The sequence below is a fragment of the Mesocricetus auratus genome, unplaced genomic scaffold (genome assembly GCF_017639785.1).
Source record: "Mesocricetus auratus isolate SY011 unplaced genomic scaffold, BCM_Maur_2.0 Super-Scaffold_100046, whole genome shotgun sequence".
NCBI lineage: Eukaryota > Metazoa > Chordata > Mammalia > Rodentia > Cricetidae > Mesocricetus > Mesocricetus auratus.
In genome coordinates this window covers 1,644,563-1,776,813 of record NW_024429223.1, presented here as the reverse complement: position 1 = coordinate 1,776,813, position 132,251 = coordinate 1,644,563, and the positions used below count along the sequence as shown (strand labels likewise).

At 53.8% G+C, this 132,251-nt stretch overlaps 14 protein-coding genes and 3 long non-coding RNA genes across 33 annotated transcripts in view; 13 read left to right on the top strand and 4 right to left on the bottom strand.

The window, feature by feature from the left end:
- The window catches only part of LOC121136011, a 6,451-nt gene extending 1,309 nt beyond the window's left edge, over nt 1-5,142 (top strand). The window contains exons 2-4 of one of the 2 annotated variants that reach the window (XR_005873135.1): nt 4,021-4,063; nt 4,129-4,284; nt 4,861-5,142. This is a non-coding gene — a long non-coding RNA (uncharacterized LOC121136011). The remainder of the gene's footprint in view (nt 1-4,020; nt 4,064-4,128; nt 4,285-4,860) is intronic. The other variant, XR_005873136.1, reaches the window with a different exon arrangement.
- Nucleotides 5,143-11,040: 5,898 nt separating this feature from the next.
- On the top strand, nt 11,041-20,236 carry Haus5 (HAUS augmin like complex subunit 5). Its single transcript, XM_005081875.4, is given in 20 exon segments — nt 11,041-11,213; nt 11,763-11,825; nt 11,920-11,952; nt 12,056-12,080; nt 13,401-13,506; nt 13,588-13,747; nt 15,685-15,754; nt 15,844-15,926; nt 16,383-16,440; nt 16,601-16,719; nt 16,876-16,942; nt 17,025-17,158; nt 17,326-17,488; nt 18,081-18,161; nt 18,239-18,369; nt 18,682-18,793; nt 18,883-19,012; nt 19,507-19,610; nt 19,612-19,640; nt 19,742-20,236. Coding segments are annotated over 20 exon segments (1,884 nt in total). The 5' UTR covers nt 11,041-11,115; the 3' UTR covers nt 19,860-20,236.
- Nucleotides 20,237-23,833: 3,597 nt separating this feature from the next.
- Rbm42 (RNA binding motif protein 42) lies at nt 23,834-34,665 on the top strand. Of its 2 annotated transcripts, XM_040735474.1 has the most exons (10): nt 23,834-24,073; nt 24,326-24,452; nt 26,255-26,339; nt 26,434-26,508; nt 28,039-28,104; nt 28,181-28,356; nt 29,150-29,482; nt 30,858-30,975; nt 34,141-34,335; nt 34,429-34,665. In XM_040735474.1, exons 1-10 carry the CDS (start codon nt 23,946-23,948, stop codon nt 34,539-34,541), a joined length of 1,416 nt encoding a protein of 471 aa, XP_040591408.1. In that variant the 5' UTR covers nt 23,834-23,945; the 3' UTR covers nt 34,542-34,665. The 2 variants fall into 2 exon arrangements, with proteins under 2 accessions (XP_040591408.1, XP_040591409.1); XM_040735475.1 differs by lacking the exon at nt 28,039-28,104 and having other exon boundaries at nt 23,835-24,073; nt 28,202-28,356.
- Nucleotides 33,747-34,142, bottom strand: LOC121135987. The gene is made up of 2 exons (XR_005873101.1): nt 34,011-34,142; nt 33,747-33,867 (listed from the first exon to the last, which is right to left on the bottom strand). It is a non-coding gene; the product is annotated as an uncharacterized LOC121135987 (long non-coding RNA).
- Nucleotides 34,666-38,013: 3,348 nt separating the features above from the next.
- Nucleotides 38,014-42,799, top strand: Etv2 (ETS variant transcription factor 2). Of its 4 annotated transcripts, none has more exons than XM_040735510.1 (7): nt 38,014-38,095; nt 40,556-40,645; nt 40,748-40,837; nt 41,071-41,130; nt 41,345-41,809; nt 42,360-42,472; nt 42,580-42,799. In XM_040735510.1, exons 1-7 carry the CDS (start codon nt 38,080-38,082, stop codon nt 42,778-42,780), a joined length of 1,035 nt encoding a protein of 344 aa, XP_040591444.1. In that variant the 5' UTR covers nt 38,014-38,079; the 3' UTR covers nt 42,781-42,799. The 4 variants fall into 4 exon arrangements, with proteins under 4 accessions (XP_040591444.1, XP_021089590.2, XP_040591443.1 ...); XM_021233931.2 differs by lacking the exon at nt 38,014-38,095 and adding an exon at nt 39,830-39,996 and having other exon boundaries at nt 40,751-40,837; XM_040735509.1 differs by lacking the exon at nt 38,014-38,095 and adding an exon at nt 39,832-39,996.
- A 3,544-nt stretch (nt 42,800-46,343) lies between these two features.
- On the top strand, nt 46,344-46,562 carry LOC110343023 (translation machinery-associated protein 7-like). The gene has a single exon (XM_040735521.1). It carries the CDS (start codon nt 46,368-46,370, stop codon nt 46,560-46,562), a length of 195 nt encoding a protein of 64 aa, XP_040591455.1. The 5' UTR covers nt 46,344-46,367.
- Nucleotides 46,563-48,122: 1,560 nt separating this feature from the next.
- Nucleotides 48,123-57,941, top strand: LOC101836746 (cytochrome c oxidase subunit 6B1). Its single transcript, XM_005081804.4, has 4 exons — nt 48,123-48,277; nt 50,037-50,153; nt 51,108-51,208; nt 57,759-57,941. The coding sequence occupies exons 2-4, from the start codon at nt 50,048-50,050 to the stop codon at nt 57,810-57,812; spliced, it is 261 nt and encodes an 86-aa protein (XP_005081861.1). The 5' UTR covers nt 48,123-48,277; nt 50,037-50,047; the 3' UTR covers nt 57,813-57,941.
- A 4,720-nt stretch (nt 57,942-62,661) lies between these two features.
- On the top strand, nt 62,662-75,765 carry Upk1a (uroplakin 1A). The gene is made up of 7 exons (XM_005081805.4): nt 62,662-62,742; nt 66,372-66,572; nt 69,616-69,690; nt 69,825-69,932; nt 72,582-72,761; nt 74,993-75,076; nt 75,205-75,765. Exons 1-7 carry the CDS (start codon nt 62,662-62,664, stop codon nt 75,247-75,249), a joined length of 774 nt encoding a protein of 257 aa, XP_005081862.1. The 3' UTR covers nt 75,250-75,765.
- A 2,125-nt stretch (nt 75,766-77,890) lies between these two features.
- Nucleotides 77,891-81,585, top strand: LOC121136000. Its single transcript, XR_005873113.1, has 3 exons — nt 77,891-78,031; nt 78,278-78,343; nt 80,775-81,585. It is a non-coding gene; the product is annotated as an uncharacterized LOC121136000 (long non-coding RNA).
- Nucleotides 81,586-87,367: 5,782 nt separating this feature from the next.
- Nucleotides 87,368-91,773, top strand: Zbtb32 (zinc finger and BTB domain containing 32). The gene is made up of 5 exons (XM_021233912.2): nt 87,368-88,496; nt 89,432-90,396; nt 90,592-90,665; nt 90,925-91,089; nt 91,238-91,773. The coding sequence occupies exons 2-5, from the start codon at nt 89,531-89,533 to the stop codon at nt 91,513-91,515; spliced, it is 1,383 nt and encodes a 460-aa protein (XP_021089571.1). The 5' UTR covers nt 87,368-88,496; nt 89,432-89,530; the 3' UTR covers nt 91,516-91,773.
- A 978-nt stretch (nt 91,774-92,751) lies between these two features.
- On the top strand, nt 92,752-113,455 carry Kmt2b (lysine methyltransferase 2B). Its single transcript, XM_021233920.2, is given in 39 exon segments — nt 92,752-93,108; nt 94,115-94,187; nt 94,413-96,478; nt 96,645-96,758; nt 96,852-97,002; nt 97,247-97,526; nt 97,704-97,759; nt 98,000-98,278; nt 98,558-98,652; nt 98,934-99,032; nt 99,169-99,282; nt 99,535-99,681; nt 99,778-99,873; nt 100,319-100,436; nt 101,283-101,396; nt 101,495-101,679; nt 101,753-101,842; nt 101,952-102,056; nt 102,181-102,254; nt 102,993-103,108; nt 103,195-103,286; nt 103,370-103,507; nt 104,502-104,660; nt 104,817-104,937; nt 105,016-105,094; nt 105,338-105,498; nt 106,058-106,282; nt 106,545-107,425; nt 107,427-107,762; nt 107,764-107,846; nt 107,926-108,015; nt 108,100-108,206; nt 111,511-111,648; nt 111,723-111,797; nt 111,878-112,055; nt 112,270-112,377; nt 112,478-112,561; nt 112,680-112,809; nt 112,894-113,455. Coding segments are annotated over 39 exon segments (8,190 nt in total). The 3' UTR covers nt 113,170-113,455.
- Nucleotides 113,456-114,089: 634 nt separating this feature from the next.
- Nucleotides 114,090-115,546, bottom strand: Igflr1 (IGF like family receptor 1). Its single transcript, XM_005081880.1, is given in 8 exon segments — nt 114,090-114,210; nt 114,212-114,244; nt 114,246-114,355; nt 114,486-114,686; nt 114,949-115,009; nt 115,011-115,086; nt 115,089-115,133; nt 115,483-115,546. Coding segments are annotated over 8 exon segments (711 nt in total).
- Nucleotides 115,547-115,854: 308 nt separating this feature from the next.
- Nucleotides 115,855-117,968, bottom strand: U2af1l4 (U2 small nuclear RNA auxiliary factor 1 like 4). The gene is made up of 8 exons (XM_005081806.4): nt 117,831-117,968; nt 117,606-117,693; nt 117,212-117,278; nt 117,071-117,120; nt 116,895-116,993; nt 116,586-116,719; nt 116,375-116,470; nt 115,855-116,096 (listed from the first exon to the last, which is right to left on the bottom strand). Exons 1-8 carry the CDS (start codon nt 117,872-117,874, stop codon nt 116,012-116,014), a joined length of 663 nt encoding a protein of 220 aa, XP_005081863.1. The 5' UTR covers nt 117,875-117,968; the 3' UTR covers nt 115,855-116,011.
- A 77-nt stretch (nt 117,969-118,045) lies between these two features.
- Nucleotides 118,046-119,219, top strand: Psenen (presenilin enhancer, gamma-secretase subunit). 2 transcript variants are annotated; one of them, XM_013121818.3, is made up of 4 exons: nt 118,046-118,207; nt 118,281-118,451; nt 118,718-118,822; nt 118,943-119,219. In XM_013121818.3, exons 2-4 carry the CDS (start codon nt 118,391-118,393, stop codon nt 119,080-119,082), a joined length of 306 nt encoding a protein of 101 aa, XP_012977272.1. In that variant the 5' UTR covers nt 118,046-118,207; nt 118,281-118,390; the 3' UTR covers nt 119,083-119,219. The 2 variants fall into 2 exon arrangements, with proteins under 2 accessions (XP_012977272.1, XP_012977271.1); XM_013121817.3 differs by having other exon boundaries at nt 118,064-118,207; nt 118,309-118,451.
- A 1,890-nt stretch (nt 119,220-121,109) lies between these two features.
- Lin37 (lin-37 DREAM MuvB core complex component) lies at nt 121,110-126,189 on the top strand. 2 transcript variants are annotated; one of them, XM_013121807.3, is made up of 9 exons: nt 121,110-121,192; nt 123,877-123,952; nt 124,145-124,192; nt 124,515-124,544; nt 124,620-124,705; nt 124,790-124,962; nt 125,662-125,802; nt 125,891-125,964; nt 126,046-126,189. In XM_013121807.3, the coding sequence occupies exons 2-9, from the start codon at nt 123,879-123,881 to the stop codon at nt 126,125-126,127; spliced, it is 708 nt and encodes a 235-aa protein (XP_012977261.1). In that variant the 5' UTR covers nt 121,110-121,192; nt 123,877-123,878; the 3' UTR covers nt 126,128-126,189. The 2 variants fall into 2 exon arrangements, with proteins under 2 accessions (XP_012977261.1, XP_012977259.1); XM_013121805.3 differs by lacking the exon at nt 121,110-121,192 and adding an exon at nt 121,548-121,850.
- Nucleotides 126,190-126,194: 5 nt separating this feature from the next.
- Nucleotides 126,195-129,122, bottom strand: Hspb6 (heat shock protein family B (small) member 6). 2 transcript variants are annotated; one of them, XM_040735529.1, is made up of 3 exons: nt 128,519-129,122; nt 127,254-127,376; nt 126,195-127,179 (listed from the first exon to the last, which is right to left on the bottom strand). In XM_040735529.1, exons 1-3 carry the CDS (start codon nt 128,570-128,572, stop codon nt 127,012-127,014), a joined length of 345 nt encoding a protein of 114 aa, XP_040591463.1. In that variant the 5' UTR covers nt 128,573-129,122; the 3' UTR covers nt 126,195-127,011. The 2 variants fall into 2 exon arrangements, with proteins under 2 accessions (XP_040591463.1, XP_005081867.1); XM_005081810.4 differs by lacking the exon at nt 128,519-129,122 and adding an exon at nt 128,136-128,497.
- Nucleotides 129,123-129,236: 114 nt separating this feature from the next.
- Proser3 (proline and serine rich 3) overlaps nt 129,237-132,251 on the top strand; it is a 12,024-nt gene continuing 9,009 nt past the window's right edge. Inside the window, exons 1-3 of one of the 9 annotated variants that reach the window (XM_021233928.2) lie at nt 129,237-129,442; nt 131,049-131,142; nt 131,645-131,824. In XM_021233928.2, the coding sequence (XP_021089587.1) occupies nt 131,084-131,142; nt 131,645-131,824 (239 nt within the window). In that variant the 5' untranslated portion in view covers nt 129,237-129,442; nt 131,049-131,083. The other 8 variants (XM_013121783.3, XM_021233925.2, XR_005873137.1 and 5 more) reach the window with 8 other exon arrangements.

Below are 132,251 nucleotides of genomic sequence, written 5' to 3'. Positions count from 1 at the left end.
TCCTCTCTCCACCCATCCATATCACTGCTGTCTCCACCCCCTTAGTGCTGAGATTAAAGGTGTGGGGTCCCAAGAGCTGGGACCACCTTTGTGTGAGCTCTGTTTCTCTTTTACTACTTGTTTGTTTGGCTTTAGTTTTTCCAGACACGGTTTCTCTGTGTAACAGTCCTGGCTATCCTGGAACTCATTTTTCAGACCAGGCTGGCCTTGAACACACTGAGATCTACCTGCCTCTGCCTCCCAAGTGCTGGGATTAAAGGTGTAAGCCACCACTGCCTGACCTGTATGGCTAGATTTGCACTCTGATCTTCAGACAAGTTTTTCTTGCTAGATTATAAAGTATCACCAGAGCAGACATTGGAAGCCTTGTGGCTGAGTTTTAGAAGGGAATATGGAATTTCTAGTGAAGTTATTTTTATTTTATTTTATTTTTTTGGTTTTTCAAGACAGGGTTTCTCTGTATTGTTTTGGAGGCTGTCCTGGAACTCACTCTGTAGACCAGGCTGGCCTCGAACTCACAGAGATCCGCCTGCCTCTGCCTCCCGAGTGCTGGGATTAAAGGCGTGTGCCACCAACGCCCGGCTTCTAGTGAAGGTTTTGTAGAAGTGATTATGAGTCTTAATCTGGTTTTGTTTGGTTTCATGCATGTGTGTGAAGGGAAAGTGGTTCATGCACACAGGTGTGTGTACTCACATGGAAACCAGAGGAAGGCATTCCTGGGTGGCTCTCCATCTCGACTTCAGGGGCTCTCACTAGACCAGAAACTTGCCATTTTGGCCAGGCTGGCCAGCCAGTGACCCACCGAGATCTGCTTGCCTTTACCTCCCTCCCCTGCCCATGCTGGGTTACAAGCACCTGCAGGATTTGAACTCAGTTTTTCACACTGACACAGCAATGCCCTTACACACTGAACCATCTCCCCAGCTGTGTGTGTGTGTGTGTGTGTGTGTGTGTGTTCCTCAAGCACTCATGCTTAATCTGTTCATGTTCCTGTGAAGGTCAGGGGTTGACATCAAGTGTCTTCCTGTGTGAGTCTCTCCCTGCACCTAGAGCTTGTGGTTTCTAGGCTGGCTGTGCATCAAGTCCCTGGGAACCTGCCTATCTCAAGCCCTACGGTGCCGAGGTTACAGGCATGTGCCGCCATGCCCAGCGCTTTAGCGGGTTCTGGGTGTCTGAACTCAACGCCTTGCTCTTTCCTGTAAACACGTGTCCCTGAGTCATCTTCTCAGCCCTCACCGTTTTGGTTTGGGCTTTGGTTGGTTTCTTGTTTTTAAGGAAGTTTCGGGTAGCTCAAGCTGGCCTCCTCTTCACCATGCAGCTGAGACTGGCTTGACTCCTCTTGTCTGGATTTCAGCACCATGGCCAGCTTTATTTAGCCTGTTCATCTCTGGTTTTGTGAGACATGGTCTCATTATGTTTCTCAGGATTACTGGAACTCACAGTCCTCCTGCCTCTGCCTTCAGAGCGCTGGGATTATAGATGGACCATCATGCCAGTAAATGTCTCTCCCTCTCCTTTCTCTCTCCCTCTCCCTCTCTCTCCCTCCCTCCCTCTTCCTCTCTCCCTCTATCTCTCTGTCTCTCTCTCCCTCTCTTTCTCTCTCTCCCTCTATCTCTCTGTCTCTCTCCCTCTCTTTGTCTCTGTCTCTCTCTGTCTCTCTCTCCCTCTCCCTCTTCCTCTCTCCCTCTATTTCTCTGTGTCTCTCTCCCTCTATCTCTGTCTCTCTCTGTCTCTGTCTCTGTCTCTCTGTCTCTCTCTCCGTCTCCCTCTCTCTGTCTCTCTCTCCCTCCCTCCTTCCCTTTCTGAGACAGTCTTATTGTATATTCCTGACTGGAAGTGTCATGTACCCCAGAATGGGCTGAAATCCCAAGAGATCCACATATTTCTGCCTCCTGAGTGCTGAGTGTTACCATGCCCAAAGACAGATTTGTTTTAGATTGTTTTATAAGGGCAAAATAGAAGCTTTAGAAGCTTTGGCAGGGGGAGGGGAGTCGTTGACAGTGTTTGGGGAACAAAATGTTATAAAAGACCAGTTGTTTTTTTGTTTTGGTGTGTGTGTGTGTGTGTGTTTAATCTATTAAGCTCTTTGGGTTCTTTTGGGGGGCCCGCCACCTAGTTCATAAATAAATCATATACACTCCGAGGGGAGGCTTATTCTTAATTATAAGTGCCCAGCCTTAACTTGGCTTGTTTCTAGCCAGCTTTTCTTTTCTTTTTTAAGGTTCTTATTTTCATTTATTATGTATACAATGTTCTGTCTGCATGTACACCTGCAGGCCAGAAGAGGGCACCAGATCTCATTACAGGTTGCTGGGAATTGAACTCAGGACATCTGGAAGAGTAGCCAGTGCTCTTAACCTCTGAGCCACCTCTCCAGCCCTTAGCCAGCTTTTCTTAAATTATCCTGACTACCATTTTCCTCCGGGTTTTTTTTTCCTTTTCCTACTTCTGTAATCTTACTTTCGCGCTTACGCTGTGGCTGGCAGGGTGGCTGGGTGGCTGGCTCCTCTCCCTGTTCTATCTTGCTCCTTCCTCTTTCCCAGAGTCCTCCTCCTGTTTATCCTCTCTGCCTGCCAGCCCCTGCCTGTCCTTCCTCACGCCTCTCTGTTGGCCGTGCAGCTCGTTATTAGACCATCAGGTGATTTAGACAGGCGCAGCAACACAGCTTCACCGAGTTCAAATGCATGCAGCGTAACAAAAGCAACACATCTTTACCTTGTTTTGTTTTTGTTTTTGTTTTGGTTTTGGTTTGGTTTGGTTTGGTTTTGGTTTTTCGAGACAGGGATTCTCTGTGGCTTTGGAGGCTGTCCTGGAACTTGCTCTGTAGACCAGGCTGGCCTCGAACTCACAGAGATCCGCCTGCCTCTGCCTCCCGAGTGCTGGGATTAAAGGCGTGCGCCACCAACGCCCGGCGAGATGGCTCACTATTAAGAGCACCGGCTGCTCTTCCAGAGGTCCACAGGTCAGTCAGTACCAATGTCAGGCAGCTCACGACTTTGAGAGCCAAAGTTACATTTTGAGTTTTAATTACTATGCCTAAGAGATCCATGAAACAAAAATGCCTCTTATCTGCAAGCTTCTCGCCCAAGGACCGGCAGTTCTTGAAATGCTGGAGGCTGTTTTTTTGTGGGAGATAACAAGGCACATGATTTCACTCCCCTAAACAAGCTTGTTTGGCCCGTTTGCACCAAATGTGCTTGACCCCATGTGGGCAGAATATTCACAGGCTGGAGTTACATCAGCAGGAATGCTTGCCCCTGATTGCCAATGAATTATGGGGTTTCCTTCTTAAGTCACTGAAAACTGTGATTCTGGGCCATTTTCCAGGAACCTCGGTGTGGATCTGGCCAGAGTCCATCCACCTGGCCAGTATTTAATTAAAGCCCGTTTCAATTTTGACTTTAAACTGTGGTGGTGCGTCGGATTAACAACCACCATCAGCTTCAGAGCATCCCGGGCCCCTTCTGACCTCCTTGGGCACCTATCTACACAGACATACACAAATAAAAATAAATATGTACCCCTTTATTTTTATTTTAGATGTGTGTCTGCGTGCCCTGCAGTACCTGAAGGGGCCAGAAGAGGGCGTCAGATGCCCTTGGACTGAGATGGTTCTACGATTTTTCCCAAACCATGGCCCTCTGGGAAAGCAGCCAGTGGTCCCGATCATTGAGCCATCTCCCTATAAGGGCTAAAGTTAACCTGTATACCCCACTTGTCCAAGGACATAACTTCCTGGGATGCTGGGCGCTGCTGTTCGTGCTTGATGACGTTAGGTGGGAGGTGCGTAGGCAGGAAGTGCGTCCAGGTGCATGCTTGCCCACAATTGGACAAAGGTGCGAAGTGCATACTTGTGGGTTTTCCCTTCGGGAGAACCTGATAAATGAATTACTTAATCCTGTGCCATTCTCTGGGAATCCCAGGTGTGGATTAACCAGAGTCTGTCTTCCTGGCCAGTGCTTAACACAACTTGCTTTAACTGCATAATAATCATTTGGACTTTCTCCTTGCGATTTCCAGGTTTAACAATCTCCAGACCCCAAGTCTTTTCTTAAAGAAATGGGTAAGGATGAATGAAGAGCAAATCCCAAGTCCACGTTCAGACCTGAGTCGCTCTCTTGATTCCAGGTGTTTGAACTTATGTCTGCCAAAGAGGAAAAACAGGATGGCCAGGAAACTGGAGCTCGAGTCATCGGAGACATCCCAGACTACCGCCTGCTAGCCATGCTGGCCCTCTGTCTTTTCCTTCCAATGGGTTCCTTAGCCTTTCTCTTCTACTTCAAGGTAGCACCCCATACTACACCTGTCTTCACCCCTCTCCTCCCAGACACCCCCTGCTTCCTGCAGATTCGTACCCCACGCCCCATGTTGGATCCTTTTGGTTCCCTACTTCATCCTCTGTCTCAGAACCCTTTTAGAAATATTTATTTTATTACGTGCATCGTGTGTTTGTGTGTGTGTGTGTGTGTGTGTTTAGTACCTCTGGAGTCCAGAAGGTGTTAGATCCCCCTGGGGCTGGAGGTATCCAGATAGCTGTGAGCCCCTGACATGGATACTGGGAACTGAACCCCGGACTTCTTGCAGAGCCCTGGGGGCCTCTTAAGCACCAAGCCATCTCTCGAGCCACTGCCCGAGACCCATTTTTTTTTTTTTTGGGTTTTCGAGACAGAGTTTCTCTGTGGCTTTGGAGGCTGTCCTGGAACTCGCTTGGTAGTCCAGGCTGGTCTCGAACTCACAGAGATCCGCCTGCCTCTGCCTCCCGAGTGCTGGGATTAAAGGCGTGCGCCACCAACGCCCAGCTTGCCCGAGACCCCTTTAAAGATCATCTTTCCCCCTTTTTTCCATCTCCCTGAAACTCAGACAGTAATCTACAAGGAACAGAATGAATACGAGAAGGCACTACTCACTTCCAAACGCACCTTCCTTTTTGCCTTGGCCTCCATCATTGTAGGATTCTTTGTTCTCTTCCTATTTTACCTCCTCTTGTATCGTCTGTCACAGTCCTGGAACAAACCATCGGAAACATACAACACCACAACCTAACCCCGCCTGCAACTTCAGACTCGCCAGACCAGCCGCTCTTTAATGTCCGGCGTGCCACGCTTATCGAGATCAGAAATAAAAAAAAAACGATAACAGCAATGATATCGTACCGTTCCTGCAGCTCATACACCACGCTGCCCAACACTTCAGGCAGCAGACTCCACAGCTGACGCCAACACTCGGGTCTTTATGGATTCACTCTGCCGTGCTCTAGATGGAGACCCAGGATGAAGGCAAGGATGAGCCACGCCCGGGTTGGGGGTGGGGCGGTGGGCATCAGGACACCAAGTGGGGCTCTGGTCCTGGACTTGGTGGTGTGACCAGCAGGTACTGCTCTTTTATCTGTCTTTTTCCTCCTTTGATTGCAAATTAAATTGTCAGGAAAATAAGGCCTTTACCCCTGAGCTAGCTCATGGGCCCTGGGTCAGTTTGTTTTTTTTGTTTTTTTTGTTTTGTTTTGTTTTGTTTCTCAAGACAGAGTTTCTCTGTGTAACAGATCTGGCTATCCTAGAATTCTGTAGACTAGGCTGGCCTTGAACTCCCAGAGATCCATCTGATGCTGGGATTAAAGGCATGCACCGTCACACCCAGCCCTGGGTCACTTTTGACAGGGTTTCTCTGTGTAGCCCTGGCTGTCCTGGAACTCGCTCTGTAGACCAGGCTCGCCTCGAACTCACAGAGATCCGCCTGCCTCTGCCTCTGCCTCCCGAGTGCTGGGATTAAAGGCGTCCGCCACCAACGCCCGGCCTGACTGGTTCTTATAAGTTCAATTAACCCATCTCTTTTCGTCTACATTCTTTTATGTTGCTCGGTTACCCTCATACTGTACTACTGTCCATCCTGCTTCCTGTCTGTCTGTCTGGCGATTCTGACTCTTCTTCTTGGGGTTCTCCCGATCCAGAAATCCCGCCTATACCTTCTGCCTTAGCTATTGGTAGTTTAGCTTTTTTTTTTATTAAACCAATTACAGTGACACATCTTCACACGGTGTAAAGGAAGATTCCCCAACGTGACCCAGCTCAGTCAGGATCATGTCTATTCTGGACTCTTCCAGATGTGTCTGTCTCAAGCTATGCTCTCCCTTTTGTGTGTGATAAACCTTCTCCTCCGCCATACTTAGGAGCAGTCATGTCGCTTCCTTCCTATTTCCTTTTTAATTTACTCAGTGGCCACTGGAGGAGTTTTTCCCACCTTGGCTTGTGGCACCTCCCCCCTTTCCCTTAGCCTTTCATGGGCTCAGGTAGTTCCGGATGGCTGACCCTTCACCCGGGGCTAGTCTCCTCACCTGGATCCCACGTGGGGACCGCTCTCCTGGCAGGCCCTCCGCAGACTTCCAGGTTCCCTCTCTGTCTTGTGAATTCTAGCTGCCTTAGCTTCTCTGCAGCTCTAGCTCTCTTTTTTTTCCTTTTCTTAAATTTAAGTTAAAAACAAGTTTGTTTCACATGTCAATCCCAGCTCCCTCTCCCTCCCCTCCTCCATATCCCTCCCCACCAGGCCCCCCCCAGCCCCCCACCCAATCTCCACTCCGATCCCCAGGTAGAGTGAGGCCCTCCATGGTGGATCTCAGCCCTAGATCTTTATCCCCAGCTTAGGGGGATTGTGAACTCTGCTGTGTTCCCTCCTGGGCGGGGGGAGGATTGTGTTCCCTTCTGGGGGGATATGGTGGTTTGAAGGAAAATGGTCCCAAAGGTAATGGGCACTATTAGGAGGTGTGGCCTTATTGGAGAGGGTGTGGTCTTGTTGGAAGAAGTGTGTCGCTGGGGGTGGACTCCTATGCTCAAGCTACTCCCAGTGAGACAGACCACTTCCTGTTGCCTGCAAGATGTAGGACTCTTACTTCTCTGGCATCATGTCCCACCATGATGATAATGGACTGAATCTCTGAGCTCTAAGCGAGCCACCCCAGTGAAATGTTTTCATTTGTAAGAGTTGATGCGGTCATGGTGTCTCTTCATAGCAATAGCAACCCTAAGGTAAGCAGTGCTGGCGCACGCCTTTCATTCCAGCACTCGGGAGGCAGAGGCAGGCAGATCTTTGTGAGTTCGAGGGCAGCCTGGTCTACAGAGCTAGTTCCAGGACAGCCAGGGCTACACAGAGAAACCCAGTCTTGAAAAATCTATTTGAAAAAATAAGCCCTAACTAAGACAGGGCTCTGCTGCATTCCCTCCCAGTGCAAACATCTGAGATCTCCTGGGCAGTAAACTAGGACAATTTTAGGGCTGTCTAGTCTCCTTCCTCTTGTATATTGCTGCCCTTCCTTGTCTGGTATACAGGGTCTTCACGACATTGTTCTATGGTATATGTGTATGGATGCAGTAGATAAACTGCCAACCTGACTACTCCATAACACGGTTGAGGTTTTTAATCCCTGCATTCGGGAGGCAGAGACAGATCTTCGAGTTCAAGGCCAGCCTGGTCTACAGAGCAAAGTCCAGTCCAGCCAAGTCTACACAGTGAAACTGTGTCTTAAAACAGACAAAGAGAAAGAAATGGGCTGGGAAACGCTTCGGGCGACCGTAAAAGCACACACTGTGCTCACATGAGGACCTGGATTTAGTCCCAGAGAGCAGGAAAAACCCAAGCGTGGCTGGCGGCTGTGCATGCCTGCAACTCCTGTGCTTGGATGCAGGAGTGGAGGGAGGGCTGGGGCAGGAGGTGGCAGGAGCTTGCCAGCTTAGATCCAAGCGCCTAACTAAAGACCCTGTTTTAAGGAAGTTAAGAGAGAGATGCCCGCCGCCTTCCCCTGGTTTCTACATCAATCAACACATATGGGAGGTGCTCACTAGCACACACCAGAGGTGCACAACAGACAGAGGTGTACAACACACTCACATGCAGGTGCATTAAAAGATAAATGAGAAAAACAGAAGCACTCCATCCTGGACAGTGGAACCACAAGACTTCAATGGAAGGCCCCTAAAAGTGGCCGTTTTTCATAATCCTATCTGAGCCTGACTGTTCCTCAGCTCTGGGCCTCATACTCTCTCCCACAGCGCACCAGATCTGTCCTAAGCTCGGGGCGCTCCAGAACTCACACTTCCCAGTGTGGCTTTTCTTTCTGTACAGCGGCTACCCCTTGAGCAACTGCTATTCCAACCGGCAGTTGTGACTACCAGCAGTGGTTCAGCTGCTCCGGCTGGAGGGAGTTCTGTTCCCTCGGGTACCAGCTCTATGCCTCTGCTAAAGGCAACTTTATCTAAATCTCTGTCCTGCTATTAACTCGGGATTCAAAGGTTGAGGTGAAATCCTGTTGGCTCAGAGAGGCTGAATAGCAAATAGCTAACCTTCTCCTTGCTCACGACTTCCGGAAAGAAAGGGGGGGGGACATCCTTCTGCTCAGCCCCCACTAAAGAACCCTCGATACACTTAGCTCCTCCCTACCACTTCCTGTCCACTAGTTGCTGACGCAGTCTCCTGACCTCAGGTTAATTCCATTTAATCAAATGTGATACATCTTTGCATCATTAACAAAAGCAGCAGAAACAAAATTAAAACACAGAATGATAGTCCACTGCATCCCAAGGCATCCTGCAGACCTCTCTCTATCCCAAAATGACTCAGTCCCGCCGCATACGTTTTAACATCCCCACCCCATGAAACACTTTCTTCCCCACTGAACTGTGAGCCCTCCACAACGAGGACTGAGCCCATCTCTGTCACCATGCTGTCACCAGAATCATGGAGCAGTCAGCTTTGTAAATGACAGAGTGAAATCTGGGGAAGTGAACAAGATGGGCCCGTTAATGGGTAAAGGAGCTTGCAAGCCTGACAAGAGTCAATCCTGGGACCCATGGAGATGTAGAAGACAAGTACTGACTCCACAAGTCATCCTCTGACCGCCACGGTGCGTTGTAGTATGTACTGTAGGCATTTCGGACAGATCGGGTGGGACAGGTATCCTGGCACTCGGGAGTGACAGAATAATGAGTGTTACACAGCTCAGATGGAAAGGTATCCTGGAGCTCGGGAGTCATAGAATACTGAGTGTTACACAGATCAGATGGAAAGGTATCCTGGAGCTCCGGAGCCAATGACTACCACAGGCCGCAATAAACGTAGCAGCTCACAGCCCTGCCTCAGGGAAAGGCTTCCCCAATGTATCGGCTCTGCTCCGGCAGGACAGGGTCTTCCAGCTGGGGATGTTTGCCCAGTGTAGCAGTTTTGCTCAGGCAGGTTTCCCGGCGAAATTGCTACAGTTCAGCTCTGCTCCCCGGAGTGGAGAGCTGACTGTAACACCTCCTCTCTGCCAGGGTAAGGTTTCCCCTGCTCGCTCTGCTCTGCCCAGGGTCACCTCTGTTCCATAGCAAAAGAAGGTCTTCACCCAAAGCTTATCAAAGGGGTTTATTGGGAGGGAAGACTCCAGGAGAGTAGCTTCTGGCAGAGGACAGCTGGGTAGCACGGACAGCCACTAACTAAACAGACACAGCGTTTATATAGCTTCTAGGGTGGGGATTGGTCAGATTTCAATGCTGAGCTCAGATTGGTTAGAGCTCCTGCTCAAGGATTGGTTAGTTTTCTGCACAAGGTTAGGGTCAGATTTGGCTCTGGTTTCAGGGCCAACGTATGTTTCTTTCTCTGGTTATTTTTAGCCTTTTGGCTCTAGTTTTAGGGCCAGGGTGTATTTCTTTCACTGGCTCTGATTCCAGGGGCAAAGTGTGTTTCTTTGGCTCTGCTCAGGGTGTGTTTCTTTGGCTGGCCCCCTTTCCCTACATGTACACTGACACATGCACACGTTAATAATGAATTTAAAGAATTTAAAAATGGTTGGGTGGTAGTGACGCACGCCTTTAATCCCAGCACTCGGGAGGCAGAGGCAAGCAGATCTCTGTGAGCTCAAGGTCAGCCTGCCCAGAAGACTGCATACCAAGAAGATATTCAGGCCATGCTTTCTGCCTTTTATTCTCCATTCTGACATGAGACAGTGCTTTTGGAAACAAAACTGTAGTTGATTTTTTTGTTTTGTTTTTTTCTCTTTGGGAACCTGCCACCCACCTCCTAAATAAATACATGGAGACTTATTCTTACTAGTGAATGAATGCCTGGTCTTAGGTTGGCTTGTTTCTAGCCAGCTTTTCTAACTTAATCCTGTTTCTCTTTAAGTATGTTCTTATCTTTTTTATTCTATATACCTATATATCTTTCTTTCCTTCGGATGCTGTGGCTGGCTGAGGCTGGGCGGCTGCCCCTGGCATCATCTTCTCCGTCCCCTTTTCTCACTCATAACTCCTCCTGTTCTCTCCAGCCTAGATTTTTCCTCCTATTTATTCTCTCTGCCTGGCTGACCCATCTATTTCTCTCTCCCGCCTAGCTATTGGCTGTTCAGCTTTTTACTAGACCAGGTATTTTAGGAAAGCAAAGGAACACAGTTTCTACAGAGTTAAACAAATGTAACATAAAAGAATACAACACGGGAGCTGGAGAGATGGCTCAGCGGTTAAGAGCACTGGCTGCTCTTCCAGAGGTCCTGAGTTCAATTCCCAGCAACCAACATGGTGGTTCACAACCATCTGTAATGAGATCTGGTGCCCCCTTCCGGTGTGTAGGAATACATGCAAGCAAAAAGGCTGTATATATAATAAATAAATCTTTAAAAAACATCTTTCCACAGCATAAACGAATTAACACATCTTAAATTGATATTCCACAATACACAACACCAAGCATCAGTAGCTCACGCCCGTCATGCAGAATTTGGGAGGCTGAGGCAGAAAGATGACAAGTTCTAGCCTGCCTGTCCCTACACAGACCCTTTCTCAAGAAAACAAAATATATGGGGCTGGGAGCACGGCTCAGTTGTTAAGAACATTGGCTCCTCTTTCTGAGAACCCTCGCCCACACGGCAGCTCGCCACGATCTGTAACTATAATCTCCGGGAATCTGACAGCCCTCTTCTGGCCCTGCAGGTCGAAGAGTCGCTGTAAAAAGCCGCCTTGCTCCAAGACCTAGAAGCAGGACCCGCGGTCGGCTTGGCAACCGGTGACGTTCAGCGTCGCGCTCGTGACGTCAGATCAGGGCGCCACGCTTGAAGGAGAGTGCGGGAAGCTGCCACTGCGCGGGAGCTCCCTGACAGCCATGGACCTAACGCAGAAAGTGCGGGAGCTTAGTCGCTGGGCTGCAGAAGAGATGGAGGTGCCCCAAGCGGCCCTCCCCGGGGAGTCGACGCTGCGCAGGTGAGGCCGCTCCTGGAGGGAGGACTCCCCAGCCTGGAATTAGCCTCCAGGAGTGAGGTTCCCCAGCCCTCACCGAGGATGCCACACACACACACCCGCCCCAACCCTCGGGCAACTGAGAGCCCCCACACACACCCCCACCCAGAGTGATCTCTCCAAAAAAAAAAAAAGAATCTTGGCGTTGAATGGGGAGCCCAGGCAGAATCCCGGACACCTATGATCGTAGTCCAAGAGCTGCTGGAGCCCCTCTCTAACCACAGTGTGAAAATAGGGTCTGCAGGGCAAGGCGGTCCCTGCACCACCTCCTGGCCTCTGCCACCCTAGGCGAAGATGACACTAGGCGCTTAGCAATAGTCGTCCTATTGAGGACCGTTATCTGTAGGAGCAGTGACCCGTGAATGCCCCCGTTAATGAGAGATCTTTTCCTGGGCGGAGACTTCAGCGTCCACCTCTGGGGAGGCGCCTACAGCTAGCCCTCTCCTGGGGATGGCGGAGGGTCCCCCTCCTCCTGGTGATGCCCCGAGCTTACCTTATGCTGTATCTCTTCAGGATGTGTCTGGGTCAGGGGGCTGACATCTGGGCCTACGTTGTGCAGCATGTGCGTAGTCAAAGGTAAACCAAGCTACTGCGGGGAGTGGGGGGCCGGGGAGGGAGAGGGCCATAGGAGGGCCTCGGCAACTCTTCTCCCTCCGTCTTTCCAATGCAGGAGTATCAAGACGGTCCGGGGAAACCTCCTCTGGTAACTGTTTCTTAAAATGCCATCCCTTGCTGCCTTCCCCCGGTCCTGGGTAGCCATGCCCTCATCCACAGCCATCCCCGAACTCTGGTCTCTTTTTCTCTAGGTATGGCCATCAGGACAATTCAAAGGTGAGAAGCCTGTGCTGTTAAGATTCTTCGTTCAGCCAAAAAAAGAGCTTGCAAATATTTGGCCCTAGGCCCCAGGGGTGCTGGATGGCAGGGGCACCGTGCCACAAAACAGCCCAGATCTTTGCACACCCAGCAGGGGGAGCCAGGCACAAGCTGGGGAATATAGGGAGCTATGGCCGGTGCAGCTGAACCGTTAATGGTAGCTGGGGGGTTGCAACTGCCAGTTAGGACAGCAGTTGAACAAGGGGCGGCTACTACGTTTAATGAACAACAGTGGGGAAAGGATGGGTTTGGGAGCTGCCAAGGGACACAGAAAGGAGGTCAAGACTAGGAGGGAGACACTGGAGAGGTGGGTCAACAATTAAGGGCACCCCGGTTCAGATCCCAGTATCCAGAGCAGATGGCTAACAACCAATTGTGTTGTCAGGTCTAGGGGATCCAACACCTGGCCTCCACTGGTGTGCATCACACACACACACACACACACACACACACACACACACACACACACACACACTTTTTGAAGACTTAAGACAAAAGCTTGGTGTGGTGGTTGTTGGTATTCAGGCGTCTGTACTGGCCGGTCCTTGGGGTTCTGACAGGATACGCCCCCAACTGCAACCACTAAGAGCACCACCTGTGCCTAGTCACTGTTCTCCTTTAAAAGGGCCCTGCACTCCGGGTGATGGTGGTGCACGCCTTTAGTCCCAGCACTCAGGAGGCAGAGGCAGGGGGATCTCTGTGAGTTCAAGGCCACCCTGGTATCCAGAGCAAGTTCCAGGACAGCCTCCAAAGCCACAGAGAAACTCTGTCTCGAACCCCCCCAAAAAAGGCCTTGCCCACCTCCCATTCTTCTCTGTTCCTCTCTTCCTCTCCCCCTCTTTCCTCTCTCCTGTCTCCAGAGGCCGGTCTCCCTCCTTCGCTTTCTCCTGCTTATGATCCCTTTCCCTACAACAAAACAAAACCCTCTGCTTGAACCCTGTTGCATGGCGTCTTCCTTTCGAGAGCCATTTTTTTTTTAATTACCCCAGTACTTGGAGGCTGAAGCAAGAGGACTGGGAGTTTACAGCTAAGCTGAGCTAGTTACACAGCAAAAACCCTGTCTCGATGAGAAAAGGCCTTTGACAGAGACATGGGAGTCACCACACAGAAAACCAAGAAGACTGGGAGGTAATCCCAGGACAGAGAGAGCCAGATAAACTCTTAGTGCTTCTGTGTCATCCGTCTCCCAGGAGATGAGGGGCCTAGTGCCACCCAGAAGGCAGTCCAGCCAGGCTAAGCCCCAGTAAGTCCCTCTGACCCTGTACCTGATGCCACCAGGTCCGTCGGAAGTTGGAGCTGGAAGCCACCCTGGCCCGCCTTCGAGAAGAGAGCCACGGGCTAGACCAGAGCCTGGAGCTGATGGATCGAGAGACTGAGGCTCAGGGTGACTGATGGGGCCAGCCAGATGGGGGGCAGTGAAACCCTGGATGAGGGAGGTGCTGACCCCACCCTGTTCCTCCCACAGATGTCACCATGGCGCAAACACTGCAGAGCCTGAAAGAAACCCAGCATCGAACGCTTCTCCTCCAGGCCAAAGGCGCGGCTGTGCAGAGACAGCAGCGTGGGCTGCAAGTTCCCACGCAGAGGCTACGGGATCAGCTTGGTCACCTGCAGGACATGCAGAGGTGGGGCTCAGCCTCCCCAGGGAGGGTTAGACCTCCTCCCCGGACACCCTGCTGCTCCACCTTTCTGCTTCCAGAATTCTGAGCTTCCAGCTGTAACATAAGGGCCATCGGGATAAGGAGTTCTATTCCCTTGGGCACCTGGATTTCTAAGATTTATGGAGGGGCGGTAATGCTCAGCCTCTCCAGTTAGTGTAAGAATTAGGTGAATCCGAATCGTGGAACGTGGGCAGATGTCTGCAACTGTTCTGAGTGCCACAGGAAAGTGTCATGTTGGGGAGGGTTTGGAATCGTGCCACATGGGTGCTGGGAATCGAACTCAGGACCTCTGGAAGAGCAGACAGAGCTCTTAACCTCTGAGCCCTCTCTCCCTTCCACGTAGCCATTTTATGTAGTAGTACTCAACACTGGACCTCAGACTCACATGTACTAAACAAGTGCTTACTACTCAGCTGCATCCCTTACCCTCTGTTTGGTTTTTGTTTTAGACAGGGTTTATGTGGACCAGGCTGCCCCCAAAGTGACAATGATCCATTTGCCACTGTCTCCCAAGTGCTGGGATCAAAGGTGTGCACCGCCACGTCCAACCCTTGCCCTGCTGCTTGTTGATTTGCAGATTTAGTTATTGTTTGCACTTATGTGTGTATGTGTGCCTGTGTGAGTTTATGCGCACAGGTGCCCGTGGAAGCCAGAGTGCCTCAGGTCTCTGGAGCTGGGGTCACAGACAGTTGTGAACCACTAACTGTGTTCAAAAACCATGTCCTGGACAAGTGCCATGCCTGCTCTCAACCACGGAGCCGTCTCTCTGGCCCCAACTTGCCCTTTTTTTCCTTTCTATAAAACTTGAAGCCGGGCATTGGTGGCGCACGCCTTTAATCCCAGCACTCGGGAGGCAGAGGCAGGCGGGTCTCTGTGAGTTTGAGGCCAGCCTGGTCTACAGAGCGAGTTCCAGGACAGCCTCCAAAACAATACAGAGAAACCCTGTCTCAAAAAAACAAAACAAGCGGGGCGTTGGTGGCGCACGCCTTTAATCCCAGCACTCGGGAGGCAGAGGCAGGTGGATCTCTGTGAGTTCGAGGCCAGCCTGGTCTACAAGAGCGAGTTCCAGGACAGCCTCCAAAGCCACAGAGAAACCCTGTCTAGAAAAAAAAAACAAAAAAAAAAAAAAACAAAACAAAACTTGAGACAAAGTCACACTAAGTTACCTAGGCTGGCCTTAAATTTGGTTGCAAGCAGGGCATGTGTGTCAGCTTTCCATGGTAACTGGAATGATAGGCCTGTGCCAGGCCCAGCCAAATCGAGTTCGTCTTCTTATTGTTTTGAGACAGAGTAGTTCGGGCTGGCAGCCCTGAAACCTACTATGTAGCCCTGGGGGCTGAAGAGATGACTCAGAGGTCAAGAGCACCAACTGCTCTTTCAGAGGACCTGGGTTCAATTCCCACCCCTTGCTGGCAGCTCACTGTGTAGTCCAGGTTGACTTCAGACTTCCGGTGATCTTCTTGTCTCAACCCCCTGAGCGCTAGAACCCAGTGGTTCTCAACCTGTGGGCCACCACCCCCTTGCATCCGGAGACCCTCTCCCGGTGGTCACTCACGGCTGTTAGAGAACAGATAATTGACATTGGTTCATACCAGTAGTAAAACTAGAGTTATGAAGTGGCAGTGAAAATAATTGCCGGGCTGGGGGTCACCACAACCCGAGGAACCAGTGTTAATGTCTCAGGCCTGAGCCACTTCGCCTGACTTCACCCAGATTCTAATATGGCGGCCGGCCACTGAGCTCAGACCAGAGGCCACAGACTACATAGACCAATGAGGAGGCTAGTGTAGGAGATGACGGCAGCCCAGCCCGAGACACGGCCCGCAGGAGCCAGTGGAGGGGGCACACAGACATCTGTTCTCCCTAGGACTCCGTCCCTAGAGCTCATACTCTCCTTGCAGGAAAACCCAAGTGGACGTCGCCTTTGGACCTCTGGTGTCGGCAGCGCCAGCCCTGGAGCCTGATGTGTTGGTGAGAGTCCTGGGCTGGCTGTGCGGGAGCTGTGGGAGTCAGGGCTCGAGCAGAGGCCTGGAACCCACGTGTGCCCCTCTTCCCCCTAGCGTGATGTCCAGACAGCCTGCTCCCTCCGGACTCAGTTCCTGCAGAGCCTTCTCACACCCCAGGCCAAGGGAGGCGGTAGCCTGTGAGTGTCCACAGGCTCCAGGGCCCTGGGCAGGCGTGAGGGGCAGGGGATCGCTGGTTTATAATTTATTCGAGACTGGATTTCTGGAGCATGTCCTGTGAGAGCTCCAGGCTAGCATGAGGAAGAGGCAGACCCTCTGTAGACAGCCAGGTGATCAGGACTGTGTTTGGGGTGGGGTGGGGCCTTACCCAGCTGGGGCATGAGGGTGGGGTCTCTGGCGAGGAGACTTACTTAGGAGGAAGGGTCAAGAACTGAACAGGACATGTAATGGGTCCCGGGACAGCAAGTTCAGATAATTGGGAGCTCAAGTCTAGTAGACATATATGAATGAACTCAGTGTCCCTTGTCTATACAGTGGGGACAATGAAAGCTCCTACTTACGTGTAGTGGTGACAGTTAGAGGGTAATTGGTGTGTCCCTCCGTATTCTTTGTCCCCTTGCCCAAATCCACCGAAGCCCTCGTGATGACGCCCACTTCAGAAGTTCCCATCAACAGTGGCTGAGCTCAGTTGAGGTGAGAAGCAGGGCTGTCGGGAAAGGGAACCTCCTCCTGCTCCCTAATGGAACTTCCAGTTGCCAGCCCCTAACCATCTAGCCATAAGTCGTTCCCCTGGAGACCTGGCTAGCATCCCTGCATCACCATCCTGCCCTGATGTCCCACCTGTCCCTGCCAGACACTGCTGACAAACCACCCCGCAGGCCACATTCTGGCTGCCTTGAAGTACCTGGCCGCAGAGCGGGAGACGGAGATCCGGTCCCTGTGCAGCGGGCTCAAAGAAGAGGCCGTGTCCAGGTGTGCGGAAAATGCTCCTGTAGCCAGGAGCCAGCAGCGTCCTGCAAGTGGGTAGACAGAGTGCCGGCCATCAGCTGGGGAGGGGTGATACTGACGGCCGCACTCGTCAAGACCAAAGCAGAGGCTGCTCCTTCAGCTGCTCTGTCCCCGCCCCAGCCCCCAGGCACCGGACCCGTCAAACACCGGCGGCCAGGCCCTGCCACCCATCGCCCACCTCATCCAGGTAACCTGAGACACCTCCCTAAGACCCACTGAGCCCCTCTCCCCATGGAGCAACCCTGCCAACCCAGACCTTGTACCCCCAGGAGGGCTGGCAGGCTATAGGCGCACTCTATACGGAGAGGAGCAGGCTCCTGGAGGAGTATCAAGCCCTGACTGACCGCCTCCAGAGCCTAGTGGGGGAGGAGCTGGGAAGACACGCTCCGGAGTCCAGTGAGAGGTAAGAGAGAGCATCCTTCAGCAGACGCCCTCTCCCAAGAGGTGGGGGCTACTGCCTGTCACTCGCTCCTTCCTCTCCTGTGTCGGGGTTCCTCATGCCTCCCTGAAGATTCCGTCCCCCCAGTGTGGCGGCTGCCAGTCTCTGCTCTCTTCCCCTCCACCCCCTAGGAAAGTCCTGCTGCTGGGGCTTAAGTGCAGCGGCCGGAGGGCAGAGCTCAGGTCTCTTCATGCCCAGTGCCAGGAACTGAAGAATTCGGCTGGGCACCAGCAACTTCTGTTTCGAGAGCTGCAGGCCAAGCAGCAGCAGATCCTGCAGTGGCGCCAGCTGGTGGTGAGATACTGGGCCTGTGGGAGGGGTCAGAGCGGAGGCCTGGGGATGGGGAACTGGGCCTCCAGGGCTTGAAGAGGCTCAGAGCTAAAGAGTTCTAGCCGCACTGGATGGTGGTGGCGCGTACCTTTAATCCCAACACTCCAGAGGCAGAGGCAGATGGATCTCTGAGTTCCACGTCAGCCCATTCTACAGAGCGAGTTCTACTACACAGAGAAACCCTGTCTTGAAAAAATATAATAATACCGGATATTCTCCCAGACAACCTGGGTTTAGTTCCCAGCACCTACATGGCAGCTCGTTGTTGGGACTTGCTCGGACGCCCTCTTTTGGCCTCTGGGAGTACTATGCGTGTAGTGCGTAGCCATCCATACAGGCGAAACACCCGTACACGTGAAGTAAAAATAACTCTGAAAAAACTTTTAAGGGGTAGGGAGGGGAGGAACGAACAAATGAACTGGGCCTCTGAGTGGGGAGGGGACCCAAGGTGAGACTCCCATGAAGAAGCAGGACCCTGGACCCTGTAAGGAGCGGTGGGCAGCTCTGGGCAGTGGGAAGGACAGGAGCCTAGTGTCATGGCGTCCTGATTCTCCAGGAGGAGACCCAGGAACAGATCCGCCTGCTCATCAAGGATAACTCGGTCATCAAGACCCGCCTGAGCCGGGGCCCAGAGGAGGTAAGGTGAACGCTGAGCAAGGCTTGGCTGGAGAGGGGGGTCCAGACCCCACCCCACCCACCGTCCCCATCCCACAGGTGCTGGCCCTGATGCAGCAGAAGGTCGTTCCCACCGCAGACGCAGTGGCACCGCAGAGCCAGGAGCTGCTCCACCGCTTGAAGGAGGAAGCGCAAGGCCTGCCCCACATTCCGCTGAGGCCCCTGCTGTGGTACCGTGCCAAGGGGGGAGACTGGGACTAGCCTGTCTTCCCTAGGAAACACCATTCACCTGGGTAACGCCGGGGCTGGGTCCAGGTAGAGGAGAGCCACACTCTCGGAAAATAAAGGTGATCAAGAAGGCATCCATCCCAGGCCTCCACACACATGCACGTGACGCGCACGCGGGGTCCCCAGACTGCCAAACCTCACCCCCTATCATTAGCTTCAATCTGGTCTCCCACCTCCAAGTCCCTGCCCCCTCCCCCCCGCCCCGCCCCCAGAGCTTCTGGAAATACAGCTTAGTGCTCTACTGCTGCCCCCAGCCTGAAGCCGCTGTCCAAGATCCTACCATCCATCCAGCAGCTGCACCCCGCTGCCCCAAGGAGTTCCAGCCACATCTCGCTGAGCCATACGCTGGGGCTGCCTGTAGGGAAAGTATGTGCCTGTGCCCCGTGACCTCTCTGCCCGTGCCAGTCCCGATCCTGCGGCCCAGATGACCATCCTTCCCCCCCTCCCTCCCCCAGGCACCGGAGCTACTGCTTCCAAAGGCTGCCTCTCTCCGCCAAGATCTTCTGTTTCTCCAAGACCAGAGGGATTTCCAAAAAGCAAATCCTCACGTGAAGAGCGGTCTGCCTCTGGGACCATCCACCCAGGGTACGGCGACTTCTCTTACCCAGCATCCCTTCCAGTGTGCGCCACCACGGGCTTCCTGAAGTGCTGAGAACCCCGCTACCACAGTGTGCTGAAACACGCTGGCTTGTCTCGGCTGCCCAGCCAGCTCTTGGCTCTCCGCACTGCCCAACCCCCCCCACCCCCCAGTTACAGAGCAGGGAGCTCAGGTGCACAAGGCCTAGCAGCCTGGCCACGTGGTACAATGAAGGTTGGCTGGTTCGCTTTTATTATTATTTTCCGTAATGTATCTCACCCTCTTGCCTCTTCCTCCCGAGGCCTGGGAAAGAGGCCATGGAGAAGAGAAAGAAACTGAGGTCGCTGGGTGTGTGTCAGAGACTGGTGGCCCGTGGGGCAGAAGGCAGGAAAGCCCAGGCTGAAGCCTTAACGGTGGCATTCTTGAGATAGGGACCCTGGAAATGGGCATGAAGCTCTGTTCAGCCCAAGACCACAAGCTACCTCCCCACTGTCACCTCCAGAGCTGCTGCAGACCAACGCGGCCCAGGAGAAGGAGCAGAGGGAGGACATGGGGCAGACGCTCAAGAAGCTGGAGGACCTGGCCAAGCAGGCACTGGAGCGAATCCCCCGAGCTGCGGCGGCTCGTTGGGGACTGGTGAGATGGGGCGTTCGAGAACCAACTGGCTCACAACTTGAGCTGCCACGATAGGAGGGTCTGGAGGATGGGGCTTTTCTCAGACACCATCCCTTTCCCAGGTGGGAGCAGCCAGGCCAGGCCACCCTCTCCGGGGAGCTCTGCCAGGGCCTGTCCCTGCCCCAGTGGCAGCTACGCTGGGCCCAGGCCTGCAGAGCACTGCAGCAGCCGTACAAATGAAGACGCAGCTAGGAGCGGAGTCAAGAATCGCGACTTAGCCCGGCGGTGGTGGCGCACGCCTTTAATCCCAGCACTCGGGAGGAGGCAGAGGCAGGCAGATCTCTGTGAGTTCGAGACCAGCCTGGTCTACAAGAGAGTTCCAGGACAGCCTCCAAAGCCACAGAGAAACAGAGAAACCCTGTCTCCAAAAAAAAAAAAAAAAAAAGAAGAAGAATTGCAACCAGCCCAGTAGTGTGAGACTATTGTCCCTACTCAGGAGGCTACGGAAAGAGGACTGCTGTTGATTTCTAGCCAGCCTGGGCTACATAAGATCCTATTTAAAAAATAAATAGTACTTAACCCCCAGATCACCTCCCTCAGTAAAGCATTTGACAGTATTGCCTGCCTTTGTCAGCTTTATGTCGGCACAGACCTTCAGTTCCCTCTGGCTGCCATCCTGTGGTCCCCCCGGCTCTCTTCCCACTGAAGCCGAAAGAAGGGGGCACTTTGGACCTTACGCCTTAGATTGACTGCTTCACTCTCCTCCTTAGCAGAGTAAATCAAACGGACCAAAGCCCTTGCCTTCAGGGACCTAGTGGCCTAGGAGAGGGAACTAGCCGGCTGGCAAGGTGATTGACGGTATGGTACAGCAGAACCTAAGTGCCACGGAGACGTTAAGTAGGCTAAGGGTGTTGCTGGGAAGGTGATCGGGAAGGCCGCAGGTGGGTGTGGCAGCAGTCCCTTGCCAAAATGGAGCTGTTCCTATCATGATGGATCTGGAGACAGAATATTGAGTAGAAATCAGAGATGAATAGACTTCCAGGCTCACTGCCAGCAACCCACTCCTACACGGTCCCCATATCCCAAAATTCACTAACCTCACAAAGCTGCACCAACATTTGGAGACCAAATGTTCACACACACGAACCTGTATGGACCGTTTCAGATTCAGACTCCAACGCAGGTTTTATAGTTTGTACAGTTTTCCTTTTTTTATGCTTAAATCTGAGCTATTTGTAGTTTATCTGAGAAAATAATCTGATATTTTCTTACTTTGCACATCTCAATAACACTTGTTAAACCCTGCAGGAGGCTGTAAGATGACTCACTGGGTAAGGACACTGACCGTCAAACCCGATGACCTGAGTTCAATTCCTGGGACCTAACTACATGGTAGGAGGAGAGATCAACTCCTGCAAGTTGTCTCCCGTCCACCACCTATGCTGTGGTGTGCACGTGGACACGCACATTGTTATTTAAATTCCTCATAAGATGAGACAATGTGAATACCCTACAATATTGTATTTGCATTAGAAATGCAACTTGATTTTCCTAAAACATTCAGGGTAAATAAGATGACAACATAGTAGCGGGTAGTGGTGGCATACACCTTTACTCTCAGGCAGAGGCAGGCAGATGTCTGTGAGTTTGAGGCCAGCCTGGTCTGCAGAGTGACTTCTGGCAAAGCCAAAGCTGGAGAAACATTGTCTCGAAAACAAAACAAAACAAAAGAAAAATGTGAACAATCCTGGTGCCACACTGTGGTTTCAAGGTGCCATTTCTGATTAAAAGGAGCCAGGAATCCTGGGGAAAGATGTATGCAAAATGTGTAGGAATTGTTGTGTGTCAGAAAACAAGGAGAAGAGCCGGGCGTTGGTGGCGCACGCCTTTAATCCCAGCCCTCGGGAGGCAGAGGCGGGCGGATCTCTGTGAGTTCGAGGCCAGCCTGGACTACCAAGCGAGTTCCAGGACAGCCTCCAAAGCCACAGAGAAACCCTGTCTCGAAAAACAAAAACAAAAACAAAACAAAAAAAAAAACCAAAAAAAAAAAAAACAAGAAAACAAGGAGAAGGTTCCTTTTTTTGTTTGTTTGTTTTTTTCGAGACAGTGTTTCTCTATTGTTTTGGAGGCTGTCCTGGAACTTGCACTGTAGACCAGGCTGGCCTCGAACTCACAGAGATCCGCCTGCCTCTGCCTCCCGAGTGTTGGGATTAAAGGCATGCGCCACCAACGACTGGCTAAGGAGGAGGTTCTTTAGAACAACTGGCCAGTGGGGACTTCAGAGCCACCTAAGACACTCTGACAAGTCAAAGAAAAGCTACCCAGTAAGGTGGTACACCTGTGGTCCCATCACTGGGGAGACAGTAGATGCTGGGTTTGATGTGGGCTGCACAGTGAGACTCCACTGGTCCAGACATCCCTTTAAAAAGTAGCTCGTAACTCCTACTGCCCAGCTTAACATGATGGGACAGGATTCAGCTATGAAGTATGCTGGCCTTCCCATCACCATCTGAGGCCGGCTCCCACACCTGTGGTCTTTATCTGTGATCCTAGCACTCAAAAGACAGGTTGGAGGACTGCTAGGAATTGAGGTCAGCATGGTGAGTTCCAGAACTACACAGCAAGATGTCAATTGTTACCTAAGGCATAAATTTTCATGAGTCTATATTGACATAAATGATTAAATAAAGGAATCTCCCACTTGCAGTATTTCTAATAATTTACGTATATATTCTTCCAGGAGGTATATATAGTAAAGTCACACATAATACACACATAGTCCCTGAATTGAGGAGGTTGAGACAATGCTAACCTGAGCAATATGGAGACCCTGTATGAAAAAGTTGACATGTAACTCCCTATTCCTTAAGGTTGCACTTGATGGTGTCTAGGGTACAGAAAAGCACTTTCTAAAAAATGTTATGAAGTATTCTGTCTGCACGTAAGTTTACATGCCAGAGGGGGGTGCCAGATTTCATTACAGATGGTTGTGATGGACTGCGTGGTTTCAGGACCTCTGAAAGATCGAGCATTCAGGGCTCTTAACCTCCATCCCTCCAGCCCCAGAAAAGGCACTTTTTAAAGGAATTTTGTAGTGAAACGCTCAATATGACCTCACCCGAGCAATCGGTGATAACCATGTGTATAATTAGTATTCTTGGGCTCTGAGGAGAAATTCACTTTACCCTCTGTGGCCTTTTCACCAAAGATCCGTGACCAGAATAACGATGAGGGGGGGAAAATCAAAACCACATGAAGAATATGCTACAAAACACCTAACGAGCGTTCCTCAAACCTGTAACGGGGGAGAAGAGCCCACAGAGTGGAACCGACAAGTGACATCATGGTGAGATCTGGAACGCAGTAGGGACGTTAGGGAACTGGATAACCCATGAGCCTTACTGAATTCAGGAAAATATTCGCGGGCTTGGTGAAGCAGTCGGCAGACAGACAGCTGCGGCTGATCTCTGAGCTCAGGGCCAGCCCTGAATTAAAAAACGAACAAAAATCTTCAATTCTCTCTAGATGCCTCTAGCATAAAAGTCAAAATGTTGATCCGTACCTACAATTCCAGTACTTGGAAGGCTGAGGCAGGAAGATTTCGCTTTTCCTTTTCTTTTTTCGAGACAGGGTTTCTCTGTAGACCAGGCTGGCCTCGAACTCACAGAGATCCACCTGCCTCTGCCTCCCGAGTGCTGGGATTAAAGGCGTGCGCCGCCGCCACCGCCCTGCTGATGCAGGAGGATTTCTAGCAGTCGGAGGGCAACCTAGGCTACTTAATGAGCGCCAAACCTGGGCTCAGGGGCCAGACTAAACCCCACAGGAAGACCCTGGAGGCAGTTGGCAAGGCTAATATGACAGTGAGCTGACGCCTGCCGGGGTGTCGGGAGACCCCCGCCCCGGGACAGGCGGCGCCTCGGCCTTGTTTACAAACTTCTGGAAGGGCCTCCGAATTTCCGTGCCTCTTCCAAATTCCGGCTTCCACGGCGGGGGTGGGCGGGCCTGACTGACGTACTCCGCTCCCATTGGCCCACCTTCCTCCGGGAAGGCGTGGCCTTCCCGCTCCAAGGCGCTCCGAACCGACGCGCGGCCCTTCCGGGTCCTCCCCCCTCCCGGCCATCCCGACACTCTGATTGGCTCGCACTCATCCGGGGTGTGGCCATATCTGATTGGCCCGGGTCCCGGGCCTCCTGCGTCACGCGGCGCGCCCGTCGCGCCCGTCTACACGTCAGCGGCCGGCTCCCTCCCGGAGGAGCCAGGGGGACTCGCCCGTAGAATCCGCGCCGGCGGCGGCTGAGAGGAGCAGTGGAGGCGACGGCACAAGCGATGGCAGGGGCGGGGCCGGCACCGGGACTCCCGGTTGCGGGAGGGCCCGTGGTCCCGGGGCCTGGTGTTGGCCTCCCGGGCAAGAGCGGCGAGGAACGCTTGAAAGAAATGGAGGCGGAGATGGCCCTGTAAGGCCCTGCTGAGCAGGGGAAATAAACGCGGTTTCAGGGCGAACCCAGTCCACCCCCGGAGCCTCCGGGTCTTCAGAGGCCTGAGATGCGGCCCCCGTGAGGGGCCGTGGGGAACCCGAGGAACCCGGGGCATGGGGACGTGCGCCGGGGAGGCTTCGGCTGGGGTGGAGGCGCTGTCGCGATGCGCCCAGCGCTCCAGCCTCGGTGAGAGGACCTGACCTGTGGTTGTCTGTCCCGCTACCCCCTCAGGTTTGAGCAAGAAGTCCTGGGAGCTCCGGTGACCGGAATCCCAACTGCGGTGCCCACGGTGGAAGCCATGCAGGTCCCTGCAGCTCCCGTGATCCGCCCGATTATCGCCACCAACACATACCAGCAGGTGAGGCGGGGGCTAACGACTTAGGAGTCGGGGGACACAATGCGTTGAATCCTAACAAGGGTTTCTCTGTGGTTTGTCTGGCTCGGTAATTAGCATGACGAGTAATTCACGTGCCAGGAAGTCGGGATGCAAGACAGTGTATTTAATCCTTTGGAAGCAGCTGTTGTACGGCGTCCAGTCTGCGGTGGCGGGAAGTTCATGAAACTTTCTAACTCACGGGTCTAGTGGTGGAGAACTTACGTAGCCTGTGCATAGCTCTAGTTTCTAAGCCCACCATCCCCACCACAAAACTAATAGTAAAATGTATACTTTTGTTAAATCATCCCCAAGCCTCACTGATAACGTTCCAGGTGGTTAATAGTCAGCTCCGTATGATTAGTGGGAAGAAACAGGGAGGACTATTTAAATGAATGGGGGCAAAGGAAACTTGTGAATTCTCTTCTTCACAGTCATTAGGTGGGTTGGGCTGCAGCGCGGCCATGGATCTCTTGCCTAGCAAACCGAAGCTGTAGGCTCGGTCCCTTTCGTTGAGGAAAAAGAAAGAATTATCAAAATCAGCTCTCGAGTGCTTTCTCTGCACCAGGCACTGTTCTAAGCAGGGGGCATCGAGGAGAAAACAAAACCAGAAAGCTATTGTTGCTTCTTTGTCATTTACATTTTAGTGGGGAGAAAGAGATTACAGAGTGGTAAGAAGGGCAGGGTGTTTTGTTTCTGGTTTGGTTTGTTTTGGTTTTGGTTTTTCGAGACAGGGTTTCTCTGTATTGTTTTGGAGGTTGTCCTGGCACTCGCTCTATAGACCAGGCTGGCCTCGAACTCACAGAGATCCACCTGCCTCTGCCTCCCGAGTGCTGGGATTAAAGGCGTGCGCCACCAACGCCCGGCCGGAAGCTGGATCTTACAGGGTTTTGTGGTCATTAAAAATCTTGGCTTAAAAAAGAAAAAACAGTCTTGCCGGGCATTGGTGGCGCACGCCTTTAATCCCAGCACTCGGGAGGCAGAGGCAGGCGGAGCTCTGTGGATTCGAAGCCAGCCTGGTCTACAGAGCTAGTTTCAGGACAGCCTCCAAAACAATACAGAGAAACCCTGTCTAAAAAAATCAAAAAAAAAGAGAGAGAGAGAGAGAGAGTCTTGGCTTACTTTTTTTTTTTTTTTTTTTTTTTGCAGGGAAGAGGGTTTGAGGCAGGGTTTCTCTGTATAACAGCTCTGGCTGTCCTAAAACTTGATTTATAGACCAGGCTGGCCTTTGAGCTCTCGGGAATCGGTCTGCCTCTGCCTCCAGAATGTCGGGATTAAAGGTGTGCTCCACCAACGCCCGGCTTGCTTTGACTTTTGAGATGAACTACTGGAGAATTCTGAGCAGGAGGCTGATAATGGTCCAGCTTACAGGTTAAGCAGGTGGCTTTGGCTATCTGGATAATAGACCAGTGCGGTTACGGGTAAATTCTAGGAGACAGGGGAAGAGGGTAATAACCCAGCTAGGATGGATGTAGGAAACAGGGAGGACCAGGTTGAACGTTATTTGAGATGGTGCTATGGGATCTGCAGCCTTGCCCTGAACGAATCGGGGGACTTTGTTATTCCTTGGAGGAGAGACAGTACTGTAGGGAAGCAGAGTCAGAGACATTGATCCTGGGAGATATTAATAATGCTTAGTATGGCTCCAGGAGCCCCACTGAAGAGACCTCGTAGCAGAGCCTGACTGGTGCCCAGCCCCACAGAGCATGGGGTAAAGTCTCCACCTGCCAGGGAGAGCCAGCTGAAGCTGATCAGCAGCACTGAGCCAGGCCCCTTCTCCCCGATAGGTCCAGCAGACCCTGGAGGCCCGGGCAGCTGCTGCAGCCACAGTCGTTCCTCCCTTGGTGGGAGGCCCTCCTTTTGTGGGCCCAGGTAAGAAACAGTGGAGGGCCTGGGTCAGGCTGGGGGTAAGGAGGGAGGATGCCCAGAACTTGTCTCCCACCATCCTTGTCTCTCCTACCCACAGTTGGCTTTGGCCCTGCTGATCGCAGTCACCTGGACAGCCCCGAGGCTCGAGAAGCCATGTTCCTGAGACGAGCAGGTAGGTTGGGGACCACCAGGACCCCACATTTGGCCAGGCACTCTAGCTTAGAGTTAGAATCTTGCCTGAACCTGCTCTAGATTCCTCTCTCTGCTCTGATGTCTTTGGACAGTACACACTGCACCGTGTACTTCCTGATTGTCCCAGATCAGTTTGTCCCCAATCTTAGTCCTCTGCTGTCGCTCCTCATTGTCTCCCCAACTTTTAGCACCTTCTGGCAAGCTCTCCAGTTTGCTTACTGTGCTTAACAACCTTTTGCTTCCTCTGACAAGCAAGCTTTCTGAAGGACAGAACTCTTGATTTTTGTCACATAGTATGCATTACATAACAAACTGTCCAGATTAGCACCAGACAACTCACTAGTGGTCAGGACCCTTCATGGCCTGGCCCCTTGCAGATCCTGATCCCATAGCACACTGAGGAACTCCAAGCATTACTGAGAAAGTCAAGGAACCTTCTCTTTTCTGCTTCTTGTCACTCAGCTGTTATCTTCAAACCTTCCTGTCTACCAGCCATTGCCCACATTTTCCACTCTGGTCATTCAGGTACGCATACACGCACGCGCACGCACACGCGCACACACACACACACACACACACACACTTGGTTTTTATGATATAACTTATGTGTGGTGGGGGGTGTTCTCAGATGGGTGTAAAATTCTGTTGATTGTGTTTGTATTACTGCTATGCTTCTGTTGTGCTGGGGATGAGCCCAGGGCCTCAAACATACTCTATACTGAGCTACATCCAAACCCTTAACTCTTAGAAATAAGACCTTACTGTGCAGCTCAGGCTGGCGTCAAACATAAATCCTGTACTACCTCCTGAGTACAACCGTTACTGGCATGACTTTTTATCCCCATCTTTCTTTTTTAATCTGGTGATGTCTGATAAACGTTAATGTCTATTCTCTAGTAAGTTATCAAAATGAAAATCTGACTTGGTCACTCTGCCCAGATCCGTAACCTACTGTGCCCTCAGGAGCATCCCATGGCTGAGTCAGGAAGGCCGCTTTGATGCCTCCCAGTCTTTCTCTTGGGATTTCCCAAACCCCCATTTCCTCTGAGGTATCACCTATACTTGAGGGGAAAGTTTTCCTTATATATACTCTCCCTGGCAATGATATTTCTACTCACACTTTGCTTGGCTTTTAATTATCCTGAGATCCTAGCTCATGGGTCGCTTTTTCCAGAAGGCCTCAAGTACCCTGGCTAGGTCAGGTTGCTCTGGCCACTGACAGCTACCTGGGCTGCCATTCTCTGGCAGTGTATGGATTCCCTCCTCTCCTGGACCCAGAGCTCACTGGGACCCTGTGTTCTGCCGGATTCCTAGCACTGTTAACAACAGGCTTGGGCCCACAGGAAATCCTCCAAGTCAGTTTGCTGACTAAAGCAATGGCAAGACCACCTCATCTCCCAGGAGGGTCCCCAGCCTGTCCAGGATTTCCTGGGTGCTCAGATTACCATCGCAAACACCTTGTCCCAAGTGTCCCTCTCCCCCATGACACCCCCATCTCTCTCTCCCACAGCTGTGGCCCCTCAGAGGGCCCCTATCCTGCGTCCAGCCTTCGTCCCCCACGTGCTACAGAGAGCAGGTGAGGGGCCAGGGTCATGATCCCTGCCAAGCAATTTCCCCCAAGCCCTGGGACTCCCCCACTAACACCCTGACAGATTCTGCTCTCTCTTCTGCAGCAGGTGGCCCCCGACCTATGGCCCTGAGGCCCCCACACCAGGCCCTGGTTGGACCCCCTCTGCCTGGGCCTCCTGGACCACCCATGATGCTGCCACCTATGGCTCGGGCCCCAGGACCACCCCTGGGCTCTATGGCTGGTCTGAGACCTCCCATGGTAAGTGAGGACTGCCGGCTACTGTGGTTAAAGCACGGTGGGCAGGGGGCTCCCAGGCCTGAGTGACCACATTCAAGTCTCTCTTTCCCCGACCTTGCTTCTGTGTCTTTCTACTGTGGTTAAAGCACGGTGGGCAGGGGGCTCCCAGGCCTGAGTGACCACATTCAAGTCTCTCTTTCCCCGACCTTGCTTCTGTGTCTTTCTACCTCTGTTGGTTTTTTTGTTTTGTTTTGTTTTGTTTTGTTTTTGGTGTTTCGAGACAGGGTTTCTCTGTATTGTTTTGGAGGCTATCCTGGAACTAGCTCTTGTAGACCAGGCTGGCCTTGAACTCACAGAGATCCGCCTGCCTCTGCCTCCCGAGTGCTGGGATTAAAGGCGTGCGCCACCACCACCCGGCTGTTGTTTCATTTCTTTGTGTGACAGAAATCTTTGTTTTCTTTACTCTTTTGGAGACAAGAACTTGGTATGTAGCTCAGGCTGGCCTGGGCCTTGCAGTCAGTCCTCCTGCCTCAGCCTCCCAAGTGATGCGGGTGGAGGCATGTGGACCTTGCTCAGCTTTCTCCTGTGTGGAAGAGAGCATAAAGAGAAACGCTGTTGTGAATCAGTTCTGTGTGTTTCTGCTTTCCTTTGATCCTGTCTTCATCCCTGTATGCGGTCACCTGTGTCCATCTCCCTTGTCCCCTGTGTTCTTCTGTGTCCAACTGACTATACCTCTTTGTTCCCAGACTCTTGTGGGGGAAGTGGATGTGAGCCTGTGAGCTGCCCGCCCCTCACACCCTCCCTTTGCCCACAGGAGGAGCCAGCCGCCCCTCGAGAGCTGGGCCTTGGCCTCGGGTTGGGCCTGAAGGAGAAGGAAGAGGCAGTAGTGGCCGCAGCAGCTGGGCTGGAGGAAGCTGGCGCGGCGGTGGCCGTGGGAGCAGGAGGGGCCCCAGCTGGGCCGGCAGTCATTGGTCCCAGCCTCCCGCTGGCCCTAGCCATGCCCTTGCCTGAGCCTGAGCCCCTGCCCCTCCCACTGGAGGTGGTGCGTGGCCTGCTGCCTCCACTTCGCATTCCTGAGCTCTTGTCCCTGCGTCCACGGCCCCGGCCCCCTCGGCCCGAACCACCTCCTGGCCTCATGGCCCTAGAGGTGAGCTGGGGACATGCAGGGAGGGGCCTAAGGGAGGGGCTGGGAGAGAGCAGAAGCCCATGAGCTGCCACACAGCACAGGCTCCTGGCCTCAGAGCGGCAGGTGTAGACAGAGCAGTCCCCTGGCCGCAGAGCAGTAGGTGTAGACAGAGCAGTCCCCTGGCCGCAGAGCAGTAGGTGTAGACAGAGCAGTCCCCTGGCTGCAGAGCTGTAGGTGTAGACAGAGCAGTCCCCTGGCTGCAGAGCTGTAGGTGTAGACAGGACAGTCCCCTGGCCGCAGAGCAGTAGGTGTAGACAGAGCAGTCCCCTGGCTGCAGAGCTGTAGGTGTAGACAGAGCAGTCCCCTGGCTGCAGAGCTGTAGGTGTAGACAGAGCAGTCCCCTGGCTGCAGAGCTGTAGGTGTAGACAGGACAGTCCCCTGGCCGCAGAGCAGTAGGTGTAGACAGAGCAGTCCCCTGGCCGCAGAGCTGTAGGTGTAGACAGGACAGTCCCCTGGCCGCAGAGCTGTAGGTGTAGACAGGACAGTCCTCTGGCCGCAGAGCTGTAGGTGTAGACAGAGCAGTCCCCTGGCCGCAGAGCTGTAGATGTAGACAGGACAGTCCTCTGGCCGCAGAGCTGTAGGTGTAGACAGGACAGTCCTCTGGCCGCAGAGCTGTAGGTGTAGACAGAGCAGTCCTCTGGCCGCAGAGCTGTAGGTGTAGACAGGACAGTCCCCTGGCCGCAGAGCTGTAGGTGTAGACAGGACAGTCCCCTGGCCGCAGAGCTGTAGGTGTAGACAGAGCAGTCCCCTGGCCGCAGAGCTGTAGGTGTAGACAGGACAGTCCTCTGGCCGCAGAGCTGTAGGTGTAGACAGAGCAGTCCTCTGGCCGCAGAGCTGTAGGTGTAGACAGAGCAGTCCCCTGGCCGCAGAGCTGTAGGTGTAGACAGGACAGTCCCCTGGCCGCAGAGCTGTAGGTGTAGACAGAGCAGTCCCCTGGCCGCAGAGCTGTAGGTGTAGACAGAGCAGTCCCCTGGCCGCAGAGCGGCAGGTGTAGACGGAGCAGTCCCCTGGCCACAGAGCTGTAGGTGTAGACGGAGCAGTCCCCTGGCCGCAGAGCTGTAGGTGTAGACAGGACAGTCCTCTGGCCGCAGAGCGGCAGGTGTAGACGGAGCAGGCCCCTGGCTGCAGAGCTGTAGGTGTAGACGGAGCAGTCCCCTGGCTGCAGAGCTGTAGGTGTAGACAGAGCAGTCCCCTGGCCGCAGAGCGGCAGGTGTAGACGGGGAAGGCCCCCGCATATCCCACATCTAGAAGCGCGTGTGGCACTTGAACGGGAGGTGCCAGGGCTGCAGGTGCTGCAGAGCACAAGACTCCCAACTCCTGTCCCCGCCCCCTCCAGGTCCCGGAGCCGCTGGGTGAGGACAAGAAGAAAGGCAAGCCAGAGAAACTGAAGCGCTGCATCCGCACAGCAGCGGGGAGCAGCTGGGAGGACCCCAGCCTGCTGGAGTGGGATGCTGGTGAGTGGGCCAAAGTGAGCCGGGGGGAGGGCAGGACTCCCCTCGGGGACATGGTGGACATAATTGTTCTCCAGGGCTCTGGTTTGGTCTTGTTGGAGACAGGATCTCCTTCTCTGTGACCCAGGCAAGCCTTAACTTTGAATCCTTCTGGCTCAGTCTCCTGACTGATGGGATTATAGGTGTGAGCCACCATGTCCAGCTTGGAACCTAGAGTTTCCAGACGCCTACTCGTGGGGAATCTGGCCTGCTCAAGGTCAAAGGGGTCTGTGTCAGTTTTGAAGCACACAGTGACACAATGAATAGCCTGCCTGGTGCCTAGACTCCACTGTTAACGTCTTTTTACTTTATTCCTGTGTGTTTGGGTGAGAGCACAGTGTGCTTGCACACACGCGCACACACACACAGAGAGAGCTGCCTTCACAGAGCCCTGTCCCCTCATTCCTTATAGTTTGAAACAAGTGAAATGTTACTTTTGTCGTTTTGTGAGGCAAGACCTTGTGTAGCCCAGACTGACCTCAAATTCATTATGTAGCCAAGTAAGGTCTGAATTTCTGACTCCTTTTTCTACATCTGACGTGCTGGCGTGTGCCACCACTCTTGAGTTTATGCGGTGTTAGGGACTGAACCCATGTGTGCAGGCAGCTTCATGTCCTTATCCAGTGCCTCAGTATCCACTCCTAAGAAAGACATTCTTTCATGCCAAAACACTTTTCAGCACAGATAGAAAAATAACAGTAACTGTTTTGGTGTTCTACTTAGCCAAGGCCAGTCTTGAACTCACCACCCTCTTACACCAACCTCCCAAGTGCTGAAGTTACTGTTTCTTTTATTAAACTGGCCTATGGAGCCTAGGCATACAACTCAGTGGTGGAGCACTTCCCAGCATGTGTGAGCCCCTGAGTTCCACCTCCAATACTTTAGAGAAAGAATTAAACAAGTTGACACTAGAGTGCTGCTTCAGTGGTTAAAGTGTATATACTATTTTTGCAGAGGACCTGAGTTCAGTTCCCTCACAACTGCTTGTAACTCCAGCTCCAGGGGATCTGACTCTTTCTGGTAGACTCCAGGGACACCAGCACTCACATGTATACTTACACACAGACTCATGCACACATACTTAAATAAAAATCTAGCCCAGCAGTGGTGGCACACGCCTTTAATCCCAGCTCTCAGGAGGCAGAGGCAGGTGGATCTATGTGAGTTTGAGACCAGAGTGAGTTCGAGGACAGCCAGGGCAGGAAAACGCTGTCTCAAAAAAAGAAAGAAAAATCTTAGGCCAGGTATGGTGACACACACTCCAGAAGCAGGCAGATCTTGGGAGATCAAGGCCACCTGGCCTCCATAGCAGGTTCCAGGCCAGCCAGCACTACATAGCCAGATGTCTGTGAGTTCAAGAGCAGCCTGGTTACATAGTAACTTCCATGTCAAACATAGATACATAGTTGAGACCCTGTCTCAAAAAAAAAAGTGTGTGTTTTTTTTTTTTTTTTTGGCAAAAAGAAAGAAGCTAACTGCTAAGTCCTAAACTCATAAGCAATGAGTAGTCATTCATCATTCATGCAGAGAACTGGGGAGAGAGGGTGTCTAGATTCCGGCCAGCATCCTTGTGTTGGCCCAGCTTCGTGGCCATAAAGCCAGGTGGGCAGGGGAGGGTCTGGTGGCTCCTCTGCTTGCTTGACCTCCCCTGCAGACCTTGTCCAGATGGTCAACTTCAGTAGGAAGAGTGGATCTTGTAAGAAGTGAGAAAGTGCCTGCCCTCAAAGATGTTTAACTGACCTGGTGTGGTGGCGCATGCTTTGATCCCAGTACTTAAGACAGAAGCAGGTGGATCTCTGTGTTCAAGGCCACCCAAGGCTACATAGTGAGACCCTTTCACCCTCACAAAAAAGTTTTAGCTGAGGGGTCAGCTTGTGGATACACTTTTTTTTTTGTTTGTTTATTACATATACAGTGTTCTGCCTACATGCCAGAAGAGGGCGCCAGATCTCATTACAGATGGTTGTGAGCCACCATGTGGTTTCTGGGAATTGAACTCAGGAACTCTGGAAGAGCAGTTAGTGCTCTTAACCTCTGAGCCATCTCTCCAGCCCCCACTTTTTTTTTTTTTTAATAAAGGTGGTCTTGCCACCACATCTTACTTACATATGTTATATGTGTCTGGGTTAATAGCTTGCTAGAAAATCTCACTCTCTGGGTTGTTAGATTATTTCTTCCTGGGGTAGCCTAACTCATTTGTAAATAGTATCTTTTTTTGTTTGTTTGTTTGTTTGTTTTGTTGTTTTCGAGACAGGGATTCTCTGTAGCTTTGGAGACTGTCCTGGAATTAGCTCTGTATACCAGGCTGGCCTCAAAGTCACAGAGATCCACCTGCCTCTGCCTCCCGAGTGCTGGGATTAAAGGCATGTGCCACCAACACCCGGCTCGTTAAATCTCTTTAATCACTATGGAAAACATGGGGCAGCTTCAGCCATGACTGAGGACAGAGCATACCGCCCTTCACCCCAGCCCAAGACTGCTGCCTCCCTGTTCCTAAGGAGAAAGTAACTTAAGAGCATGCCTAGGAGAGGTGCAGGCCCTGGGCATAAGCCCGAGAAGGGGCAGGCAGTGGCTACCATGTCAGTGTGGAGTTAGAACAGACTGGCCGAGGCGGCCCAGCTGAGGAAGAGTATGGTGCTGGGCCAGAAGGCTGGTGAGTGGCCACAGAAGACCAAGAGAAAGGGTAGAGCTGGGCCAGAGTTGAGGCTTCATTGCGGAAGTGAGCATGACCGCTGTAGGTGAGGAAAGGCTATTTATTCACTTAGAGGTTAAGATGTAGACTCTGGCTGGGTGTGGTTGTTCACATCTGTAGTCCCAGCTTTGGGGGGCCAGCCTGGGCTACTGCATAACAAGAACCTGTTTGAAAAATAGGGTGCCAGAGACTCTGGAGCCAGATGCCCAAATTTGTCCCAGCTCTGCTTGATGTGAGTTCAGGCAGCAGTTGGTGCCTCTGCCTCGGTGGGGAAGGGCCTGGGGGGTCTCTGGTGCCTGGTGCTTACCTGACAGGTGGCCTGTCACAAGGTGGCCACTGCTGCATGGATATTGGCAGTTATTACTGAGGGTCCCGGGGGCAGAGACTAGGGGTGGAGGAGCACCCAGATACTCTGACCTCTTCTCTCCTCATCCCAGATGACTTCCGGATCTTCTGCGGGGACCTGGGCAATGAGGTGAACGATGACATCTTGGCCCGTGCCTTCAGCCGTTTCCCATCCTTCCTTAAGGCTAAGGTGATCCGTGACAAGCGCACAGGCAAAACCAAGGGCTATGGCTTTGTCAGCTTCAAGGACCCCAGTGACTATGTGCGCGCCATGCGAGAGATGAACGGTGGGTGAGGCCTGTCCCTGTCCCAGGGTGGTTGGTAGACACCTGACACAGCCTGGCCTCCCGAGTTTGACCTGGGGTCTTCCGTTCCCGCAGGGAAGTACGTGGGCTCCCGTCCCATCAAGCTTCGCAAGAGCATGTGGAAGGACCGGAACCTGGACGTGGTCCGCAAGAAGCAGAAGGAAAAGAAAAAGTTGGGCCTCAGATAGGGTCTGTGGTTTGGCACTCACCCACCCAGCCAGGCGCTAGCTCCTTCCTACAGATGTTAGTGGAAATCCAGCTGTCTGCTCACCTGTCCCAAAACCAGTTTCAATAAATTCACCTTCATTTCCATACCCTGCCTGGGCTTAGAGACCGTCCGCTGACAAGGCTTGGCTCACCCCACCTCAAAAGAGGGAACTTGGAAAGTTTGCCCAGCAGACATTCAGTTGTGCGTTGTCAAGCCTCTGGTGTGTGCCCATTACTTCTGGTTTTGTTTTGTTTAAGCATTTATTTCGTGTATGTGTGTGGGGTGTGTAAGTCAGAGCATCCTTGAGTTCCTGGGATCAAACTGGTACTCAGATTTGGTGACAAATATCTTTACCCAATGAGTCATCTCCCCACCTCCCAAGACGGATCTCATGTTCCTGGATGTGGTTCACAGCTATACTCCAAGCACTTGGGCGACTGAGGTGGGGGAAACCAGCATTTGAGGCTAACCTGGGCTACATAGCAAGAAATTGTTTTTAAAAGGGAGACCCAGAGCTCTAGGATTACATGCATGTACTACCACACCAAGGGTATGGGTACTGGGGATTGAATTCGGGACCTTGTATGTACTAACTAGGTCATCAGAGCCTTACCTCTACCCTCGGGCCTCCTAAAATCTCAAGCGCATGGTTAGTGTAGCCCCTTCTGTCTGAGGAAGAGGGCCTGCCGCAAGGTCAAAGCCAAGCCTAGCTTGGGTCCATATCTCTGACCAGCCTGTGCTCTTGGCACTGAAGTAGGGTGTTGGGGTATCTAGGCCCTGCCCTTGTAGAGTACACATTATGGCAGGCTTCCATGTGTCCTAGGATCTAGGCAATGCTGGTGATTCCGTGATTTTCTACAGCTCTTAGAGCTCACGATGCACTGTCTCCATGGACCCCAAGCCAGACAGGCCTGCACATGGTCAGGCCGTGTATTGGGAAGCCCAGGAACTAGCCTGAGGATACAGGCATTCTGAAGGAGGAACTGTCTGTAGACCAGGCTGGCCCAGAGCTCAAAGATCCACCTTCTGCCACAGCCCAGCAAGGAGGTGTGTTTTGAGGCAGTCTGGCCATGAGCTAGCTTTGTAGCCCAGGCTGGCCTCAAGCTTAGCACACCCGCCTCAGTCCCCCAGGTACTGGAACCCCAGTGTGTACTTCCATCTCTAGCTGAAACTCTACTACCTTCCTCACCTCTGGTTCTCCCTTTTAAAAACAAGTTCTTGCTGTGTAGCCCAGGTTAGCCTCAAATGCTGGTTTCTCCCGCCTCAGTCTCCCAAGGGCTTGGAGTACAGTTGTGAACCACATCCAGGAACATGAGATGTTTTCTTTGCTGAGCCCTATTCAGCATCTCTTAACAGGCTTCTGAGTCCCTATTTCTCATTCCCTCTCCAAACCTGTTAGCCGTCTGCATTTCTGGGGTCTATCCCTAGCTTCACTTTAAAGAATGTCCTCTAGACCTTGGGTGCCAGGCCGAGGCTCATGTTCCTATGAAGACAGCACTGAGCCCAGGCAGCTGAGACAAAGCATTGGCATCAAACTAGACCTGGGTGAAAGGTTGACACTAGACCCCTGATGCTTGAGTTGGCAATGCATAAGGAAAAGGCTGAGGCAGGAGGATGACCAGGACTTCAAGGCCAGTCTGGACTGCATACCAAGACCCTGTCTCAGAAACCCACAAAATGGAATTCCTGCACTGGAGGTGATAGTCTATGCAGGGTAACTGCCAAGGGATCCACAGGATACAAAAAACTGGCTGGGTGTGGTGGTATGCACCTTTAATCCCAGCACTGGGAGGCAGAGGCAGAAACTAGGAATTAGAGGCCAGCCTGGTCTACATATCAAGTTACAGGCTAGATAGGACTACAAAGTGAAACTGTCTCCAAAAGAAGAAAAAAAAATCAGAAAGGAAATGCCCAAGCCTACCACCTTATAGAAGCTGGGGAGGCCCGGGCCAGAAGGCAGAAGTTCAGGGCTCTCAGAGACACCCATCGGAACTCTGAATTAGAGAACAAATTAAGGAAGTCTCCGTGGAGGGTAGAGAGAGAATCCCAACCTCCCTGGAAGATCCTCTGGAGAGGTGTCAGATTTCTTCTGTTCCTGTGTCCCCACACCCCTTACATTACAGCTCCCTCTCTGACGTCACATTTTCCAGTCTGGCCCCGGGAGGTGAGGGCCTCCCTCCCTGGCAGGAAGTGCCCTTTAGTCCCCTGCCACCTGGAATGGACCGCTCAACCCCCAGAACCCTTAGACTCCCTTCTCCCCGTGACCAGCCAGTCCTTCTTACCCTGAACCCCTTGTCCCCGAAACTTAAGGAGTAAGGGAGGAGGGGATGCAATGGTAACCCAAGAAAGGATTGTCAAAGAGAACAGGACAGAGGGTACAGCAGGGATCCAGGGCTAGGGACCAGAATCAGAGGAGAGGGACACAGGAGAGGCCAGCTTCAGAGAAAGGAAATCCAGAGCAAGGACACCAGGACCCTTCAGGCTTCTGGTGAATGGATGGATTGGGGCGTTGGGGATCTCCCCCAGGGACTTGGGGCTCACTTAACACTGGACCCAGAAGACTATTTTATTGAGGTTCAGTTTTTCTGCAAAATACAAGATCAGGGATGCCTCCCTCACCCTCCAAAAGTCTGAAGAATGGGGGGGGGGCGGCTCTGCCGGTTCTGGAGATTGAGAATGTGCTACAAAGATTTGGGGCAGGAGGCTGAAGAGCTGGCTCAGTAGTTCAGAGCACTGGCTGCTCTTGCAGAGGACCTGGGTTTGGTTCTCAGTGCCCACATGGTAGCTCATAATCACCAGTTACTCCATTTCCAGAGGGTCCAATGCCACCTTCCTCTTTCCATGGGCACCAGGTATGCACATGGTATACAGCAAACACTCTACACATAATTTTTTTTAAAAAATTTGCTAGGCATTGTGGTGCAGAACCCAGGAAGGAGGAGGATCCACAGTTCTATTTGAGGCCATCCTGGGCTACCCTAGCTCTAAAAAGCAAAGGGTTAGGTGAGTGAGATGGCTCAGTGGGGAGAGACAGATTGTGGCCACTCGTGATGACCCGAGTTTGATCCCCAGGATCTGCGTGGTGGAAGAACACTATCCCTTACTGCCCTCTGTCCTCTGACAGTGTACACACACACACACACACACACACACACACACACACACACACACACACACACACACACACACACTACAAACCTGTTAGGCAGTGGTGGTACACACCGTTTTAGTCCTGAAGGCGTAGGCTGGGGATCTCTGTGTGTTTAAGGCCAATCTGGTCTACAGAGTTAGCTGGTTCCAGGATACAAAGAGAAACCTTGTCTCAAACCAAGGGGCAAGGTGTGTGTGGGTGGGGTGAGCACTGACAAAAACAAAAACAAACAAACAAACAATGCCAGCACTCAAGAGGCAGATTTAGGCAGATGTCTGCGAGTCTGAGGCCAGCTGGGGCAACATAGACCCTATTCTGAAAAAAAAGAAGAAAAAATTAAAATAATCAAATAAAAACCAAAGACTTTATGGGAAGATGTAAAGGTAGGAGAACTGACTCCACAAATCTGTCTTCAGACTTCTACACGCACGTCCTGGTGCGCATACAACATTAGAGTTAAGGGTAATGGGATAGAGATACAGCTAAGGGTAGAGCAAATAAAGAAAAATGTTGTGGGGCTGGAGAGCTGACTCGGCATTTAAGAGCACTGGCTGCTCTTCCAGAGGACCCAGGTTCAATTCCTGGCACCCACGTGGCAGCTCACAACTGTCTGTAACTCCAAGATCTGACACCCTCACACAGACATACACGTGGGCAAAATGCCAATGCACGAAAAATAAATATTTTTTGTTTGCTTTTGAGACAGGGTTTCTCTGTGGCTTTGGAGCCTGTCCTGGCACTCTGTAGTCCAGGCTGGTCTTGAACTCACAGAGATCCACCTGCCTCTGCCCCCCAAGTGCTGGGACTAAAGGTGTGTAACCACCTGGCTATAATAACTAAATTATTAAAAAAGAAAAATGTTTGTATTTATTTATTTTTTAAATAGGGTCTCACTTTGTAGCCCTGACTAGCCTGGAACTCACTATATAGTCTAGGCTGGCATAGAAATCCAGGCACACGCCTTTGATCCCAACACTCAGAAGGCAGAGGCAGGCGGATCTCTGTGAGTTCGAGGCCAGCCTGGTCTACTGAGTGAGTTCCAGGACAGCCTGCAAAACTATACAGAGAAACCCTGTCTCAAACAAACAAACAAACAAACAAACAAAAATAAAGAAATCTAGAGATCTACCTACCTCTGCCTCCCTAGTGCTGGGGTTAAAGGCATATGCTATCATATCTGGCAATAAAAGTGCTTTCAGTATCAAATATTTATTTGTAAGTAAAATCTTAATATTAAAATTAAATATTAAAATGACCTCACATTTTTTTTTTGGTTTTTCGAGACAGGGTTTCTCTGTATTGTTTTGGAGGCTGTCGGTCCAGCCTGGACCTCACATATTTTAATACAGAATACTTACCTATTAATATTTACTAAGTACTTAGAAAAATGGGCACATGTACATTGTGTGAGGCCAGTTTACAGAAGCTAAGGTTTGCCGGCTTAGCAAATTAAAACAAAACAAACAGAACACCCTAATTACTGAGTTTCAGTTTAAGAAACAAGCACACACCCACTTTTCGGTATAGCTATGTCCCAAATATTGTGTATGCATATGCCCGATGTCATGTGATTCTTTTTGGAATCATTTGAAGCAAGCTGCAAATATAACATTCCATCCCTAAACGTTTTCACTTTCTAACAAAGATCTTCCCCAGCCTACCATTGCCACAATCCAAGTAATCTTTGCCAAAAGTTAAAATAATTTTAATAAATAAAATTGTCCCATGCAATAACTCAATTCAGTTCATACTCAACATTTCCCAGTGGTCCGGGACCGATACAGCCCCAAAAAACAAGCTATCTGGACTGAAAGAGAAATGGGAGAAAGCATATCTCAATGTTCCCCTTCATAAACCTGGGATGAAAACATCTTCCTCCTACTAAGAAGATTACATGAAGGCCTGTTGTGCATCTCCTGGGACCCAGCAGTCCCTCATTTAGCGTCAGGGTTACGCTAAGTATTATTACAACACACTGATGCTATTTTGGATTATGATTGCCACTGTTCAGGAGACCCTCCCTAACCGCGCCTAGTAGTAGGGGACTCAGAGTTGGATTCCGCCCCCCACCCGACCCATCTGGCTGTCTGTCACCCTGCCGATTGTGACGTAGGCTGATGCTAGGGGAAGGGGGCATCTGGCCGGAAATCCCTCTTCCTGTTGCAGATAAGCCCAGAGCTGCCCAGCTGACCCCAGACCCCTCCTCCACTGCCACCTTTCATGTCACAGCACCAAGTCTTCAAGATGGGGAACCTATCCAATCCCACCCTACCCCCACTACCCCGTAAGCACCCCTTAGACCTCGGCACCCCCAGCCCGGCCCTGCCCCTGTTCCCCACGGCCTTTTCCAAGCCCAGCTCATCCCTGAAACGGGACAGTTGCAGGGATCAGTGTCCATCCCTAAAGCAGGGGGTGCAGCTTGGCCACGCCCCCATCCCTGCAACTTGACCCGGGCTGCGACCCCCAGCTCTGACGTCTCGGAAAATTCCCCCCTCCCCTACTCAGGCCCCCCGGGAAGGGTGCAAGGTATGAAATGGGGCTGAGACCCCCCTGGCTAGGAGAGAAGGAACCTGCCAGGGGTGAGCCACCACAAACTGGGGACGCATGCCTGGGTATCTGAGCCAGGGAGGACCTGGGAACTCCCAGGACTCTGGGGAGCCTGAATTTAAGTGTCTGAAAGGGGGAGAAGGGACTGGAAACCAGAATTCCATTTCCTGGGGAAGTAGATTGCAGAAGTCTAGACTCCTGGGTCCGAGGGAAACAAGGGTTGCAATCAGACTCCTGGGTACCTAAATGTCACGAGCTTGTCCATTTACCCTTGGGGCTTTGCCTTTCTTTACCAGAGCAAGCAGAACAAGCATCCATGGACCTGTGGAGCTGGGATGAAGCATCGCTGCAGGAAGTGCCTCCTGGGGACAAGCTGACAGGACTAGGTAGGCTGCTGTGGCTTGGGACAAGGCAAGAAAGCAAGGGTCCGAGAGGATGCAGGCCTCTGGACCCACGACCCCGGCCTTAACATCCCTGTGTGCCCGCAGAAGGAGCGGAATTTGGTTTCTATTTCCCTGAAGTGGCACTGCAAGGGGACACAGCGATCTCACCGATGACAGTAGACAGCTGCTGGAAAGGTGGAGGCCGGGCTGGACCCCTCGGGTGCTGGGGGGACATGGGGGAGGCCGGGGGGACATGGGAGAGGCCGGGGGCACATGGGAGAGGCTTGGGGGACATGGGAGAGGCGGGGGGGGGGATATGGGATATGGGAGAGGCTGGGCTCTTTAGAGGGCATGAGGGGCCGGCCGGGAGGAGGAGGCATGGGTGGGGTCACACCATCCTAACTCAGCTGCTATCTTGTCCGACGCAGGGTTCCCCGAGCTGGACTGGAGCCCCGCTCTACCGCAGGAGGAAGTACCTTGGGAGGCGGGTGAGTGTGCAGGAAAGGGAGGCGGGAGACCCTGACACTCCGGGAGTTGAGAGTTGAGATCCCCCTAGTCTACAGAGGAGCCGGGCTAGACCTTGGGGTCACCTCCATCCTCAAGGCTACATAAAGCGCCAACGCCCCCTGAAGCTCCCAAGGATGCAGGGGACCAAGACTCCAGGGCTCCCCCCCTCACTTTAAGGCCCCTTCCTCCTGACAGAGCCGGCTGCTCACCCCCTTCCGTGGTCGCGAGACTGGGCCGACCTGGGCTGCTACACCTCGGACCCGTGGAGCCGCCGCGCTTCGCAGACGCCCGGCCCCGCCCCTCCGGGCCCCGCCCCCTTCGCTGGCTTTGACGGGGCGACCGGCCCACCGCACCCTGACCCCTCCTGGTCGCACCCTGCGGCCGCCTGGAGCGCCGCCAGCTGGGACTGTTCCGTGGGCACCAGTGGCGCCACCTCTTGGGACAATGGCCTGGGCGGGGAGGCGCGTGCGGACTGTAGGGCGTCGTGGGGCGGGTCCGCGGGTTCGGACCACACCGCCTCGTGGGGCGCTGAGCTGCTGCTGGACTGCAGCGTCCCTCGCGAGGCGTACCCAGGTCCCGCGGTCTCCGCGTCCTCCACCAAATCCAGCCAGCAGCCTGATCGCGCCAGCGTGGCTCGCTACCCCAAAAGTAACCACCGAGGTAAGAGGCTGCAAATGCAGAGGAGGTGACGGCTGGCGGATGTGGGGATGGAGCCTGTGTGCTCACTTTGATGTGGTGGTGGTGGTGGGAGACTAAAAAAAGGCGAGATCTGGGAAACTGGCAACTCGGGGCCGGGGTTCTGTACCTTGAAGCTTAGGAAGGAAGGAAGGGGGGTGGTGAGGGGACACTGGTGACTTCCTAGGTACCAAGGGGACAAGGAGGTCGGCGGGCCCCTGGGTTACGAAAGAGGAAACAGGAGCAGCGTTTGGACTCCTGGGTCTTCGAGGGGGGGGAACCAAACCCGTGAATCTCCTAGATGGGGTTCAGGCTGCCTGGAAACTGGCTCTTGGGTCTCTAGTGTGGAGGGATGCGAACCCACAGACGCCCGAGGAGGGGCAGAGAGCTAAACCCTTGGGTCCTAGCGTGGCAGAACCCGAACCTTTTAGCCTTCGACGTGAAGGCTCCCCGACTCCCAGAGTCGTCCCGCAGCAGACGAAGTGCTTTGGGTCTGGGAAGCCCGGCGTTCACCTGCCTCTTCGTACCATGGCAGGTCCCATCCAGCTGTGGCAGTTCCTCCTGGAGCTGCTCCACGACGGGGCGCGCAGCAGCTGCATCCGCTGGACGGGCAACAGCCGCGAGTTCCAGCTGTGCGACCCCAAGGAGGTGAGACACAGCCCTGGTCCAGCCACCAGCCTGGCCTAGCCTTCGGCCCCGCCCCGCTCGCCCCGCCCCGCCCCGCTCGCCCCTCTGACCGCTCTGTTGCCTCCTAGGTGGCCAGGCTGTGGGGCGAGCGCAAGAGGAAGCCAGGAATGAATTACGAGAAGCTGAGCCGAGGTCTGCGCTACTATTACCGCCGCGACATCGTGCTCAAGAGCGGTGGGCGCAAGTACACGTACCGCTTTGGGGGACGTGTGCCGGTCCTTCCCTGTCGGGATAGCACGGGGCCCCTGCCGGGGGCAGAAAGTCAATAAAAACACCCCGTCAAACCTGCCTACTTGTCTTCTGCTTTTTTCACTGACGCTCATTAGACCTGTCCGGGAACCTAAATTCCTGACACGTCCGTATGGCTTCTCCACCCAGATTCGGGTACCCAGACCCCTATCTGTCTTTCACAAAGGCTATGAGCCTGGATTCTGACGCCCAGAGTCCCTAGACTGTCAGTGTCTTAGTTTCCCCACTAAGAGGACCCAGGAGTGAGGACCAGTTCCTCCCGTCAGGAACCCATCTGCTACTATGCCCAGCTGTCTCCCTGCCAGGCCCCTCCCAGCCCTGCCTCAGGTGCTCAAGTTTCAGGGTTCGGTCCCGCCCCTCCACTCCGCATCTGCACCTCTCAACTTGGAGATTACTTTGGGGTAAGAAGTCCATAGGGCCGCCGGGCGTTGGTGGCGCATGCCTTTAATCCCAGCACTCGGGAGGCAGAGGCAGGCGGATCTCTGTGAGTTCGAGACCAGCCTGGACTACCAAGTGAGTTCCAGGACAGCCTCCAAAGCCACAGAGAAACCCTGTCTCGAAAAACCAAAAAAAAAAAAAAAAAAAAAAAAAAAAAAAGAAATCCATAGGGCCTTCTGTGTGTGCCTGTCCGGTATAGAGACTTTTGTTTTGTTTTGTTTTGTTTTTTGAGACTGGGTTTCTCTGTGGCTTTGGAGGCTATCCTGGAACTAGCTCTTGTAGACCAGGCTGGCCTCGAACTCACAGAGATCCACCTGCCTCTGCCTACCGAGTGCTGGGATTAAAGGCGTGTGCCACCAACGCCCGGCCCTAAAATAAACATTTTAATGATTTATTTATTTTATGTTTATGTGCATTGGTGTTTTGCCTGCATGCATGTCTGTGTGAGGGGGTCAGATGCCCTGGACCTGGAGTTACAGACAACTGTGAGCTGTCATGTGGGTGCTGGGAATTGAACTCCTGTCCTCTGGAAGAGCAGCCAGTGTTCTCAACTGCTGGGCCACCTCTCCAGGCCCTGGTATAGGGACTTTTAAAGAGTTAAACTTTTTTATTTTTATTTTTTGAGACAGTTTCTCTGTGTAACAGTCCTGGCTGTCCTGGAACCAAATTTGTAGACCAGGCTGGCCTCAAACTCACTGAGATCCACTTGTTTCTGCCTCCTAAATTAAAGGTGTGCACCACCACTGCCCAGTAAAATTGGGCTTGTTAAGGTTTGACAATAGTTTATCCTCTAATATATCTAAGAATTTATTTATATATTAGTTTTTCAAGACAAGGTTTCTTTGTGTAGCCCCTGCTATCCTGGATCTCACTCTAGACCAGGCTGGCCTTGAACTCAGAGAGATCTGTCTGCCTCTGCCTCCTGAGTGCTGGGATTAAAGGCCTGGGCAGTGGTCACCACCACCAGGCTAAGAATTTAATTCCCAAAGGTTTATGTTAAACAAGAGCACAGAAAGTTAATCTTCAGTGTCTAGAGATGGCCCATTTGAACGTGGTTAGAGGTTTAGGATTCCTCATGATTGCGTTCCGATGTTTGTAAATAGAAATAGAGAGACACAGTGTGTTCTGGTCTCATACCATGTGATGTCCTGGCTGTCTTGAGACAACTAGCAAGAAGGCCGTTTGAAGCCGGTGTGGTGATACACGCCTTTAATCTCTGTGCTCAGGAGGCAGAGATCAGCCTGGTCTACAAAGCTACAGAGTGAGTTCCAGGACAGCTAGGACTGTTACACAGAGAAACCCTGTCTCAAAAAAGAAAAAAGGAAGAAAAAAAAGCCATTTGACTAAGTGGTGACATAGACCACTAATTTCACAGCATTCAGGAGACTGAGACAGAATTGTAAATTTAGGCCCCCAGATCTGTAGGCCCCCAGATCTGTCTGGGCTACATAGCAAGGCACTGTTTAAAAACAAACAAACGAAATCCATCCAGGGATGAAATGGCATAATCAATCCATGAGTCCCTGTTCAGAGCCTCAGTTGGGGTATTGCTCCAGACCGTGAGCCAAAAACAAACCTACTTTCTTTACAAAGTAGCCCCATTTGGGCATTTTATGATAGTAAGAGTGCTATTGTGGCTATAAAACCACATCATAGAAGTTTATCTGCTCTGTCTTGAAGAAAAGCCCTTACAAAGATCTCTGTGAGCTCCAGGCCAACCTGGTCTACATAGTGAGTTTCAGGACAGTCAGAGCTACATAGAGAAACCCAGGAGGGAGGGAGGGAGGGATGGAGGGAAGGAGGGAGGGAGGGAGGGAGGGAGGGAGGGAGGGAGAAAGAGGGAGAGCGAGACAGAGTCAGAGAGACAGAGAGAGAGACAGAGACAGAGAGACGGAGAGAGAGAGAGAAACCCAGGCTCCCCCCCTCAAAAAGTAACTTGTTGAGTATCTTCTATTTCTGGAAGTCATTGAATAATTAGAACTAACACACACTCCCATGGGTACTCCAAGTTGGAAGACTTGTCGTAATGTAAAAAAGTGGCCCAGAGAGAAAGATGCCATGGAACAGAATTCAAGTGGAGGGGTTTTTATTAGTGAAAAGGAATCATAAAGAGGGGAAAATGGGGAGGGAAGACCAGATGACAGGGACAGGGAGAGAGAGAGAGACAGAGAGAGAGAGAGACAGAGACAGAGGGAAAGAAGGAAGGAAGGAAAGAAAGGAACATAGAAGGAAAGGAAAGAAAGAGAAGGATGGGAGGTGGGCAGGGCCCTTCTAAAAGGGAGCATAGTGAATGCACACAGGAGGTGCTCTTCCTGGCAGCAGCTGAGGGTGTATCCTGTCAGAACCCCAAGGAGGGGCCAGTACAGATGCCTGAATACTAAAGAACCAGACCTTTAAAAAGCGTACTGGATGCTAAACCCACTTCAGGATCCTCCAAAGAAAGCCTACTCTGTAACTCTCCAGTGAGTGACCCAGAAATACATCACTCACTGTCCACAAGAGTCCTGAACCCTGTCCTCAGAGGGTTGGCAGTGCAGTGGACAGGCACCCCCAGCAAGGGACAGCCCGCAGTTCTCTGGGCTAGGATGGAGAGAGCCCAGGGGACTGTGGGAGCCCAAAAGGAGGAAACTGATCTACCCCAAGAGGAAGAGAGTCTGGGGGTTGGGGCAGAGAGACGTCAGGAAAGCAAAGAATGTTTCAATCAGAAAAGACCCAGAGATGGAAGATCTTATAGTGCTGTCCAGAGATAACGCACTTGGTGGAGAGGGCTCCCTTTACAAGGGATCCACAGGCCATGGTGTCTTGGTTTCCGATGCCCTGAGGAGCCCCAGAGGTGTATAAGAGATCTGGACTTCAGGAAGGTGTTGAAAGGAATGGATGTGTACACAAATAACTCCACAAATAATTGCAATGCTTCTGCACCCGTTAGGTCTAGACAGTGCATCAGAGACAGCATGTAGGGGGCTGGAGAAATGGCTCAGTGGTTAAGAGCACTGTCTGCTCTTCCAGAGGACCTGGGTTCAATTCCCAGCACCCACATGACAGCTCACAACTGTCTATTAGTCCAGTTCCAGGGGATCTGACACCCTCACCCAAGACACCATGAAAACAAAACATCATTGCACATAAAAAAAAGGAGGAGTCTGGGAAGGGGCTGTCTGTGGGTGCCATGTCGGGCCACGAAGGTGGCAAAAAGATGCCCCTGAAACAGCCCAAGAAGCAGGCCAAGGAGATGGACGAGGAAGATAAGGCTCTCAAGCAGAAACAAAAGGAGGAGCAGAAGAAACTGGAGGAGCTGAAAGCCAAGGCCGCGGGGAAGGGGCCCCTGGCCACAGCTGGAATTAAGAAATCTGGCAAAAAGTAAGCGTTCCTCACTCATACCTGAGATGATGATGACCCTCTTCCATTCCTATTTAAACATCTGGATTCCCTGCCAGAATAACATCTTCGCCACCTACAGCTAGAATGAAGTGTTATCTTGGAGCTTGTTGTACATTGTAATAAGTAAACTTTTGTAAAAAGTTTCACTCAGCAGAGGTTACTAAACCAGTCTCAAAGCAGGGAGAAGAGGCGCCACCTGCAGGCAGGACAAGGAGCAAATTCAAAGCTCGAGGAAGCGGGCCATTTGCAACGGCTTTAGCTTTAGCCTAGTTACACCAGAAGCCAGGGAATGCGTTCTGGCTGAAGAAAGGACGTGGTCTACCTGAGGTGTTAACAGCGTCCTTACAGCGGAGGGTGCACACCGTGGAACGCCGAGATGCCAGGGAATGGACCTGCCATAATACTCCAGGAGGAAGGATCCAGACTGCATGTAGCAGAGGAAGGCTCTGGAAATAGTATAAAGCCAGGACGAACAGGATTACCTGATAGATCACGCAGGCTATATGAACAAGTTTTTAAAAAAAATTCCGTGGGGCTGGAGAGATGGCTCCGAGGCTAAGAGCACTTCCAAAGGTCCCGAGTTAATTCCTAGCAACCAGGGTGGCTCGCAGCCGTCTGTAATGAGATCTGGCGCCCTCTTCTGGCATACAGGCGTGCATGCCGGCAGAACGCTGTCTACCTAATAAGTCTTAAAAAAAAATCAACGGTACAATGAACTATTTCCAGCGGACCTAGCATTTAAGTCCTATAGTCTCCTCTGATTAACTCGGGTCTGTCAGCTGTCTGAATGTGTAAATTGTGATTTCTGAGGTTTGAGGACAGTAATGAACAGGGAGTGTGGTGTCTGATATGATGATGAGTGAGACCATAGAATAGACCCGTTCGTTCATTTCTCACCTTTTAACAAAGGTTTTAGTACCTATGAAGGTGAGGATTTTGTATTTTCTTCAGCAGTGCCTTTTTTTTTTTTCAAGGCAGAGTTTCTCTGTATTGTTTTGGAGCCTGTCCTGGAACTCGCTCTGTAGACCAGGCTGGCCTCGAACTCACAGAGATCCGCCTGCCTCTGCCTCCTGAGACTGGGATTAAAGGCGTGCGCCACCAACGCCCGGCCTAGTAAAACACTTTCTGTTGGCTTAAACTCATGCCCGAGCAGTCTCCTCTGCTGGACACCCCACAACGCGCGAACGAAAATAACTTTCGAGTCCAGGCCTAATGGTACGCGTTTGCTAACCCCAGCACTCGGTCGGAATCTGAGTTCGAGGCCGGCCTGGCCCACTTAGCAAAATTCTGTCTCAAGACGCAAGCAGATTATCTGGGCTGTTTTCCCCATTCCTACTCTGCCGTCAGCCCCGCGACTGTCCTTTTCCTCCCGGAAGGACAGGCAGGGGACGACACAGCCGCAGTTAGAACTCAAGAGCCTGCCGAGCGCAACGCAAGACCCCGGCGGGACCGGCAACAACAACGAGCAGGAAGTGCTCGGTCGGAGGGCGGACCTCTGGGAGTGGGCGTGGCCAGGCCCGCCTCTGGGCACGCCCCCTCCCGCGCCCCCCTCCCCGTGGCCTCTCTAGCCTCGCGGAGGACTCAGCTCCACTCCTCCCCTCGCAGCTTCCGGCCCGTCTGGAATTCCGCTTCCCGTCTGACATTGGCGTCTTTGCTAAGGGTCACATTGAGCAGCGGCTTCTCCGGGGCGGTCTCCAGGTGAGTGCGGAAGGGTCGGGGATCCCGAGGGACCCAGTCCAGAGCGGAGAAGCGGCCCGGGAGGAAGCTTCCGGCCGCCGTGGCGGCGTCGGGCCCCGGGGCCCTGGAGCTGACCATCCCCGGGGCCCTGAGCTGACCATCCCCGGGGCCCTGAGCTGACCATCCCCGGGCCCTGAGCTGACCACCGTAGCCCTCCCTCTTGGGGCGAGGCCGCATTCTGAGCAGTCTCTGTTAACTTACTCCACCCTCCAGCCCCGCCAGCCGGGGCCGCCGTTGTCCCCTGGGGTGTGACGCGCCCCAGCCTCCGCTATGCGGGGTTCACGGCTTGCACCCAGCCTGATGCCCGCCTCGGCGCCTTGATCATCCTTGATCAGCTCTCAGAACCCGAGATGATGCACAGAATTACTTCCGACCCTGGGTCTGTTAAATGCCCCCGTCTCCGCCCTGCCCCAGGTGCCCGGCTCCTTTGGGTCCCTTGAATTGACACTGGCCAAGGTTCTCCCCCCCCCCCCAAGATGCTCTAGAATAGAGAGTTTATCTCGGGTTCGGTGACGCTGGCTGTGTCATCCCTTCAGGCATCCTATCAAAGGGTTGTTTTTTGTTTTTTTAACCCCATGGGTACTCAGAGTCAATAGAATTCGAGGCGCTAAGGTGTTTGCATGCATATGGGGGAGTCGCGAGGTGGTTTTATTAACCTCTCATTGAAATGTAGCATCTAGCCGGGCGGTGGTGGCGCAGGCCTTTCATCCCAGCACTCGGGAGGCAGAGGCAGGCGGATCTCTGTGAGTTCGAGGCCAGTCTGGTGTACCAAGGGAGTTCCAGGACAGGCTCCAAGACAATACAGAGAGACCCTGTCTCGAAAAACCAAAAAAAAAAAAAAGAAAAGAAAAGAAAAGAAATGTAGCGTCTACTTCCACTAGGAACGAAAGCAGCGACTTAAGTAGATTTGGCAGCAGTCAAAAATCACAACTACCTCACACATTCTAGTTGCCAGTGTCACAACAAATCGCCGTCTCCGCTCGGGGTTAACCTCCAGTTGTGGTACTTGACCAAGTCCTTTGGGCCATTTTTTTTTTTTTTTGGTCACCCTAAGCAACTTTGCCATGTATGTAGCCGTATTCTGAGAGAAATCTATGGGTTCGTAGGACCCTGGTGAGTGTGTGGCAGCAAGACTCCTTGTAATGTTTTGGGTGATGATGGATATAGCACAACCATCTGGGTGCTGTGTGACCTTGGGAAGGCATCTAGTCACCCTGTCCCTTGTATAGACAATAGAGATAGTAATGCTCCCCCCGCCCCAGACAAGGTTTGTCTGTATTGTTTTGGAGGCTGTCCTGGAACTCGCTCTTGTAGACCAGGCTGGCCTCAAACTCACAGAGATCCTCCTGCCTCTGCCTCCCGAGTGCTGGGGTTAAAGGCGTGAGCCACCAACGCCCAGCATTTTTTTTTATAGTAATGCCTTTTAGACTGACAGAGTGCACATAGTATGTGCCATGCACGCAGTGAGTGCTAACTGGAATCTAAGGATAAAGCCTGGTTTTGCCACGGAGGCCTCTGTCTCCTGAGCCACAGTAGGCATCTACACTCAGATGCGTGCATTTTCCCTGCCCTTCATCGTTCCTGTGTCTGCTGAGGAGGAGGGGGGAATAGCTTGTTCACATTCTGGTCTGGACTCTCCCGTGGGCCTCGTTGGTCTGACACGCCTGTGCCCAGGCATCCCTGGAACGGTTGCCCATGTCCAAATTCTGTTGGCATCCAGGAGTGAGCACCATGGCTGAAGACATCCAGACTAAGATCAAGAACTACAAAACCGCCCCCTTTGACAGCCGCTTCCCAAACCAGAACCAGACCAAGAACTGCTGGCAGAACTACTTGGGTAAGCAGAGTACCAGGGTGGGAAGGTAACATGTGTGCGTGCGTGCGTGCGTGAGTCTTGCCGGTGTCTTCTACATACCTCTTGCCTCATGAGGGACGATGGGGCACGGGGACTCGTGCATCCCAGCTTGCATCCGTTCACTCTGGATATACATACGGTCTGGAGGGCCCGTACCCCTCATACTAGCTGTCAAAGTCACAAACTTGAGTCTCAACGATAAATTTTTTTTGAAGAATTATGTATGCATTTTGTGTGTGTATGTGTGTGCGCCACACACGCACACAACATACAAGTGAATACAACATGTAAACGATCAGTTCAGAAGTGACTCCTGCATCCATCCACAATCCATGTAGAAAATGGGTATTGCCATCACTCCCTTCGTCACTAGAGGCATGACACCACAAATTGAAGATAGTTAGGTTTTGGTGCTCCGTGACACCTCCCCTCGAAAAGTATAAAACAAAGCAAACACTGTCACCCCCTCCTGTCTACTTTGCTGATGAGCAAGACCATCTTACCCTTTCCCGGCCGTGTCTGGACTTCATAATCTTCAAAGGCCCCTCATATTTTGCTATGGTTCCTGGATCCAGAATGTCACATTGAGCAACAGTGTAACTGCCCAGGTCAGGTGTATGCAGCTCTTTATGGTACCTTTTGAATTTGCATTCGCCCTGTGTGTGTAACCAACCATGGAGGGCTGGAGAGACGGCTGAGAGCTTAAGAGCACTGGCTGCTCTTCCAGAGGTCCTGAGTTCAATTCCCAGCAACCATATGGTGGCTCACAACCATCTGTCATGAGATCTGGTGCCCTCTTCTGGCTTGGAGGTGTACATGCAGGCAGAATACTGTATATATAATTAAATAAATCTTTAAAAAAACAACAAAAAGCACATGGAAATTTTCTCAAAAATGCACTTGGTCTGGGTTGATCGGAATCTCTTCTCTCCATAGACTTCCACCGCTGCGAGAAGGCCATGAACGCGAAGGGGGGTGACGTCTCCGTGTGCGAGTGGTACCGGCGTGTGTACAAGTCCCTCTGCCCTGTATCATGGGTATGCGCCTCCCAGTGGGACCCTTGGGTGTTCCGGTGGGGACCGAGCAGAGAGGAGCATGGTGACTAGTGAGAGTTCATCCCTAAGGGCCAAGGTGGGCCCAGCTGTGGAGTGTCACCGGTACCTCCTCAGTTAGGGCCCTTAGGCAGGTCCATTCTCCTAGAGCTGCCTCGGCCATGCTCTGTACAAACGTGAACTTTCAGGATGGTTGTGGCGTACATCTTTAATCCCTGCACTGTCGGGAGGCAGAGGCAGTGGAATCTCTGTGAGTTCGAGGCCAGCCGGTATGCAGAGCAGGCTGACTAGCCTCCCACTCACACAGAGACCCGCCTGCCTCTGCCTCCCCAGTGCTGGGGTCAAAGGCTCGGGCCCCGGTCCAGACTGAGTAGAGACTCAGCTTTCCACTCTGTTCTTCTCAGTTTTTCATAAATGTACTGCTGTACACGTGATGCGTGTGGGTGGTACGGGTGTGCCCACTGCCTGTGTGCAGAGGTCAGAGGGCAGCTGCATGCAGTCAGGTTCCCTTCCCACCGTCACAGATGACACTCAGGTCGTCAGGTTCGTGGTAGCACATCTGGAACCCTGGCCCCCAGGAGGCAGAGCAGCAGTTAAAGGTCATCCTGGGCTACTTGAGACACCCACCCCCATCCTCTTTTGGCTTTACGAGACAAGGTTTCTCTGTATTGTTTTGGAGGCTGTCCTAGAACTCGCTCTGCACATCCTTTTTTGGTTTTAGAAGACGGGGTTTCTCTGTGGCTTTGGAGGCTGTCCCTGAATTCGCTCTTGTGCTCTTGTAGACCAGGCTGTCCTTGAACTCACAGAGATCCGCCTGCCTCTGCCTCCCGAGTGCTCGGATTAAAGGCGTGCGCCACCACCACCCAGCTCCATCATTTTTCTTTAAAGTGCATGTGTTTGTATAGCACCCATGTGTGTGCTAGTGCCTGTAGGGGTCAGTAGAAGGTGTTTGGTCTCCTGGAGCTGGAGTTACAGGTGGTTGTGAGCCACCATGTGGATGCTGGGAATCGAATCTGGGTCTTCTGTAAGAACAAGTACCCTTGATTGGTGAGTCATCCCTCCAGCCTCTTGTATTGGCTACTCTGTTTTGTGATTTGCTTTGACCTGTTGTGGGGTAGGGATTATTGTTAGACAGAGTCTTATGAAGCCTGGACTTCTTTGTAGTCCTGAGTGACCTTGCACTCCTGAGATCCTGCCTCAGCCTCCTGGGAGCCGGGGTTGTCTGAAGCAGCGCTGGGGTGGATGCCATGCTTCTTGTATGCTAGGCAAGCAGTCCACCCACTGGGCAGACCCAGCTTCCCCTGCGGCTTGCTTCTGCCCTTTAACCTTTAACTCTGGCACAGGAAGTGTGTGTGTGTGTGTGTGTGTGTGTGTGTGTGTGTGTGTGTGTGTGTGTGTGTGGTGTGAGACAGACAGAGAGAGAGAGAGATTGATTTATTTTGTTGTGGTTGTTTTTTTTGTTTGTTTGTTTTGTTTTTTTCAAGACAGGGTCAGGGTTTCTCTGTGTAACCGCCCTGGCTGTCCTGGAACTCACCCTGTAGACCAGGCCGGCCTCGAACTCGCAGAGATCCGCCTGCCTCTGCCTCCCAAATGCTAGGATTAAAGGCGTGCGCCATCACACCCAGCTCAAAATTATATTTTTAAATAATACATAAATTCTTGAATTTTGTTCCTCTTTTGACGGCCATATTTAAGACATCCTATTGCACTTTCTTTATCTATTTTGTTTTACGTGTGTGGGTGCTTTGCCTGTGTATCTGTCTGTACACCTCATGCCGGTGTGGTGTCTGCAGAGATCAGAAGAGAGCGTTGGCGCCCCTGAAACTAGAGTTACAGGTGGGTGTGAGTGAGCTCCATGGGGTGCGGGTCTTCTTCAAGAACAGCAGCTGCTCCTAAGCTCTGAGCCATTTCCATATCTCCAATCTCTGTAATTTTCTTTTTTTTTTTTTTCTTTTTTTTTTTTTTCTTGGTGGTAGTGGTGGTTGTTTTTCAAGGCAGGGTTTCTGTGTAGTCCTGGCTGTCTTGGAACTCACTCTGTAGACCAGACTAGCCTCAAACTCAAGAGATCCTCCTGCCTCTGCCTCCCACTGCCCTGCTTATTTTTTAATTTTAAAGAGATTATGTTTTGGGTGTGGATCTTTTGCTTACGTGTTTATTTGTGAACCAGGTGTGTGCCTGGTGCCCAGGGAGGCCAGAAGAGAGCGTCAGATCCCGGGACCTGGAGTTAGAGATGGGGTGACCTGGAGTTAGAGATGGGGGTGACCTGGAGTTAGAGATGGGGGTGACCTGGAGTTAGAGATGGGGGTGACCTGGAGTTAGAGATGGGGTGACCTGGAGTTAGAGATGGGGTGACCTGGAGTTAGAGATGGGGCGATCTGGAGTTAGAGATGGGGGTGACCTGGAGTTAGAGATGGGGGTGACCTGGAGTTAGAGATGGGGGTGACCTGGAGTTAGAGTTGGGGTGATCTGGAGTTAGAGATGGGGTGATCTGGAGTTAGAGATGGGGGTGACCTGGAGTTAGAGTTGGGGGTGACCTGGAGTTAGAGTTGGGGTGATCTGGAGTTAGAGATGGGGTGATCTGGAGTTAGAGATGGGGTGATCTGGAGTTAGAGATGGGGTGATCTGGAGTTAGAGATGGGGTGATCTGGAGTTAGAGATGGGGTGATCTGGAGTTAGAGATGGGGGTGACCTGGAGTTAGAGATGGGGTGATCTGGAGTTAGAGATGGGGTGATCTGGAGTTAGAGATGGGGGTGACCTGGAGTTAGAGATGGGGTGATCTGGAGTTAGAGATGGGGTGATCTGGAGTTAGAGTTGGGGTGATCTGGAGTTAGAGATGGGGTGACCTGGAGTTAGAGATGGGGTGATCTGGAGTTAGAGATGGGGTGATCTGGAGTTAGAGATGGGGGTGACCTGGAGTTAGAGATGGGGTGATCTGGAGTTAGAGATGGGGTGATCTGGAGTTAGAGATGGGGTGATCTGGAGTTAGAGATGGGGTGATCTGGAGTTAGAGATGGGGTGATCTGGAGTTAGAGATGGGGGTGACCTGGAGTTAGAGATGGGGGTTGCCCACCACGTGTGCACTAAGAGTGAACCAGTGTTCTTTAACTGCTGACCACCTCTGCACCCCCGGTTTTGGCTTTCGGGGTGGTAGCTCTGAATAGCCTGGTACTCATGTAAACACACAGCAGTCTTTGCTGGCTCCGCCTTCCCAGTACTGGGAGTCCAGGTGCCTACCACCAAGCTGGCCTAACTTTCCTATCTCCTCTCTGCCATGCCCTCTCATCTGACGCTCCAAGATTTCTTTCTGGGTGATCTTAGGTTCTGATCTCACGGCAGCCCTCCCTCCCCCAGCCTCCAGGCCTGCATTTGGCACATGGTAGGTAGCTTGTCAGGCAGTGTGCTTGTGTGTGTGTGGTGTGTATTTAAGTGTTTAAGGCATTTCTTTTTATTTATTTTTTTTTATTTTTATTTTTATTTTGGTTTTTACAAGACAGGGTTTCTCTGTATTGTTTTGGAGGCTGTTGGTCCAGCCCGGCCTAGAACTCACAGAGATCCTCCTGCCTCTGCCTCCTGAGTGCTGGGATTAAAGGCATGGGCCACCACTGCCTGGCTAGGCATTTTTAATCTTAGTATATGTATTTGTGGGGGCAAAGGGCAGTGTGTGTATGTGTATAAGTGTTTAAGACATTTGGGGCAGAGGTCAGTACCTATGCGTGCGTGTGTGTGTGTGTGTGTGTGTGTGTGTGTGTGTGTGTGTGTGTGTGTGTAAGACATTTCTAATCTTAGCATATGTATTGGTGGGAGCAAAGGTCAGTACCTGTATTATGTGCATTTGAATCTTTGAATCGTTTTTTGCCCAGCCATCATTTATTTCCCTAATAACATTTAGTTTTCCTAAAAACAAAACTTTAGTTTTTTGTAGAATTTTTAAGTAAGTTGATAGATAGGTCCTTTTCTTTTTCTTCCTTTTCTTGTTCCTCCTTTTCTGCCTCTGCTGCTGCTGCTGCTGGTGGTGGGTTTGTGTGTGTGTTTGCAACTTTATACAGATATGGTTCACATTCTATTTATTCTTTTAGCAAGGTCTCACAGTGGCTCGAGCTTGTGTAGATTTTTGTCATGTAGTAAGGTAGCCCTGAATTCACCAGTCTGCCAACCTCTAACTCCCTAGGCTGAGATTGGATGCCTGAACTAACATGCCTGGTTGTAGGCTGCTTTTTTTTTTAACTTCTAATAATTAAAGTGGGGGGGGGGCTGGAGAGGTGGCTCAGAGGTTAGAGTACCAGCAACCACATGGTGGCTCATAATGAGATCTGGTGCCCTCTTCTGGTGTGCAGGCATACATGCAGGCAGAACACCAGATACATAATAAACAAATAACCCTTTTTGTTGTTGTTTTTGTTTTGTTTTATGAGACAGGGTTTCTCTGTAGCTTTGGGGGTTGTCTGTCCTGGGAGTAGCTCCCAGGCTGGTCTCGAACTCACAGAGATCTGCCTGCCTCTGCCTTCTGAGTGTAGGGATTAAATGCCTGCACCACCAACACCTGACACAAATAAATCTTAAAAAAAAATCCTCCGGCCGGGCGTTGGTGGCGCACGCCTTTAATCCCAGCACTAGGGAGGCAGAGGCAGGCGGATCTCTGAGTTCGTGACCAGCCTGTTCTACAAGAGCTAGTTCCAGTACAGCCTCCAAAGCCACAGAGAAACCCTGTCTCGAAAAACCAAAACAAAAACAAAAACCTCTGCCCTTTAGCTGGACTTGGTCTTTGGAGGAATAAATCCATGACAGGAAATGTTTTTCCCTCTGTCTTCATGATTTCCGATTTCCTCAGCACTGTGTGCGTGCGTGACTTGGGACTACTAGCATAAAGGGTGATTTGCCAAAAGTCATTGTGCCTCATGTCCTAGTTTTTGTTGTAGTAACTGTCCTGACCAGAGCCTCTCAATCTTGGCTGGTGTTAAACTCACGAGACGGCTGAAGCTAACCTTGAACCCTTGAGCCTCTGACCCTTTGCCTCTATTTCCTAAGTGCTGGGATTGTAAGTGCTGAGGCTTCTTTTTTTTTTTTTTTTTTTTGGTTTTACGAGACAGGGTTTCTCTGTATTGTTTTGGAGGCTGTCGGTCCAGCCTAGCCTCGAACTCACAGAGATCCGCCTGCCTCTGCCTCCTGAGTGCTGGGATTAAAGGCGTGCGCCACCAACGCCCAGCGTGCTGAGGCTTCTTTGTGTGTGATTTTTTTCTTATTTTATATGTATGAGAGAGAGAGAGAGAGAGAGAGAGAGAGAGAGAGAGAGAGAGAGAGAGAGAGTACGCGCGCGCGCATGTGCAGGTACTGAGTGGGTGCCTAGTGCTACCATTTTGGTGCTGGAATCAAGCCTGGGTCCTCGCAAAAACAGCAAGTGAGCACTGAGCATCTCCAGCTCCCTTGGTGTGCTTTACGTGTTTGGTTATTTCATTCATTCATTCATTTATGTATTTATTTACTTATCTATTTATTTCATGGTTTTTCGAGACAGTGTTTCTCTGCGTGTAGTCCTGCCTATCCTGGAACCCACTCTGTCGACCAGGCTGGCCTCAAAGTTACTGAGATCCACCTGCCTCTGCCTCCCTAGTGCTGGGATTAAAAGTGTGTGCTGTCACCGCCAGCCTGGTCCACAGAGTGAGTTTCAGGACAGCCAGGGCTATGTAGAGAAACCCTGTCTCTCTCTCTCTCTCTCTCCTCTCTCTCTCTCTCTCTCTCTCTCTCTCTCTCTCTCTCTCTCTCTCTCCCTCCCTCCCTCCCTCCCTCCCTCCCTCCCTCCCTCCCTCCCTCTCTCTCTCTCTCTCTCTCTCTCTCTCTCCTCTCGTCCCACCTATACCTCCTGTCTAGCTATTGGCAAATAAATCTTAAAAAACAAATGGGGTTGTGGCGTCGGAGTAGGCACATGCCTTTAGGAGACAGAGGCAGGCTGATCTCTGAAATTGAGGCCAGCCTGGTCTACGAAGCAAGTTCCTGGACAGCCAGGGCTGTTAAACAGAAACTGTGTCTTACAACCAACAAAAACAAAACCAGTGTTGTGTTATGTCTGTTCCTGTGTGTGGGTGTGTGCAGGTGCGGGAGATGCCCGAGGAGACTAGAGAAGGTTTCAGATGACTTGGAGCTGGGTTGCGTGCAGTTGTGAGCTCTCTGGTGTGAGTGCTCAGGGATGAGTGCGGTCTACAAGAGCAGTTCACGCGCTTCACTGGTGACCTGGGTTTCCTGCCTGTTCTCCCGCAGACTCAGCTCATTTAGAAGGGTCATTTTTGCTGGGCGTTGGTGGCATAAGCCTTTAGTCCCAGCACTGGGTGGGAGAGGCAGGCGGATCTCTGAGTTCAAGACAAGCCCTGTGTACAGTTTAAAAGAACAGTGGTTCTGTCTTTCTGAGCCGCGGTTATCCTCTCGACAGCGGTTAGCACATAGCAGGCACCTGTGGTCCTCTGTTGGCCACACCCATCCGTGGATAAAGGCAGGAAAGCTGTGGTTTTGTCACAGGAGGAGTCATGCCGTTATCTCTTACAGGTCTCAGCCTGGGATGACCGAAGAGCAGAAGGCACGTTTCCCGGGAAGATCTGACCTGGCTCCGCCCACCTCTCCTGTTCTCGTCCTTCCCATATAGTAAAGGGGGACCTGGGTTTATGATGGTCTCTACCCTGGGACCCTGAATCCTGATGCAACTACTAATAAAAACCCACTGGAAAAGTTTCCCTGTGTGCATGGGGCAGCTGGGCAGGAAGGTGGGGTGCCCTCGCACAGGGACCTCACAGTCCCTGTCTTTCTTGTTCTAAAATGAAGTGTAGGTTTCTTTTTAAGATGCATTTATAGGGCGTTATGGCGCACACCTTTAATCCCAGCACTCAAGAGGCAGAGGCAGGCGGATCTCGGAATTTCAGACCAGCCTTGTCTCGAGTGAGTTCCAGGACAGCCAGTGCTACACGGAGAACCCTGTCTCAACACCCAAACCTTTATCCTTTATGTATTGATGTCTGTGCACATGTGTGAGTGTGCCTGAGGGACCAGAGGAGAGTTGGAGCTGGAACTACAGATGGATGTAGGTAAATCCAGGAGATGACGCTATATCCGGAAGGAGAAGTTTCCTCTCTCCCTCTCTATGTAGATTTCGTTATAGCTCGGGTTGGCTTCAGATTTCTAACCCTTCCTGAGCTCCACAAATTGATGGCTACTGTGCACACACCAGCTGGACTTGTAGTATTCTACAGTGCAGGGAATTCTCAGTGTCTAATGGCAGGCTCCTGCTCAGGGTTCCCTTCCTGTAAGTGCTTATCACCATGATGACTGACAGTCAGTCAGCCAGTGGTGGTGCTTAATCCCAGCACTCAGGCACAGGCAGGCGGAGCTCTGAGTTCGAGGCCAGCCTGGTCTACAGGGGGCGTTCTAGGACAGCCAGGACTACACAGAGAAACCTTATCTGGGGGGAGGGGACCCGAAAAAAAAGTCAGTGAGTCGCCGGGCATTGGTGGTGCACGCCTTTAACCCCAGCATTAGGGAGGCAGAGGCAGGCGGATCTCTGAGTTCGAGACCAGCCTGGTCTACAGAGCGAGTTCCAGGACAACCTCCAAAACAATACAGAGAAACCCTGTCTCGAAAAACCAAAAAAAAAAAAAAAAAAAAAAAAAAAAAGTGAGTCAAGGACAGACGGGCACACCATCTCTCGAAGGGATTGCCACACACCAGTGTATCAGGAAGTCAGCCTGGCCAGCTAGAAAGTGATGGCGGGAACTCTCATCATGTCTCCTGTCGTGCATTGAGATGAACAGGTGCTGCACATCCTGAGGATAACAGCCCCTGAGTGGGCTCTAAAGCACATGCCTAGGGGAGGACCATTAACTAGTGCTCACAGCCCTTGAGGGGTCGTGTTTGTAAGTAGCTGAGACAATGGCAACTGTTTTGTTGGTCCTGGGGTTTGAACTCAGCCACCCACAGGCTAGCAACAGTCACACCACAGCCCCTCACTGGGGGATTCTAGGCAGGGCCTCTACCACTGAGCCACACCCACAGCCCCTCACTGGGGGATTCTAGGCAGGTGCTCTACCACTGAGCCACACCCACAGCCCCTCACTGGGGGATTCTAGGCAGGGCCTCTTATCACTGAGCCACACCCCAACCCCTTACTGGGAGAGTCTAGGCAAGTACTGAACTGTGTCACAAGCTTGCTCAGTCTATCAGAGTCTGTCTCTTTCTAACTTAATGTGTATTTGTGCACATGTCACAGATGCCCTATAAGGCCAGAAGAGGGCTTTGAATCTGGAACTGGAATTACATGTGATTGTGAGCTGCATGAGAACTGGTACTGGGAATGAACTGCAAGGGCAGTGAATGCTCTTAACTTCCGAGCCTTCTCTCTAGCATCCCTGAGTCTTTTTATTTTGCTTTTTGAGATAGGATCTTGCAATTGCCCAGGCTGACCTTGAACTCGTGGGGTAGTCCAGGCATGCCTTCTGAGTGGCTGAGTTACACACTTGTATCGCCAGTCCTGGCCGTTTTCTTTTATTTATAGAGAGATTTTAGTTTACTTCTAAAATTGTATGTGCCTGTGGAGGCCAGAAGAGGGCAGCATATTCTCTGAAGCTGGAGTTCAGGCGCTTCCCAAGGTGGGTGGTGGGAACTCAACATTCTCAGGAACTCAACTCAGGATGGCTCTTGGCTGCTGAGTCATTTCTCCAGCCCCTCTATCTTTTTTTAATGTGTGTGTGGGCACATGTGCACGTCAAAGGACACCTCTGGCACACAGGGCATGTACATATATACACGCAGGCAAAAAAACATACAAAATAAATAAAGCTTAAAAAAACATTTAAAGCAAACAAGAATGCTGGAAAAGCTGGGCGTTGGTGGCGCACGCCTTTAATCTCAGCACTCGGGAGGAGGCAGAGGCAGGCGGATCTATGTGAGTTCAAGACCAGCCTGGACTACCAAGCGAGTTCCAGGACAGCCTCCAAAGCCACAGAGAAACCCTGTCATGAAAAACCAAAAAAAAAAAAAAAAAAAATTGCTGGAAAAAAGTACTAGCATGGGGCTAAACCTTATGGTTCTCATCTTTGATCCCAGCACTTAGAGGCAGAGGTAGATAGATGTCTGTGACTTCGAGCCCAGCCTAGTCTACATAGTGAGTTCCAGGACAGCCTGAGCTGTGTAGAGAAACCCTGTCTGAAAATAAATAAGCAAATTATGTATATATGATTATATAAAAATAATTTTATATTTAAACACATAAAATATAAATGGTATATTTGTTAATATGTATAATTGTATATATATATTAGTATTACCCAATTGTTTAGCAAATTATTTAAACCAAAATGTATCTGCTGACCCTGAATATTTATTTAGATTTTCTTGGAAGCCCTTAAAATAGATGTAAATCAAAAGAGAAAAGCTTTTTTTTTTTTTTTTTTTGGTTTTTCAAGACAGGGTTTCTCTGTGACTTTGGAGGCTGTCCTGGAACTCGCTCTGTAGACCAGAGCTAGCCAGGAACTCACAGAGATCCACCTGCCTCTGCCTCCCGAGTGCTGGGATTAAAGAGGTGAGCCATCACCGCCTGGCTGAGAAAAGCTATTTTAAATCTAAAGTACTTAAATTGGAAAACATCTCATTTTCTTTCTTAGCACCAATGCCCGGTGTTTTGTTCGGGGCGGTGGGCAGTGTCTTCTGTAACACAATCTGGCCGCTTAACAGGGTGGTCTCGAACCACAGATCCTCCTGCCCCAGTCTCCCACACTCGGCCAACCGGCTGTCGGGTCAAGGGAATTTTATTTGAAAGATTGATTTACTTTTACTTTATGTGCACGTATATCTGTGTGAGGACACCTTGGGATGGGAATTACAGACAGTTCTGAGCCGTCATGTGGGTGCTGGGAATTGAACCCAGGTCCTCTGGAAGAGCAGCCAGTGCTCTTAACGACCGACCGAGCCACCTCTCCAGCCTCGACAAGGGAATTTTAAGCTCCATTTGTTTGCCCACCTCTCCTGCCCTAGGAAAGCGACCCCTGGGAGAGAAAACTCAACAGAAGCCCTGGAGAAATTCTGAGGCAGGGAGGGTCCTTGCTTCAAGCGACCACCAGGGGGTGCTGTCGGAAGGACCGCGGGCGGGCGGGCAGCCTCGAACCTCTCCCAAGCTTTCTCGCAGGCTGCCACCTGGGAACCGGGACCCAGGCACAGTCATGCACAGTGCAGATGTGCGCGTAGTCGCGGGGCTCTAGGGGATAGCAGGGTTTAAGCCTCGATCTATTTCATTTCCTTCCCCTCCCCTTTCCTTTTTTTTGTCTTCTCCTCCCCCTCCACTCTGTCCCCCACTCTGTCCTTTCCCCCCCACCCCTCGGGCTATGAAGCTCAGGATGGTCTTGAACCCGTAATCCTCCTTGCCTACATCTCCCCACCACGACTGGGATTACGATTACAGGTGTGCACTATTCCGTCCGGCTTGAATTCAGATCCCTTCAGTTCTTCAGCCCAAAGTGCGTGCGCGTGAGCGTGTGCGTGCACGTGCGTCCCGGGGAAAGGAGCTTTAGTACCACCAAGCCCATTCCATATGTCCCCTTCCTTCCAGCACTGGAATCCTTCCTCCCGCTTCATAGACGCACACCAGCCTCAAACCGCTTCGCGATGTATTTCCTGCTGCTGCAGCCCTAACAGGTTGCCTTTCCCCTCCAGTGCCTGCCGCCACCGCCCTGCTCCGTGCTCCTCTCGTGGGGGTGGGGTGGGGTGCCCCTCTCGGCTCCTCTCTCTGGGTTCCAGGCCTCAGAGAGCTGCAGAAGGCAGTCTTCTGGTCCAGGATTCCCAGGAGGATCTGTCGTGGATCTGAACCCTGCTCCCACGGAAACCCATGCTGCCCCTAGGGAAGGGGACGGCGACACCATGCCCTTGTCCCCCTCCTGCATCTCTGCAGCCTGGGAACTGGAGGCCCTGGGTACATACATCCCCTTGCCCCAGTGGCCAGTCATGAGCACAGTCCTGAATTTCAGGTCTGTAAACCACTCCAGTGTCAGAGAGCTCATAAAAATCTCCGTTCCCATCACGGTCGGCCGGCCTGCTGAACCCGTCCCCTCCTCCTTGGAGAACAGATCGAGGAGGGGTTTGGGCGTATATAGGGAGCTGCTGTGGGTAGGGCTGGCCAGAGAGGCTTCTGCAGAGGTGAGGAGGGGGTTCTGGGAATTGACGGGTCAGGGGGGCGGGGGAGCTGAAAGGCAACCAGTGCCCTGTGGGAGCCTAGCTCTCTTAAGTCTGTAGAAGGCTCGCCGCCAGGCGGTGGGCGCTGGGCACATGGGTATCCACGCGCCTGAGCTCTGCAGCAGGTGAGCATCCCGAGGGATGGATGGAGTATGGAGGGAAGGGGAGGGGGGTCTGCTGGGCCCCCCTCCCAACTTCTGTCCAGTCTCACCCCTGCTTCTTTGTCCCCAGCAGGAAGATGGCTTCTGCAGCAACAGAGGGAGAGAAGGGGTCTCCTGTGGTGGTGGGGTTGCTGGTTTTAGGCAACATCATCATTCTGGTGAGGCCCCGGTTCTGGGGAGCATGGGAGTGGGGGAGTGTGGGGGGGAGGGAGAGAGGGAGGAAGAGCTCAAGTGCACACCAGTGATCCTAGCACTTGGGGGTGCAGCAGGAGAGAGTTCAAGGCCCTACATAGAGCTCTGAAGGCCAGCCTGGGCTGCAGGAAACCGAATCTTTACAACAAATCAGTTTGGCCGGGTGTGGTGGCCCACATTCTTGATGTAGCAGGTGGAGGTGGGGGAGCACTGTAAAGTCAAGGCCAGCTTGGTCTACACAGGGAGTTCCAGGACAGCCAGGGCTACACAGCAAGACTCAGTCACAAGACAAAAGACAAACCAGTAACACGAGGAAGAACAGGTTTCTTCCCCTCCCCCTCCTCCCTCCCAGCAACTCAGGCACTTGTTGGGGGCAGCCAGTTCCAGATCTGCTCACACTGAGTATAGAAATACAAAGGAAATTTAGATTAAGTTTTCTATTTTAAGCTGGGCGGTGGTAGCGCACGCCTTTCCAATCCCAGCACTCAGGAGGCAGAGGCAGGTGGATCTCTGAGTTCGAGGCCAGCCTGGTCTACAAGAGTGAGTTCCAGGACAGCCTCCAAAACAATACAGAGAAACCCTGTCTCGAAAAAAACCGAAAAAATCAAAACAAAAAATTTTTCTGTTTTAAAGCAAGCAGACAAAAACCATGCTGCTTTGAATGAGTCAATAGATAAAGGTAGCCGTGGCTAAGCCTGAGGACCGGAGTTCAATCCCTGGGACCCACCTAATGGGAGGAGAAATCGACGACTCCCACAGACTGCCTTCTGGCCTCCTCCACCATTGCCCTCCTGCTTATGCCCACCCCCACACAATAAATAATAAGTATTTTTAAACATACTGGAGCTGTTATCACAAAGTGACTGCTTTCAGTATTTTGAGACAGGGTCTCACTATGTAATCCTGCCTGGCCGAGACCTTGCTGAGTAGACCCGGCTGGCCTCTAACTCCTAGAGATCCACTGCCTCTGCCTCCCAAGCGCTGGCATTAAAGATGTGTGCCACATCCAGAGGTGACTGTCCCTTTTATTTTTAAGTGTATTTCTATGTAGACCAGGCTGGCCTTGAAGACACAGATCTGCTTACCTCCGGGATTAGAGGCATTCACCACCATGCATAGCCACGATTTTTTTTTATTGGTTATTTGAGAGTTTCATACAATATGTTTCAGTCATATTCAGTGCCCCTTTCCCCAAATTTTCCTAATGTAGTCCCTATTTGCCCCAATATTTCATGTTTAAAGTATGTGCACACAGCCATTGCAGTGTCCCATGTCTTTAATCCTAGCACTGGAGAGGAAAGGCAGAAAGATCTCTGTGAGTTCAAGGCTAGCCTGGTCTACATATGAGTATCTATGCTAGCCAGGGTTACACAGAGAGATCCCATCTCAAGATAGATAGATAGGTAGATGCATAGATAGATAGATAGATAGATAGATAGATAGATAGGTAGGTAGGTAGGTACATAGATAGACAGACAGACAGACACACAGACAGATGTGTATATATGTGTCTGTGGGTGCAGGTGAGTGCAGATGTCCTTAGGGGTCAGAAGGGGCATTGGGTTTCCCTGGAGCTTGAGTTAGGTGGTTGTGAACCACCTGATGTGAGTTTTGGGAACCAGACTCAGTCCTTGGGAAGAGCAGTAATCACTCTCTTAACTTCCGGCCACCTCTTCAACCCCTTGATGTTGGCTCTCAAAAAAGGAAAAATATGTGGTGCTTCTGCATTGCCTTGGCCTGGCAGGTTTGGGTTCATATCCCAGCTCTGGTAGTTGCGGGGGCCGAGGCCATCATCACTGTCACCTCTGTGAAGCCCAGCTTTCCCACCTGCAGGAAACACAAGGGTGTCTGAGGATAGAGCGGTTTCCAAGGCTGCTGTTTTTAGAATAGAATCTAATGGCCTTTAGCGATAGGATACTACAGCTGGCAACAATAGTGATTATCACACACTCTGTGCACAGTAATCAGTCAGCTTCTGTCCGGTGGTGGTGGTGGTGGTGGTGGTGGTGGCGGCGCACGCCTTTAACCCAGCATTGGAGAGGCAGAGGCAAGTGGATCTCTGTGAGTGCAAAGTCAGCCCGGTCTATAGAGTGAGTTCCAAGACAGCCAGTACTGTTACATAGAGGAACCCTGTCTCCAAACAAACAAGCAAAAAAGTGTTAGCTTTTATCACCATCAAAAATACTTACAGAGAGGCCGGGCGTTGGTGGCGCACGCCTTTAATCCCAGCACTCGGGAGGCTGAGGCAGGCGGATCTCTGTGAGTTCGAGGCCAGCCTGGTCTACAGAAGCTAGTTCTAGGACAGCCTCCAAAGCCACAGAGAAACCCTGTCCTGGAAAAAAAATACTCACAGAATATCTCAGCCTAAGATCATACACCTCTAGCACTGAGGCAGCTGAAATAGGCTACCCTGGGCTACACAGTGAATCCTGGCCAACCTGACCTGTGTCATGAGCCCTTGTCTAAGTAAACCAAAACAATGACCAAACACCTTTCCACAGAGAAGTTGTCTTCCTTGTCCTCCTCTTCTCTCTCCTCCTTTTTCTCCTTCTTCCTTTTCTTTTTTTTTTTTTTTGTTTTTTTTTGAGACTGGGTTTCTCCATGTAGCAGGGCTTAAATGCCCACCTGCCTCTGCTCTCTGCTCAAACCCCAGGTGCTGGCATTAAAGGCCTGTGCCACCATGGCTTTACAGGGCTTTAATCCTTTTGTCTCCATGACAACCCTGTAGTGACCAGACCTTTTGCTTCTCTTTTGTTATTTTTGAGACAAGGTCTAGCCTTGCCTCAGAATCCTTATGTAGCTAAGGATAGCCTTGAACTTGGGCTCCCTCTGCCTCTACTGGGCTTACAGGTGTGCACCAGTCAGCCCAGTTTCTATGAGGCTGGCTTAGGACTTTCTGAACACTAGATAAGCCCTCTCCCAACTGAGAGACACCTCAGTGTTTCTGATATTTCTTCTTTTGGGGGGGGAGGGTTTCGAGACAGGGTTTCTCTGTAGCATTTTGGAGGCTGTCCTGGAACTCGCTCTGTAGACCAGGCTGGCCTCGAACTCACAGAGATCCGCCTGCCTCTGCCTCCTCCCGAGTGCTGGGATTAAGGGCGTGCGCCACCACCACCCGGCTTTTTGATATTTCTTTAAGCAAACAGAAACGGACCAGCCCATTTTCCTGTTCCAGTGCAGCTCATCATGCTGTGTGTCCTTCAGCAGCTCCCGTGGCTGCTCCATATGAGACCATAGGATGCCAGGCTCCAGGCATCTGGACCCGTGGCCTCCCCTCCCCTTACCATGGTGCCACAGAGAGCTGGCTCTGGCCTTACCCGGGACAGCACCCCTGTAGCAAAACCCCGTCCTCAGAACGGCACCGCTAAGCATGGCGGGCCAGCAGGACGACTCCTTTGTGCTCCCCTTGCCTGCCTGCTTTTGTCTTTGGGGCTGGGGCTCCGTCCGGCTGGACCATACCTTCCTTTTGGCTTCTCCCCATCTCTGCTCATAAAGATGTGGGCTGGCCTCCCATCCAGGCAGGCCCAAGCGCATTTTGGAGACTCACACCCCAACAGCTGGCCCGAGGCACACTTTCCAAACCCTCCCTGCCCAGTTGTCCGGCCTGGCCCTGTTTGCCGAGACGGTGTGGGTGACGGCTGACCAGTACCGTGTATACCCGCTGATGGGCGTCTCAGGCAAGGACGACGTCTTCGCGGGAGCCTGGATCGCCATCTTCTGCGGCTTCTCCTTCTTCGTGGTGGCCAGCTTTGGTGTAGGCGCCGCACTCTGCCGCCGTCGGTCCATGATCCTCACGGTGAGATCCCAGGATGGGGAGGGGGTGGCGCTGGCCATCACGGGGCATGGTGACAGCAGGGGCATGAGTGTGACTCGTGCAAGACCTCACAAGCACCTCTCATTCTATTCTCCATGCCTGGCCCCGTAACCTAGTTTCAGCTGTCACCCCCATTGTACAGAGGAAAGTGGGGTGCAGGGGTGATATCAATAAATACTTATGTATAGAAATATCTTCATATAGTATACATTTATATATGTATTCCCAATAGAATAATGGGAATTGAAAGCCAACCTTTTGGTCTCTGTGGTCCTGAGTTGTGGCAATAAAACGAAATGTGATAACACAGCTATCATTTAGCAAGCATGCCAACCTGGGCCCTGAGTTCAGCACTTCATACAGATTAGTTCATGTATGTCACATGGCCTATGACCTCTACACTATTTGACAGAAAGTTGGAACCGGTTCAAAGAGAGGAAGTCACCCATGCAGGGCCACACAGCCCAACTCCAACAAGTCAGCCCTTGACTCCATGCCAGTTTTTGTTTAAGATATATATATTTATGTATGAGTGTTACGCATGTACACCTGCAGGCCAGAAGAGGGCACCAGATCCCATTACAGATGGTTGCGAGCCATCGTGTGGTTGCTGGGAATTGAACTCAGGTCCTCTGGAAGAGCAGCCGGTGCTCTTAACCACTGAGCCATCTCTCCAGCCCCAAGAGTTCCTGTATTTTTATTTTTATTTTTTTGTTTTTCGAGACAGGGTTTCTCTGTATTGTTTTGGAGGCTGTCCTGGAACTCGCTCTGTAGACCAGGCTGGCCTCAAACTCACAGAGATCCGCCTGCCTCTGCCTCTTGAGTGCTGGGCTTAAAGGTGTCCCCCACCAATGCCCGGCATGAGTTCCTGTATTTTTATTAGCATGTGCACGTGCACACTTGCTCAGATGTCCAAGGAAACCAGAAGAGAGAGTTACAGGAGGCTGTGGGACGCTGGTAGGGGTGCTGGGAACTGAACTCAAGTCCCTGCAAGGGTGGCACATGGCTTCCGCTAAGCCACCTCTTTAAGACAAAGTCTCCCTGTGTAATCCCAGCGGCCCTCATGCTCACGATCTTCCTGTCTCAGCCGCGCAGGTGCTTGGGTTATGGCTGTGTGCCTTCGCATCACACACAAGCCCACGCTCGGTCTTTTTGCTTCATTTTAAGACAAGGGTCTCACTATGCTTCGGTTCACCTTGAATTTACGATGAAAACCGCGCCTGCTTCGAAATGAACCGCCACACCCACCCAGGAAGCCCAGAGTTTAATCGCTGCCGCATTTCCTTGCCCTTGGCCTTACAGCAAGCAGTTCAGGCCACGAGCTTTCTCGGTCTTCCCAGAAGTCATACAAAACTGTGCCTTGAAGCCCATTTACAAGCTCCGAGAGGGAAGCCACCACCTCCCTGGCGTTGGGGAGAGCAGGTGTCTCCGTCTTAGGCTCCCAGGATCATCACTTACATAGCCAACGAGTGTTTACTGAGAGACAGGCACCGAGCACAACTAAACAAGCCCTTGATCTGGGGCATGAAGGGGGCCTGTGTAGGGTGGAGGGGGCAGCAGTCCATCTAGCGGTCAGAAAACAGCACAGGGTAGGGATTGGGAGGGGAACAGCTGGCTTTATCCTGTGTGAATAAGATGCAGCTACTCATAGAAGGACTTCCTCAGCACTCCCTTGCTCCTCTTTCTGTCCCCCCATCCCCCTCTTTTGTTTGTTTTTTGGATTTTCGAGACAAGGTTTCTCTGTGGCTTTGGAGGCTGTCCTGGAACTCGCTCTGTAGACCAGGCTGGCCTCGAACTCACAGAGATCCGCCCGCCTCTGCCTCCCGAGTGCTGGGATTAAAGGCATGCGCCACCAACGCCCGGCCTCCCCCATCCCCTTCTTGATGCAGGGTCTCCCTATGTAGCTGGAGCAGGCCTGGAGCTCACTGTGTAGACCAAGCTACTTCTCACAGACGCCTGCTGGCTCGCGCCTAAGTGCTGAGCCGGAACCACACCCAGTCGCCCTCCGGTTCTCCTCCACCCTCCAATCACACAGTCAGCTGTCTGACACAGAGGTTTAATCAAAGCCCGACGCCAACCTAACTACTGTTTCTGTTTGCTATTTCTATTGAGACGGGGTCTCTCTATGTAGTCCCTGACTGTTCCGGAGCTTGCTGTGCTGACCAGGCTGGCCTCAAACTCACAGAAATCCTCCTGCCTCTGCCTCTCAAGTGCAGGGATTAAATAGGCATGCACCACCATGCCTGGCCCCTAACTACTTTTTAAAAAACATATTTGGTACCAGGCGGTGGTGGCGCATACGTTTAATCCCAGCACTCGGGAGGCAGCCGCAGGCGGATCTCTGTGAGTTCAAGGCCAGCCTGGTCTACAGAGTGAGTTCCAGGACAGCCTCCAATATATATATTTGGCTTGTCTTTTTCCCCTTTTTAAATTTTGCTTTTTTTCTTGTCTTTTGTTTTCAAAGACAAGGTTTCTCTGTGTAGCTGTGACTGTCCTAGAACTTGCTCTGTAGACCAGGCTAGACTCCAACTTAGAGATCCGGCTCCCGAGCACTGGGATTAAAGGCGTGCGCCACCACTGACCAGATTTGTCTCAGGTTTTCAATCTTCCACCTCACACAGAAGTTTTTCCAAATTAGTTCCTCTGTTTGTTTAGTGTGTGCGTGTGTGTGTGTGTGTGTGTGTGTGTGTGTGTGTGTGCGCGTGTGTGCGTGTGCGCACGTGCGTTACAGAAAGGTAGCACTCTCCCACTGAACCAAAGTTCTGCTTGGGGCACACCCTTAGTCCCATCTCATGTTGGCAAGAGGGAGTGAGGCAGATTTCTGCGAATTTGAAACCAGCTCTGTACATAGGGATTTACAGGTTAACTAGGGAGGTCCAAATCTTGAGACCCTGCTCAAAACCAACCAACCAACCAACAACAACAACAACAACAACAACAAGCTGTTGTGGCCCTTTGACCCAAGGCACCTAGGCATGGCCTTCCTCCGGCCTCTCTGCCATGGCTGCCCTTGGTCTCTCTGCAGTACCTGCTGCTGATGCTCATAGTCTACATCTTCGAGTGTGCCTCCTGCATCACCTCCTACACCCACCGTGACTATGTGAGGGGGGGGGGGGGGAGCGCCAGAACCCCGTGGGGGGGGTGGAGGTGGGGGGTGGGGAGTGGAGGGGTGGGTGAGGTGTGCCTCCAGCCCTAGCCAGCCAGCTCCTGCTCTTCCCCGTCCCTCCTCCTCAGATGGTGTCCAACCCGTCCCTGATCACCAAGCAAATGCTGACCTTCTACAGTGCAGACAGCGACCAGGGCCAGGAGCTGACCCGCCTCTGGGACCGGGTCATGATTGAGGTGGGTCGGGCTCTGTGGTCATCTCCCGGTGATGGCAGAGTGAAGGGTTAGAAGACATCCACTCAGGGGGCCCAGGTGGGATAGGGGAGCCTCTGGTCCCCATGGTTTGGTAGACAACAGACCCAGAAAAAAGAAGCTTCCCTTCCAGGGTCACCAGGTGGGTAAGCGTCAGGGCTGCCTGCAAATAACACTGACAGAGTCTCCTTCTATTGTAGTGATGGTGGCGATAATGAGTTTTTGCTTGTGAGCCAGGCTGACCTTGACCTTCTGTTTATGCCTCCCAAGACTTTCATTTGGCATCATATAAAGCACTGTGTGTGCACGTGTGCATGCGTGTGTGTGTGTGTGTGTGTGTGTGTGTGTGCGTGCGCGTGTGCCTGCATGCCTGCATATGTGTGTGTGTGTTGTGTGTGCGCGCGCGTGCGTTCATGTGTGCATGTGTGTGTGTGTGCTGCTGGGGGCTGACTGAACCCAAGGACTCCACACAGTCCAGGCAAAGGCTCTACCACTTAGCCATCTGTTACCCTGCCTCCCAGCCCCTTTTTTTTTCTTTTAATTTTTTTGAGATAGGGTCACCATAAGTTACCCAGGCTACCCTTTAATTCAGTATGTAGCCCAAGCTACATAGTGATCCAGGCAGGTCACTTCCACCATGCTGAGTGCCATATGGCATAAATAAATAATATGTGGTATTTATGAATTGAGGGTTAGGGAAATGGCTCAGTGGTTAGGTGTTTGTTCTACAAATAAGATCAGAGTTCAGAGATCCTGAAACCCAGATAAAAGCGAGCTGAGAATGTAATTCTAACCTCAGAAGGTGGAGGGAGGGGACACCCAGAGCAAGCTGGCTAGCGGGCTATTGGTAAGCTCTGGGTCTGGTTGCCGTATACTGCCTCAATAAATGGTATTAAAGAGTCATCCAAGGATGTCTTTCCATCGGCTTCAGACCTCCACATGCATGCACACATATGTGCAAACCCCACGCATGCAAAAACATGCAAACCACAGAGACACACCAAAATTAGAAAAAAAATTTTATTTTTTCCATTTTAGGTGTATGAGTGAGTGTTTTGCAGGCTGTCTGTGTATGCAGTGCCCTCAATGGCCAGAAGAGGGCATCATGCCTGGTGGTGGTGGCGCACGCCTTTAACCCCAGCTCTCAGGAGGCTGAGGCAGGTGGATCTTTGTGAGTCTGAGGCCAGGTTGGTCTACAGAGAAACCCTGTCTTGAAGAAAGAAAAGCAAAAAAAGAGGGCATCATATCCCCTGAATTGGAGTCACAGGTGGTCGTGAGCCCCTTAATATGGGCAATGGGAGCTGAATCCAGTTCCTCTGCAAGAGCAGCCTGTGCTCTTAACCACTGAGCCTTTTCTTCAGCCCTGCTTATCATTTAAGACAGAATCTAAGCCCAGAATGGTGGCAGTAGGTTTTATGTCCTCCAGTAATAAGTATCTGGGCTGATGCAGTAAGCCAGATCAAGCCGAATTGGAAAATTATAAAAACAGGTATATTGAGGGCAAAGCAACTTGGGCAGGTTCACTGGCCTCTGAGGTCAAGGCCAGAGAAGTCACACGCCCTAGCTAAGGCAGGGAGGTTTTATAGATTGTAGGTGAGGGGTGATGACGTGTTCGCCACAGGGTGGGTTTGGGCTGAGCATGATCAAAAACTGGGTGCTTAGGGAGGGACTTGGGTGGCATCGGGAAGAAGCTGCAGCAGTCGCCAAGAATGCAGACCTGGGCTTTTTGATGCCTGTTCTATGCTCGAGACTATATGAGTAGGCAGGGTTTGGAGAGACAGAGAGACAAATGAGGCTGCCTGGAATGTGCAAGGCAAGCCAGAGGCTCCAACCGAGCAGGTGGCACCTACCTTAATCCCAGTAGGTAGATATTTTGAGTTCTAGGCCAGCCTGGTCTACAGAATGGGTTCTAGGACAACCAGGGCTACACAGAAAAACCCTGTCTCATAAAACAAACAAACAAATAAAAACAACAGTTTCCTGAAGTTCAGGCTAGTGCTGAACTTTTCTTTTTTTCTTTTTGGTTTTTTTTCGAGACAGGGTTTCTCTGTAGCTTTGGAGGCTGTTCTGGAACTCACTCTGTAGACCAGGCTGGCCTCGAACTCACAGAGATCCGCCTGCCTCTGCCTCCCGAGTGCTGGGATTAAAGGCGTGTGCCACCAACGCCCGGCGAGCATCAGATATTTTTAACATCTAGTTTTTAATGACATTTTATTAGCACAGAGGAATTTTTTTAAAAACGAGTGTAGGTTTAGACCAAATCTATCAGCCTTATACACACCTCTCTCTCTCTCTCTCTCTCTCTCTGTCTCTCTGTCTCTCTGTCTCTCTCTCTGTCTCTCTCTCTCTGTCTCTCTCTGTCTCTCTCTGTCTCTCTCTGTCTCTCTCTCTCTCTCTGTCTCTCTCTCTCTCTCTCTCTGTCTCTCTCTCTCTCTCTCTCTCTCTGTCTCTCTCTCTCTCTCTGTCTCTCTGTCTCTCTCTCTCTCTCTCTGTCTGTCTGTCTTTCTCTCTCACACACACACACACAGAGTCCAGGACTCTGGCAAATAGGACCCAGCTGTGCCAAAAGTCAACCTTCCTCTCTTTGACTGTGACGTCAGCCCCAGCCCTGTCTAACCCTGGCTCTTTCTACAGCAAGAATGCTGTGGTACATCTGGCCCGATGGACTGGGTGAATTACACATCAGCCTTCCGGGCAGCCACCCCAGAAGTGGAATTCCCCTGGCCCCCCCTGTGCTGCCGTCGGACAGGGAACTTCATCCCCGTCAACGAAGAAGGCTGCCGAGTGGGCCACGTGGACTACCTGTTTACCAAGGTGTGTCCCTCTGCCGGGGTCATCTGTCTGTCCATCTGCTCCGTTTCTCCCTTTCCCGCTTCTACTGTCTGTCTCTCCGTCCGTCCGTCTTCCAGCCTCTCCTCCCTGGCCTTTCCTTTCTTTCCCTTCTCCCTGGTTCTCCCAGCTCTTTCTTGGTACCAGTCGGCGGGATGCACGCCCACAGTCTCATTCAGACCCGACGGCTGCAGCTGGTTGTCTGGGAATGAGCGCAGCAACAGGAATGTTATCAGTTGCTGGAGCTAGGCCTTGCATTCACGCCTGTGTACTTAGTGAGTTGAGGCAGGCTGGTCCTGCATGACCAGCCTGAGCCACTTCAAGAGCCCCTGCCTCAGAAGTAAAAAGAAGGCCAATGACAGGGTTCAGTGATAGAGCCCCTGCCTAGAATCCCCCAGTGAGGGGCTTGGGGTGTGGCTCAGTGGCAGAGCCCCTGCCTAGAATCCCCCAGTGAGGGGCTTGGGGTGTGGCTCAGTGGCAGAGCCCCTGCCTAGAATCCCCCAGTGAGGAGCTGGGGTGTGGCTCAGTGGTAGAGCCCCTGCCTAGAATCCCCAGTGAGGGGCTTGGGGTGTGGCTCAGTGGCAGAGCCCCTGCCTAGAATCCCCCAGTGAGGGGCTGAGGGGCGTGGCTTAGTGATACAATGCTTTCTTAAGCATGTAAGAGGCCTTGGGTTCAATACCCAGCACTCACTACTAATATTAAAAAATAACAGCTGAAGGCTGGAGAGATGGCTCAGAGGTTAAGAGCACTGACTGCTCTTCCAGAGGTCCTGAGTTCAATTCCCAGCAACCACGTGGTGGCTCACAACCATCTGTAATGAGATCTGGCGCCCTCTTCTGGTGTGCAGACATACATGAAGCAAGATGTTGTAGTCTTTTTTTTTTTTTTTTTTTTTTTTTTTTTTGGTTTTTCGAGGCAGGGTTTCTCTGTATTGTTTTGGAGACTGTCCTGGAACTCGCTCTGTAGACCAGGCTGGCCTTGAACTCACAGAGATCCGCCTACCTCTGCCTCCCGAGTGCTGGGATTAAAGGCGTGAGCCACCAACGCCCGGCGCAAGATGTTGTAGTCATAATAAATAAATAAAATCTTTTAAAAAAATAACAGCTGAAGTGATTGTGGTGGTGCACATCAGTAATCTCAGCTGTGGAGGACCACTGCCAGTTTGAGGCTAGCCTGGGAGATATAACAAAGATCCTGTCTCCAAAAATAATAACCCCTGAGTGTGGCCGCAGGACAGCCTCCAAAACAATACAGAGAAACCCTGTTTCAAAAAAACAATTAAAAACAAAAAACAAACAAAAAAAAAACTAAGGAAATGAGAAACGCCGCTGTTGTTACTGCAGTAGCACTAAGAGCAATAAGGACAGACGTGGGGCGGGGCATCCCCGGTGCCAGGCGTTTCCAACTGCTCTGGTGTTTTATCTTAGTCACAGCCACAGGAGGGAAAGCTGACATCGTAGTCAACAGAGGAAGAGGTTCATCTCTGTGAGGGGGAGAGCAGGGCGGCCAGGAAGAGGCAGGAGGCGGGTGGGTTAACGCTAGACCCTGCTCCATTTGTGCGGCTCGCTGCGAGTCTTACATCAGGTTTGGAGGGGAGATGTCCTGGGGAACCCGTGTCTCCAGGGACAGACTAGGACAACCCGTTCTCAAGCCAACGTCCCCCGTATATTCTCCCGAGTGTCACCTCAGAGTCCCCGTGTCACTTCTCCAGACTGCCGCTTAGCAGGCTGGAAAGCGGGGCTCAGAGAGCCAGAACTGCGTCCGTGTTCCGGCAACAGGGAGCAGAGCTAACCCCGGGCCTGGTTGCCCTTGACAGGGTCACATACTCTGGCCCTTTGCTCTCAACTACATCGTGGCTGTAACGGGTCCGGGAAGGCGACCCTGGTGTCAGCCTTGTCTCTAGTGAGCAGGTATCAGGAGTGCATGAGAAACAAAGCTGGATTTTAAACGCTTTGGGGTTTGTGGGTAGCCCAGAGAGCCAGGCAGAACACAAGCAAGCCCAGACTGACAGCTGTCAATCAGAGCGGCAGCTGCTGCCTTGGGGACTGGGTTCAGTATCGCTTTCCAGGAGGCACGCACGGCCACAACCCCATTGCACAGATGGGAACAACAAGGCAAAGGGGAGAAAGGGACGCCTGTCAGGGCACGTGGTGACTTTCCGTCACCCGCCATCCTCCCGTGGCACGTCCCCAAGCCTCGACTGTCCCTCTCCCCAGGGTTGCTTCGAGCACATCGGTCACGCCATCGACAGCTACACGTGGGGCATATCGTGGTTTGGCTTCGCCATCTTGATGTGGACAGTGAGAGAAGGGACACCCGTGGGCTGTGGAGGAGGGAGCTGCGGGCGTGCAGGGGTGCGGGCGTGGTCTTGGGGGAGACGAGCGGGCTTGGGGGCTGGGGCACCCAGGCTCATCGCTTGCCCACCCAGCTCCCGGTGATGCTGATCGCCATGTACTTCTACACCACTCTCTGAGGATGAAGGGGAAGCCGCGCGCGCACGCACGCACACCTCTGCCTGAAGCCCCTGCCTGGCGGCGGCTGCACCCGGAGTTCCTCAACCCCCTCCCCACCCCGCCCCCGCCCCATCCCCGCGTGCCTCGGTCACAGCCCACCCCTGCCCACCTCCCTCCGTCTTCCCTTCTCGCGATCCCAAAGTCCCTTTGTAGCTGTAGGAGCTGCCTTGGACCCTAGCTGTGCCCCAGACCTGGATTTGTGTGCCTGGACCCCGTTGGTCCCGTTTGGCTCTGCTGACCTGGCAAACGTCCTGTCCCCCGAGGCCCTTCCGCTCTTCCTGACGACCCAGCATGCGCCTCTCTGTAGCCGTGGTTGCTCAGTGGTTTGTGTAAGCTCCAGTAGGCCCAGATTGCTGTAGGAGGAGGGACGTACTCTGCCATGGTCATTGGGGCTCCCATCACCACCCAGATCACCAGCCAGCGTGTGTCTGAGCATGGGCCACATGTCCAATAAATACCGGCTGGCTGAATAAGCACGAGACTGTTTTCTGTGTTGTTGGAGATGGGGGCTTTGATCGGAAGCCCAGACAGTCTTTGGAATTTATACATGTCCTGGGCTAGCCTGGAAGCCAAGGTGATGGAATTTATACGTGTCCTGGGCTAGCCTGGAAGCCAAGGTGATGGAATTTATACGTGTCCTGGGCTAGCCTGGAAGCCAAGGTGATGGAACTTATACTTGTCCTGGGCTAGCCTGGAAGCCAAGGTGATGGAACTTATAAGTGTCCTGGGCTAGCCTGGAAGCCAAGGTGATGGAATTTATACGTGTCCTGGGCTAGCCTGGAAGCCAAGGTGATCCCGCGGCATCCGCCTCCCCTCATGAGAAGATTACAGGTGTGACCCACAATCACCTCCCCTTCCTGCCTCCACCTCTAGAATGCTGGTATCCCAGCATGCAACACTCCACCCAGCCTGAGTTTGTTCTCTTTTGGGGACTAGGGCGAGTGCATAAGACTTCCGCAGGGAAGTGGTGAAATCCAGCTGTCATTGGTGATGCATCCTATGTGATTTATTGGTTCACGCCATGGATTCAACATGGCTGGCTGCAGGCATGTCTGGATGGCCTCGGTTTCCAGAAACCGGCTTCCTCTGCGAACATCAGACTTAATGCTTTGACATTTGACATTTCCTGTCCTTTCTTTCTTTTTTGAGATATAGTCTCATTGTGTAGTCCACGCTCTCCTCTCTCTCTCTCTCTGTCTCTCTCTGTCTCTGTGTGTGTGTGTGTGTGTGCGCGTGCGCACTCAGAGGAGAGGCCAGAGGAAGTCACCTGCTTTCTCACTGAACCTTGAGCCCAACATTTCCTTCAGGCTAGATTTTTCTGGCCAGAGAATCCAACAATCCTCACATCTCTGCCTGCTCCGCCGCCGCTGGGGTTGCCAGCTGTGGAAATCCGAGATCTGAGCTTAGGTCCTCTTCAGCCTCTGAGTCCTTCCTCCACAGTGTCGCCCTGCCTCTGCCTCCGGAGTGCTGAAATTCCAGACGCGCATCACAGGGGCTAGCTTCAAATCAGAGTTTTCAAACCCCCACAGAGACAGGATGTACTCCAGATTTTAATACACAGAAGAGGCCCGGCTAGCTGGCTGGTTGAACTGGTTTCCCTGTAGTCCCAAGCAGGAACGTGTCTCCCTCTCTAGGCACGTGTCTGTCTAACCTGTAGCCACATCAAGGAAATGGGGCACTGCGCGCTGCTCTCTGCTGGGAAGCAGGTGCCCTCCTGAGCAAGCTCACTGTGCCTTAGCGTGTGGCTGGGATTCTCGGGGAGAGGCATCCTCCCAGCCCCACCCAACTGCCTGAGCCTCCCCGTGTCTTCTATGGTTACAACAGTCATGTCTCATAACACAGAACCCTATTGGGTTTTTGTTGTTGTTTTGGTTTTCTATTCTTTACATTTTATTCAGTTTTTGTTTTTTTTGTTTTTGTTTTTCGAGACAGGGTTTCTCTGTGGCTTTGGAGGCTGTCCTGGAACTCGCTCTTGTAGACCAGGCTGGCCTCGAACTCATAGAGATCTGCCTGCCTCTGCCTCCTGAGTGCTGGGATTAAAGGCTAGCGCTACCAACGCCCGGCTTAGTTTTTGATTTTTTGAAACAGGGTTTCTCTGTGTAACCCCTGGCTGTCCTGACACTCTGTAGACCAGTCTGGCCTGGAACTCAGAGATCCTCCTGCCTCTGCCTCCTGAGTGATGGGGATAAAGGCATGGGCCACCACCGCCATCTGTCTAATGCCACCTATATATTTTTTTAGCTACTTATTTTTAATAAGATGTTGTGTCTCATAGAACTGTAGTTACAGACAGTTGTGAGCTACCTCGTGGGTGCTGGGAATTGAACCCGGGTCCTCTGGAAGAACAGTCAGTGCTCTTAACCGCTGAGCCGTCTCTCCAGCTCCCTAAGTCTTAAAAGGTCAAATAAATATGCTGCTGCTGCTGCTGTGCCGTGCAGGGTGCACGGAGAGAGTAGAGCTACTCTGCTGGGCGTGCCTGAACCTGCCCTAAGCAGTCAGACAGGCCAGCCCTTGCTAGGCGTTCGGGGGAGCCATGGGGTGAGCCTGGCCTCCGGAAGACCGCGTCAGGCAGGCAGACCCCCATTTCTGTCCCAGGGGTGCCACCACCCTCCCTGCATGCTTCTGTCCCGTGGCACCCTCAGAGTAGCTCAGCTGGACTGACAGCAGCTTGACGGAGCCAGCCTGGGCTGGCGGGACAGGTTTCTCCTTCCTGGCCTCTCGCCCAGAGGCCAGTGCCTTCGGGTAAGAGGGGAGCAGAGAGGCGTGGGCCAGGTCAGAACAGGTATCCTGGGAGAGAGAGAGGCAGCCATCTGGTGTCTGTTCCTCCTGCAGTCCCCCAGCCCTTTCAAGACTGTCTCGGTCCGCTAACTACCTCCGGCTCCCTGGTGCCCCCAGCACATGGTCGGCTTCCTCACCTGATGTGGAGGGGTCCATGTGGCTTGGTCCCTTGCCACCTGCCCATGCTTATCTCTCTTTCCTGCCCCACAGAGCAGAAAGAGTGATGGTACACAGCAACCAAGCAGGGCACAAAACAATTCTGCTTCAACCGTGAAAGTAAGTTTGCTGCTGTTTTTCATTTAAATGTAAAATTTGCATCCCTTTATCCAACCCGGTCCACTGCCGCGAACCTGTCCAGGATACTCACTCAGGAGTGCATGCACGTTCACATTATTGCGAGGAGAGTTGAAAAGTAACAACTGGCCAGCTGTGGTGGCACACTCCTTTAATGTAGGATCTGGGAGACAGACAGAGAGGTAGGAGGATCAGGGGGCCAAGGCCAGCCTGGGCTACATATGGAGTTTGAAGCCACCTTGGGCTACATAGAGACCAGCATATCAAAAAAAAAAAAAAAGTTGGGTGGGAGGGATGAGTGCCTTTAGAGGCAGGTGGATCTCTGTGAGTTCAAGGCCAGCTTGATCTACATAGCGAATTCCAGGACAGCCAGGGCTACATGGACGCTGTCTCAAATATTCCAAGAGAATATAAATCAGACCCGTTTCTCCCTTTATAAAACTTACGTTCAAAGCCAGGTGTGGTGTTGGTGTTGGTAACTCAGCACTTGGGAGGCTAAAACAGGTGACCTCAAGTCTGAAAATCAGTTTGGGTCTAGGGGATGTAGTTCATCATCCTATAACACTTGCCCAGCATGTGCAAAGCCCTGGGTTGGACCCTCAGCGTCACAAAAACAGAAGGGAGGCGTGGGCCAGTAGGATGGCTCAGTGGGTAGAGGAGCTTGCCATGTGTGTTCATTATTTCTCTGTTGCTGTGATTAAAATACTGTGACCAAGGCTGGAAGACAGACTTTATTGGGGCTATGGCTCCTTTCTTTCTTTTTTTTTTTCAAGACAGGGATTCTTTGTGTAACAGCTCTCTGACTGTCCTGGAACTCCATTTGCAGACCAGGCTGGCCTTGAACTCACAGAGATCTCTGAGCTGCCTACTTATGCCTCTCCTGAGTGCTGGGATTAAAGGCTTGTGCCACCCTGCCCAGGAAGATCTTATTCAAACCATCATCACATCAAGGAGGCAGAGGCAGGAGGATCTCTGTGAGTTCGAGACTAGCTTGTCCTACAAGAGCGAGTTCCAGGACAGACTCCCAAGCCACAGAGAAACTCTCTCAACAAAACAAAACAAAAGCCAGAAAGCACACGAGAGAGAGAGAGAGAGAGAGAGAGAGAGAGAGAGAGAGAGAGAGAGGGAGGGAGGGAGGGAGGGAGGGAGGGAGGGAGGGAGGGAGGGAGGGAGGGAGAGAGAGAGAGACTCTAACATCCTGAGTTTGATCAAGTAAAAGGAGAGGACCTACAAGACACACCTCCAGTGACCCACTTCCTGTATCCGGGCCCCAGTGCCTAATAGCCCATTCATCCATGAATTCATCAACTGATTAATCCATTAATGAAGTCAGTGCTTTCATGATCCCATTACGCCCTGACAGCACCACCAGCTGGGAACCAAAGAATACATACTTCCTGTCCCTTCTTTAAGCATCCAGGGAGAAATAAGTCTTTTTTTTTTTTTTTAATTCTTTAAGACAGGTTTCTCCGTGGCTTTGGAGGCTGTCCTGGAACTAGCTCTTGTAGATCAGGCTGGTCTCGAACTGACAGAGTTCCGCCTGCCTCTGCCTCCTGAGTGCTGCGACTAAAGGCGTGTGCCACCATTGCCCGGTGAGAAATAAGTCTTTCTCCCTCTTTCTGAGACAGGATCTGATTATGCCAACTCTTCAGGACTAGATCCAAGTCTAGAATCCAAACCTAAACCCTGGGACTTGGGAGATCCGCTCATTTGTAATAGTGAATGTTTCACAAGCAGGAGGACCAGAGTTCAAATCCCAAGAGCCCTTTATTAAAAAACAAAAACAAAAAACCAGTGTTGGTAGGCTAAGGCTATGGGGTTGACACAGGAGGGTGAGACAGAAAGATTGCTGGGACTTGCTGGCTGGGAGTCTAGTTCCAGAAGCAGCGAGAGACCTTGTCTAAAGGGAAGAAGTCAGGAGAGCAAGGACCCCTGACATCCTCCTAGGACGGAGGGGTGGGATTGGGAGGTGGGGATGGGTGAGGGGTGGGGGCATGGTTAAAATACACATGTATGAAATTCTCGAGGAACTAATACAAGTATATTTAAAAAGCAAGAGACAGGCTGGGCGTTGGTGGCGCACGTCTTTAGTCCCAGCACTCGGGAGGCAGAGGCAGGCAGAACTCTGTGAGTTCGAGGCCAGCCTGGTCTACAAGAGCTAGTTCCAGGACAGCCTCCAAAGTCAGAGAAACCCTGCCTCGAACCCCAGCCCCCCCCCACCAAAAAGCAAGAGATAGGTCATAGTAGATATTAGAGCAGGAAAAAAAATCATAAACCCCCATTTGTAGGGAAGGCGAATCAGACCACGTGACTATGCTGACCACACCAGACTCTATTACCCATCTGCAAGTTCAACTCTGTTCAATCATAATGCAGTGTTTTGTTAACTTGTCTCTCTTTTTCTCGGGGATAGGATCTGGATACGCAGCTCAGACTGGCCTCTGCCTCAGATTCCCAAGTGCGGGATGACAGGCAAGCTCCACCGTTCTCCACTCCACCCGATGCAGCTTCCACGGGAACAGTGACTGGACTTGGGTGACGTGAGACAATGAATGGGTTTCACCTCTCTGATCTCCGGAGGGTGAGCGCGATACAGCACACATCCTCTGCCCTGGCCGATGTGCATGCACAAGGCGATCGGTGGAAAGGGCTGGATCAAGCGTTGCTAAAGCCACAGCGAGCGCTGCCTTCCAACCTTACAGCTGTGGGTACTGAGCCAGGCTCCTCCACGTGCTGCCGTTTCCCGGATACTCATCTCGCCCATCCCCATGACCCCTCCTCGCAGCATTTCTTCTGTAGGCCTCGTTAAAGGCGGTGAGCCTAGCCAGGGAAGGGGTAGCGTGGAGGGGGAGGGGGTTGAGCGCTGCGGGCTGCAAGCCTCCCGCCTCCCGGTCAATCCACAGCGAAAGCAACCTCAGGACCAATTAGGAGAGGCAGCGGCACATCAAGGCCTGCCTCTTCGAGAGCGCCCTCGTGTCTCATTGGTTGCGTACCAGGAGCCGCCAACCAGCAGCACCACCGCAGGCGGGGCCCAGCCAGAACTGGTTTGTGCAAGGTGCCTCCTTGGCGGAGATCCAGGCAGTAGTCGATCCTGGGCGCTGCAATACATTCTCCTGCTGGCTCAGCAGGACGTGGTTCTCCAGCGCCCACATCAGGCGGTTCATAACTGCCCTTAATTCCAACTCCAGTGTGGTGTGGAGTGTGTGTGTGTGTGTGTGTGTGTGTGTGTGTGTGTGTGTGTGAGAGAGAGAGAGAGAGAGAGAGAGAGAGAGAGAGAGAGGGAGAGAGGGAGAGAGAGAGGGAGAGAGGTGGGGACAGAGTCTTCCTATTATGTAGCTCTGCGTGGCCTGGCACGTGCAATGTAGACCAAGCTCGTAGAGATCTGGAGATCTGTGTCCAGGGTGAAAATAAGTCTTTTGTTCTTCTTTTTTAAACTTTATTTTATGTTCATTGGTGTGAAGATGTCAGAATCTCCTGGAACTGGAGTTACAGACAGTTGTGAGCCGCCATGTGGTTGCTGGGAATTGAACTCAGGTCCTCTGGAAGAGCAGCCAGTGCTCTTAACCTCTGAGCCATCTCTACAGCCCCAAGTCTTTTGTTCTTTTAAGTTATTGTTCCTTTCCTTTATTTTCAGATAAATGTTTATGGTACAAACTAGGCCTGTCTGTGCAGGAATATACCCAAATGTGTAGCCTCCCTAATAAATTCCTCATCCTCCCAAATGATTCCTGTGCTCTCCTCGTTTGCTGCAGAAGATAATTTTTTTCCCTCCGCTCTTCCAAGTCTGGATATACTTGTTTGGAGTTTGCAGTTACCGAGACACAGACTGGTTGTGTTGTTAGCTTACATCTTCCCCGGACATTGTGAATTCCCACAAGAGCGGGCTGAGACAAAGCTTGAGTTTTCAGAGAGTGGGTTCGGCTTTGGAGTAGCAAGGCGTGGAAAGGAAAGGTGTTTTCCTTGAGTCCGCGTTGCTGGGGCCTCCGAGGCCACTGGCAGTGACAGAAGAAAGGTCATCGGAGAGGGCAGGCAAGGGCAAAGCCAGTAGCCAGCCAACGCTGTCGGCTGGTTGACGGCACATGACATCTCAGCTTCCCGCCTTGCTGCTCGCTCACACCCCGCGGGCCAATCAGACTCGAGGCCCCGAGTTCCGCGGCCAATCGGCTGCAGGGAGAAGCCAGGGGCTTCGCTGGCTGGTCAGCGCCCAGCTGGCACCAATCAGGAAAGAACAGGGTCGGAGCGACAGCCAGTCAGCGTGTGCCTCGGGATCAAGCGCTCGGGAGGGAGGGAGGGAGGGAGGCTGATGGCCTCGAGCTCCGGGCTTTGCGTTGAGCTAACGGCCACTCTGTGCCGTCAGAGCGGGTGGAGGTTGATGTGGGAGGAGACCGAACTGGTGAGTGATGTGGATTTTCTTCCTTTTGCCTTTGATATCGGGTCTAGCCCAGAGAATGCTAGGGCTGGGGGGGTGGGGGCGTCCTCGAGGGACGTTGTGAGCACCCGAAATGGCTTTAGGTCGCGTCTCCCGGTCGGTCGCTTTGGGGTCCAGGTTGGGCAGAAGGTGAGGCAAGCGTGCCCTCTGGTTTTTTATCCACGGTCCCTGAGACCAGCCTGTGCTGAAGGGGGAAAAACAGGGGAGCCGCTGGCTCTGGCAACTGCAGGGAGAGGCTTGTGGTTCGCCGGTGTGCACCGGGCGTGGGTGGGGTCGGGGAGTCTCCTGGGGTCTTCGGACCCAGCTCGGACTGGAGCCAGTGTGGATGAGGCTGAAAATCCACTGGAAACTGTCAGTTCCCAGGCTACGTGTACGGTTGTTTTCCCCGACATCGGGTTGAAGGACGTGCTCGAGAGCATTTTTCAGCGTTGGGTCCTGCAGGTTGGACGTGTGACCAGGATGGAGGTTCTGGGGAGGAAGCCTCCAAACCCCAGCCAAGCCCGATGCCCAATAGGAATTAGTACTTGCACGGAGCAGGCACAGCAGTTGGGCTGGCGTGGTGGTCGGAAAGGGGGGCGGGTCGGCGCAGGCTATGTGAGGTCCTCTGTGCTGTAGGGAGTCATCTTTACTGGTGGTCTTCTATTTTGGTTTTTTGAGACAGGGGCTTGCTATGGACTTAGTCAGGCCCCCCAATCTTATGACCTTCCTGCCTCAGCTTCTGGGGTGATGGGATTTTATGCATGCGTTCCCACTCCTGGCTCACTGATGCTTTCTGTTTTAGCCTTGGTGGGGCGGTGTGTTGACACCTCATTTCACTTGGTTGCTAAAGTTCTCAGGGTACACTCAGGATGTAGGCCTGGAAGACAGTCCCGTGACTGGGCTTCCATGGTCTGTTTGCTCTCGAAAATCATAAGGAAACGTATACATGTGTGCGTATTCAGTCGGAAGAGGGCTAAAGGGATTGTAAAGATGATGAACATATTAACCCGTGTAGGCATGGGTTTCAGAGCAATGTGAGAGACCAGGGTGGCCTCCAGCTCAGAGATCCTCCTGCTTCTGCCTCCCAAATGCTGGGGTTAAAGGTGTGCGCCACCCCCGCCCGGCGCTGTATGAGTATATATAGTATACGTCGGTCTCATACGCTAACTTGCACACCCATCTGCAGTCACCACAGGCTCTCAAGTGTGATTGTGTGTTCACAAACGGTCCACTCTCATGAGTGGACAGTTGAGGGCCATGTGGACTTAGCGTCATTTGGTCCAGTAAACTCTGAATTCCCAGATAATAGTCTAGGGATGTGTGAGTGGGTTCATGTGTGGGGGTTCTCTCAGTACCCGAGTGGGCACTTCCTAGATGCCCTGGGAATCTTCAGCCCACAGGGAGAGACGAAGGCCAACAAGGCCAACATGAGGTCCTCTGCTTGGGTTTAGGTGAATACTGATATTGGGCAGTCGTCTTGAAGCAGCCCCCATGAGGAGGTTGAGGATTTAGGGAGAGTTTAGCCCCACAGTCAGACCAAAGAAGGGGTTGGAAAGATGCGGAGGTGCCTGTGGTTTCTGGTGGCTAGCTTCGTTCCTTTGTCACCCATTCCACAAAAGGTGTGCTACCACAGGTCTCTGTGAACCGGGTTCAGCTCCCGGCTATATTCTGTTCTTGGGTATGCTGAATGCAAGTAGTTTTTCCCCTTACTTACCCTCATGACCTGGTTTAAGGGAAGAAGGGAACAAATTCACCAGCTGTCTCTCTGCTCTGGCATACATGGGATATGCCTGACTTGAGTAAACAGCTCAGAGTTCCTCTCATCGGTGTGAACACATGTAAATACTATGGAGAGTTTGGGAGCCTTGTTTGGGGGGAACGCGTGCTCCTGGGAAGATTGTTTGCCCTAACAGAGTTGTTGTAAATTGAATTCTGTTCAGCTTGGCTTGGGGAGTGGACTCAGTACAGCGACAAAAGGAGGTGTGATACCTATAATCACAGCTCTTGGGAGGCTGAAGTGGGAGGACGGGCAGGAGACCAGCCTGGGCTACACAGTGACATCATGTCTCCAAACGAAAAAAAGGGCGGGGCAGACAAAAGAGGACATCTTCCATAAAGAAACCACTGCTGGCATATTGTAATAGTCTGATTGTAATATTTATTTATGTATTTATTTATTTTGGTTTTTTGAGACAGGGTCTCTCTGTATTGTTTTGGAGGCTGTCCTGGAACTCACTCTGTAGACCAGGCTGGCCTCGAACTCACAGAGATCCGCCTGCCTCTGCCTCCCGAGTGCTGGGATTCAAGGCGTGCGCCGCCAACGCCTGGCGTGATTGTAATATTTAAATAGAATCGATATTTGTATTGCCTTGATGACATTGTTACATTGAGCTGGGTTTTGCGTTACAGTAATACAGTATTTATAGAAAACTTTGGTTTTGGATCCAGTCTGTGTGCACTGAGCACCTCACACGTGTTCCTTTTATTGTCATTGGCCAATCCTGTTAGTAGGGATAAAAATGTCAGGCCTCAAATTTGATTCAGTAATATGGGTACTAAAGAACAGAGAAAGCGCGGATGACGGCTCATTCCTAGAAACCCCAGAACTTGGGAGACTAAGGCAGGGAGATTTCCATGACATCAGCCTGGGTTATAGAGTGAGTTCCAGGGCAGCCTGGGCAATAGACCTTATCTCAAAAAACAAAATAGTGAGGCAGTCATGCCTCCTTTCCCACATATTTCTCTTCTGATCACATGTCCATATCTACCCTCTACTTGGACACAGGCTGTGTCCTCCTGGCCTGGGTGTCTTGACCCTACCCCAGGTGACAGTGGCAGACAATGCTCTGCATGAACTCGGGAAGCAGAAAATGGGGACAGTGTTTGTTGTCTCATTCAGACAGTGTCTCATGTTGCTCAGATTGGCTTCAAACTCATGATCCTCGTACTTGAGCCTCCTGAGTACTAGGAATCCCAACAAGTGTCGCTTTTCTCAGAGAAGGGAGACACTCCAAAACAGTAAGCCAGGTTATAAATCAGAGGCCAGATGCATCATCAGGTTGGTTCTATTGGGAAAGGATCAAACTTGAAATTACCTCTCAGAGTTGGGCAGTGGTGGCACACACCTTTAACCCCAGCATTTGGGAGGCAGATCCAGGGAAATCTCTGAGTTTGGGGACAGCCTGATCTACAGAGTGTTCCAGGATCGTCAGGGCTACACAGAGAAACCCTGTCTCAAACAGACAGACAAAAGTATCCTAAAGAGATACTCACTGGGAGAGACAGAGATAGTCTCTATGTACAGCCTAACAGAGGGCTTGAAGAAACGCCATCTGATCCTAGAGGGTTTTTCTGACTTGTATAGGTTTTTATGAAGCTGCAGCAAGTTTCATACCATGTGATTTAGTCTGTCGAGATCTATATGACTCCTGGCATTACATGATTCCTGGTACTAGATAGAACCATGATCTTAGAATTGCAGTTATAAGGGGGAGGGTCTGAAAGGCCACGGAATAGCAGGGCTTCTTAGCTGTATCCTAGAGAGATGGAGAGCAGCAGGAGGATGTGGCTAAATTTCTGGAATAGAGAGAAAGGCAACTAGAGGGTCTGTGATTGACAATGGTGTCCTTCGTCTTGCAAGTCAAAGTGCTTACTGTTGCATCGGTTTCTGTTGACATTGCTTAATTCCCAATATCCTGGATTGCCCTTCCACGGCTGTAGGAAGAGGCTAGGGAAGGGCCTCAAGCGTCACCAGCATAAGGGCTCGGGTTCAACGAGCCCTGAGACTACCTCTAAGGGATCTATCTCTAAGGGGACACCCTTACCATGGGTAGGCACCAAGTGGGAGGCAGATGGGGTTTCCTATTGTTTGGGGGCTTTTTTTGCTCAGTGGGAACCCCCTTGCTCTTTTCTCCCTTTTGGTGCCCCGAAAGCCCACTGTCACTCCAATCAACTGTCTTTGCTTACAGAGATGCTGTGAGCAGCCCCCACTTATTGGTCATCAGTGGGTTAAGCACCAGTGGGACAGCTGAGTCACTGGCAGGGGAGGGGCTTCCTCCTCCTCCTCCTCCTCTGGACGATGAGGCTGTCACCAGACCCCAAGTACCTTTTCCTCTGCAACTGTGGCTTTGCCACACTTCTTGTCTGTGGAGACTGTGTCTTTGCGTCAGAGGAAGTTCTGTCTGTTTGCGCACCTATCGGTCGGGACGATTGGCATTTTGTGATTTTACATGGGAGAATCTCGTGTGTTCCCGAGTGTGTGGTCTCAGGAATGGAAAATATGTAGCTTTCCGAGGAGCAGATGAACACAGATTGCTATTTGCATTTTCCCTTTCGTTCTGACTCACCTTCCCCTATCTCCACCCCACTGCCCTCACCAGCCTCACCCACCGACACACCCTGTCTGACCTAGGAGGGGCTGCACCAGCCTGCATCCAAGCTCCAATGGGAGGGAAGGCATCCTCGGCCTGGGGGAGAGAGAAGTAGAGGCTGGTTTGAATCCCCTGGAGCCAAAGGGAGAAAAAGCAAATCTTACCTCACTGGGTCTAGGAGGGGCCAGAATCTAGGGAGAAACCTATGGGGACTCAGACTGATTCTTGTCAGCACAGCAGTCTATGAACATCTGGCTAGTTTCTCTTCTAGTTATTTATCGTACCTTAATGGCATACCAGACACAGACCACAAATATCCCAAGGTATCTTCTCAGTGAATGAAAAGATCAGCTTAAGGATCAGATTGATAGAAGGGGAAAAAAGGAAAAGAAAAAGAAGCGAGTCTTAAAAGGGGTCATCCCTTCCTCAAATTAAAGAATGTCAACAATAGAGATGGTGGCACCGGCTGAGGCAGGACAGACATTTCAAGGACATCTTGAGCCACACAGGAAGAGGAGAGGGCGGGGTAGAAGTGTGATAAGAGGCGGAAATCTCCAGGGATCTTGACCCCTTGAGCAGAAAGTGAAAGAAGCCCCTGGTTTTGATTTCAGAGAAATGTCATTTGTCATCAGCCCAGGAAAAGGAGATTTTTCTCTTCGAAGACCACCACAGGTTTCCTGGGGTTGCCCCCCTCAGAGTCTGCTGGGAGGATCTGAGTCACACACACACACACCCAGCCCTTGCTGTGGTCCAGAGGACAAGGGTCAACCTCACAGAATAAGAGGGAGAGAGGGACGAGGCGTGGCCTCCAGCTCCCCTGTGATTCAAATTCCGCTTCTGTCCTTATATTTCTGAGGTATCAGAAATGATGTCCAGCTACTCCACACAAACGTCTGTCACCCCCAAGACAGAACTAATGGCGGCTGAATGTTGTGCTCTGCTGGCAGACCGCCTCCTTGTGCGTGGCAATTGTCTTCGCCCCTCCTCCAAAGGGCATCATTGACATTTGATGCATGAGAAGGCAGAGGCTCAGACAGATGACTTGCCCAAGCTGACTCAACTAGTGATGGCACTGGTGAGGCTCAGCCTCTGACTGTCCCACAGGTGCATGGCTTTGACTATAAGGAATTTACAAATCAGATAGAGTTGGGGTGGGCGAGGAGGCAGTCTGGGTTGTTCCAAGTAGACGGGTAGTCTCTTGTCTGAAGGTATAATGAAGCCACACCCCTTTGGGGGACTGTGGCACACTGATACTTGGGATGACTGAGGACAGGGGTGGAGCTAGTGGGGGGGGAGCAGGAGCCCCAAGAGCAGTAGCGAGCATACAAGCATGTGGTGCTGGGAGGCAGCTACAGAGGTGAGTGTTGTCTCCCCACGCTGAGCCTTTCCTCCATTCCAGCCCTTTCTGTTCAGTCCCTGCCAACTAGCATCCTTCACCCCAGGGTGTCCAGGTAGTTCCTCTCCCTCCTGCAGGGCTCCTTACTCACAGAGGGTCTGCATGCAGAGGGTTAGGCCTGCTAGGTGCTAAGGCACTTGGGCTGTTTCTTGATCTGTCTCCAGTATCCTGGGAGACCTCTGATGGTTTTTTTTTTGTGTGTGATTAAACTCTCAACTTATTGGACTCTTTCTGGTCTTCATTTTTTTTTTTTTTTTTGGCTAATGAAAAAGAGAAATCAAACCATTTGTTAGCCTCATTTTGAGAGGAAACAGCTTCCTGTTCTCGTTTCCCTTTCCTTCCTCTCCTCCCAAGGCGTCAGAGCCCTCTCTGAATCTCTGGTGTGGCTCTCAACTCACTCACTGCATGGGTACCTCTAGTCTTCCTCATTCCTTCTCTGTGTTCTAGAAGCTTCCGTCTCAGAGTGATGCCTAGCACCTACTCTCCCTGTCTGGCTGCCTGTGTAACCTGTCCGGCTTTCTAGGCTCACATTGTGGGAAGACCCACAAGCTTTTTGAGCTCTTTCATGAAGTTACATCTTACTCCATTCAAAAATGCCAGGTTTTGTGTGAGTGGAGGAAAAGCCCAACTACTCAGTGGGTTTTCCCTGCAAAAGAGCCTGGGGAAGCAGCATCTTTAAGCCCGAGTTTGCTAACTGTACTGGTCCTAAAGCCCACCACTTGATACCTCTGCTAACTGCCTGGCTCTTACTCCTTAGACCCCAAGTGACCCAGTGTGGATTCCTACCGCCACATCCTCACAGCTTGCCTTTGACTTAGTTTACTTGACTCATTCAGGACAGACAGCTCCAATCTGAGACGGGAGACTCACTCCTCTTTCTCCCTTCCCCTCCACAGGCCTGAGAATATGCGGTTTCTCCCTCCCCTTTCTGCCATGGACCCCCCATTGTGGCTTTTCTTTCCCAGCCTCTGAAACCGGTAGATTAGTCGAGAGCAATGCCCCAGACCCCCACAAGACTAATCAGCCCTTATGGCTCTGATAGGCTGGTGCAGTTAGCTGCTAGGCTTCGGCCAGCACTGTGTGACACCCTGATCACTGTAGGGGGCCTGGAGTTCCCTGCTCACAGCCTGGTGCTGGCGGGTGCGAGCCCAAGGCTGGCTTGCAGGGGCAGGTGGGCCCTGGTTGAAGACATCAGGCCTTCAACCTTTGCCCAGCTTCTGACCTTTGTGTATGGAGAGAGTATAGAGCTTCAGCCTGGGGAGCTGGGGAGGCTTGAAGAGGCAGCCAGAGCCTTGGGGGTGCAGGCCCTGGAAGAGGCCTGCAAACGAGCTCAAAAGGACAAGAATGAAGACGATGATGACGGAGGACTGAAGAGACACCAGGTGTCAGAAGAACTCATGAGGAGTTCTGAGAGAAGACTGGGGGATCCTGGAGAGAAACAGAAGCCAGAGAAGGGTCTTAGGAGTAATGGGAGAGAGCAGGAGATGTTAGAGGAGCCCAGAGCACCCGGAGAGAGCCCTGAGAGAGCAGGGGTGACTAGGAAGATGAGATCAGAGGAGGCCCTCAGGCCAGCCCCCGTGGGCCACAGGGCAGCAGAAAGGAAACAAGGAGAAGCCATACAAGGTATAAAGAGCCACGAGGGCTCTGAGGAGTGTCTTCGTGGGTGCCCTGGTCCCCTCTCCCCACCAGGTTCCCCCCTAACCAGCCTCATTCCCAGGCCCGGGTGGGCTGAGGCCCCTTGGTTGGGAGAGGGCCAACCTGGCCTATTGAGCATCTTCCTGTGGCCACCCAGATGGGGCACTCCCTTCTCCCTTAGCCACCCCGTCACTGCAGCCTGGCAGGTCTGGCCTCGAGACCAGAGGTGAGTGGAGGGCGTAGTGGAAGGTATCAGGCTGGGTGGGCTTAGCTCAGGAGAGGCAGCAGTAAGGGGCGGGAGGGTGCCACATCGCCACACGCTTGCCAGGTTAAGGAGACAACAAAATATTCTGATCTTGAGAGAGGCCAGAGCTGGTTAGGTCCTCAGGCTTCGCCAAGGCTGTAATTCTTCTCCACCCAGGATCCCACTGACCTTGAGCCACTTCAAAGGTCTCGGGAGTCAGAACCAGCTGGCCTCCTCCAGCCCCACTCCAGGTAAGCCCCTCATCGTTCCATCCACGGCTTCCGCACAGCCCCTGGGCTCCAGGAGTCAGGCCTTCACCCGACTTGCAGGATCCTTTCCCCTGGGCCCTGAACGAGTAACTCAGCCCTTGGGAGATAAAAGTCTGGGTACACAGAAAGCAGGGTAAGAGAGCCGCTACTTCGGGGTCTCCAAAGCGCTCAATATCTTGCCTGGATGTATTGATTCAATTCAGGGATTCTGGTCATGCCATTTTGACTTCTCTGCACACAGGCTCACTGGCGACCTGTGTGGGTCAAGACGGCACACTGAGCTGCCAATCTCACGAACACTCTCCTTTACCCCTTCCTGCTCGCTCTCGGCCCTATTCTTGCTCTGTCTGTGGAAAGAGGTTTTCACTCAAGCATCAGATGGAGACGCATTACCGAGTCCACACAGGTATGGGCATACTGCCCAGTGTGAATTTGTCGTTTTTGTTCCCGTCGCTCATCTGCCAGTTCCTTCCCTGCCCCATTGCTCGAGGCGCCCTTAGCTTGGCCAACGTCCTCCCATTTCTTCCTTCTCTGGCTTTCTCCTCCACTTGCAGGAGAGAAGCCCTTCTCCTGTAGCCTCTGTCCTCAGCGTTCCCGGGACTTCTCTGCCATGACCAAGCACCTGAGGACACACGGGGCTGCTCCCTACCGCTGCCCGCTGTGCAGGGCTGGCTGCTCCAGCCTGGCTTCCATGCAGGCTCACATGCGTGGCCATTCGCCCAGCCAGCTGCCGCCGGGATGGACCATCCGCTCCACATTCCTCTACTCTTCCTCGAGGCCAACGCGGGCCTCCATCTCTCCCGGGAGCCCTACCTCCTCCTCTGCCACCTGACCGGGTGTTGGTAGCTTCTCTGGCTTTGACAAGCGTCCAACCAAAGAATGAAAGGCATGCGGGCTCAGCGCGCCCTGTATTTAGGGCTGCCGAAGTGCTGCGGGACGGAACCACGAACCCTCTCGTGATGAGCGAGGATCGCAGAAGTCTAGGCTGGCGAGTCCGAGTTAAAGACATTTTAAGTTGGCTGGAGTGAAGATTAACCGGGCACTATCAATTTCATCACCATAATAAAGAGTTTGCTGTGTTCTCCAGTCAGGATGAGTCCAGACTGTTCGTCTGCGCGGGGGTGGGGGGGGGGGGATGGATGTGCGCGCGCGTGTGTTGGGGGGGGGCCCAACCCTTGCCCCTTGTCCTGTAGCGGCCCCTGCTGGGCATTCACCCGCCAAACAGAGGGTCAGACATTTCGTTTCCGGGGACTCCGTGTAATTCCCGAGGGCAGCACGCCGCAAAGGCACTAGCCGACCCTGGGGACGGGGACGGTGGCTGTGAGGCCTCCAAGGCTCTGGTCCCTAACACAGCTATCCACGCGCGCCTACTCCAGGGCTGGGCAGGAGCGCAGGCTCAGGTCGTGGTTTCGACCACCAGTCTGCTCTCCCGAAGAGCAAGACACGGGGGACCAGCATCTCCCCTCCGCGCCGGGCAACGCGGCTGCCGGATTGCGCCTGGAAGTGAGACTAACCCAACGCCACCGCCCTTCCCGCAGCCCACGCCTAGCGCAGTAGCTAAGTTCGTTTGCCGGTGTCGGTCGGGTTCCCAGGGTCCGGAGCCCGCGGTACCCTGGGAATGGTAGTTCGTGCAGGCCGCTGGTTCCGACTAGAACAATGGGAGGAGTCTGAACCGGGACCACACCTCCTCGAGACCAGGAACTGGCTCTCCTGATCTCCGTCGCTGACCCCGCAGTCCCCGTTCTCGCGCCCTAGCAGTCGGCGGAAGGAGCAAGGCCGTCTGGACTACATCTCCCAGAGGTCCTTGCGCCTCCCGCTCTCAGGCCGCGACGCGGGGTCCGCTTTCCAGGTGTGGCCTGAGGGTGACGGCCGACCGGCCCGGACTCCTGCTCCCGTGGTGCCCCGCGCGTGGCCAGCCCAGCCCCCGGCTCCTCTCCGCCCCGCAGCGGCGCTGGTTGTTGTCGTGAGCCGCAGCCGCCCCGCTTCGCCCCTCCCCCTTCCCCTCCCCCCGGGCCTGCACACGGGCCGCCCCTCCCCCCGCCTCCCCGGCCCCTCTCACGGTGCCAAGATGGCGGCGGCGGCGGGCGGCGGCAGTTGCCCCGGGCCTGGCTCCGCACGGGGCCGCTTCCCGGGCCGGCCGCGGGCTTCCGGCGGGGGCGGGGGCCGCGGCGGCCGAGGCAGCGGAGCCGAAAGAGTGCGGGTAACCCTGCGGCGCGGCGGCGGCGCGGCGGGGCCGGGAGGAGCCGAGCCCGGGGAGGACACGGCCCTGCTCCGTTTGCTGGGGCTCCGCCGGGGCCTGCGCCGGCTCCGCCGTCTGTGGGCTGGTCCGCGCGTTCAGCGAGGTCGGGGCCGCGGCCGGGGCCGGGGCCCGAACCGAGGCTGCATGCCGGAGGAGGAGAGCAGTGACGGGGAGTCCGAGGAGGAGGTGAGGCGGTCGGAGGCGTCTCTTGCGCCGGGTGGGGCGGAGGCCAGGGGCTTGCAGGGCTCCGGATGCCCCGGGTAGCTCCGGAGGGTGTTGTGGACAAGTGCGGTTCTCGGGGCTCTCGGAAACAAGCATGGGGAGGAAGCGGGCTGCGTGGAGCTTTCGAGCGGCCAGGGCCTTTGAAAGTGGGCAGGGAAAATGCGATTGCAGCCAGACGCCTGGGCTCCGCGCAAGCCCCGCCGGTGTCCTGAGCTGATCTTGCGCGGTAGCAGTGGCAGAGCAGGACAGGAGTGGGTGAAGAGGCCACGGGGATCGCGTGCCACGCCAGTGGTGGTTGACAGCAGCAGCGTGGCCTTGATGGACCAAGGCTGGAGCCTCATGGGCTCTTACCTGCAGGCTGCCTCCTTGGGCCTTCCGATCCGCGACGCATCCCTGCTCTCACCAGTGGCCCTTTAGCTCTAAGATTGAGTGGTGGCGGCTGCTTCGGGCACAGGTTGAAGAGGGATAGAGTGAATGCCGAGTCTCGGGTCTGGAGCGAGTGCGGCTCGTGATTATCGCTCTCAGCCTTTTGGAAAAGGACTGTGTGCATTATATTGCTTGGGAGAGCCAGGCGTCCTCTGAGGGCTCAGAGTGCATTCTAATACGATAAAGCATCTGCTCCACCCTTCAGCCCCCTCCCCCCAACGTTCCCCATTCCCACTTAGGAATGTCCCGAAAGGGCGTACATGAAGGACCCACTCTGTGTAGTTGGAATTAGCCCTGGTTGTGATGCCTACTGCTTAACTTGAGGGGACCCTCTAGTGTTTTCTCCTGGGCCAGTGGAGCACTGGTGGCCGCGCTGGTATGGTTTGGTTGGAGTATGCATTGCACCTTCCTTCCCTCTGACCTGGCGTCAGGTCTTTGGTGAACGAGCGGGAGTAGCTAAGTATTACATCCTCAACACCTGAAGCCGGGTGGGCCCAGGGCACCCGCACTGACTGCTGTTTCTCCCCCCCCGCCCCTAAATCAGGAGTTTCAGGGTTTTCACTCAGATGAAGATGTGGCCCCCAGTTCCCTGCGCTCTGCGCTCCGATCCCAGCGAGGTGAGTGATGGGGAAACTCTACCTCTCTGGTTTTGTGGGAATGTTCTCGCCCTTTGTGTCAGATCTTTGGTGTTCTCCTAGTTCCCGCTGTTACTGAGTGTCCAAGCTAGCCTGGGCTTTGGGGGAAACAGACAACTAAGACTTAGTACCTTGCCCCTCTGGGGTGCTTGTATTAAGTCCTCAGGGCCAGCTTGACCCAACTCCCCACACCTGTTCTCCTTTTAGGTCGAGCCCCCCGGGGTCGGGGCCGAAAGCATAAGACGACCCCTCCTCCTCCTCCTCCTCGACTAGCAGATGTGGCTCCTGCCCCCCCAAAGGCCTCTTCTCGGAAACGGGGCGAGGAGGGCACAGAACGGATGGTGCAGGCACTGACTGAACTTCTCCGGCGGGCCCAGGCACCCCAAGCCCCCCGGAGCCGGGCATGTGAACCCTCCGCTCCCCGTCGGTCTCGGGGACGGCCCCCAGGACGGCCAGCGGGCCCCTGCCGGAAAAAGCAGCAGGCAGTGGTGGTAGCAGAAGCGGCTGTGACAATCCCGAACCCCGAGCCTCCGCCTCCTGTGGCTCCAGTGAAGAGCAGAACTGGAAGCTGGAAGTGCAAGGAGGGACCTGGACCAGGACCCGGGACCCCTAAGCGTGGAGGACAGCCTGGGAGAGGAGGCCGTGGGGGCAGGGGCAGAGGCCGAGGCGGACTGCCCCTCATGATCAAGTTTGTTTCCAAGGCCAAGAAAGTGAAGATGGGACAATTGTCCCCGGGACTGGAATCAGGTCAGGGTCATGGTCAACATGGAGAAAGCTGGCAGGATGCCCCCCAAAGAAGAGACGAAGATGGACAGGAAGGGGGCCCTGGTTGGAAGGAGCCAGAGCAGAAACTGGAGGAGGAGAGAGAGGAGAAGGAAGAGAAAGGAGACAGCGTCGAGGACAAAGAGCAGGGAGAGGAGGGGACTGAGGCGGCTGTGCCCGAGGAAGAGGCGCCGCTGGTCAAGGAGAAGGGAGAGGCCAGGCCGCCATCGCCGCCCTCGCCGCCCTCGACTCCTCCGGCCCCTTCTCCACCACCTCCTCTCCCGCCCCCTTCAGTGTCTCCACCTCCAGCGTCCCCTCTGCCACCCCCAGTTTCTCCTCCTCCCCCAGCGTCCCCTCCTCCACACCCAGCCTCCGAGAAGCAAGAAGAGTCCCCTCCTCTTGTGGTCCCAGCTACTTGCTCTAGGAAGAGGGGCCGGCCTCCCCTGACTCCTAGCCAGCGGGCAGAGCGGGAAGCTGCTCGCTCAGGACCAGAGGGCTCCTTCTCTCCCTCTCCAAGCCCCAGCGCCACCACAGGAAGCCCTCTGGAAGACAGCCCTCCTGTGGCCCCCAAAAGTACCACCTTCTTGAAGAATATCCGGCAGTTTATTATGCCTGTGGTGAGTGCCCGTTCCTCCCGCGTTATCAAGACACCCCGGCGATTTATGGACGAAGACCCTCCCAAGCCTCCAAAGGTGGAGGCCTCTAATGCTCGGCCTCCTGTCGCCACCTCCCCACCTGCTCCCCAGGAGCCAGTACCGGTGCCCTCGCCACCTCGTGTCCCAACTCCCCCGTCAGCCCCAGCCCCACTCCCTGAGAAGAGACGGTCTATCCTAAGGGAGCCCACGTTCCGCTGGACTTCACTAACCCGGGAGCTGCCACCGCCTCCCCCTGCTCCTCCACCAGCCCCGTCTCCACCAGCCCCGTCTCCACCACCTACCCCTGCCACCCCTTCCCGGAGGCCCCTACTCCTTCGGGCCCCTCAGTTTACCCCAAGTGAAGCCCACCTGAAGATCTATGAATCGGTGCTTACTCCTCCTCCTCCTCTCGGGGCTCTTGAAACACCTGAGCCAGAGCTGCCTCCTGCAACTGACGACTCTGCAGCTGAGCCTGAGCCCAGGGCAGTGGGGCGGACCAACCACCTCAGCTTGCCTCGCTTCGTCCCTGCGGTCACCAGTCCTGTTAAGGTTGAGGTGCCCCCCAGTGGGGCTCCAGCTCTGAGCAACGGGCAGCAGCCTGTTCAGGCTCAGCCCCAGCCCCCACAGGTCTTGCAGACGCAGCTCCTACCCCAGGCACAACCACCGCAGCAGCCCCAGGTACAGCCACAGGCACAGCTGCAGCCACCCCCGTCACCGCAGCACACACCGCCGCTGGAAAAGGCCCGTGTGGCAAGTCTCGGGCCGCTGCCACTGTCCGGGGTGGAGGAAAAAATGTTTAGCCTTCTTAAGCGAGCTAAGGTGCAGCTTTTCAAGATCGATCAGCAGCAACAGCAGAGAGTGGCAGCTTCGATGTCGGTGAGTGGTGCTTTGAGCTGTCTCCTCGACAGTGCTCAGCAGGAACACTCGGCCAGCTCCCCTTTATTCCCACCTGTGTGTTCCCTGTCCCATCCTTCCCTCTCCTGTTTCCCCATTCCCACTGGTCCTGCTCTGCAGCCCCTGACGCTGGTGTTTCCCCTGTTAGCCAAGCCCTGCGGTGCAAACCGAGGAGGCTGTGGGGACTGTCAAACAGACCCCAGACAGAGGCGCGGTCAAGTCTGAAGATGAAGCCATGGACACTAAGAGAGATCGCGCCTCGGTATGCCAAGAGAGGAGGGTCTTCTGAAGAAGTCTGGCTGCAGGACCATAGGGAGCAACTTCCCACACCTCTTCCTGGTTTTTCCTCTCCCAGGGCCCCGAGTCGCCTGTGCAGGGTCCCCGAATCAAACATGTCTGCCGTCATGCTGCTGTGGCCTTGGGTCAGGCTCGGGCCATGGTGCCTGAAGATGTACCCCGCCTCAGTGCCCTCCCTCTCCGGGATCGGCAGGACCTCGCCACCGAGGGTAGGGACTTGTGTGGTGGGATGCTTGACGCAAGGCTTGTGCGTGAGCAGGAGCGCCAAGGAGCCGAGTAGAAGGATGTGATGGGGCTGGGGGCAAGTGAGTTGGAGTGCTGCTAGGTCTTGGCTACACCCAGGGAGTTCCAGAGTACCTGGAGCCGTCAGTGCGGGAAAACGGAAGGACGGCGGGAACGAGGTGGGGTGCCTAGTGTTCTGTGGCTCTATCTCCCTTCCGTCTGCTACAACAGATACGTCGTCAGCGTCAGAGACTGAGAGTGTCCCACCCCGATCCCAGCGGGACAAGGTGGAGTCCTCAGGGCCTGGGGGAGACTTGGAGCCTACGGGGTCGGCAGGGTCCCTGGCCCACACGCCCCGGCGGCCACTGCCGTCTCTCCATGGCAAGAAGATGAGAATGGCTCGTTGCGGGCACTGTCGTGGCTGCTTCCGGGCGCAGGACTGTGGCTCTTGTGTCAACTGCTTGGATAAACCGAAGTTTGGGGGCCCCAACACTAAGAAGCAGTGCTGCGTGTAAGTCGCTCATGTGGCCTCTCTGGTCCCGTCTGGGGTTGTCAGTCACCTGGGCTCCTGCCCCAGCCCCTCTTCTGCCCGGTCAGAGCGGTGGGACTGGCATCCTTGTGGAGAGCTTCCTCTCTTCCCCCAGACCACCCGTCCCCTACCCTGGTGACGTGCTGCTCCCCTCCCCAGATACCGAAAGTGTGACAAGATAGAGGCTCGGAAGATGGAGCGGCTAGCCAAGAAAGGTAATACGGTTGGGAGAGCGTTTCTCCGTGCGCCCCGAGGGAGACAGTGCGTGGCAGGCGGAGGCCACGTTTGCTCTGCTCTCTGCTCTGCCCTTGCGTTTGTCACGTGCCCTCCTCTCCCGAAGCCTGCGTCTCTCCTGCATTCCTCCTCTGTGCAGCACTTTCTGCGTTTCCTTTGTCCTGGTGCCCACCCATGTCCCTTGTGGAGTTCAGATCCTACCGAGTCCCCTGTTCCCACAGGCCGGACGATAGTGAAGACGCTGTTGCCCTGGGATTCCGATGAATCTCCCGAGGCCTCCCCTGGTCCTCCAGGCCCACGCCGGGGGGCGGGAGCTGGGGGGCCCCGGGAGGAGGTGGGGGCCACTCCCGGGCCCGAGGAGCAGGACTCCCTCCTACTGCAGCGCAAGTCAGCCCGACGCTGCGTCAAACAGAGGCCCTCCTATGATGTCTTCGAGGACTCAGATGACTCAGAGCCCGGGGGTCCCCCTGCTCCAAGACGGCGAACCCCCAGAGAACATGGTGCGTTCCAATCGGTTTGTCCCGTGTCCCTTTCCCTTGTGGTCACTGTGGGGTGGGATCCAGGGCCCTCTGCCTTTGTTTAGAAGGGACAGGGCTCCTCAGTATATCCGAGAGGGTGGCTGACAGCAAAGGAGGAAGGAGTTCTGGGGACACACACAGCTGCCGTGAGGCACTCACTGAAGGGCTCCTTCTGAGCCCTGGTTAAGGCAGCCCTGGATGTAGGTGCAGAGGGGTGAGGGCCCAGCATGGGAAGGGTCAGCTGTCCTGTGTCCTGCCTAGAGCTGCCAGTGCTAGAACCTGAGGAGCAGAGCCGGCCCCGCAAGCCCACCCTGCAGCCCGTGTTGCAGCTCAAGGCCCGAAGGCGCCTGGACAAGGTCAGCACGGCCCGCTCCGAGAACCCCAAGCCCTGTGTGAGGCATGGCTCCTGCTCTCCAGGAGCTACCTGGCAAGTCAGGGTGATGGGCACACCTGAGTGTCGTGGTGTGTCCTCACCACAGGACAGGTCCTGAGGGATGAGGCAGGCCTTGCCTTTCTGGAAAGCCGAGTGGGATCTGGGCCAAAGGCAGGGTCTGGCAGGTTGGGGGAGGCCAGTGAGGAGAGGAGTCTGCAGAGGGGTGAGGTTGGCATCCTTTGACAACCCCATGTCCCTCCTTAGGATGCTTTAGCCTCTGGCCCCTTTGCCTCTTTCCCCAATGGCTGGACTGGAAAGCAGAAGTCCCCTGATGGTGTGCACCGGGTTCGAGTGGATTTTAAGGTACAGGGTTGAGAACCAGTTGTAGAGCCTGTGGCGGAGGGGCCTTGACTGTACCAAGAGTAAGCAGAGCTCTCCGCGTGGGTTTGACTTGTGTTCCTGGCTGCTTTCCAACGCTGTGTCCTCTTCTCTTACCCAGGAGGATTGCGACCTAGAGAACGTGTGGCTTATGGGCGGTCTCAGTGTGCTTACCTCTGTGCCGGGGGGGCCCCCGATGGTGTGCCTGCTGTGTGCTAGCAAAGGCCTCCACGAGGTTGGTACTTTGCCTTTAGCTGGGAGGCAGAGGCTGGCGGATCTCTGTGGGTTCGAGGCCAGCCTGGTCTACAGAGCGAGTTCCAAGGCAGGCCCCAAAGCTACAGAGAAACCCTGTCTCTCAAAAATCAAAACCAAAACCAAAGCACGCACAAAAATAAGGCAGTCCTGGCCTCTAAGTGTCTATTTGCCCAGGGGGTCATCCCCTGGCTGTCCAGCCTCATGCTGTCCCTCATTTCCTTACTCCTCCTAGTTGGTCTTTTGCCAAGTCTGCTGCGATCCTTTCCACCCCTTCTGTCTGGAGGAGGCAGAACGGCCCTTGCCCCAGCATCGAGACACCTGGTGCTGCCGGCGCTGCAAGTTCTGCCACGTCTGTGGGCGCAAAGGCCGTGGGTCCAAGGTGGGGGCCCTGGCGGCCTGGGGCCCTGGCGGCCTGGGGGAGGGGGATCCTTACTCAGTATTATGTTTAAACTGCTTTCTCTTCACCCTCCTCCAGCACCTCCTGGAATGTGAGCGTTGTCGCCATGCTTACCACCCAGCCTGCCTGGGACCTAGCTACCCAACCCGGGCCACACGGAGACGGCGCCACTGGGTGAGAGAGGGACCCATGTCCCTTCCTCTGGCATTCTGCTTGTTCTGCCTAGGCCAAGGCTCTCATAAAGATGGAAGGGCTGGACATGTGTCTGAGAAGGTGATAGATAGGCAGCATTTCCTTCGCACAGTATCCACTTAGGCAAGCTGTGAAGAATTGGGTTTTAGGAGCTCGTAGGTTCAGCATTGCCAGCCTCACAGGGTCCTCCCTTCCCTGCCCTGCCCTGCGCTGCGGTCCCCTTGGCCTCTTTCTCTTCAGCTCTTGTACTGGTACTTCATGTGTTTCCTTCACCCTCCTCGCCATCTCAGCTGTCTGTCTGCCTGAGCCTCATGTCCAGCTGTCTCCTAACAGCACCCTGCTCCCCACATCTGTCCAGCTGTCTCCTAACAGCACCCTGCTCCCCACATCTGTCCAGCTGTCTTCTAATACCACCCTGCTCCCCCAGATCTGTTCGGCCTGTGTGCGCTGTAAGAGCTGTGGGGCGACCCCAGGCAAGAACGGGGACGTCGAGTGGTCTGGAGATTACAGCCTCTGCCCCAGGTGCACCGAGCTCTACGAGAAAGGTGGGACCTGGCGGAGATCAGGGTTGGGGGGTGGTGGAGTGGGCCCAGAGGAAGAGAGTCCAGTAGCTTTCCAACTTTTAGCTGCAGAGCTTTTTTCTTTTTTTTTTTTTTTTTTTTTTTTTTTTTGGTTTTTCGAGACAGGGTTTCTCTGTATTGTTTTGGAGGCTGTCCTGGAACTCGCTTTGTAGACCAGGCTGGCCTCGAACTCAGAGATCCGCCTGCCTCTGCCTCCCAAGGGCTGGGATTAAAGGCGTGCGCCACCAACGCCCGGCTCTGCAGAGCTTTTTTTTGTTTTTGGTTTTTTGAGACAAGGTTTCTCTATATTGCTTTGGAGAATGTTCTGGAACTCGCTCTGTAGACCAGCCTGGCCTTGAACTCACAGAGATCCGCCTGCCTCTGCCTCCCGAGTGCTAGGATTAAAGGCGAGCGCTGCCAGCGCCCGGCTCAGCTGCAGAGCGTTTGCTCTGATTCAGTACCCTTCATCCAAAGTCTTCCAGCAGACAGACAATGAGCACAGAGCAGAGCCAGCCGCCCTGAGAAGTGGGAAGACAGGGCTTGGGACCCCACATATTCACTGAGATCCCTCCGGAAGAACCCCAGCTAACACTGGGCAGCCTGAAGAGCAGTGCTTTCTTCATTGTTCACCCAGCACATTTTTTGTGGTGCTTTGTGTTGTTTTTGAAAGGTGCTGGCTACAGAGAAAACGGGCTTTGTCCGCGGACAGCTCTTGGACTGCAGGGCATGGTGGAGGCGGGCGTGGTTGTTGGGGGGTGCAGCCTCTGCGTGTGGTTTGGGCAGAGAGCAGTCCTTGCTGCCCCTGACTCTTGCCCCTCACTTCTTCCCCAGGGAACTACTGCCCGATCTGCACACACTGCTACGAAGACAATGACTATGAGAGCAAGATGATGCAGTGTGCACAGTGTGACCACTGGGTGCACGCCAAGTGTGAGGGGCTCTCAGGTGAGGGATGACAGACCCGCTGTGCCCTTGAGACTAGGGGGCTCCCGGGGCCTTAACCCTTTCCAATCCACCGTCTCCTTTGTCCACGGCTGTTTCAGATGAAGACTATGAGATCCTCTCGGGGCTGCCAGACTCGGTGCTGTACACATGTGGGCCATGTGCTGGGGCCACACCGCCCCGCTGGAGAGAGGCCCTGAGCGGGGCCCTGCAGGGAGGCCTGCGCCAGGTGCTCCAGGGTCTGCTGAGCTCGAAGGTGGCTGGCCCGTTGCTGCTGTGCACCCAGGTCTGGGGGCCCCAGGGGCAGGCTGGGTGGGGTTGGACTCAGCATCAGCCCTTCTGACTTGCCAAATTTGCAGTGCGGGCAGGATGGGAAGCAGCTCCATCCCGGACCGTGTGACTTGCAGGCTGTGGGACAACGCTTTGAGGAAGGCCACTATAAGTCTGTGGTGAGTGGACATGGGGAGGAGCCGGCGGCTGCCAAGGGAAGAGGGCAGGGCTGGGCTGGGTGAGGCTGGAGTGTGGGCAAGGCTCAGACGCTAAGAAACACCCTTACAGCACAGCTTCATGGAAGACGTGGTGGCCATCCTCATGAGGCACTCAGAAGAAGGAGAGACGCCAGAGCGCCGGGCTGGGGGCCAGATGAAAGGACTCCTACTGAAGGTGACTGCTGGGTGGCACTGGAGGCTGATTTGAGTGGCCTTAGGGGACAGAGAAAGTATCCTTGACCCTGCCCCGCCTGTTCTTGAGAAGGCCGTTCTTCTCATCCTGCTAACCCATTCCCCAGCTGCTAGAGTCTGCGTTCTGCTGGTTCGACGCCCATGACCCTAAGTATTGGCGACGGAGTACCCGGCTGCCGAAGTGAGCAAGACTGAGTAACTGGAGGGGCCAAGGAGTGAGGTCAAAAGCAAGGGCACTCGGGGCCCCAGGGATGGGGCTGGGATAAGGAGCAGGGTTCAGGTCAGGGCTGGAGAGGAGGAGGGTGGGGCCAGGGTTAGCTTTCCTAGTCACTTCTAGACTAGCCAAGACGCGTGTGTGTAGTTGGCTCTGTCTTTGCTTCTGCTTTAAAAAAAAAGATTTTTATGCGCATTTCCTGTATGTATGGCATGTATGTCCATATGAGGGTATCAGATCCCCTAGAACTGGAGTTAGAGACAGTTGTGAGCTGCCATGTGGGTGCTGGGATTTGAACCCAGATCCTCTGGAAGAACAGCCAATACTCCTGACCACTGAACCATCTTTCCAGCCCGTCTCTACTTTTTGAAGGCATTTGGGAAGCGCATGATTTGGAGGGTAGGCAGGCACTGATGCCCCAGCTGGTCAGAGTGGTGACACGGAAGCCCGTGAGATGGTGGGGGCCTCGACAGATGAGCTGCTAGAGTCTAGGGGTCGGGGAAATTGTCCTGGAAGGGTGATCCTAAGCCGGGAGGCACAGTATTCCAGGAGCATGAGGAACAGCTCCTCTGACTAACACAGAGGAGTGCGGCCTATTTGTGAGAATGGAAGAATGGAGTCTGACATGCTGAGGCTTAAACTGGGGGTGGGCTCCAGTTGAATCGGCGTGGTTGAGCACACCGGATGCTAACCCTGCCTCCACAGCGGAGTCCTCCCCAATGCCGTGCTGCCCCCGTCCTTGGACCATGTCTATGCTCAATGGAGACAGCAAGAATCAGAGACCCCAGAATCCGGGCAGCCTCCAGGGGATCCTTCGGCAGGTACGAGGAAGCGGAGGCTGGGGCGTGATTGGCGGGCCATGCTCTAGATCCTGACTCGTAGGTTTCCTTTCCCACGTCCTTTGCAGCTTCCCAGAGCAAGGACCCCGCTGCTTTCTCACACCTGGATGACCCCCGTCAGTGTGCGCTCTGTCTCAAGTATGGGGATGCTGACTCCAAGGTAAAGGTCACCACGCAAAGCTCTGGGTTGTAGGGCCTGGCCCCTGGAAACCCCCACCTCCCTCACGGCCACCCTTCCCACAGGAGGCGGGGCGGCTCCTGTACATTGGGCAGAATGAGTGGACACACGTCAATTGTGCCATTTGGTCAGCTGAGGTGTTTGAGGAGAATGACGGCTCCCTTAAGAATGTCCATGCTGCCGTTGCACGAGGAAGGCAGATGGTAAGGGCATGGGCCCGGGAAGGTGGGCAGCTCTCAGTCACAGATTGGTACTTTCTTCAGTGAAGAACTAACCTTTTATTACGTGGTGATCTCTGGGGCATGTTCTTCTTTCCACTACTGGTCCCTGGCACCCTTGCTGTGGTGCTGGGAATTGAAGTTAGGGCCTCACATATGCTAGGCAAGTGTTTTGCCACTGAGCTATATTCTCAGGCCCCGCCCTCTTTTGGGGGTGGTGGGGGACAGAAAGTCACGAGTCCTGGCTGTCCTGGTCCTCATATGTAGCCCAATCCAGTTCAGATGTAGTCCCCTGTCTGCTTCCTGAGTGCCGGGGTTGGAGGCACGCGCCCCTCATCTGGCTCCCTCAGTGCCATTTGGCTGTCTCGTGACTCTTACTGATGACGGATTGACAGCACTTTGTCTCTAGCTTGATCTAGGCCTGTATCCTAAGAGATGGAAATTAAATACCTTGTCGACAGTACATTTGTAGGGACACCTTCTAAACAGTGCCATCTCCCTCTTCGTCTCCTTGACCCATCTAGTCAGCTTCAGAGTCCTTTTTCCACTGGGTCCTGGCGGCCCACGCCTTTAACCCCAGCACTGGGGAGGCAGAGGCAGGCGGGAGCCTCTGAGCGTGCAAGGCCAGCCTGGTCTACAGAGCGAGTTCCCGGACAGTCCGGCTACACACACAAACCCTGTCTTTACAAAACAAGCAACAACAAGAGAGAGGGGGGAAAGAAAAAGAAAGGATCCTTCCTCACTGTGTCCCTGGATGGAGTCTCAGATGACTAGTATTAAGAAGGTAGCAAGTACCGATCAGTAAGAGCTGACAGCGTTCCCCAGAAGTCACATCCTGTTGCTGAGGTTATTGGGCTGTGCACCTGGCCCTGACAGCTGGGGAAGGCTTAGTAAGGTGCCGGGCCAGCCAGGGCCTGTGCAGATAATCAGGGATGCTGAGCCGCATAGTTTTTACCTCAGCAGCCCCTTCCTCCCACAGCGCTGTGAGCTCTGCCTGAAGCCCGGAGCCACAGTGGGCTGCTGCCTGTCCTCCTGCCTCAGCAACTTCCACTTCATGTGTGCTCGCGCCAGCTACTGCATCTTCCAGGACGACAAGAAGGTTTTCTGCCAGAAACACACAGACCTCCTAGACGGCAAGGTGGGCCAGGGCGCCGTCAGCCGCTCACCCTTCTGCCTCAGGCTTCCCTGCGGTCTAGGCCACGCCCCTGCCCGCTGAGCCCTGCCTGCAGAGCTTTCCTCACACTCCTCCAGCCTCTGCCAGTCCAGAAACCCCCATTTGCTTCCTGCCTCCCAGGAGATCGTGACCCCTGACGGTTTTGATGTTCTCCGGCGAGTCTATGTGGACTTTGAGGGCATCAACTTCAAGCGAAAGTTCTTGACTGGGCTTGAACCAGATGTCATCAATATACTCATTGGTAAGGCAGTTGCTCTCTTCCATGCTACTTCTGACCTCACCTGGCCCTACCCTACCTGACCTCCCCTTTGTACCGTAGGCTCCATCAGAATCAACTCTCTGGGCACCCTGTCTGATCTCTCGGACTGTGAGGGTCGGCTCTTCCCCATTGGCTATCAGTGAGCACTCCAGGGCTGATGGGGGAGGAGGAGGAGGAGGAGGACTCCAGGGCTGATGGGGGGAGGAGGAGGAGGAGGAGGATTCCAGGGCTGATGGGGGGAGGTGGGGGAGGAGGAGGAGGAGGACTCCAGGGCTGATGGGGGGAGGAGGAGGGGGAGGATTCCAGGGCTGATGGGGGAGGAGGACTCCAGGGCTGGCTGTCATGTCTAGGTTTCCCTAACTTGTCCACCTGTCTGCTCTAGGTGCTCCCGCCTGTACTGGAGCACTGTGGATGCTCGGAGGCGCTGCTGGTATCGGTGCCGAATTCTAGAGTATCGCCCGTGGGGGCCCAGGGAGGAGCCGGTTCACCTGGAGGCAGCAGAGGAGAACCAGACCATTGTGCATAGTCCCACCCCTTCCTCAGGTGGCACTTGGGCACTGCCTCACCCCGTTCCCCAAATGGGGCTCTTGAAGCTGTTGCCCTACCCATACCCTCCCTGTCGTGAGACTTTCAGACTGACAGAAGCAGCAGGGGCTGAGCTCAGCATTTCCCAGGGAGCGAGGGAAGAGCACCAGCTACCCGCTGTGGGAACAGGAGTGTTGACAGCTGGCCCCCTAAGGGCTGTGTGCTCTTGTAATGTCTGATTGCGCTTACTAAGGACACAGACTCCACTGCCTTATGTGCAAGGGGAGTGGCCTGTCTCTGCAGTAACAGTGGTAAAGTCAGGTTTGCGGCCTAGGTGTGCTTATTTCCCTGGCTATGTGTACATGAGCCTACAGAGGCCAGGGGTGTCAGATCCCCCAGAGCTGGAGTGGTTGTGAGTCACTGGACATGGCTGCTGGGAAATGAACTCTAGCCCTGTGGAAGAGGAGCGAGTGCCCTCCCCTGCTGAGACACGTTTCCACGGATGTGAAGGACATGGGTTGGGAGGTTTGGGTACAGAGCCTCCAGCTCACCTGATAGAATATTCTTGCCCTTTCAGAGCCCCCCAATCATGACAACCTGCCAGATGCAGACCCCCTGATTCCCGCAGACACTGGACACCACTCACCCGTTCAGAGTCTGGACCCCTCTCTGCGGACAGATCCAAGCAGCGGTCCTCCTCCCAACCCCCGCTCCTTCTCAGGGGCTCGAATCAAAGTGCCCAACTACTCGCCGTCTCGGAGGCCCTTAGGGGGGGTCTCATTTGGTCCTCTGCCCTCCCCAGGTAAGCACATAGTGCCAAGAATGGGTAGAGTAACCAGCGGTGGTGGCGCGCTCCTCCTTTAAGCCTTGGAATCAGGAGGCAGATGGCTGAGTTCTAGGCCAGCCTGGTCTACGTGGTCTACAGAGTGAGTTCCAGGGCAGCCAGGGTTGTTACTCAGAGAAACCCTGTCTCGAAAAAACAAAACATAAAATAAATAGATAAAACGAACGAGTGGAGCTAGAAAGTGTAGAGCTGTTGGCTGACCCTGACCGTTTCTTCACAGGAAGTCCATCTTCCCTGACCCACCACATCCCCACAGTGGGAGACTCGGACTTTCCAGCTCCTCCCCGGCGATCTCGCCGGCCTAGCCCCCTGGCTACCAGGCCACCACCATCCCGGCGGACCTCCTCTCCTCTCCGAACTTCCCCTCAGCTCAGGGTGCCCCTGTCTACCTCAGTCACAGCCCTCACACCTACCTCAGGGGAGCTGGCTCCCCCTGACCTGGCCCCATCTCCTCTGCCACCCCCTGAAGACCTGGGCCCAGACTTTGAAGACATGGAGGTGGTGTCAGCACTGAGTGCTGCTGACCTGGACTTCGCAGCCAGCCTGCTGGGGACTGAGCCCTTCCAGGAAGAGATTGTGGCTGCTGGGGCAGTGGGGAGCAGCCAGGCAGGCCCAGGGGACAGCTCAGAGGAGGAGGCCAGCCCCACCACTCGCTATGTCCACTTCCCGGTGACGGTAGTGTCTGGCCCCGCCCTGGCTCCCAGCCCCCTCACTGGAGCACCCCGAATCGAGCAGCTGGATGGAGTGGATGATGGCACAGACAGCGAGGCAGAGGCTGTCCAGCAACCTCGGGGACAGGGGACTCCTCCTTCAGGACCAGGAGTGGGCCGGGGGGGAGTCATCGGAGCGGCAGGGGACAGAGCCCGACCTCCTGAAGACTTGCCTTCAGAAATTGTGGATTTTGTGTTGAAGAACCTAGGGGGTCCTGGGGAGGGGGCTGCTGGTTCCAGAGAGGAATCTCTCCCTTCAGCACCTCCCTTGGCTAATGGCAGCCAGCCCCCACAAAGCCTGCCCGCTAGCCCAGCTGACCCTACCCGGACATTTGCCTGGCTTCCTGGGGCTCCAGGGGTCCGGGTACTGAGTCTGGGTCCCGCTCCAGAACCCCCCTAAACCTGCTACATCCAAGATCATCCTTGTCAACAAGCTAGGCCAAGTATTTGTGAAGATGGCTGGGGAGGGCGACCCTGTCCCACCCCCAGTAAAGCAGCCACCTCTGCCCCCTATCATTCCCCCAACGGCCCCTGCCTCCTGGACTCTGCCCCCAGGACCCCTGCTCAGTGTGTTACCAGTAGTAGGGGTAGGAGTGGTCCGGCCTGCCCCGCCCCCACCCCCACCCCCGCTAACACTGGTGTTCAGCAGTGGGCCCCCCAGCCCGCCACGCCAGGCCATCAGGGTCAAGAGGGTTTCCACCTTCTCTGGCCGGTCCCCTCCAGTGCCTCCCCCCAAACAAAGCTCCCAGGCTGGATGAGGATGGAGAGTCCTTGGAGGATACCCACCAAGTGCCAGGGATCAGTGGGAGTGGGTAAGTGGGTCTCAGGGTGGTGTGGCAGGCAGGGGAGCGGACAGGAGAAGGCAGCTGGGCCTTCTGTGCGTCCTGGCAGGTTCAGCCGCGTGCGGATGAAGACGCCCACAGTGCGTGGAGTTCTGGACTTAAACAACCCTGGGGAGCCTGCTGAAGAGGAAAGCCCTGGGTGAGTGACCAGGTCCCTTCCCTGCAGGCTCTGGTCCCCCTCCTCCCCAATGATGTTTGCCTCCTGACAGGTCTCTGTTCACAGGCCCCTTCAGGACCGGTGTCCTTTGCTGCCACTTTCAGAAGGTCCCGCCCGGGCCCTTGACGGCCCCTCAGACCTGCTCTTTGAGTCCCAGTGGCGTCACTGTTCAGGTAAAGACCCCTCCCCGTTTTTTGCCTCCTTGTGCTTGGCCCAGTGGTGACTGATGGAGCCTGAATCGGTTACTCAAAACTCAGTGCACAGCAGGGACTGAGGCCTTAGGCTCTTTTAACACCAGACACAGACAAAACCAGCACATGCTCTGTGAGTACAGGCCTAAAGCTGGGTGCTAGGGCTGCACAGATACTCACAGACTGGGAGCTAGCTCCTGGCCTTGCGACAGAGACAGAAGTGGCGGTAAAAATCAGGGTTAGTGGGCCGGGCGGTGATGGCACACACCCAGCACTCGGGAGGCAGAGGCAGACGGATCTCCGAGCTCAAGACCAGCCTGGTCTACAGAGCAAGTCCCAGGACAGCCAGGGCTATACAGAGAAACCCTGTCTCAAACAACAACAAAACAAAACCAAAAAAAAAAAAAAGAAAAGAAAAGAAAAGAAAAGGAAAGGAAAAAGAAATGAGGTTTAGTGATACATATTTGTAATGCTGCACTGCAGGCTGAGCCAGATTGGATTCAGACCCAGCAGTAGACTGGGCCACATAGTGAGACCCTGTCTCATAACAGAAAGAGACAACACAAGGAAAAACAGCTCAGACGCAGGGCTTTGTGCAGCCGTGGGGGTGGTGTTGGGGTACATCTAATGGTTGGGATAAAAACTAGTGCCTAGCCGGGCGGTGGTGGCGCACGCCTTTAATCCCAGCACTCGGGAGGCAGAGGCAGGCGGATCTCTGTGAGTTCGAGGCCAGCCTGGTCTACAGAGCGAGTTCCAGGACAGCTTCCAAAGCAATACAGAGAAACCCTGTCTCAAAAAACAAAAACAAACAAACAAACAAAAAAAACTAGTGCCTAGTAAAGTCAAAAACTCAGGATCACCCAGGAAGGGTGAGGGACAGGAAGTGGGAAGATCAGAAGAGTCTGGGGTTCCAGGGGCCAGGGATGGAGTTGTCAGCAATTCACTGGCCACAGTGAGCCTCCAGACCAGGCCCGTGAGTCCTGGATTGGCAGAGCGCAGGGGCAGGTGGCATCGGGCGGGCAGGGTGTTTAAGATAGTGGTTGGTGACAAGCCAGAGCAGAGCCCAGGCAGCTGGCCAAGAGTTGAGCTGAGCTTCAGGAGGAGGTAGGGCAGCGGGTCAAAGAGCTTGAGGCTATGAGGCCTGCGACTTCAAAGCCCAGGGGAGGGGGAGGGGTGGCGGTTGAGGGGCAGGACAGGGAGAAGAGTGGTCAGGTTTGAGCAGGTGACTTGTGGGGTAGGAGAAAAAGCTGGCTGGCAGGTGTGCCTGCAGGTTGGGTCACAGGTGGGGGCTAGACTGGTTTTTGTCCGTTAGACTTGGTGGGACTGCAAGTGAGGCTGTCTGGTGGCCTCTGGGGTCACTCATTGGAACAGCCAGGTAAGCTGGTGGGCAGGCCGGGTTTGTGTTTGTGCGACCCAGTCCTGTCCAGGGGTGTGTTGAGCTAGGCCAGGAGCACCAAATTAAAGCCAAGTGGACTCAGGCATCAGCCGGCCGTGAAGGTGTGGTGGTGATGATGACGTGCACTTCCTGTCCATTCTGCCGCTCAGGCCCCTGTACTTTAGAGAAGCAGTATAGAAAGAATAACGGGGAAGGGCCCTGTGGCTGTCCCTGTGGTGTACGCAGGAAGTGCTCATGAAGCGGGAGGAGCTATGAAGGGAAGGCCCTGAGGCCTGCAGATGACCTGACTTCTCTAGCAGGGGTCAGGCCTGTCTGCTCGGCTGGCCAGAGAAGAGAAGGGCTGTACTGACTGACTGCGCGTGCGGGTCTTGCTCCTGCGTCATGTCCTACCCCTGCCTTAGATGCAGTGGCTGGCCTTGCTGTACACGCGATGCTCCCTCCTCAAAGCACTTTCTTCCTAGCTTCCAGGACCCCACGTCTCCAACCTCTCACCTCTGGTCGTGCCTCTTTTCAACCTTCAGTTACTGCATCCCAGGCCCGGCCTTGTGTTTGTGTGGCTCCCCGGCCTGCTTTCTGGGACCCTATCTGTTCTGATAGTGCCACGTTACTTTGTGCAGCCCAAGCCCGCTCCCTGAACTCAGTGCCTTCTTCCTCTCTCTGCTGCTTAGCCATCTCCACTATCGAGTACAGGTTGACACTTTCTAGAGAACTCTAGGCTAGCATGTCCCAAATAGTCCCTGATTTTCCCCCAAGTGTTCCTGTCCTCACCATGGCAGTTGATGGCAAGCTTGCCTTTACTGTGCTCAAGACCCAGACCACGGTTACCCTTAGCGGCTCTTTTGTCACAATCAATGCTCGCTACATCTGGGGTCCTTTTTGCTTTATCTTACACTTTGTGGTTGAAGGCGGTGTGCGTCTGTGATCCCAGCTACTCGGTGAGTTTGAGTCACCAAGGTCTCTTGAGTTCAAGGCCAACCTGGACAATGCAGTAAGACTCTCGACAAAACTAAATAAACAGACAGTCCCCAAGAAGTCCCTTAAATATTTTATAACAGTGGTTTCAACCTTCCTGGTGCTGTAACCTTTTAATACAGTTCATGTTGTGGTGACCCACAACCATAAAATTATTTCATTGCTATTGTTATGAATCATAATGTGAATATCTAATATGTGACCCCAAAAGGGTCATGTCCCACAGGTTGAGAATCATTGGTATATAGTATAGCATGTACTTGAATGTGTATGTCTAAGCCTTTACATTTTAGTATCTATAAACATGTACTGCATACTGAGCTGGGTGAGTGGATTGGTGATACAATGTTCACCTTGCACATCTAAGACTCTAGGTTCAATTCCTAGTGCCCCCCATTATTTACGTCACTAAGTAATTGTCCAGTATCTATAAAGTCTGTTGCAGAGAGAGGGTAGCCATAGGTATGTAGCTGTGTATGTTGTGCTGGCTTTCAGTGAGCCTGCAGAGCCCAGGCTTTCATGCTTCTGTGCGCCTGCTCTATGGCAGAAGTTTTCCCAGGCCCCATAGGACACCCAAATCAGTGCCGCAGGACTCATTGGGTACTTGAACCAGGAGGAGGGCCATCTGTCCCGGTATCTGTTTGTGCCTAGGGGTGGGAAAGATCAGGGGCACTGGGAATCAGGGGCACTGGGTCCTTTTTTTTTTTTTTTTTGTAATTGAGACATGGCCTCTTTCTATGTAGTCCTAACTGTCCTGAAACTCAACTCTGTAGACCAGGCTGGCCTCAACTCACAGAGATCCCCTGCCTCTGCCCCCCCGAGTGCTGTGATCAAATATGTCTGTTACTAGCCTGGCGGCAGTGGCTTTCCAATCCAGGAAGATGATCCTCTCCCATCCTTCCTTCCCAATGGAAGCAGGCGAGGCCTCAAGCTCTGAGGAAGAGCCTCCATCCCCAGAGGACAAAGAAAACCAGGTTCCGAAACGAGCTGGCCCACACCTGCGCTTTGAGATCAGCAGTGAGGACGGCTTCAGTGTGGAGGCGGAGAGCTTGGAGGGTGAGCTGGGGGAGCAGTAGCAGAAGGGGAAAGTGTTCACGCCTCATTCTGATTGCTCTGGCGCCTCGTTCCAGGGGCGTGGAGAACTCTGATTGAGAAAGTACAAGAGGCTCGAGGGCATGCGCGGCTCAGGCATCTCTCTTTTAGTGGTAAGAGGCATCCCCAGGAATGCCGGGAGCAAGGGCAAGATGGGCCCTCCAAGTGATTGCCTTGTTCTCCCCATAATCAGGAATGAGTGGAGCGCGGCTTCTGGGCATCCACCACGATGCTGTCATCTTCCTGGCAGAGCAGCTGCCTGGGGCCCAGCGCTGCCAGCACTATAAGTTCCGCTACCACCAGCAGGGAGAGGGTCAGGAGGAGCCCCCCCTGAATCCTCATGGGGCTGCCCGGGCCGAGGTCTATCTCCGGTGAGTGGTTGAGAATTAAGTCTAGGAAGATTGAAACAGACACTAGGCACCTGGAATAGGAATCCGTAGGCTTCATGTCAGAAGGGTGGACCCCCACTCACCTCATCTTTTGCTGTCTTCAGCCCTGTAGCCCTTGGCCCAGATGAAAAAATGGCTAGGCAGCATCTCTTTGGAGAGGCTGTGACCCTCCTGCCTTCCTCCCCCCCACTTGCAGGAAGTGCACCTTTGACATGTTCAACTTCCTGGCCTCCCAGCATCGGGTGCTCCCTGAGGGGGCCACCTGCGATGAAGAAGAGGATGAGGTGCAGCTTCGGTCCACCAGGTAGGCAGAGCAAATCGGAGTGCTGGGCCTGGTGTGAAGGGTCCTCAGGAGGGTGTTGTTCCTGGAAACCAACTCATGTGGCACTGCTCTCCCCTGCCAGACGTGCTACCAGCCTGGAGCTCCCCATGGCCATGCGCTTCCGCCATCTCAAAAAGACGTCCAAAGAGGCTGTGGGTGTTTACAGGTTAGCTGGTTGAGGGGTGGGGATGCCCCTTGGGTGGATGAATACATGCCGTGCTGGAGAGCTGCCGGCGTCTGTGCCCCGCCCCCTGAGCTCTCCCATGGCACACTCTGCCCTGTAGATCCGCTATCCACGGACGAGGCCTGTTCTGTAAACGCAACATCGATGCCGGGGAGATGGTCATTGAGTACTCTGGCATTGTCATTCGCTCTGTGCTGACTGACAAGCGAGAGAAATTCTATGATGGAAAGGTAAGTGCCGTAAGGGTAGGAGGTGAGCGGGTGTGGGCCGGCCTACAGGGACCAAAGGCTGCTTCCTTGGTCCCGTTCCTGCAGGGTATCGGGTGCTACATGTTCCGCATGGATGACTTTGATGTGGTGGACGCCACCATGCACGGGAATGCTGCCCGCTTCATCAACCACTCGTGCGAGCCCAACTGCTTCTCCCGCGTCATCCACGTGGAGGGCCAGAAACACATCGTCATCTTCGCCCTGCGCCGCATCCTGCGAGGTGAGGAGCTCACCTATGACTACAAGTTTCCCATCGAGGATGCCAGCAACAAGCTGCCCTGCAACTGTGGCGCCAAGCGCTGCCGTCGCTTCCTTAACTGAGGCGTGGCCGCCCCAGATCCCTCATGTGCCCGCTGCCATCTCGCCCTGACCTGTGGCTCCCTAGTCTCTGTGTCTCACTCCTGTTCGTGGTGGGTGTGGGCGTGTAGGGGCAGGAGCCCTGCCTCCAGCCCACCCAGCCATTGCCTCCTTCCTGCCCTGGGGACCCAGGATGTAGATATTGTACAAAGGTTTCTAAATCCCTTCTTTTCTATGCACTTTTTTATTTAAGAGGGTGGGGTCCCAGGTGGGAGTCCCCCCCACACAATAAAGTCTGTCAATGTTTGGAGAGGTGGTCTTTCCATGATCTTGTTATTGTGGTGGCCGTGTGTGTGCATACATGCTAGTGTGCATGTGCTATCTTGTGCCTGTAGAGGTCCACAGGCTTGTGTGGTAAGCCGTCTTATCTATCCACTCAGCCATCTTGCCAGCCCTGGTCTTTTGTATGGTGCTGGAGACTGGTGGACGCTTCCCACTTGACACATGGTTGTAACCAAGGAAGCCACAGTGGCTGGTGAGGCCCCCAGTCCAGATTAGAGGGCCAAGGCTAGAAATACAGCTTTGTTGATACCTGCATGAGATCCTCGGTGCCATAGAAACAGGCAAGGTGATGGGCACGTGGTAAGTAAATGCAGGAGGGTCTAGGAATTCAAAGTCATGGGACTCAAGGCCAGCTTGGACTATGTGGAATGCCGCGTCAAAATCAGGGTCTGGAGGCATCAGCAAGTACGCTAGTGTCCACCTTCATGCGTAAGTTGAGTGCAGACGGATGAGTGACTCCAGCGGTGGCTAAGTCATACGGTCCTGTTCATACTGGGCCCCATCAGGATTATACTTCAAGAAGACCCCTTTAATGAGGATAGCAGCCATTGGCTTCAAGGGACGTTTTATTGATAGAGTAGTAAGCCCCGGCAAAGCCTGGCTTAGCCAAGCTGGGAGAGCACTTGCAGTACATCTGGCCGTCCTAGCTGAGCCAGGTGTACGCCAAGCTGTCCCAGAGTAGCAGCCGGCTCCCTCGCTACCACCATCTCTATCAGGGCTCTCGGGTGAGCGGGTGGGCCGCAGTGAGTAGGCAAAGGTATCTTGCAGCCAGGTGTCATGTGGTACCATAAGCCATGCTCCCGCCAGGCCCAGGCTCAGGACCCAGCAGCGTAGTCAGTTCCTCCAGAACGTACCAGACCCTCAAGTTCTGGAGAACCAGGGAGGAGTCAAGGGGAGGGTTTGGAGGCCATCTTCCCTCCTGGCAGGGCTGCCCCCTACTAACCCCGGCTTGAGAGTTGCAGCAGAGGTGTCTGGCCAGTGTTCCTCCTTCCCGGTACCTCCCGGGTGCCTGGAGAGGACCAGTGTGCTGAGGTACTGAGGTCTGCAAAAGGGACCACTGCCAAGATGGGCGGGGACAGCACTGAGGGCGGGGCAAAGGCTGGCCTGGAGACCTCATCCTTGGTTGTCTGCCCTGGGGTGCTAGAGACTCCTGCTTCTTCAACTCTCAAAGGGCAGACATCCCCGGGAGGGATGGGCTTCTGAGGAGAGGTTTGAGAGGGGGATGAGGACTCATCAGCCCAAGCCTCACACCCGTAGGTCCTTAGTAGAGCTACTTCTGCAACCCCTCCCCCCACCGCCCACGCCTCCCATCCCCTTAAGGCACGCCACTTGGGAATTCTGCTGTGGCCCCCTCCATTCCCTTCAGAGAGGCTCCCCCACTGGCCCCAGCTTTGCCCATAGAGCCTGCAGCAGCCCGCATCACCTCCGGCAAGCCCTGGCCCAGAGCCCAGCCTCAAGCACCTTTCTCCATTGCTTCTGGGTTCTACCATGGCTCTCCATGCATGTGGGACTTGTGTCTGCTGCTGCTACGGAGGCTACACAGCTCTGTGCCACTGGGGTTGCTATACCCGGAAGAACACTTCTTGAAAGGATGTGCTGGGTATCGCCAAAGACATTGAGTCCGCGGTTTTCCATACGCTCGTAGTCTAGTAGGAGACATGGGCTCCAGAGGTACATCTTAGCACAGGACTTCCCTCCAATGCTGGTAGACTACTCCTCTCTAAATCCACAGGAGGTCCCACCCCTTTCCCCGCCCACTCTACCAAGCACTGACCACGCTGTAAAATCCACCTAAGCCCTTTCTGAGTCCCACCACTCCCGGGTAAAACTGGCTCTTTGTGTCTCTTCTAACTCATCCTTTCTGCGTGGGCTTAGTCCAGTTTTACTTGCGCTAAGACCCAGGCCCACACTTGCTAGTTGCCCTCATCTCTGCACCGTCTAGAGCTCTCCAGGATAGGCAGGAGGCTGCAGCACCTATCCTCAGGGTTCCGGTACTCTGGCCGCAGAACCGAGAGACATCCTGAACTGTGGCTGTCCAGAAAAGACATCTGGGCCCCATCTCGGCAGAGCCTGCCACCTGAGGGCTGTGGCCACAGGACTAACCCTCCGCAGATTCACCGGCCACCTCTCTCCCGCTCCTTAACTAGTCCCATCTGTTAGGAACCCTCTAGGCCACCACAAACGGGCAGCTCTCCCCGAAAGGCACCTAGGATGGACAATCTAAGGTTTGGGTACAAAAGCAGTCCGACTTAGAGTGCAGACCCAAACTCCAAGCCTCCTCCACAGCTGTCCAAGGTATCTACTGAGCTCATGGTGGGCGGGCACCTTTTCTTAGATGTGGGGGTGGAAGGACACCACAGACCTCAGTTAGACAAACTTCCTAAGCTTTATTAGGGGAGGGGTGGGGGGAGGAAGTTCCTCTGTCTGAAGCCTGGCGACGATGGAGTTGGAACGTGGATTGCTCCGAGAAGGGGTCCTGGGCAGGACCATCCCTGCCCGTGGGTGACGGCCAAGAGCACCAGTCTCAGAAGCGACCATGCCGGTGGTCTGGGGAGCGGCGTCGGTTCCTTTCTCGGGGACGGTGGCCTGTATGGGATCTTGGGGGCGACCTGGGAAGAGGAGTGGACAGAGATGACCGGGAATAGTTAGGAGTGGTGCAAGCATTCTTCCAGGTATAGGATGGCTGTTAACGCCATTTCAGGATCGGTACACTCTAGGGTGGGTACTCAGGCTGGTCTTGGGTTTGGAGTTCACACTGTTTTGGGCACCGGGACTAAGGTACTGCTCTCCAGGAAGGGCTCAAAAGCCTCGGACTGGTATGCCCACAAAAGCAGAATCGGAGTCATCTCAGGGTAGAGGAGGACTTGGCAAGCTGGACCGGAGGTACCTATGCCTGGGTCCTCGCCCATAGAGCTGCCGGCGCAGGTTCCGGGAGATGGGTCGTAGGTGCATAAAGTTGCAGAAGCCACCTCGGGTACATTCCCTAGGGACGGACGGACAGACAGACAGACAGAGGAGGCCATTATTACTGACAACCCCCTACCGGACACTCAAGCACCCGAGACTCCGGTGCCCAGCCCGCTCTTCCACTAGCGTACCCCATCTCGTACTGACGGCAGCACGACTCTCGGAAGTCGGTGACAGGAGACAGCTCCGCATGCACGGCCTGCCCGTTGAACCAGCGGTTATTGAGTTCAGCCACAGCCCGCTCTGCATCCTCCTCCCGGCGGAACTGAGGGGAAAGGAGGTGACCATGGGCTGTGGAGTTCAAGATCTTCGGGGCACTGGTCGGCTCTGAGGCCGGTCTCGACTTAGCGACAAGTCCTCAGGCGGTGAGGACTCGGTGGTGGCCATCAGGCACCGAAATGCTTCCCCTTCTGGGCTCTAAGCAGGGGGCAAACAGGCACCTTAACGTAGACATTGCCCACGAGGTGGTCCCCGAGGTTGTCACACACGTTCATCTCTTCAATCTCTCCATACTTCTCCTGAAGCTCCGTGAAGACCTCCTGCGGAAGACGGAGAGAGCGGCTCAGCTGGGGTCTGGCGCACAGGGAACCCAGCCAGCCACCCTGGCGACTCTCACCTCAAAGAAGTTATCATAGTGCTCTTGTACCTCCACGTCGCTCACGTGACCTGGAGGCGGGGGACAGGGGATGGCATGAGGGCGCAGCCCCCTGGGGGCCCGTCTATCCCAGCCCCGGGAGCGGTGAGGTCCCTTACTCACAGTGGGATCCATCTGCAGTTTGGGCCGTGTTCTGTGGGTTCCGGTACAAGTTGAGCAGCACTATGGTCTGTGCAAAACGAAAAGAAGCCTGAGCTCAGATCAGAAGGCGGGGCCGCAGGCAGGCCGGGGAGTGAGCGGGATGCGAACCACCGGAGTCGGTCACCCGTGCCTGCCAGCTCCTAGGAAGCCACTCCGGGGACGGGCAAGGGGCGCGGTCTGTGCGCACGGAGGCGGGGGGGCGTGGCCCACGCCCTGCGAGAGCGGGGTCTACCCGGAGGACCAGGTCAGAAAGCGGGAGGGTAGGATTGATTGGCTTTAGGACTCCGGAAGGGGCGGGGCCCCGGGATGATGGGCAGCGGGGTGAAGCGCGGGGAAGCCCGAATCTGGCTCTCACCTGGCTGAAAGTCGGTTTGTTGTGAAGCCGGGAGCACCGGTCCCCGTGCCGGCAGGCCCCAATCTTAAAGTAAAAAGAGCAGTTAACCCTGGAAGAGGTGCAAAGACAGAGGTAAACCGAGGGCCGGGAGCGCCGGGCATCCCACGGACGCTGCCCCGCCCGCCCGGCCCGCAGGCACCCGGGGGCCCCGGCTCCCCGAGAGGCCACTCCCTCCACCGTTCTCACTTGTCCTTCTCAGTCCCGAATATCGAAGCTAAATATTCAGCCATTTTTTTTTTAACCCGGACACTCCAACGCGCCTGCTCCCGCGTCACTTCCGCTGCCCGGGAGCCCTGGGAAGTGTAGTTTGTCCCAGCCTGTGCCGCGACTGCGCACGCGTGCAGGAGTCCCGCTTGCCCTCGCTCCCCCCCCCCCCTCCGACAACCGTGCGCAGGTTCCCTAGCGGCGGCGCTTGCGTACAACGTAGCCTGCAGGGGAGATTTTTTTTTTTTTTTTTTTTAAAGAAAAGAAAAGACTACAAACTCCGCATGAGCCTTGCGTCTCCCGCAGACGCCCGCAGTTAAAGAGAGAAAAGGAATCCCGGAGGGAAGGATAAACTCCTGGTGAGTTGGGCGTTGCCTCCTCGCACACCCTAGCTGGACGAGGCACTTCGGTGCTAACCCTCCTGGTGGCAAGCCCTCCTCGGTCTAATCTGTGGTCACAGGGGCGTGGTTGTTGGTGATCTTGCGCCTGTCACTTGGGTCTCGCTCCGAGGACCCTTAGGAGCACCGGGCTCCAGCGCAGCTATGAACTTGGAGCGGGTGTCCAATGAGGAGAAGCTGAACCTGTGCCGGAAGTACTATCTCGGTGAGGCCGATCCCCCTAGGGTGTCAGGTGGTAGGGGGGGGCCTTGCCTAGGGCGCCCCGAGGCTGGGGGACGTAGGGACCTGGATTCGTGGATACCCGGGTCCAGAGAAATCCTTCCCGGATCCGTGGACGAGAGCCGCAGCTCCCAAGCCCTAGCAGCGGAGGTCTCCAACTGAACGCGGGAGGGAGAGGACCTTCCAAGGTAGGGATCTGGACAGGTCCTCGTTGCCATCTGGCCAAGTGCGGATATTTTTTGTTCCCCCTAGGTGGATTTGCGTTCCTGCCTTTTCTTTGGTTGGTCAACATTTTCTGGTTCTTCAGAGAGGCCTTCTTCGCCCCAGCCTACACGGAGCAGAGCCAAATCAAAGGCTGTGAGTTCTAGGGCAACAGGAAACAAAACAAAAAACAAAACAGGCCAGGGCGCGGTTGGAAGGTTGATGGTGGTGGCCGGGGTGGGGGCCAACTCTCCCCACCCATGTTATTCTTTACAGATGTTTGGCGGTCAGCTGTGGGCCTCCTCTTCTGGGTAATTGTCCTCACCACCTGGGTCACCATCTTCCAGATCTACCGGCCCCGCTGGGGTGCTCTTGGGGACTACCTCTCCTTCACCATTCCCCTGGGCACTCCCTGACAGCTTCCCAAGCTGGGGATGCGTTCTTTCTGCCAGGATGGGCTTCTCGGCCCTTAAGTTTTTTTTTTTCCCTCAAACCCTGAAGACTGTCCGGCCCCCGTTTTCCATCTGCCCCAATAAATGACCCTAACTTTAAATACTGACTTCTTGGGTTCTTTTGGAGGTAAGACGAATAAAATGATTGCCAGTATTCAAAACCACTTACTGAACGTGTCATGTGCTAGGCGTAGTGCTTCACGTATTGTATGAATTTTTGTCTTACTGACGACCACTCAGACCCTTCCGAAATAAGAAATAAGAAGTTGCCTGCTTAGGAACCCTGTCTAACAGGCGAAGAAGAAAGGAATGACGCTCCACTCCTCGGGGCTGCTGTCCTGTACTGGTAGATGTGATTTTCTTTTTTCTTTTTTTGGTTTTTACGAGACAGGGTTTCTCTGTATTGTTTTGGAGGCTATCGGTCGAGCCCGGCCTCGAACTCACAGGGATTAAAGGCGTGCGCCACCACCCTGCGGTAGTCGTGATTTTAAAAACAACAACTTTCTCAGCCGGGCGGTTGTGGCTTAATCCCAGCACTGGGGAGGCAGAGGCAGGCGGATCTCTGTGAGTTTGGGGCCAGCCTGGTCTACAGAGCGAGTTCCAGCCAAGACTGTTAACATAGAGAAACCCCGTCTGGTGGTAGGGCAGGGACAACAAAAAGACAAACAAAAAATCTCCATGCTCTTAACTGCGATGTAGTTCACTGGTGGTGAACTTGTTCAGCTTGAGAAAGATGCTAAGTTCAATTCCCACCAGGACAAACCAAAGAAGACACGTTGGTGTCTTAGTATCGTCTGTCGAGGAAGAACTCAACTGAGCCAAGACTCTGGAGGTATCTACAGCAAGAGAAGTATCTAAAAGCTTTCTTAGAAAAGCTTCCCCGACTTTCCTTTTTCATTCTTCCTTTATTTTTAAGTGTGTGTGTGTGTGTGTGTGTGTATTAAAGTATGCGTGATTTAATGCAGGTGCCCGTGGAAGCCAGAAGAGGGCATCTTACCCTCTGGAACTGTAGTTGCAGACGGTTGTTGAGTCACCGTGTAGGTTGGGAATCAAACCTGGGTCCCCTTGACCACTGAGCTTATTAACCAGTGAGCCATGTCTCTGGCCCCTTGATCTTCATATTTAAAACTTCATGATTTTGAGCCGGCCGGTGATGGCACACACCTTTAATCCCAGCACTCGGGAGGCAGAGGCAGGCGGATCTCTGTGAGTTTGAGGCCGGGCTGGACCGATAGCTTCCAGAGAAACCCTGTCTCGTAAAAACCAAAAAAAAAAAAAAATTCATGATTTTGGTGGCTATAATCCCAGCACAGGCATGGAGATTTTTGTGAATTCCCAGCCAGACAGATACCCAGTCCCAAAACAATAAAATACAATTTTAGCAGAAGGTCTAGTGAGATGACTCAGTGGGTAGGGGCACTTGCTGCCAATACTGGCCTGAGTTTGATCCCTGAATCTTGTAAGTGGACCTGTGACCTCTACAGGTGTGCTATGGCACATGTATGCCCCTTCCCATCCCCAGCCCCTCATAAATAAGTAACAAACAAACCGCCCAGCAGGGTGTGGTTTTGTTCAAAGCCAGCTTGGGTTACATACAGTTTCAGGCTGGACTGAGCCAGAGTGAGAGGTAATAAATAATGATATAATAAAAATCTCAGCTCTTGCCGGATGTTGGTGGCACAGGCCTTTAATCCCAGCTCCCGGGAGGCAGAGGCAGTCGGATCTCCTCGAACTCGAGGCCAGCCTGGTCTCCGTAGTGAGTTCCAGGACAGCCTCCAAAGCCACGAGGAAACCCTGTCTTGTAAAACTGAAAAAAAAGAAAAAAAAATCTCAGCTCCTACCTCGATGTTGCCTATCACTATTTTAGGGCACACTTTTAGTTCCTATTACATTTCACTTAGAATTTTGGGCGTATTTATTGATTATCTTCTATTCTGCACAAGATAAATCACATTAGGTCAAGGCAACATTTCCTGTTCTGTTCATTGCAGGGTCCTCACTGTCTATCCGGATGAACACCCAGCACTCTTAACATTTAAATGAAAGAGATTTTGCTCAAGAAAGACAGCAGCAGGTAATTGATGCCCAGAGAGCTCTCTGTAAGAGAGGAGTCAGTGCAATTCCAGATTGGTCTTCCTCTTAGGGATCTCGGCGACAGCGATCTACCGTAGTTAGTTCAAAGCTATAAATGGATCTGTTGACGACACCAAAATACAAAACTACAAATCCCGAGAAGCCTTGCCCTCTTGCGTCCCACAGTGCTCCGCGCGGCGCAGGCGGTGTCACCGCCTCGCTGAGCCTCGGAAGTTTGAATTGCACGACTCCCACTCCGCCCCCCGCCCCCCCCCCAGCCCCCAGTTGCCTGGGTTGTCGTTGGTTTGTTTCCGGAAACGGGGCCTCGGGGAGGTGGGACTTAAGGCCGGAGAACCAATAGTACAGGCTGTCAATTGGCCAGCGAGTAAGACTGACGTTTCCATGGACTAATGGGGGGCAGCGGCTGCCGCAGGGGCCCGCCTGCAGAAGGGACAGGAGGGAAGCGGTGGCCGAGGCAGCCGCGGCTGGACTGGGCTCGGGCCCGAAGGCCAGGGGGGGGGTACCCAGGCTTACCTTTGACCTTCTCCTGCCCGCCTCCCGCCTTGGCTTGCGAATCCCGCCCCTAAGTTCTTCTGATCCAGCGACTTAGACCCGGACCCAAACCATGTTCCCGGTAAAGGTAAAAGTGGAGAAATCAGGTGAGAGCTGGGGAGCCGGGATCCCCGAGGGACGCGGGCTGTCGCGAACTCTGCAGCCCATCTGACAGACGCACGGAGCGCGGCCGCCTTCGCGCCATCCCGGGCTGTGCCCAGAGTAGCTTTTGAGGTTGAGCAGTGCTGGTTCCGGCTCTGTGGTGGTCGTAAGACTTCGGGTCCGGAACCCCCTGGTCCTAACTAAGAAGGGTCCCTTTCTTGTTCTACCTCGGTTCCCCATTTCTGGCACAGTGGCCAGGAGTCGGCAGTTGTGGGGTGTGACCCAGAAGTGCAGGGCATCCGTTCCCAGTTGCTGCATTCCAGTAAGCTAGGAAGTGTGGTGGACGGACGGAGGAGCAAGCCGAGGCTCAGGCAGAGCCAGGGAGGAGCGCTAGAACGGCACGGTCCAGGGCAGTGAGGAGGGCGGTACAGAATCCAGGAAGAAAAGGTGGTCAGTAGTTAATAGTGATGCGGGGCGTTAAATGGGATAGGTGTTATGGAAGACAAGACCGGGGGATGTATAGGTGCAATTCTATCCCCAGCCCTAAACATAAGTAAAGCCAGACCCTGGTGCGGTGCTCCCTGTAGTCACAGCTAATCAAACAAGGCAATAACGGGATCCCAGGTTATCAGGGTCTGTCGGGCATCGTGAGACACACACGCCATGAGAAAAATACACACGGTGGGAAGAAAAGGCAATTGGAAGCGGCTATGTGAGGGAATGGCCGGTGGAACCAAGGGAGCGGTGGGGAGGCCAGGGTGGCCGTGGGGAGGCCAGGGTGGCCGTGGGGAGGTCAGGGTGACCGTGGGGAGGTCAGGGTGACCGTGGGGAGGTCAGGGTGACCGTGGGGAGGTCAGGGTGGCCGCGGGGAGCCCAGGGTGGCCGTGGGGAGGTCAGGGCGGCTGTGGGGAGCCCAGGGTGGCTGTGGCAATGACGAGATGGAGGAAAAGAAGTCCTAGGGAGGAGGAGAAATCTGTGGGTCTAGGAAGGGACTTTTGACCTTTCCTCTGAGGAAAATGTATAGTCTAGGGAGGTTTTTGTACCGAGGAGTGAGTTGGTAAGGATGTACCACAAAATGCCAAAAACAAAACAAAAATCCGACCTACAGTCCAACAACAACAAAACTTGTGAGTTGAATAGTAAAGGCGGCTGTGTGTTGGCAAACGCCTTTCACCCCAGTACATGGAAAGCAGAAGCAGACACATCTCTGAACTCAAGCCATTTTGGTCTGTGTAGCAAATGTCAAGCCATCCCAGGGCTACATGGTGAGAGAAACGGTACTTTCTAAAGAGTGGAAGAAGCCTTGTCACAGTATGCAGCTAGGACAGGGTGAGCTTGGGAACGCCAGGCTGAGTACAGACCCCGTTTTCTGGGGTCAGGGTTGTAGACTCCTGAAGGGTTAGATCAAAGCCAAATTGGCTGTTTTTATTTATTTTTTTCTTTGCTTGGCTTATTATTTGAAACAGGGTCTCATGTAGCTGAGGCTGGCCTTGAACTTGATCCTCCAGCCTCAGCCTCCAGAGTGCTGGGAGAGCAGACATATGCCAGTGTGGCTAGGCATGCCTTTCTTTCAGGAAGGAGAATGTGTAGGAGCTGAGTGGGAGGGAAGGGCAGGGTAGGGAGGGGATCCATGGGTAGACACTCAGGCAGCCCAGTGGGCTGAGACCAGGAAGGGAAAGGAGAACCCAGGAGTCCAGGAGCCTGTGGATTGGTGGCTCACTCTTCACGGTGGGAGTCTGGGAAGCAGGGGGGGTGGGGGGGTAGGTTTAGAGTGAGTCCTAGCACAGGACCAGTGGAAAGATCCAGATCATGCTTTCTTAAGGTGGTGTTGTGTTGGCAGAGAAGCTAACAGAATGAGCGGTGGTGGCAGCCTCACTCTGGACCCCTGCCTAAGGCTCAGTTACCCCAGTTCTGTCTGCAGCCTGTCTCTCCGCCGCTTGCCATGCGCTGGACCAGACAGAGGACTGCCTCTCACAGAGGCTGTGCAGTGTGTGCACGGGACTGACCCTACCCTGTGCCTTCTGCCCCCAGAGATGGAGATGGCCAAGGCCCGGAACCAGCTGGATGCCGTTCTTCAGTGTCTGCTGGAGAAGAGTCACATGGACAGGTTGGGGTCTGGTCCAGCCTGGGGGACCACAAGGGTGGGCACTGTGTTTGGACTCTCTGATTGTGGTGGGGACCTACACGGGAGCCTTGAGGCTGAGTTAGGGAGAAAAGCGTTCCCTGGGGGAGACAACTCATTATCATCAAACTCTGGGCTCTTGGCACCCCAAACCAATAGTGCTTATTTTGCTCTCAGGGAACGTCTAGATGAAGATGCTGGGAAGACACCCTTGGATACACACAAGTAAGGGTTAAGACCCGAGAGTGTGGGTTAGGTAACTTTTCCCTCCTCTGAGTCCTAACCATGTCATGTGAGCAGAGATGCCTATGGAGTAAGTGGCTAACACCTCGGGGTTGTTCGTGGGATACAAGACCTGAGTGGTACCAGTAAACCCCAGGATGCCCATTTTCGTTTGTTTTCAGTGCTAGGGATTGAACACCCGGGCTTTTGCCCATGCTGTGCAAATGCTCTATTGCTGACCTGCATCACCTCCGCCTTGGGGTGGGGGTGTTGAGCAGGCGTTGATTAAAGGCCCCGCCTGCTGATGCCCTGTCTCTCCCTGCAGGGATTGCTCCATCGCTGCCACTGGCAAAAGGTGAGGTGACAGGCCCCGCCCACTCAAGGTTCCGGGCCCCCAGCTCTGGGTCTGACTCTCCCCTTCACCATGCAGGCCATCTGCCCGCTTCCCCCACCAGCGGAGGAAGAAGAGGAGGGAGATGGACGATGGGCTGGCCGAGGGGGGTCCTCAGAGATCCAGTGAGTAGGCAGGGGCCCGAGAGGGTGGGCATGGAGCCAGGGACTAAGTAAGGGTGCTCACTCCTGTCCCGCTCACCACCCCAGACACATATGTGATCAAGCTGTTTGACCGGAGTGTGGATTTGGCCCAGTTCAGTGAGAACACACCATTGTACCCCATCTGCCGTGCCTGGATGCGCAACAGCCCCTCAGTGCGGGAGCGAGAGCGGGAGCGGTCACCCAGCTCACCGCTGCCCCCTCTGCCTGAGGACGAGGAGGTGGGATGAGCGTTGGGTCCTGCCCCAGAGGCCAGAGAGAGCAGTGGGCGGATAGGCTCAACCCCCCCCCCGTTAGTGGTAGCTAGGTATAATCTCTGGGTCCCCTAAGTGAGAGTCAGGTAGGACACACAGCTGTGTGTCATTAGGAGAGGAATATAATGTGGGCAGAGGTCATTAGGTCGGATAGATACGGCTTCCCGGGGAACAGGAATTCCAAGAAAGGACTAAGCAGGGATCTTTAGTGCAAACAGATGCCTTGGTAAGCAATGGTGGACCCTGTGGGCGGGGTGGAGGGTAACGGGGTTTGGAAGTCATCTGGCCTAAGAGGATAGACGGGGATCCCTGGAACATGATTTTATTTGACCCTTGTCAGGATAAGAGTGGATATTATGCCCCATGGACAGTAGCGTAAGGCAGGCATCTTGACCCCCACCTTGGGCTGACAGGTGTAGATGGCATTCCCAGGGTTTGGCAAGGGTAGACAAGGGTTCTCAGGCTGACCAGAAGACCTGGTCCCTAGAACAGGAAGACCATCCTCTAGCTGGTAAAGGTATGTGTCCCTCGCTGTGAGCCCTCCAAGTACAGGTTTCTGGGCAGACCCCTCATGTCTGTGTCACTGGGAAAGGTAGGAGGGATGACGTGGACTCTCAACCCTCTGCTCTGACTCTTGGGCCTCACAATGGGGCTTGGTCTCCCTAGGGTTCAGAGGTCATTAACAGCAAAGGTCGTGACGTGTACAAGCTGCCTCCACCCACAGCCCCTGGACCACCTGGAGATGCCTGCAGATCCCGAATTCCGTCCCCACTGCACCCTGAGAGCCAGGGTACCCCCGATGATGAAGTAGGTATACAAAGCTGGCCTGGAACTTCAGGGCATGGTGTTGGCAGGCCGGGGCATGGCCACCAAGCTGGGGCTTTTGTCCATGCAGCCTTCCGAGCCTGAGCCTTCTCCTTCTACGCTCATCTACCGCAACATGCAGCGCTGGAAACGCATTCGCCAGAGGTGAGCGCCCTGTCCCGCTTGCTCCCTGTCTCCGAGTCCTCTGCAGCAGCTGCTAAATCCTCCTTTACCTTACCGCCCTAGGTGGAAGGAGGCATCTCATCGGAACCAGCTCCGTTACTCAGAGAGCATGAAGATCCTGCGAGAGATGTATGATCGGCAGTGACGTCCCGGCCCCCACCCAATAAACCTGCTCCTAGCCCATTCTTCCGGCCCAGACATAAGGCAGCTGATGAATCTCTTGTGCATTTATTGGGGGCTGGTTGTAGGAAGGGCATGAGGTGACAGGGTGTGACTGACCTTGCAGGTTGTTAGTGTGGAGGTGGTTGCCTAGGATACCTGGCTGCAGGTGGGGGGTCAGGACAAAGGAACTTGAGGGTTCTGGTTCATTGGCCTAGAAACTGGGGGAGCTGGGGTATCTGTACAATTTGACTTTGGGGGTTCTGGTTGGTTGGGAATAGACTTCCAAGGATTGGGAAGTGGGAACCGGATTCAGGAACTCAGGCTCCTGGAGTCTGAAGTCAGAAAATGGCCTAGGGGCAGAGGAGAGTTAGGTTGCAAGGACAGGGTCTAGAGACTGGTGGGCCAGGCTAGAATGTTCTGATGTGGAAGGCTCATGCAGTCTGGGTCAGACTGGCTAGCCCACGGGTCATTGTGGGGAATTAGGAGAGGCCTGGAGCGGAGGGGGTGTTATCTACATTGTACTGCGGTGTCAGTGTGGGTGTTCTACAACGTACAAGTACAATAGGGGGCCTGGTGGTGGCGTCAGTCAGGTGGGAGTCTAGGCCAAGGCGGGTGTTGTTCCTAGAGAGGCGTATGGGAGGGGCCTGAAGGCTGGGGGGGGGCGCCGGGCTTAGAGGGCGCCTTGCTTACTAAGGCGGTGCAGGTGGGGTTTTGGGTGGAAAGGGCCTAGGGGACGACATCTAGACTTGCTTGGGAGGAACTGTCTTGACAGCGATTGGGACTTCTGGCTGGGCAGCGGAGTCAGATCGGCTTTTAAAAGGGAGCCCCAAAAGGCTTCCCAGGTTCGGTCCTGGCATTCCTGGACCCCTACTTGGCAGCAGGTGGTGGTGGAAGTGGGGCTTGAGGCGACACTGGTGTGGCCTGGATGGATAGGACCCCCTCAGGAGACAGCGCCGAGGTCACAGCTGCAGGGTCCACACCGGGAGGCAGGAGGTAGCGGCGGTGGAACTCTCGAGCAATGAATCCATGTTCATCCTGGGGAGGGAAATGGGCTTGAGCGTCCCACCCTCCTACCCAGCCCCGCTGCCCCACCTGGCCCGCAGGCCTACCGGGCGCTCCTCATGTCGTGCGTGGACCTCCACATGGCCGCCAACCACCTTGACGGAGATTTCCTCCGGTGCGAAGTGCTTCACATCCAGCAGCACGGAGAAATGCCCAGGGTCTGCGGGTACCTGCACACAGCGGGCGAGGGCTGCCATGGGGTAGGCGCTCAGCTCCTGGGACTCGGCACCCCCTGCTCCTTGTAGGTTCCGGTGCTGCTGAGTCACCAGAGCCTCAAACTCAGACGCAAAGCACCGGCTACCTCCCTCCCCTTGTAGACACTGGGCCCGCCCTCCTCAGCTCCCCATTCTTAGGGTGACCAAGTTAGCACCCTGTACCCCACCGCATGTCACTGGCTCCACAGCCATCGCCCCTCCGCTACGAGCGAGACCTCCTATTCCTCACGGTGCTAGCAAACAAGATGCCATTTCCCCGTCTCCAGCGTTCTGGGGTCACGCACGGGCTCTCCCGTGCCCTCTGCATTTATGGGTACCCTTCCCGGCTTTAAAGTACCCAAGACCCACTTCATCGGGTCACCTGACCCATCCAGTTAATGCGGCATCACCACACACAGCCTTAAGAGCTTTCCAACCCTCCAGGACTCACTGTCCTTTTCCCCAGGTCACCTGCCTCCTTCAGTCCTCCTGAGATAGGGACCCAGTCCTTCCACACCCTCCCTCCCCTCACCCCTCCACCCTTAGGGCAGGCAACAGTAGCCTAGCCTCGTCAGGACGCCACACTCAGAGGACTCCCAGTGACCCTCTCTGAAGGGTGGCATTCTCCCCTAAGCCCCAGACCCACAGACATTCCCGCAACCCTGCCCCGGGGCCAACCAGAGCGCCGCTAGTCTTTGTCAGTAGTTGAGTCGTCCCTCTCCCCAGGCTTGGCACCTGTGCCGTGGGCAGCGCCACACTGGGGGCGCGCAGATAGTAGGGGGCGATCGTGGCGGGGCACAGCGAAGCCAGTTCAGCCTCCAGCAGCCCCTCGCCGAAACGCTGGTCAAAGAGGCGTCCCGGAGCGGCAAAGCCAGGTACAGGAGCTGAAGCGCGGCGCAGCCAAGACGGCTGCACAGGTACCGGGATCTCCATTCCGCTCCTCCGCTGCCGCCCTGGGCTCCGCAGTGCCCAAGCACACGCACCCTCCGATTTATACTGCGCCCGGTGCGGCACCCGCGGCGGGCCTCCCAGGGACACTGGGATCGAGGCCAGACTCGGCCATTGGTATGCCTTATTTAGAAACTTCAATAATGACTTGGCTAGTTATTGTAACTTGCCTGCTGGGTGCCTGGAAAAGGACACCAGGGCACTGTCATTAGGTCTTTTTCCATTTCTAGAAGGGGAAGCTAAGGCTTAGGAGGACGCAGACCCCCTTATAGGTGTGGCGAGCCACTGTGGCAGTTGGGGAACCGCCCCCCCTCCGAGAAGTCCACCAAAGTCCTCTTGATCCATCTCCGCCCGGCTGGCAACTCCGAGGATAACGCCCCACCCAGTCTTGGTACCAGATTCCTGGAGAATGCTGCAGGCACGCCAGGCTGTGTCAGGAGGACACAGAACAGACCCTGTCCCAGCGTAGGTCGGGCCTAATTCTGTGCCTCTGACTCAGCCTCGGGTGCTCAGCGGCCGGGGGGGGGGCGTGAGCGTGAACACTCCAGGTTGGCCCCCAGGGGCTGCGCGCCAGGGCCAGAAATAGCTCGTTTTGATCCCACTGCTCCGGCCGGGTGCCCAGGTCTGGCAAGGAGTGAGACCAGCTGCTCCGTAACAAGAGGAAAGTGGTTAAGGTGACCGCGAGGACGGGCTTGCCGGCCCAACTGATGTGGCAGAGCGAAGACAGACGTGCCCGGTTAGCCCTGCCACAGCAGCGAAGCCGGAGCCCGGCCTGAGCTCCCGGAGCCATCCCGGCGGTTAGGGGGAAAAAAGCCAGCACGCCCGGCTCTCTTCCAGGCTTCGGGCCAGCCTCTGACCCTTGCTATTGGTCCGCGGTCTTGCCAATTACTGCCGCACGCTCCCCGTCTGCAATCGAACGCGCGCTCTCAGCAGGGCCGCCTTTCCAGCCACTTTTGTTTTTCTAGTCTGTCATTGGTCGCCTTGGGAAGGGGCGGAGCTGACCGCGTTACTAAGGGAGGCGGGCCGGCGTCGCGCTGTCCCGCTGGGGAGCTCAGCCGGCACTAACGCCGAGGGAAATGCGGGATGGACTGCAGGTGAGGTTGGTCCCTTTCTTTCTCGGAGATCACGGGAAGCCCGGGAAAGGCAGCACGTGGGGGGGGTCTCCAGCCCAACCGCACTGGAACTACAACTCCCAAGATGCTACGCGGGTTTGGGAGCGCCAACAGTAAACTTCCCCATCCCCGGGGACCTCATGTCTTTTTGTTCTCTCTGGGTGGACGTAATGGAGTCTAGAAGGAACTTGAAAATTTAAGTTTGTCGGCTTCCAGATTTCCCCTGACATCCGTGGGTGTCGTCTTTGAACTTTCTCGCTTAGGAGGGTCCCGGTGGATCATGGGGATTGTAGTCCAAGTACCCCCTTCCCTCATTGGGTGTGTCTGGCCGCCACCTCCCCCTCCCCTTAACAGGTTTAACCGGAAACGTGCTGAGTACGGTTTAGTCGAGTTCTTTGTTGTTGTTATATTTTTGCCTCTTTCTCTTTACTTTTCTTCCCCTCGAGACAGGGTTTCTCTGCCTTGGTTGTCTTGGCACTCATTCCCTAGACCAGGCTAGCCTCGAACCCAGAGATCCGCCAGCCTCGACCTCCTGAGTTCTCGGGTTAAACTTGTGCGCCACCACGCCTGGCTAATGAATTACTTGTGTTTTAGTCGTGGTCTTCACTGGAGCTCCGTGAATGAGATGGGAATCAATTACCTTGATTTGATCATAACACACTGAATATAAGTATTAAAATATACTGTACCTTATAAACGTGTACAGCTGACATGTGTCAGTTAAAAAACAAAACAAAACAATAGACCATATTTTACCTGGATGGAGCTGGAGAAAGGGCCGGGAGTTCAGAGGCAGTGGCTGGCCCTCCAGAGGCCCAGGTTCGATTCTCGGCTCCCACGTGGCTGTAACGTGCTAATTTCAGGGGAGTCCACACTTTCTTCTGGCCTTGGAGGGCCATCGCACAGATATGTAGTGCACAGACACATACAGGTGTAGCTCCCATGCGCACAAAATACAAACAGATAGACCTTTCTTTTTCCATTGTCTGGACAGTCTGGAGAAGATGCAGTGTGTAGCCCGTTTACTGACACTCTGATTCCGGTTAGCCTGGAGTGGGACCGTGAAGCTATGCTGTTCTTGTGTTGAGACAAGGTCTCTCTAAGTAGCCCTTGTGTGTGAGGGCATCTGTTTCTGTGTGTACGTGTGTGTGAGCGCACTATGTGGAAATCGGACAGCCTCGGGTGTCTGCCATTCCCCCCAAACACCCTCTCCACTCCCCAGCTGAGGAACCCAGCAAGTGCCAGCCCCATCTCTCGACGTGGTGAGACAGGGTCTCTTTGATGTGCTGCAGGCTAGCTGGCCTACAAGCTTTTGGGAGACTGTCCCGTATCCACCTCCCGCCTGGGTGGATTTGAACTCGGGTCTCAAAACAAACAAACAAACAAAGCTCCGCCTAGGCTGGATCCAGAGTTGAGAACTACCAGCTGCCAGTCAGTTCCTAGGTTCTCGGGAGTCTTTCAGGAGGTCAGGGGAATCATGCTTGATTAGGAAGTGATGATTCGTGGGAATTGTAGTCCATCTCTTCAAGTAATCCCTGGGAATTGTCAGCTTCTGTTCTCTTATTACCGTGCCCTGCTTCTTCCGAAGCCCGTCAGTCACTACCCAAGACAACCCCTTCGGAAATGTTCCCCAGGGTGGGCCACCCTACCGGCCATCAAGAAGCCAGGACTGGGGCCCCAAGGTGAGGACATGCTTCACATAAAGTTTGGTGCCTCAGGCTAATAGCAGGAAATGGAAGGAAGGAAGGAAGGAAGGAAGGAAGGAAGGAAGGAAGGAAGGGGCATGCGATGGAAATGGGGAGGAGCAATTAAGAGAAACCCCCCTGGCCGCCTGTGGTGACCAGCCATTCCCAGCTCCCATTCCCAGATCTCCAACCACAGCCCCGCTTAGACTCTTAATGAACCTTCCAGTGTGGGATATCCTCCCCCTTTCCCCCCTCCCCCCTGAGACAGGGTTTCTCTGTATTGTTTTTTGGAAGCTGTCCTGGAACTCGCCCTGTAGACCAGGCTGGCCTCAAACTCACAGAGATCTGCCTGCCTCTGCCTCCCGAGTGCTGGGATTGAAGGCGTGCACCACCACCGCCCGGCTGGATGCCCACTCGTTTAGACTGCCTATGTGTGTTCATTCCCCATAGATATCACCCTTTTGACTTAACGTTTTCTTCTTTGTCTCCCGATTTAAAGCCTGGGTCCATCCAGGTCTCTAAGGTCACAAGCTCCCAAGGCCACAGCAGCCGATTCCCCTGAGCTGTCTGAGGCATCCTGGCCATCCAGTTCAGGGACCCCTTCCCCACTGAGCACAGAGGGACAAAGTACCTCTCCTCCACTCCCTGTAATGGACGGTGGAGACTCGGTGGTGGCCAAGTAAGTACCGGAGTCCCTGGGGAGGGGGGAAGGAGCGGGGTTAAAGGAAGGAAGAGGGCATCCCATAATAGCTATCAGAGACAGAGCTGTCTATATACGTTCTCTTTCAGGACCAGGCACTTCGAGTGTATTATTGAGGGGTCTGGAGCTAGACAAATCCTGCCTCTGTTAACGTATTCTCTCTATTGCTTTGGTCTCGATGTCCTTGAACTGGGAATATTAATCATACACATGCACTGAGGCTGTTTCGAATCCTCAGCTCCTCTATATAATCTGAAAGAACAACCGTCGTAGAATGAGTATTTGTATCTGTACCAGGGTCCCAGATTAATTATGGCTTGACCATTTACTTCTCCCTCATTTAGTGGCTCAGACAGAAGCAACGAGGGATGGCATTGCAGTCCCTATCTAAGGCGTTAGGAACGTA

What these genes read in the sequence shown, in the direction of transcription:
- Etv2 (XM_040735509.1), top strand. Translation starts at nt 39,933, where the DNA reads ATGTCACAGCACCAAGTCTTCAAGATGGGGAACCTATCCAATCCCACC. An exon ending in CCCCAAAAGTAACCACCGAG is followed by an intron (nt 41,810 to 42,359) that starts GTAAGAGGCTGC and finishes GTACCATGGCAG; the next exon opens with GTCCCATCCAGCTGTGGCAG. An exon ending in AGCTGTGCGACCCCAAGGAG is followed by an intron (nt 42,473 to 42,579) that starts GTGAGACACAGC and finishes GTTGCCTCCTAG; the next exon opens with GTGGCCAGGCTGTGGGGCGA.
- Hspb6 (XM_005081810.4), bottom strand. Translation starts at nt 128,333, where the DNA reads ATGGAGATCCCGGTACCTGTGCAGCCGTCTTGGCTGCGCCGCGCTTCA. An exon ending in TGGCGCTGCCCACGGCACAG is followed by an intron (nt 127,377 to 128,135) that starts GTGCCAAGCCTG and finishes CGCTGTGTGCAG; the next exon opens with GTACCCGCAGACCCTGGGCA. An exon ending in CACGACATGAGGAGCGCCCG is followed by an intron (nt 127,180 to 127,253) that starts GTAGGCCTGCGG and finishes TTCCCTCCCCAG; the next exon opens with GATGAACATGGATTCATTGC.
- LOC110343023 (XM_040735521.1), top strand. Translation starts at nt 46,368, where the DNA reads ATGTCGGGCCACGAAGGTGGCAAAAAGATGCCCCTGAAACAGCCCAAG.
- Psenen (XM_013121818.3), top strand. Translation starts at nt 118,391, where the DNA reads ATGAACTTGGAGCGGGTGTCCAATGAGGAGAAGCTGAACCTGTGCCGG. An exon ending in GTGCCGGAAGTACTATCTCG is followed by an intron (nt 118,452 to 118,717) that starts GTGAGGCCGATC and finishes TGTTCCCCCTAG; the next exon opens with GTGGATTTGCGTTCCTGCCT. An exon ending in GCAGAGCCAAATCAAAGGCT is followed by an intron (nt 118,823 to 118,942) that starts GTGAGTTCTAGG and finishes TATTCTTTACAG; the next exon opens with ATGTTTGGCGGTCAGCTGTG.
- Zbtb32 (XM_021233912.2), top strand. Translation starts at nt 89,531, where the DNA reads ATGCCCCAGACCCCCACAAGACTAATCAGCCCTTATGGCTCTGATAGG. An exon ending in GTCTGGCCTCGAGACCAGAG is followed by an intron (nt 90,397 to 90,591) that starts GTGAGTGGAGGG and finishes TTCTCCACCCAG; the next exon opens with GATCCCACTGACCTTGAGCC. An exon ending in GCATTACCGAGTCCACACAG is followed by an intron (nt 91,090 to 91,237) that starts GTATGGGCATAC and finishes CTCCACTTGCAG; the next exon opens with GAGAGAAGCCCTTCTCCTGT.
- Rbm42 (XM_040735474.1), top strand. Translation starts at nt 23,946, where the DNA reads ATGGCAGGGGCGGGGCCGGCACCGGGACTCCCGGTTGCGGGAGGGCCC. An exon ending in CCTGCTGGAGTGGGATGCTG is followed by an intron (nt 30,976 to 34,140) that starts GTGAGTGGGCCA and finishes TCCTCATCCCAG; the next exon opens with ATGACTTCCGGATCTTCTGC. An exon ending in CGCCATGCGAGAGATGAACG is followed by an intron (nt 34,336 to 34,428) that starts GTGGGTGAGGCC and finishes CCGTTCCCGCAG; the next exon opens with GGAAGTACGTGGGCTCCCGT.
- Upk1a (XM_005081805.4), top strand. Translation starts at nt 62,662, where the DNA reads ATGGCTTCTGCAGCAACAGAGGGAGAGAAGGGGTCTCCTGTGGTGGTG. An exon ending in TAGGCAACATCATCATTCTG is followed by an intron (nt 62,743 to 66,371) that starts GTGAGGCCCCGG and finishes CTCCCTGCCCAG; the next exon opens with TTGTCCGGCCTGGCCCTGTT. An exon ending in TGGACTACCTGTTTACCAAG is followed by an intron (nt 72,762 to 74,992) that starts GTGTGTCCCTCT and finishes CCCTCTCCCCAG; the next exon opens with GGTTGCTTCGAGCACATCGG.
- U2af1l4 (XM_005081806.4), bottom strand. Translation starts at nt 117,874, where the DNA reads ATGGCTGAATATTTAGCTTCGATATTCGGGACTGAGAAGGACAA. An exon ending in TGGGCAATGTCTACGTTAAG is followed by an intron (nt 116,720 to 116,894) that starts GTGCCTGTTTGC and finishes CTTTCCCCTCAG; the next exon opens with TTCCGCCGGGAGGAGGATGC. An exon ending in TGCCGTCAGTACGAGATGGG is followed by an intron (nt 116,471 to 116,585) that starts GTACGCTAGTGG and finishes GTCCGTCCCTAG; the next exon opens with GGAATGTACCCGAGGTGGCT.
- Lin37 (XM_013121805.3), top strand. Translation starts at nt 121,817, where the DNA reads ATGTTCCCGGTAAAGGTAAAAGTGGAGAAATCAG. An exon ending in ATCGCTGCCACTGGCAAAAG is followed by an intron (nt 124,545 to 124,619) that starts GTGAGGTGACAG and finishes TTCACCATGCAG; the next exon opens with GCCATCTGCCCGCTTCCCCC. An exon ending in AGGGTACCCCCGATGATGAA is followed by an intron (nt 125,803 to 125,890) that starts GTAGGTATACAA and finishes TTGTCCATGCAG; the next exon opens with CCTTCCGAGCCTGAGCCTTC.
- LOC101836746 (XM_005081804.4), top strand. Translation starts at nt 50,048, where the DNA reads ATGGCTGAAGACATCCAGACTAAGATCAAGAACTACAAAACCGCCCCC. An exon ending in CTGCTGGCAGAACTACTTGG is followed by an intron (nt 50,154 to 51,107) that starts GTAAGCAGAGTA and finishes TTCTCTCCATAG; the next exon opens with ACTTCCACCGCTGCGAGAAG. An exon ending in CCCTCTGCCCTGTATCATGG is followed by an intron (nt 51,209 to 57,758) that starts GTATGCGCCTCC and finishes TATCTCTTACAG; the next exon opens with GTCTCAGCCTGGGATGACCG.